The 114,129-nt window shown below is 43.8% G+C and overlaps 7 protein-coding genes, 2 long non-coding RNA genes and 1 pseudogene across 28 annotated transcripts in view; 4 read left to right on the forward strand and 6 right to left on the reverse strand.

Moving 5' to 3' along the window:
- The first annotated feature begins 1,537 nt into the window (after positions 1-1,537).
- On the forward strand, positions 1,538-3,079 carry LOC115542429 (uncharacterized). The gene is made up of 3 exons (XR_003976541.1): positions 1,538-1,788; positions 2,610-2,743; positions 2,970-3,079. It is a non-coding gene; the product is annotated as an uncharacterized LOC115542429 (long non-coding RNA).
- A 3,167-nt stretch (positions 3,080-6,246) lies between these two features.
- LOC115541745 (zinc finger protein 271-like) lies at positions 6,247-16,833 on the forward strand. The gene is made up of 4 exons (XM_030353592.1): positions 6,247-7,978; positions 10,136-10,238; positions 14,774-14,840; positions 15,334-16,833. Exons 1-4 carry the CDS (start codon positions 6,327-6,329, stop codon positions 16,752-16,754), a joined length of 3,243 nt encoding a protein of 1,080 aa, XP_030209452.1. The 5' UTR covers positions 6,247-6,326; the 3' UTR covers positions 16,755-16,833.
- Positions 16,834-24,268: 7,435 nt separating this feature from the next.
- Positions 24,269-25,950, reverse strand: LOC115542362 (E3 ubiquitin-protein ligase TRIM39-like; the record flags this gene model as incomplete). Its single annotated transcript, XM_030354614.1, has 2 exons — positions 24,269-24,877; positions 24,943-25,950. Coding segments are annotated over 2 exons (1,617 nt in total), but the record flags the coding sequence as incomplete, so codon positions are not given.
- A 13,855-nt stretch (positions 25,951-39,805) lies between these two features.
- On the reverse strand, positions 39,806-42,307 carry LOC115542296 (E3 ubiquitin-protein ligase TRIM39-like). The gene is made up of 2 exons (XM_030354542.1): positions 42,165-42,307; positions 39,806-42,056 (listed from the first exon to the last, which is right to left on the reverse strand). Exon 2 carries the CDS (start codon positions 42,052-42,054, stop codon positions 40,420-40,422), a length of 1,635 nt encoding a protein of 544 aa, XP_030210402.1. The 5' UTR covers positions 42,055-42,056; positions 42,165-42,307; the 3' UTR covers positions 39,806-40,419.
- Positions 42,308-52,836: 10,529 nt separating this feature from the next.
- LOC115542324 (E3 ubiquitin-protein ligase TRIM39-like) lies at positions 52,837-54,508 on the reverse strand. Its single transcript, XM_030354571.1, has one exon. It carries the CDS (start codon positions 54,506-54,508, stop codon positions 52,898-52,900), a length of 1,611 nt encoding a protein of 536 aa, XP_030210431.1. The 3' UTR covers positions 52,837-52,897.
- Positions 54,509-65,671: 11,163 nt separating this feature from the next.
- Positions 65,672-68,846, forward strand: LOC115542316 (E3 ubiquitin-protein ligase TRIM39). The gene is made up of 2 exons (XM_030354563.1): positions 65,672-66,104; positions 66,215-68,846. The coding sequence occupies exon 2, from the start codon at positions 66,217-66,219 to the stop codon at positions 67,837-67,839; it is 1,623 nt and encodes a 540-aa protein (XP_030210423.1). The 5' UTR covers positions 65,672-66,104; positions 66,215-66,216; the 3' UTR covers positions 67,840-68,846.
- Positions 68,847-70,212: 1,366 nt separating this feature from the next.
- LOC115542311 (E3 ubiquitin-protein ligase TRIM39-like) lies at positions 70,213-73,779 on the reverse strand (annotated as a pseudogene).
- Positions 73,780-81,835: 8,056 nt separating this feature from the next.
- Positions 81,836-84,221, forward strand: LOC115542417 (uncharacterized). Its single transcript, XR_003976529.1, has 3 exons — positions 81,836-82,193; positions 83,636-83,801; positions 83,940-84,221. It is a non-coding gene; the product is annotated as an uncharacterized LOC115542417 (long non-coding RNA).
- A 1,259-nt stretch (positions 84,222-85,480) lies between these two features.
- LOC115542282 (zinc finger protein 431-like) lies at positions 85,481-88,244 on the reverse strand. The gene has a single exon (XM_030354521.1). The coding sequence runs from the start codon at positions 88,156-88,158 to the stop codon at positions 86,326-86,328; it is 1,833 nt and encodes a 610-aa protein (XP_030210381.1). The 5' UTR covers positions 88,159-88,244; the 3' UTR covers positions 85,481-86,325.
- Positions 88,245-102,406: 14,162 nt separating this feature from the next.
- The window catches only part of lrrfip1b (leucine rich repeat (in FLII) interacting protein 1b), a 31,286-nt gene continuing 19,563 nt past the window's right edge, over positions 102,407-114,129 (reverse strand). For 17 of the 20 annotated variants that reach the window (XM_030354484.1, XM_030354483.1, XM_030354478.1 and 14 more), the window contains 8 exons: positions 113,905-113,940; positions 113,663-113,788; positions 112,960-113,130; positions 112,019-112,111; positions 111,544-111,636; positions 111,162-111,254; positions 110,749-110,863; positions 105,555-109,482 (listed from right to left, as the gene is read on the reverse strand). In XM_030354484.1, coding sequence (XP_030210344.1) covers positions 106,391-109,482; positions 110,749-110,863; positions 111,162-111,254; positions 111,544-111,636; positions 112,019-112,111; positions 112,960-113,130; positions 113,663-113,788; positions 113,905-113,940 — 3,819 coding nt within the window. In that variant the 3' untranslated portion in view covers positions 105,555-106,390. The other 3 variants (XM_030354487.1, XM_030354488.1, XM_030354476.1) reach the window with 3 other exon arrangements.

Consider the following 114,129-nt stretch of genomic DNA (forward strand, 5'->3'; position numbering starts at 1 on the left):
TTTACTTGTATTGCTTTTTTAATTGTCTCCTTTCCTCACCGTATTCCTCTCTTGTCAACACTTACATACAATATTCATCCCTGTTCCTTCACTTTGTTGATTTTCAAGTTGGAGACACGCACACACACATACATACATACATACATACATACATACATACATACATTCTTGTTGTCAGACCCATTGTTTAATAAAAAAATATTTTCATTTGTTATTCTTTAATATATGTGATACTTTGTGTTTGGCTTAGTCTTAAGTAGCATGGTTGTGTGGTCAGCTCCTGCCTCATCAGAAGAAGTTCCCTGGAAACTAAATGCTAAATTGACTGTTGCTACTCTGCTTTCTCAATCGCTCTCTGACCACGGGTACGTGAATCGGAATTACAAGCAAAATCAAGAAAATGTAATAGTCCAGTTGCGCTAAAATGAACATCTTGAATCGTCTTTGATTTCAGAACAGATGTAGTAAGGTTGAGCCACTAAAGTCAGTAGCCTAGTGCTACCCATGCTTACACTAACGTGAAGCTTTACCTGCTTAAAAACGTATCTAGCTTGCAGTTGTCACCCTACCACTCCAAATGTAAAACTGACGTTTACAAATACGCAACAATGGTCAGATAAGTACTTGTGTTTTTTAATTTATATTTACCGTTCAATATTGCAATCGCTGCTGGCAGTCCCATTGAAGAACACGGCAGTGCGGCCTGTTTTTGAACTATAGGCTTACATGAATCACGTGACCACCCTGCCGGTGAGATCAGAGTGTCGCAACCATAGATATATATAGAACACTAGATATGATAGAGATGTTCTATATATATCTATGATCGCAACTCATCTCTCTCATGGCTCTGGCACAAGCCCCCAGGAACATTGCATACTTCCGCAATCCACCAGTGCTCAGCGGCCAAGCCTGGTATTGCAGCTGTTTACGTGGGCTGTGGACGGGTCCCTCAAATCATGGGACCCAGAAGTAGATATCTCCGTTCACTCCAATACAAGTGGGGAACAGGAATGTGTCTCCGCAAAAAATGTCTGGATATCAATCAAAGGCTCGTAATTACCTTCATGCCATGTCCTAAAAAGATTTAAGTTTTTTATTTTCAAAAAGCCACCTCAAGCGTTTTATTAGCCGGTATCTCGCTGGGGAAGAGGGGTGTGCAGCTGAAAGGAGTCGTAGTGAAACAAATGGCATCCGAGAGGGCCATTTGTCCGATTTTTGGACTGGTTCATCTGCTGCTCAATAACTCTCACGGTCCTCTGCTTGCGATCATTGTGATTCATCATGTATTGATCCATTTATTCAAAAGATCCAAAGACAAAGAACAGGTGCATTACGGTATCATTTTATATTGTTGTTAGACCGGAGTGGGGGAGTGGGCACGCATGCGTTCTATATTTCTGCATCCGGTACGTCACGGACTAGGCCACGTGTCTTGGCCCCATAACGGAAGCAAATCGCTCCTGTATGTTACCCTGCGCCACTGAGCAGTTTGTATAGGAATGAATGGGCGGCCAGTCCGTGGTCCATCCTTTATTATGTCCATGCTCTGGGAGCATCTTTAGACGGATGAGGAAGCCGGAGCCAATACGTCATAGGCCACGCCTACTGGATACAAACGCAGCGCGGGAGTCAGATGAGGTCAGGAACATATGGGCGTCCGCCAAACATTTCACTGACGACTGCTTCCTCAACTTGGGCCAATACAGAGCTGGACTTGCTCAACGTCTGAAAACCAAGTCTGGATCAGTACCAACTCTCCTCGGCTCAGCTACAACACTCGAAAAAGTAAGTTAACTAACGCCATATCATTGTGTTGCTTTACTGTATATGTTTACCTTGTTAGCATTATAATGCTGCTTTAGCATTAGCGCTACAGCTAACAGCCAAGTAACTGTCGCTAATGTTAAGGTAGATAGCATCAGTTATGTGTGTAAATAAATACCATGGACCTATTATAGAGAAAGGACAGTGGACTAATACATTGCCGCCCATTCATTCCTATAAATACACACACTGTAAGTCGAGTGTGCATCTCCGCAAGCATGGGGCATCACACGAGAATGGGCACAATTCAACAAAGGGGCTACAGGCACTTATCTCTACTGCTTGGATACCAAGGGAATGCAATGTTTAACAATGTCTGCTCATACTACAACAAACGAATTCAACTGTATTTTACCGGCCACTGGACCGCAGTAGTTCTAACGTTTTACTGATGAGGAGATTGACCTGTTAAACTAATCCTAAATACATATGGTGCGTTCCATGTAACCCGTGTTTTCGCCCCCTTCTACCCTCTTGTACTCCCAGATATAACTGGTTATTAACGGGCAAAAGTGTACCTGAAACGCACTATTATTCTGATTCAAATCAAAGGGTTATTAGCCGATTTCGGCAGAGCTTGATGTCATGGTATTGGGTTGTTGAGATGAACTATAAAATATGTAAACAAATCAAGGATGTAATATAATTTCATAGAACTCATTTTAAGTATTAGGCTAATGTAATTCACTAAACATGCTTCTCGTATCTTCTTACAACTTGCACCTGGAATACATACAAGGTAAAAAATTTAGTACTGATTTTTCTTTGTTCTCTCTACGCAGGCCAGCTCATCAAGTGCTTACATTCAGCAGCTTCTCTCAAGGGATGTTGCCTGCCAGACAGAAAACCTGGAAACGCATATTTGTAGGCACAAAGCTGTCCTTAAAGTCTATGCAGCCCCATTTTAAAAGTGAAGGTGTGTACATTACTCATTGAGTATTTTTTTTCTTTGATTTGGTAGATTCTAGGCAGCATAAATTCTAGGCTGATGCTAGATTCTAACTGCGCTAAAAAGCCTGGTCCTCTTTGGAAAAGCATCATGACCTGCTAAAACACGAGTCAAACTTGGGAGTTGCATTTCAAAGATGGAATCAGTCAAGAACCCAGAAGGGTTTCAAGCCCGATAACTTCTCCCTCTGCAGAAGACTGCGATGCCTTTGGAGACTGTAGCACTCAGCGTGGCGCCACATCAGAGAGCCTGGGTGTTGTCGCCCCTGGCTCCTCCTCCCACATGTCCAGTCACAGCGAGGTACTGGTGGTTAGCAGAATAAAGAAATATTTTGGCATTTTTGCACTTGTAAATAGTTAATCGCTTTTTAGCCCACATTCAGATGTGAACTCATTCTTGCATGCAAGTGTCTTGAATCCAAAAAAAAAAATAGGCAGGCAAGACATTGAAATTGCAGGGCGTACCAAGCCGTGACCGAACCAGCTTGGCAGTGTGAAAACGCCTAATCCGTCAGTAGTGGGAATTAACAACTATTCTGTGAAAATGACAGAATATGTCTTGTGTGTGTTTCCTTCTTTATGTGGAAAGCAGCAGACCCCAGACACCATTTCAATCAAGGTTGAAGAGGATATTGGTGGAGGCTTGCCCGCTGGAGGTTAGTAATACACATTGCATCTATGCAAGAAAACAACCTTGATAAACTGAGAATGTACTTGATTCTACCTGCGCTAAAAAGCCTGGTCCTCTTTGGAAAAGCATCAGGACCAGAGCCCTGCTAAAACACGAGTCAAACTTGGGAGTTACATTTCAAAGATGGAATCAGGGTTTCAAGACAGATGCCACATGAGCTGGTTTATTATTCTCAAAGATCAATGAACTCAAAATGTATAAATGTTAGCTGATCAGCTTACAGGGAAGGACACGTTGTCACTTGCTATTGTGAAAATAGAATAATTGCACTTGTCTCTCATGTCATGTTGTGATCAGATCACTTTGCGCTGGTGTTCGTTGAGTGTCCTTAACCTGGCCAACCACTTGAGCTTTGAGTCTCGGGAGGAGGGTGCTGGAGGAGACGTCCCCCCCCAAAACTGTGAATCTTTGTCAGCAGCTCACATTTTAAACCCTCTGTGTCAATGTTGCATACATTTAAAAAGTTTCTTTCACGTGTAAAAATACACAATGCCTCCCTTTATGCAAATAATGTATCAAAACAATTACTTTTTTACCTTTTTTTTCTCCCTCTGCAGAAGACTGCGATGCCTTTAGAGACCGTAGCAATCAGCGCAACGCCACCTCAGAGATTCTGGGTGAGGACGCCCCTGGCTCCTCCCACATGCCCAGTCACAGCGAGGAGCTGAAGATTCGGAGGGTCTACGGTAAAGGGGAGGGCCCACTGGCGACGGACGGCCATGACACCCTCTTCACCCCGTCAGAAGCGGAGGCCCTGAACTCGCTGTCTGCGGACCACAGCGCGGCCAAGAGCCTGGAGCGCGGCGAGCAGCTGGTCTGCCGTGAGGAGCTGAGTGTCCAGGTTGGAAGTCGTCTTCTTATTCAGCATCCAAATGAGAGGCTTCCTCTGTTACAACTCTAAAACAAACCCATTGAAAGCTCACACCTCTATGATTTAATGAGTCGTACGTGTAGCCTGGCTATTTCCAGACTCGTTGGTCTGGGGAAGCTGCTGTCATTTTCTTCAGCACAAGAGGCTTGATCAACTTGTTCAACTGACTCTGTACGCAAATGGCTGCTCGCCGTCGCTTACCTGTCGTCATTGTGTTAATCCAGCCAATAGGGCGCCAAGGGGAGAGGCCAACTTGGTGATTGGCGCTGTCGCACCAAAATTGTACCGGGGGTGAAAATTGTACCACCTACGTAATTCGCGTTCGAAACATTACGTCATCGTTCGACACGATTGTCCGTTGCTTCGCGCTCATGTTGCCAAAGAAGAAATAACATAATACAGACAACTTTTTTTTACTTTATATTTGTATTGTATTGAATTTAGCTAGTAAACTGAGTGTTTTAAAGGCACCCAGTGCAACTTTATGTAAACATTCAATGAAAAATAAACATTCAATTTCTAGTCTTTTTTACACGTAGTAAGTTTGAATAACTCCATACCATTACATATCGACATTCAAGGAGCAAAGATGAGACGTCGTTGTGTGGTGAGAACTGATAGAAAATCGTAAACAACAACAATCGCCGGTGGGGAGAAGCCATTTTGCCATTGACTGGAAGCCTGCTTTATTTATTGTAGGTTACAAAAAATAAAGAAAATGGCGGCATTGTTGTTGTTATCGAATTTCTATCAGTTCTCACCACACAACGACGTCTCATCTTTGCTGCTTGAATGTCGGTATGTAATGGTATGGAGTTATTGAAACTTACTACGTGTAAAAAAGACTAGAAATTGAATGTTTATTTTTAAGCCTCGAAAGTTGTACTGGGTGCCTTTTAAAGTGTATCATAGTTTAGCTAGCTTGTGTTAATACACTCAGTTTACTAGCTAAATGCCATTAAACAATTAAATGCAATTATAAAGTTAGCAACGCTAATAAATGTCATTTGTAAAATAAGTGTTATCTGCTTAATGTTATTTCGTCTTGCGACGCTCAATGAATGAGCGCGAATGTTTGTGAATATTCATGAACCTTCCTACGTCATTGTTACAATACAATTTTGGTCTCAAAAAACAGTCTCAGCTTCTCCAAAAACGTATCGGAAGCAGAAAGATAAGAATTGCTCTTCTCCTGACCCTTATGAAGGGCGAATTCAAATCGCCGTCAGAACAGGTTGGGGGAACCCAGTCTATCGTAAGGGGGGATTAACAACTATTCTGTGCAAATGAAAGGAAATGAAAATGTGTTTCCTTCTTTATGTGGAAAGCCGGAGACCCCAGACACCACTTCAATCAAGGTTGAAGAGGATATTGGTGGAGGCATGCCCTCTGTAGGTTAGTAATACACATTGCATCCATGCAAGCCAACTGACCTACCAACAGAGAATGTACTTGATTCTAACTGCGCTGGTCCTCTTTTGAAAAGCATCATGACCGTCACCCTGCTAAAACACAAGGACTACTATACAGTTTATAGTAGAATGATTTACATCTTCTTCATGGCAGATGTCAGGAATGCTGAATCCGCTCTGATTCCCAGTATAACTACAGTATTGGTAAAGCAGGTGATCGGAAACCACAGATGACCTGGGTTGTGTCTTTAGGACCTCCCCACATCCTTAAAAGGCGGAGACGTAGCGGTGCCTTCTCAGCTGACGCCTTTGACCCTTGACCCCCCCCAAGGGGAACAAGGAAAATGCATAATAAACAAAAAGACGTTAGAAAGAAAGAATGTCAAAATATACTTCTTCCAATACACCAGTGTGTAAAAGTACATGATGTATCCCTTTGTGCAAATAATTAATTAATACCATTACTTTCTCTCTTTGTTTCCTCTCTGAAGAAGACGTAAATGACATCAGAGACTGCAGCACGCAGCGCGACGCCACCTCGGAGAGTCTGCGTGTGGACGCCCCTGGCTCCTCCCACATGGCCAGTCACAGAGGGGAGCTGCGCATCCTGAGCGTTTACGGAAAAGGGGAGGGCCCACTGGCGGTGGATGGTTGGTGGAAGGTTTCTCCCAACAATGCCAATATGATCGTACACATGAGGACCAGACCAGACGAGAAGCCGTACGGGTGTGACCAATGCACGAAGAGCTTCAGTCAGAAAGGCAACCTGAAGAGCCACATGATGACTCACTCCGGGGAGAAGCCCTACAGGTGTGACCAATGCGCAAAGCACTACAGTCATAGCTACACCCTCAAGATGCACATGAGGACCCACATCGGCGAGAAACCCCACAGGTGTGACCAATGCAGGAAGAGCTTCAGTCGGACAAGCAGCCTGAAGACCCACATGAGGACTCACTCCGGCGAGAAGTCCTACAGGTGTGACCAATGCCCGAAGTGCTTCAGTCTGAAAGACCACCTGAAGACCCACATGAGAACTCACTCCGGCGAGAAGCCCTACAGCTGTGACCAATGCACGAAGAGCTTCAGTCAAAGTCAACACCTGAGGAGCCACATGAGGACTCACACCGGAGAGAAGCCCTACCGGTGTGACCAATGCACGAAGCGCTTCAGTCATGGCTGCAACCTGAAGAACCACCTGAGGACTCACACCGGCGAGAAGCCCTACAAGTGTGACCAATGCACGAAGCGCTTCAGTCGGACAAGCAGCCTGAAGACCCACATGAGGACTCACACCGGGGAGAAGCCCTACAGCTGTGACCAATGCACAAAGAGCTTCAGTGAGCTAAACGTACTGAAGAACCACATGAGGACTCACACCGGGGAGAAGCCCTACAGGTGTGACCAATGCACGAAGCGCTTCGGCCATAGCTCGTCCCTGAAGATCCACATGAGGACTCACACCGACGAGAAGCCCTACGGGTGCCACCAATGCACGAAGCTCTTCAGTCAGAAAGGCAAGCTGAAGACCCACATGAGAACTCACTCCGGCGAGAAGCCCTACAGCTGTGACCAATGCACGAAGAGCTTCAGTCAAAGTCAACACCTGAGGAGCCACATGAGGACTCACACCGGAGAGAAGCCCTACCGGTGTGACCAATGCACGAAGCGCTTCAGTCATGGCTGCAACCTGAAGAACCACCTGAGGACTCACACCGGCGAGAAGCCCTACAAGTGTGACCAATGCACGAAGCGCTTCAGTCAAAGTGACTACCTGAAGAGCCACATGAAGACTCACACCGGCGAGAAGCCCTACAGCTGTGACCAATGCATGAAGCGCTTCATGCGGAAAGACGCTCTGAAGAACCACATTAGTACGCACTCCGGCGAGAAGCCCTACAGGTGTGACCAATGCACGAAGAGCTTCAGTCAGAGCAACGATCTGAAGCTCCACATGAGAACGCACTCCAGGGAGAAGCCCTACAGGTGTGACCAATGCACGAAGAGCTTCAGTCAAAGTGAACACCTGAGGATCCACATGAGGACTCACACAGGGGAGAAGCCCTACAGGTGTGACCTATGCACGAAGAGCTTCAGTCAGAGCAACAATCTGAAGATCCACATGAGAACGCATTCTGGGGAGAAGCCCTACAGGTGTGACCAATGCACGAAGCGCTTCAGTTCGAAAGGCATGCTGAAGATCCACATGAGGACTCACACCGGCGAGAAGTTTAATTAAACTACAAGGTGTGAAAGGTGTGGGAGGGGGGGCTCTACTTAAATTTAGTAAGAGTGTCTGCCTCTCTGACCCGAGAGAGCTGGTTCCACAGTAAAGGAGCCCAGTAACTGAAGGCTCTGCTTCCCAGTCTGTTTTTAGAGATACTGGGAGTCAGAGACCCTGCATTCTATGAGCCAATAAAAACAAGTCATAATAATGACTCATTATTGTGCATTTAAAAATGTATATTATTACATTGCAGCATTATTTGGGGATGACAATACAAGACTTCCATGAATGTGCATTTGAAGGAGTTTGTTTTGTATTCCAGCTGGCAAATTTCTATAGGCTACTATAGATCCATTTCAAAACACGTTCCAAGTAGGCTATAGGACAAAGCATAATACATCCTGGAATGAGTGAAGCTTCCCTGCTGACATGTTAAAATGACTGCCACAACTGCCAAGAGCAAAACCATTTGTACATAGTGTAGGCTACAGTAGCTTATTTTATTTTATTAAAGGATCCCCATTAGCTTATGCCATAGCAGTTTGCTAAACTTCCTGGGGTTATTTTCTAGTTCATATCTTGTATCACAATAGGCAATCGTGGTTGAAGAGGATCCACTTAAAAAGGTCCCTGGTTAGATGTCTAGATCTCAGTGATGCTTGAGTCAGTTCATGCCGGTACTCCTAGAGTGCAGCATAATTCTAATGGGACAGAGTCAGAAGATTCCGAGCAGTGGTCCCCCTTCACTCCTTGTTTGTCGTGTCGGCTGGTGATCAGATTTGTGGGATGGGTGACAGGCCTTCATTGTGCATATTGTATATAGTCCTCTGTAAACCTATTCAGTGTACATACTGTATTCAATGAAGTAGGTTACTGTACACTCTTTGTCACTGTAGAGTAGTCAATATGATTTGCCTGTACAGCACCTTAAAAAACTCACTGTAGCCTATATTCATAGGCACACCCAGCCTCGCTTTCAATATAACACACACTCGCATTCTGTAATCACTGTCAGTAAATAATAATATGAAAAGACCCAGAGGAACGCAACGCAAATTAAATGTTAATATGTATTGAGGCTTTAATAAAATCCCGGACGATTTTGAAATTTCACCCGGACGCATTTGATTCCTACCCTTCCACTGTTAATGAGCTGCGCAAGTTGTGTGAGCGTGTGCATGGGTTGAATTGCGTGCGTCTCACGGAGAGCCCTGCGCAATTTTCAGCTGTCAGAAATGTGTTGTAATCACTTGTATTCCTCATAGCTCTCAGGCTGTGAGGAAATCAGCAGCCCGCGATCGCAGCTCCTCTGATGTGAACGCGTACAGAGCTCAAAGTTCAGAGCCGGACAATGATGTCGTAGTAAAGCCCTCAGGTCTACTCTGCATGTATTAACTGTGGCTAAACATCAACTGCACTGAAGTCATAACTTCATAAGTTCTCATTTTCAAATGATTATGAATACTATTATTGTTATTTGAAGCCGTGTCAGTCTTGACTGTGGGTGGTGTGGTCCTCTGTGTCTGCTAGTGTCTATGATAGCCTACAGTAATATTTTTTGTCGACATATCAAACGGAAGAACTTCGTTTCGTTTCGCTCAGTAAGAACCAAAAAACGAATAAACTAACTGAAATTTTGATTTTCGTTTTTTGGACAAAACGAAAAAACGGCTTGTTTTCTTGTTTCTGCTTAGGTTAATTATTCCCAGAAAACAGTCATAAAACGTACCTTGCTCACAGTCGTTTGCAGTAAAGCACCACATCTCATAGGAGTTGTATAAATTGGCTGTTTACAAAGTAAATCTGCCTTCTTTCATTCTTTCAGCAGTGAATAAGCCAAGATGGCAATTTAACGTTGTATAGACTTTTCTATATACGTTTGCTGTTATCAGTGTTTTACAATGTTTCACGTGTGTTAGTTTGATATTAAAATCTTTATTGAACGTATCGAATTTCAGACTCAAACGACGTCTGCTGCAGCTTTGTTCTCGTCGTCAGAAGATGATCCACCAGTCATCACCAATGATGTCAACACCAGTCAAGCATCCTTCCTCTGGCCAAGCAGTTTGTAAGTATGTACAGCATATTGTCTCTAATTGAATTATAAAACTACTGTAATTGTTGAATTTAACATTGAAAATAAACCTCTTGTTTTACAGTCACCAGGCCTCGATACCAGTGCCAGTAGCCATGAAGTTGGTGAAACCGACGAAAGCTATCAGCCTGAGTCAACTCTCACCGGCGTCGTCAGAAGATGAAGGTGTAAAGGACTGCCGTGAAAAGATTATTGGCAATGAATTCAACCTCATGTCACTATTCAAATTCAAACATACTGGTGAGAATAGATGGCCCTTTTCTCTCGCATATTAACAGCCAAGTTAACGGCAATACACTATGGGGGAGGTGGACATGTCTGCAAGGCGCAACAATCTACACAACAAAGAATTCAGTCGATTGGCCTGGCCTTAGTATCAGACTTAATGGCTCCAGTAGGAATGCAAATGTAAACTATCTTTATGGGGTCATAACCTCCTCAGTCACCCTGCCACAACATGCTTTACCACCCAACACTCCCCTGTACCTAAACCACCAAAGGAGGCCGCCACAACTTTGTTCCAAAGCCGCTTCTGAGACCTCTTCCAATAGCACCCAACTCCATCCCTCTCTCCTCTGCTCTTCTGGGACACCTCCAGCAGTGCCTTTTTTACTGTATGTATGTATGTATGTAAGTATGTATGTAAGTATGTATGTATGTATGTATGTATGTATGTATGTATGTATGTATGTATGTATGTATGTATGTATGTATGTATAGATGTGTGTGTATATATGTAGGCCTATATATATATATATATTATAATTGAATTAGTTTTACCCTGTTTATTTTAATTTGTTGTCTACCCATGACACAATTCTTTCATTTGTGAATAAAAATTATAATGTAACTCCTGCTTTCTCTACATCAAAGTTCAACATTATAAATTAAGAAGGAGGTAATTGATATGCAGCTAACTTATAGTGCAATTTAGTCTTATAATACTTAATAAAATTGATGTATGACCGTTATTCGTTTTCATCTAAGGCAACAGTAGCTTAGTAGCTCCACTCGTGAAATGTTGGTCGTCCAATAATATTATTTCTCGAATATACACTTGGAGCAACACTACTACTACAGCAGCGTGAATTTGAACCATTTATTTCAAGAAATATAAACAAAAATATATGTAAACAATGAAACTTATAGTTCCTCCGGAGGGTCGTCAGCTTCTTGGTCCCCGCACTACTGGCCGTCTGGAGCTGGATATTTTAGTCGGATGGTCTGCACGACGCAAGTAGGTAGAACCATGTAGAACGACACGACAGCCTCGGCCCAATCTCTCGCCTTGCAGCACCCATTCCAGAAAGTCCCGGTAGGCTGTTAGGCCATATTGTCTAGACAAAACATTGAGCACACAGATAGCGAAATATGTTCTTTACCATTCAAAAATATGAGTTGGTTTCTAACGATACAAAGATTAATGAAAATGGGTGAAATTTAAACATGTTCAATTAAAAAAAGAAGGATAATAGAACGGGGAGAGGTTACCTCCCCTTTCTCTGCTCTGCCCGCCCAGAGAATTGGTCCCGACGGCCCATGAGAAAATGAGCTGCGACCGCGTGACCTCAGCACACACATAGTTCTTTTCTGGAGTAACATCATAGCTCGCAAGCATGGCAGTTGCTCAGTGTTGGGATGTACAAATGATCACAAAAGTCTATGTTTAGTTCCTTCATCCGAGCCTGTTTTCTCTGGAAACGCGCCAAACATTTCGCCGACTTCCTCAACTTGGTCCAATACAAAGCTGGACTTGCTGATTGTCTGCGAAAGGAGTCCGGATCAGTACCAACACTCCTCGGCTCAGCTACAAACCTCGGACAAGTAAGTCAACTACCGCTATAACATTGTGTTGCTTTACTGTATATGGTTACCTTGTTACCCTAGCATTAGCTATACAGCTGCCAGCCCAGTTACTTTCTCTAATGTAAAGGTAGATGGCATCAGGTATGTGTGTGAATACACACACTGTAATGCGAGTGTTGGACACTTCTTTGTTATTTGGATAAACGTTCTGACTGAGCGTGTACCTCTGCAAACCAGGGGGATCACACATGAATGGGCAAAGTTCAGCAAAGGGGGTACAGACACTGATCTCTGCTGCTTGGATACCAAGGGAATGTCCCGAATCTTTAACAATGTCTGCTCACCATACTACAAACGGATACAACTGTCTTTTTCCATCTACGTGACCGCAGTAGTTCTAGCGTTATCACAACCCTCTTAGTCTACCATAACCTTATTTTCACTTTGAGCACTCCCCTCCCTCTACCCCTCAAAGAGCTTCTAGCTCTTTTCAGGCTGCACTTGAAAATAAGAATTTTGTTTTTAATTTGTTCTCCTGGGTAAATAAAGGTTAATAATGACCTCCGTTACAGCTCGTAAATTACGGTCTACCATGTGTCCCCGGAACGCAGCATAATGTTATACATCGATCTGGTCTGAGTCCACAGGTAGTGAGTTGCGGGTTGGACTGCCATTCCAGGCTCCAATCATATTTTCCCCATCACACCTGATTCAAATCAATGGGTTATTAGCAGATTTCTGCAGAGCTTGATGTAATTCTATTGAGATGATGAGATTAACTTTTCAGATAAACGAAATATGCAAACAAATAAATTGTATAAATTCATTTTATCATTTCATAGATCTAATTTTAAGTATTAGGCTAATATAATTCACTAAACATGTTTAACTTATGTCTTCTTACAACTTGCACCTGGAATACATACAAAGTAATACATTGAGTACTAATTTGACCTTGTTGTCTCTTCACAGGCCAGCACATCAAGTATTTACATTCAGCTGCTTCTCTCAATGGATGTTGCCTGCCATACAGACTACCTGGAAACACATACCAGGATAGTCGCCACACGACTATCCTTAAAGACTTTGCTGCCCCATTTTACAAGCGACGGTATGTACTTTCCACTTTGAGTACATTTACTTGATGTAGTAGATTCTGCATAGATTCTAGGCTTTTGCAAGACTCTAACTGCGCTAACAAGCACTTTGGAAAAGCATCATGACCTGACCAGCGCCATGCTAAACTTGAGTCAAACTTGGGAGTTGTGTTTCAAAGATGGAATCAGTCAAGAGCCCAGAAGGTTTTCAGGACAGATGCCACATGAGCTGTTTATTATTCTCAAACATCAATGAATTCAAAATGTATAAATGTTAGCTGATCAGCTTACCGTTGTCGCTTGTTATTCTCAAAATAGAATAATTGCACTTGTCTCGCATGTCGTGTTGTGCTGCTCAGATCATTTTGCGCTGGTGTTCGTTCAGTGTCCACCAACTGGCCCCCGCTTGAGCTTTGAGTCTAGGGGGGAGGGTGCTGGAGGAGATCCCTCTCCAAAACTCAGAATCTTTGTCTGGAGTACACATTTTAAACCCTCTGTGTCTGCAAAGAATTTAGAGACCATAGCCCGCAGCGCAGCGGCACCTCAGAGAGTCTGGGTGTGGACGCCCCTGGCTCCTCCCACATGTCCAGTCACAACAGGGAGCTGCGGATCCTGAGCGTCTACGGAAAAGGGGAGGGCCCACTGGCGGTGGACGGCCATGACACCCTCTTCACCGCGTCCGAAGTGGAGGCCCTGAACTCGCTGTCTGCGGACAACAGCGTGGTCAAGAGCCTGGAGCGCGGCGCGCGGCTGGTCTGCCACGAGGAGCTGCGTGTGCAGGTTGGAAATCATCTTCTTATTCAGCATCCAAAAGAGAGGCTTCCTCTGTTACAACTCCAGCACACACCCTTAGAAAGCTCACACATCTATGATTTAATGAGTCGTATGTGTAGCCTGGCTATTTCCAGACTCGTTGGTCTAGGGAAGTTGCTGTCATTTTCTTCAGCACAAGAGGCTTGATCAACGGGCCTAGTTCAACTGACTCTGTACGCAAATGGCTGCTTGCCGTCGCTTCCCTGTCGTCATTGTGTTAAACCAGCCAATAGGATGCCAGGGGGAGAAGCCAACTTGGTGATTGGCGTTGTCGCACCAAAATTGTACCGGGGGTGAAAATTGTACCACCTACGTAATTTGGTTCGAAACATTAAGTCATCGTTTCGACACGATTGTCCGTTGCTTGGCAGGTTTAAAAAAACATTCGCGCTCATGTTGCCAAAGAAGAAAAAACATAATGCAGACAACACTTTTTTTTACTTTATATTTATTTTGTATTGAATATAGCTAGTAAACTGAGTGTTTTATAGTGTATCATAGTCTAGCTAGCTTGTGTTAATACACTCAGTTTAATAGCTAAATGCCATTAAACAATTAAATACAATGCAATTATAAAGTTGGCAACGCTATAAATGTCATTTGTAAAATAAGTGTTATCTGCTTAATGTGTTTTCGTCTTGCGACGCTCAATGAATGAGCGCGTATGTTTGTGAATATTCTTGAACCTTCCTACGTCATCGTTCGTCCGTTGCCAGGCAGGTTTGGAAATTTCGAACACAGATTACGTAGGCGGTACAAGTTTCGCCCCCGGTACAATTTTGGTCTCAAATAACAGTCTCAGCTTCTCCAAAAACGAATCGGAATCAGAAAGATAAGAATTGCTCTTCTCCAGACCCTTATGAAGGGCGAATTCAAATCGCCGTCAGAACAGGTTGGGGGAACCCAGTCTATCGTAATTGGGGATTAACAACTATTCTGTGCAAATGAAAGGAAATGAAAATGTGTTTCCTTCTTTATGTGGAAAGCCGGAGACCCTAGACACCTTTTCAATCAAGGTTGAAGAGGATATTGGTGGAGGCATGCCCGCTGTAGGTTAGTAATACACATTGCATCCATGCAAGCAAACTGACCTACCAACTGAGAATGTACTCGATTCTAACTGCGCTGGTCCTCTTTTGAAAAGCATCATGACCGGCACCCTGCTAAAACACAAGGACTACTATACAGTTTATAGTAGAATGATTTACATCTTCTTCATGGCAGATGTCAGGAATGCTGAATCCGCTCTGATTCCCAGTATAACTACAGTATTGGTAAAGCAGGTGATCGGAAACCACAGATGACCAGGGTTGTGTCTTTAGGACCTCCCAACATCCTTAAAAGGCGGAGACGTAGTGGTGCCTTCTCAGCTGATGCCTTTGACCCTTGACCCCAAGGGGAACAAGGAAAATGCATAATAAACAAAAAGACGTTAGAAAAAATATACTTCTTCCAATACACCAGTGTGTAAAAGTACATGCTGTATTCCTTATGTGCAAATAATTAATTAATACCATCACTTTCTCTCTTTGTTTCCTTTCTGAAGAAGACGTCAATGACATTAGAGACTGCAGCACGCAGCGCGGCGCCACCTCGGAGAGTCTGCATGTGGACACCCCTGGCTCCTCCCACATGTCAAGTCACAACGGGGAGCTGCGCATCCTGAGCGTTTACGGACAAGGGGAAGGCCCACTGGCGGTGGATGGTTGGTGGAAGGTTTCTCCCAACAATGCCAATATGATCGTACACATGAGGACCCGACCAGACGAGAAGCCGTACGGGTGTAACCAATGCACGAAGTGCTTCAGTCAGAAAGGCAACCTGAAAATCCACATGAGTACGCACTCCGGGGAGAAGCCCTACAGGTGTTACCAATGCGCAAAGCACTACAGTCATAGCTACACCCTCACGATGCACATGAGGACCCACACCGGCGAGAAACCCTACAGCTGTGACCATTGCAAAAAGCGCTTCGCTCGGCATAGAGACCTGAACGTCCACATGAGGACTCACTCCGGCGAGAAACCCTACAAGTGTGACCAATGCACGAAGCGCTTCAGTCAGACAAGCCACCTGAAGAGCCACATGATGACTCACTCCGGCGAGAAGCCCTACAAGTGTGACCAATGCACAAAGTGCTTCAGTCGGACAAGCCACCTGAAGATCCACATGAGGACTCACGACGGGGAGAAGCCCTACAAGTGTGACCAATGCACTAAGTGCTTCAGTCGGATAAGCAACCTGAAGATCCACATGAGGACTCACTCCGGGGAGAAGCCCTACAAGTGTGACCAATGCACGAAGTGCTTCAGTGAGAAAGGCACCCTGAATAAACACATGAGGAGTCACTCCGGGGAGAAGCCCTACAAGTGTGACCAATGCACAAAGTGCTTCAGTCGGAAAGGCCACCTGAAGATCCACATGATGACTCACTCCGGGGAGAAGCCCCACCAGTGTGACCAATGCACGAAGTGCTTCAGTGAGAAAGGCAAGCTGAATAAACACATGAGGAGTCACTCCGGGGAGAAGCCCTACAAGTGTGACCAATGCACAATGCGCTTCAGTCATCGCCGCACCCTGAAGTTCCACATGTCGACTCACACCGGCGAGAAGCCCTACAGGTGTGACCAATGCACGAAGTGCTTCAGTGAGAAAGGCACCCTGAATAAACACATGAGGAGTCACTCCGGGGAGAAGCCCTACAAGTGTGACCAATGCACGAAGCGCTTCAGTCAGTATTACATCCTGAAGAACCACATGAGGACTCACTCTGGGGAGAAGCCCTACGTGTGTGACCAATGCACAAAGTGCTTCAGTCAGAAAGGCCACCTGAAGAGCCACCTGAGAACTCACTCTGGGGAGAAGCCCTACGTGTGTCTGCAGTGCAACGCCAGCTACAGCGACCCAAGCAGTTTGCGTTTGCACATGCTCAAGCACACTTTGGCACGGGGTAAAGGGACGCTTTGATTGAGACCTCTGTCTGGTATTGGTTTAAATTACTGCTTTTAGTTTTTCTTTTCATCACGATTAAACACTTTCAACTTTTGATTTGCTTTCTGTTTTTATTAATTGATGTCTGTGTTGAATAACTTATTTCTAGGACACTTCTGACAGCAAAATACTTGATTTAATGTAGAGCTTGATCAGGGGAAGATACAGGCAGCAAAGTTACCAAGCATACAGTCAATGAGACGATGGGTGTACTTGATTCTTATAGGAAACGATCACATCGTGGGTAAATACAAAGGTCAGGGGGAGGGGCCTTCGTGGAGTTTAGGATTGGCCAGAGGAGAGACCAAGTTAAATTGCAATTCACAATATGGGTGAAGTGGACATGGCTGCAAGACAGTTAAAGGAATCTGCACAACAAAGAAGTCTGGATTGGCCTCGGTATCAAACTTGGTGCCCACAGTTGCAAATGCAAACTATCTTAACACCTTTCAATTAGAGGGGGCGGAAGGTATCTCTAGGTCCATGGAGAATGGATAGAAATTCATTGATATTGATTCATTATTCAAACAGGGTTCATATAATTTGTATATTAAAGTTATGCTTGACATTGCCACAACATTGTCATTACCGTTATCTTTGTTATTACAAAAAGCCTGCAAAGTTCACTTGTGAAGTAGACTGCGATTGAACCGCACATTATACATGATTGTGTTCATTCCACTGACCTTTTGACCTTTCCATTCCGTGTGCTTAATGCTAACTACCTTGGATGGATTGTCTCATAATAGGCGATAATGGTTGAAGATGATCCATTTTAAAAGGTCCCTGGTTAAATGTCTAGATCTCATTGATGCTCAGTTTAGGCCGGTCCTCCCTCTAGAAGGCAGCATTATTCTAACGGGACAAAGTCAGAAGATTCCTAGCATTGGTCCCCCTTCACTCCCTGTTTGCAGCGGCGGCTGGTGATCCAATTCGTAGGTGGGGTGCAGTAATGGACGGGGGTCCTCCCCAAGAAAATATAGAGTAGGTTTCTGGGATGCCAACGAGCTAAAGATGTATTCTGATTCATAGCCTACATCCTGACTTGCAGGGCCTGGACAAGCTTACACTGCTTTCACTTTCATTCCACTAGCCGTTGCTATTTGACTCATGGTTGTTACTCCGATATTGAGGCATATCATGATCAATGTCCTATAGTGTTTTACCCGAGTCTCAAGGTCTATTTCAAATGCACTTTGGGACCGTTGTATTATTTATTTTTTTAAATACTAGATACCGAATGACTTAATTCATATGTAATTTACTTGTTCCTTTTAAGTATAACATTGCATGAGGAATCCAATTCCTCAACTGAAATGGGTAGAAAGTGCTTTTACGACTCTCTGCTAACTGTCTATCACTTCTCTCAGCATGTGGTCATGTTGGGCAATGCACGAATGCTGCTGAGGGAGGTAGCCTATTAGATTCATTGGCTGAATTGTCCAATCAGCTCCAAATTACTACAATGAGTTGAAACACAAGACAGAGTGTAGTGTCAAGTGTTTCTTTAATACTCTTGGTAGGATAACAAACCTACGATGATTGATCGTTCCTTATGTCGTATGTTCATGTACAGGGGTTGGGTTTGTGTCGGGTGGGTCTCTTCTTTTTCTGTTTACTAATTATTTTGGTGTGTGTGTGTGTAGGCCTATATATATATATATATATATATATATATATATATATATATATATATTATAATTTAATTAGTTTTACCCTGTTTATTTAAATTTTGTCTACCCATGGCACAATTCTTTCATTTGTGAACAAAAATTATGATGTAACTCCTGATTTGTCTACATCAAAGTTCAACATTATAAACTAAGAAGGAGGTAACTGATATGCAGCTAAGTTATAGTGCAATTTAGACTTATAATACTTAATTAAATTGATGTATGACCGTTATTCGTTTTCATCTTAAGGCAACAGTAGCTTAGTAGCTCCACTCGTGAAATGTTGGTCGTCAAATAATATTATTTCTCGAATATACACTTGGAGCAACAATACCACTACAACAGCGTGAATTTGAACCATTTATTTCAAGAAATATAAGCAAATGTATGTAAACAATGAAACTTATAGTACCTCCTGAGGGTCGTCAGGTTCTTGGTGCCCGCACTACTGGCCGTCTGGAGCTGGATATTTTAGTCGGATGGTCTGCACGACGCAAGTAGGTAAAACGACACGACAGCCTCGGCCCAATCTCTCGCCTTGCAGCACCCATTCCAGAAAGTCCCGGTAGGCTGTTAGGCGATATTGTCTAGACAAAACATTGAGCACACAGATAGCGAAATATGTTCTTTAACATTCAAAAATATGAGTTGGTTTCTAACGATACAAAGATTAATGTGTTACGTATTTTAAGAATCTAAGCTACCCACACATAGACCCAATGAAGCAGGACCAAACATATAAGCCGTATATACCATACATAACATAGCCACAAGGGGAGCAAGACCTTACTGAAGGCTGCAATAAATACTTTAGCCACAGAAGGCAGCACCACAGACCAGGCGAGAAAGCCGAGGGTTACGTCACATCGGCTCCCCCCACTACTTCCGGACCGCGCTGTTCAGACCATAAAAGCCTACAGATCGAGCATTGTCCTCAGAATTCTCCCGGTAGCTATTGGACAGGGTTATAGGTCTATTGATCAGCTAGGAGAACGCTCGCACGTGCTAAGATACATCTTCAATCTCTCTTTGCTTCAGAGTATCAGTTTACCATACCGAAAATACTTTATCAGGGCTCCAGAGTGCGCCTAATTTGGGCGCACATGCGCCTAGAATTCGGGGTAGTGCGACCAAATATTTTATTTAGGCGCACCGGTGCGACTGAACATTTATCTGGTATAATTATTATTATTTATTTTTTTACAGAGCAGTCTATTCATAATATTGTAATAACCACGGAAGAGGCAGTGAATGAAGTATTGATTAGACAGCGATTTATTAGACACCTAATAAACCGTTGGAACACGCAAGCCCGGTAACAATAGCAACGCCGGTAAACAAACCCGCGAAGCCCAATCCAGGGGCCTGTACTACGAAGCTCGATTAGAGGGTTAGCGAGGTATGTTGAGCTGAAAGCCTGGGTTAGCTGTACCATGAAAGTCAATCTCTTTAAGCGTCGCTGTATGACCATGGTGACTTACGCTCGCAACCAAACCTGGTCGGGAGCAGCTTTTCAGCGAGTCTACCCGGAGATCGGCTACTTATATCGGCGTGCGCAGCTTCCTAGCCCCTCCTCCGATAATGGCGTCACCATTTGTGGGTGTTCCCATGGACCTCGGCGCACTTCTCGTACAGGCGTCTCTCCGGAGACAGAGGGTTTTTCGGGACAGAACCGATCCCTTGGCATTGTCTGACGATATTCTTCATGAGAGATACAGATTCGGCATTTATTTAAGGCATTTATTTAATGGTCAAGATATTATTAATCAATGGCGTAAATATCGACGGTGCAACCGGTGCAGCTGCCCGGGTTGCCCCCCCCCCCCCCCCCCCGTCAACAACTTAGCGCAAGGCAGGCACGGTCCACCCCCCCCCCCCCCCTCAACAACTCAAAACTTGGATGCACCATAAATACGTGCTGGTGCACCCAAATTAAACATTTAGGCGCACCAGTGCACCCAAGGAAAATGTTAGTCTGGAGCCCTGTTTATACAAATAAAGTCTCTTTAAAGCTATTCCTTTGGATTCGATCACTTTCCTTGAAGAACTACGTAATAATTGGTGACCCCGGCGTTCTTGGGAAGTTCCGGACCAAGACTAGCGACCGCGAGGTCGTCGGGAAGTAGTGCAAGCTACTTACAGGCCCCACAAGAAAGGTAAACAGAACCTGTTGTCAATGACTGAACTCTGTATAGTTAGAATAGTAACATTAGGTGAATAGCTTGTACTGCCTCCGTCAGGCTGCGGGGACGTGTGGTCTCGGTCTGGTTTGAAATTCATACAGCCGGTTAGATAAACGGCCTAGGATACGCTAACAGATTGAAATTAAATAACTAACTCACGAAGCAAAGGGCTAGGAGTGTATTTTATATGGGTTCGTAGATAGACAGTATCCGATCCCGTCTAGATCTAATGTTTGTACCGCGTGGGAGAAATAATACCTGTGGTTTTTGTGTTGTGTGAAGAATGTACGGATGTTAAGCCAGTACAAAAGATATTTTTTATAACCGACCAGAAACGTTTGAGCCATTACGGTGGGGTGAAAAAGGTCAAATATTAACGTTAATCTAGCTTACTTGCATAAAACCGGTGGCGTGGCTTTGTTTGCTGTGGAGTTTGAATGGGTTTGATTCCTCCAGGCCCGGTCCATTGAAAATCGAAACTGCAAGTTCGTATAGTATATAACGCAGCCGTAGAGGCAAACTTACGCAGTTTTAATTTAATCTGTTTTGAGTGCCTCGCTAACCCCCCGTGGGGACAAACTTGCAGGAATCTCATACTTCTTATAGAGATCCAATACAGTGCGTTTGGCCAGTGCTATCTGGGTCAAACCTAACTAGTTTGTTTCTACAAGCGTTATTGGATGTACCACGTGGTGTACGATTTAAAGGGACGGCGCGTCTTGGAAACGTGCGTTTCCTTTGTTCATACCTCCCAGTCTTTATAGTCCGAGCACTTTTTTGAAACAAACGCCATTGCTCGAGAGCAACAGGGGGCTCAACTAAAGTGTTACATCCTCTCTCCCTCTCTCTCTATATCCCCCTCTCTCTCTCCCTCCCCCTCTCCCTCCCTCCCCCTCTCCCTCCCTCCCCCTCTCCCTCTCCCTCTCCCTCTCTCCCTCTCCCTCTCTCTCTCTCCCTCTCTCTCTCCCTCCCCCTCTCTCTCTCTCTCTCTCTCCCTCCCCCTCTCCCTCTCTCTCTCTCTCTCTCACTCACTCACTCCCTCACTTTTGAACTCACTCACTCACTCTCTCTCTCTCTCCTGCAAGTCAGTAGGGTCTGAATGGTCAGTCTTTTGTTAAGACTGCATGACCTCTGACCTGGGCAATAGCAGATCTCTCTCGCTCTCTCTCCCCCTCTCCCTAGCTCCCGCTTCCTCTTCCTCTTCCTCACTCACTCACTCACTCACTCACTCACTCACTCACTCACTCACTCACTCACTCACTCACTCACTCACTCACTCACTCACTCACTCACTCACTCACTCACTCACTCACTCACTTTGATACTCACTCACTCACTCACTCACTTTGATACTCACTCACTCACTCACTTTGATACTCACTCACTCACTCACTCACTTTGATACTCACTCACTCACTCTCTCTCTCTTCTGCAAGTAGGTAGGGTCTGCAATGGTAAGTTTTTTTTTAAGACTGCATGATCTCTGACCTGGGACAAAAGCAGATCTCTCTCCCTCCCTCTCCCTCTCCCTCTCTCTATCTCTCTCTCTCTCTAGAGATATGTTCTCTCTATCTCTCTCCAAGCACACACTTATTGAAGGCAACAAGTGTCATTTTTGACCTGGGTGTTTTGATAAGGCAATGGTAGCCTGCACAAAGGGACCCCCGGTGTGCTCTGTCTGTCTGTCTGTCTGTCTGTCTGTCTGTCTGTCTGTCTGTCTGTCTGTCTGTCTGTCTGTCTGTAGAAATATGTTCTCTCTCCATAAATATATTCCCTTAAAGATCCATCTGTTTCAAATGATAACAATGTTTTGGCAGCTACTTATTCAGCCAATGGTGCAAGTATAATTGTCACATTTCACTAGTCAATAGCTGGAAGTATTAGATTGTATATTTCACTCCGATATTTGAGGTATTTAGTTTGATTTTGATTTAAATATCAATATCTAGTTCATAACTACAGTTTCCGCACGCTCATTAAGTGCCCTCATCCTCATCCTCTACGAATCAATAAATCCATAGCAATAAGTTGAAAACCATCGGTAAAGCAATAGTTTCTGACGCATAATATTTTGGCTATAATTCTGTAACTAATAGAATTCAACATCTATGGGAGAACAATATTTATGTATACATGTGATAAATCTGTAAATCCACTTTGTTTGTACAGACATATTACTTTTGGGCAACCAGGAAGGTTGTTCCACAGTTTCAATATGGAATATTGAAAAGTCATTAACGTTGTACAATCTTGAAACTCCCAATTCCTCGCTCTTTCTCTCTGTCTACCTGCCTGTCTAAAGGTAGGCCCTCCCTCACCCCTTAAATTCCTTCCCCATCCTTTAGTCCCTGTCTCCCACCCCCCCTCATAAAGACCCCCCCCCCCCCTTCCCCAGAGAATAGAATGAACCCCCACCCTTCCCACATCACCTCTCTCTATCTCTCTCTCTCTCTGTCGCTATTTTTAACAACGATAACTTCTATTTGTACTTCCCCTTATCATCCAAGGATCTCATAGGGCTATCTGTGTACATATAAATGTACACACAGCGCAGAAACAGAGTGTATTAAGAACACAAATTGCGGTTAAGTGGTAGCCTTATGCCATAAGGTACCACAGTTTTCAGCCGGACAGATAGAACTCTGAGAAGTTTCTGTAGTCAGCTGATACGCATGTAGTTTGCACCGCTGCCATATTTGTAGTTCTTGGTAGTGACTCCAACCCCCCCCTGTCCCCTCCCTTCGATCCCCCTTCGTAGATCTCCTCGTCTCTTCCTCCCGCCTAAACCCTCCTCGTAAATCCAAACCCAGCCTCTCCCACGACACATCTCTCTCTCTCTGTTGCTATTTTTAACAACGATAACTTCTATTTATAGTTCCCCTTATCACCCAAGGATCTCAGAGGGCTATCTGTGTACATATAAATGTACACACAGCGCAGAAACAGAGTGTATTGAGAACACAAATTGCGGTTAAGTGGTAGCCTTATGTTATAAGGTACCACAGTTTTCAGCCGGACAGATAGAACTCAAAGAAGTTTCTGTAGTCGGCTGATACGCATGTAGTTTGCACCGCAGCCATATTTGTAGTTCTTGGTAGTGCCCCCTACTCGTTAACACAAGATATTTCCCAATTACATCTCAACATCTCCAAATGTACCACAAGAATATAACTATTATAAGTCCCAACTAGACGACCACCAGCTTTCCAAGTAGCCGATCTACTGTTTTCCCCTCATCCAGCTCAAGAATCCCCTTGATTGTCTGCCCCACCAGACGAGACCAAATTTGCCTTGCAACAATAGGATCACACAGCCCTGCAACATAAAGAGGAACACACCTAGGCTGTACCTTCAAACGCTCTCTACCTAACATGGTAGAGATTCTAATTCAGAATGAATAAGCTTTACCTGCTTGCAGAACAAACCGCCATTCCAAGTCGTTCATCCCCTCTGCAATTCGACTACTGAATGCTCCGTAGTTGTGTATGTGTATTTGTTGTTTGTATGTTACTGTGTCTGTATGCAAGCTGCTCAAACAAATTGCCCCTAGTGGGATAAATAAAGTTGTATTGTATTGTATTGTATTGTATTAGTGGTTTTGGTTGTTTGATTATTTTATTATCAAACAAAATTCCTAGTCAGCTTGATTGACAGGTGATATGATCAGAGGGGTAGTGTTTATACCGCCTTCATGTAAACATGGAGACAGGATTGGATAGAGAGGCTCAGTAAAGGAGCTGCCGGTAGCAGAGTAGATATGAACCCTGGCTTCCACATCATAGAAGGAGACCAGACCCTCATCATAATCAACAAACACCCCCACCTTCTGGAGCTCAGCTCTCAGAGGGAGACGAACATTTGGGTTATCATTAAATACCAACTTATTCTTGTTGAATAAAATAGTCCAGTAACCTCTCTCAGGGGTTGATATGATGAGACCTTTTCTGTTGATGGACTCTCTGGCCACCCCTAAATGCCATGCAGTCTTGTCTTTAACCTGGACCTCAAAGTAAAATCCCCCTGAGGAGAAGCTCTGCCTCGTGAGAACAAATATTTTCACTGTAAATCTCTTAGGGTTGTCTGGGAGATCCTTCACTACACCTCCAACATGTACTTGTTTCCCATCTTCAGACAGGATGAGCTGGCGATGAGCTGTATCAGGATCCAGAGTCACATCTACTTCATACTGCTGGACCCTCTTCAGTTCAGCACCACGCAGCTTCCTCATCTCCATGTTCAGTGTCTCATCCAGCTGATGCAGGGATCTCCACACTTACACTTCTTTATGCCTGGTTTCAGGTCAGGCACCTTCTTCATCTCCATGTTAAGTGTCTCCTCCAGCTGATCCAGGCATCTCCTCAAGGTCCCTACGTATGACGGAGGACGAACCTCCACCGTCGTCCAGTCTCTGGTGGGTGGAGGATCCTTCAGGGATCTGAAGGCCTGGAGGAAGTTGAGATGGTCTTTAGTGTGTGAGAGCTGCTTCACCTCTAAGCTCCTATTGGTCAGATCTTCTATTTCCTGCTCCAGCTCTTTGATGAGGTCTTCAGCTTGTTTCTCTGTGGATTTTAGTTTCTCTTTAACCGTTTGGTTGAAATCATCCCGTAACTTTTCAATGCGGCGCATCAAAGCAGTGAGGACCTGCACACCATCGGCTATCTCTCTGTGTGCATCTTTCTTGCCCATTTCTACTGTGTCTTTGATCTCCTTAATCTTTATATTTCTCTCCTGGATCATCTGCTGAACATCAGACTCTATCTTCCCCAGCTGGGCCATCTTCACTTCATATTCCTCCTTTAGAGGTACAACAGGATGGGACCCGTGGTCTGTCTCTGTGCAGAACTGACACACAGACACCTGTTCACTCTGGCAGAAGAGCTCCAGAAGCCGGTCGTGTTTCTTACACATCCTGTCTTCCAGACGGTCCATAGGCTCGACCAGCTGATGTCTCTTCAGGACTGCGACTCTATGATGTGGCTCCAGGTGGTTTTGGCAGTAAGACATAAAACACGCGAGGCAGGATTTCACGGCCTTCAGCTGGGTCTCAGTACAGACGTCACAGGGAACTTCTCCTGGTTCAACACAAGGCTGCACTTTTATTCGAACAGACGTTTTAATCTGAGCAGCCATCTCTGATAAAAGGTTATTGACACGTAGATCAGGTCTTGCTTGGAAAAGCTCATTGCAAACAGGACATTTGTACTGGATTTGTTTATCCCAGAACATAATAATACAGTTTCTGCAGAAGTTGTGTCCACATGGTATGGTAACTGGGCTACTGAACTCATCCAGACAGATGGAACATGAAAAGTTCTCTTCAGACCAGGAAGGTTTAACAGAGGCCATTCCTAGAAACAGAAGACAATGTTTAAGTATAGCAATTCCATTATATTTCTAATTCCATATCGGAAATTTTCTCTGAAAGTTGTGCTGTTTTACTTACCTGGTTGTGGTTTCTGTCTGTCAGTCTATTGGTACCAAAATGAGTTTTATTTTCTCCTGAAAGAGAAAACTGTTTCCACGTCGGGTGACTTTGGTTTCTATGATCCTTAAGTTTTGTTTCCGAACAAGACGTCCTGTCCTCTCCTCCCCTAACACCTGACTCCACCCCTAACACCTGGCTCCGTCCCCATGGACACAGAGTGTACTGATGTATCAACGTTTGTGCACAATAATTTACTGTGCAGGCTTCTTCAAATGCATTGAAGTGTGTTCAAATATGCTACATTTTTTAAAGAAAAAACACAGACCAAGAGCCGGTGCAAAACCAGAGACATTGTGCTGATTTAATGGTGATTAGCTACTTTAACTTTGATTAATAGTTATACAAAAACGGTTGTCTTGATTTAGCTTTCCCAGAGGCTGAAATTTTTCTCCAGTGTTTATAAAAACAACCCTCTCCCTATATGCCCAGGTTATATGTGCAGACAAAGTATAGTTTGTGATTTAATATTGATTTAACACTAGTAGTTACATAAGGCTCACCTCCCAGACTTCAACCTCATAAAACAGCTGCATCGTGTGACTTAGGGTAGGGCAGACGAACCAGACCAACAAGTTCACTATTCAGAGACAACACAGTCAATGCCAGCGAAGAGACCGCAAAACAAACCTAAAATGTGCAGTGGCACTTAGCAATGTCACATCATCACTGTCCCTGGCGTCTCCCTTAGGGATAGGGTGAGAAGCTCAGCCATCCGTGAGGAACTCGGATTAGAGCCGCTGCTCCTTTACTTAGAAAGGAGTCAGCTGAGGTGGTTCGGGCATCTGGTAAGGATGCCCACTGGGCGCCTTCCTTGGGAGGTGTTTCAGGCACGTCCAGTGGGGAGGAGACCTCGGGGAAGACCCAGGACTAGGTGGAGAGATTATATCTCAACACTGGCCTGGGAACGCCTCGGGATCCCCCCGTCAGATCTGGTCAATGTGGCCCGGGAAAGGGAAGTCTTGGGACCCCTGCTTGAGCTGCTCCCCCCGCGACCCGACCCCGGATAAGCGGACGAAAATTAGATGATGAGATGAGGGGAGACATCATCACTGGTGGTGCATTATGGGTAGCTCTTACGTGACAGGGACAAACAGTGTGAAAATCTGAAATGATGTACAACTGGTATCGTAGTTTAGTTCTAGTTGTTATTTTGGGTTATCAAGGTGTGATTGAGCCAATTGATGTTACATTAATCCATTGCACTCTTACATCATTTCAGTCCATGGATTTCCTTCTATTCTTTCAAGCCAACTGGATGGGTACTGTCTGCTTTCCCTCCAGGCTCCGTAGCCAAGCAGGTGACCAATCAACGAACACTCACCTTATGGTGACGGCTCAGCTCAGCAGAACTAGACAATCAAAGACCTTACCTGTGTTGTCTGGACAGCCTGATGAAACTCATGACTACAATAACTGGAGCAACTCTGCAGCCATTAGTTTGGTTCAAAATTATGCAAAATGTTCCAGTGTCTAAAGAAACCCGTCTAAAACCCTTCCACCAACGACTTAATCAAGCAGAAACATTTTTATTCCTTTTCAAACCAATTAATGGGGAGAAAAAAGGAGATAATAAGAATGACATTTTGGACAGTAGGGTTACTACAGCGGTCAAGTTGTAAATGACAACCAAACACGCTGTTGGCGCTGGACCTAACCCTAACCCTAACCCACTAACATAATGCAAAACATGCATTCTTGATTGCACATCAGGTTTTCACCGTCTCTGGGGTGGAGTCAGAACTTTTGATTGACGTAACCTGATAACCCAGAGCAGCCAGTAACTATTAACGCGTGCAATAGCTTGTGTTTAATTGAGGGTGACGTGAGTGCATCTTTACATTTGTTTTTTAAATGTTATGCACTTAAAGGGATTCTTCACCTATTTGCATTAAAGGTCCAATGGCATGAAAATCTCACTTCATGTTGTTTTCTAACCTTAATATGAGTTCCCCTAGCCTGCCTATGGTCCCCAAATGGCTAAAACAAAGGTCGATCAACAAAGTCACAACTTTTCTCTGTTTTGGGACCTCAGTGGTGGAACGAGCTCCCTGTCGATGTCAGGATCGCAGAATCGCTCACCTGCTGTCCGCAAAAGACTAAAAACTCACCTGTTCAGAGTTTACCTCGACTCTGCATAACTACCCAGCCCCTTCCGGCCACCATTGTATGTTGTACGTCCTGGCACTTGATGTACTCACTTATTGTATGCACTTAATCTACATTGCACTTATTCATAGTACTGAATTGTGTAGCATTTGCAGTAGCTGCTATCATTGCTCTACACGGGGAATGTGTAAGCCAAGCTCAGGCGTGCTGATTTGGAATATGGCCCCATGTGTCATCATAAGGGGCCAAGCTACATCCCCTTTCTCTGCCTTGTCCGCCCAGAGAATTTGGCCCGGCAATGAGACACTGAGCTAAGACCGTGCGAGCGCCTCATGTGTGTGTGTGTGTGTGATTACACACACTGTAATGCAAGTGTTGTACACTTCTTTGTTATTTGGATAACCGTTCTGCTGTTGGTGTTATGGCACATAACACGTTGGTTCTCTGACGTCTCTGGTATTTACACAATGAGACTGTAGTGGGGGTTATCTCAGCCATGGTTGAGAAGGAATTGGGGGAAATTAACTCTGGCTTTGACTTCCTGGGGGGGGGGCCGTGGTGCCTCGGCAGCAGGCAGCGGGCAGCGGGGCTCCGGCGGGAGACAATCACAGGCAACAATCCCTTTGTCCTCCATGTCGCGGTTCAGTCTACTTCAGATTGATGTGGAAGTGGAAGAACCAGAGACGTCGACGAACCCGACGCAGTCGTTTGAGATGCATAATATCGTCTGGAGGCGGACACAGCTTTTGGCCATGATAATGTTTATTATATGATATAGATATCTATGCATAGTATATTATTTGGATATAGAGCTCCAGGACTCCCGCCGGAGCACCCGGAGTGTTCTAGAATATTTACAAAACAGGGCCAAAAGCTGTGTGCGCCTCGTCATTGCGATAGAGACAATGAGCTGCCTGCGACCGTGTGTGTGTGTGTGTGTGTGTGTGTGTGTGTGTGTGTGTGTGTGTGTGTGTGTGTGTGTGTGTGTGTGTGTGTGTGTGTGTGTGTGTGTGTGTGTGTGTGAATAAACACGCAAGTGTTGTACACTTCTTTGTTATTTGGATAAAAAGCTGGAAAAGATGGAAAAAAGCACAATATCCACTGTGGACGGTTTCAGTTGACTCCTCCGCTACTGAATAACATATCCAGCACCGGAGAAGTCTCGCTCGCACTCGAAAACCCGCAACCGGCCCGAAAAATACCTGGTCTAAGTGCACTAGCAGATAGCGCAGTTGGTGTTGCTATTTTGACGTACCATGGCATGTCGGAACTGCAACATAAGCTTACACACGAGTAGGCTATACACAGCACAAACATGCAAATGATTTGCCTAATTTAGATTTTAAGATGATGATGATGTTGTTTCTGGAAACATTTTTTTTCATGAATCAACACTGTAGTAGGCTATGCCATGCAGTAAAATAATAATAAGAACAATAATAAACTTGTGCAAAGTAAAACAAAATCTTGTTTTAGGGTAAATGATAGGCTAACGTTGGTTCAATTATTTGCGAAAGAACAACTGATACAGTGGTAATAAGTTGTACTTTTAAATCAATGCTTGACAGTCATCGTGTATAAGCCCATATGAGACTTCACTATTCAGAGACAACACAGTCAATGCCAGCGAAGAGACCGCAATACAATTAGAGTTAGCAATGTCACATCATCACTGGTGGTGCATTATGGGTAGCTTTTACGTGCCAGGGACAACGAATGTGAAAATCTGAAGTGATGGACAATTGGTATCATAGTTTAGTTGTTATTTTGGGTTATCAAGGTGTGATTGAGCCAAATGATGTTCCATTAATCCATTGCAGTCTTACATCATTTCAGTCCATGGATTTCCTTCTATTCTTTCAAGCCAACTGGATGGGTACTGTCTGCTTTCCCTCCAGGCTCCGTAGCCAAGCAGGTGACCCAGTACACTCACCTTATGGGGTCATTTCAGCTGAATCAAGCTACAGAGTTATTACTGAACTAGACAATTAAAGACCCTTCTACCTGTGTTGTCTGGACAGCCATATGGAATTCATAACAACAATAACTGGACCTGCTCTTTGTAACTCTTTCACTGCAGCCATTAATTTGGCTCACACAAAACGCACAAACACAAACAGGTATCACCATAACAACAACTCAGCATAAAGCTAAAGTCAGACAGTCTCTCTCTCTCTCTCTCTCTCTCTCTCTCTCTCTCTCTCTCTCTCTCTCTCTCCCTCTCTCTCCTCTCTCTCTCTCTCTCTCTCTCTCAAATATGAGTGAAACCTCATGTGTCATGCTTAACTGAAGAGTATATAGTGTCAAGGGGTGAGAGAGAGAGATAGACACACACACAAACACACACACACACAAACACACACACACACACGGACGGACGGACGGACGGACGGACGGACGGACGGACGGACGGACGGACGGACGGACGGACGGACGGACGGACGGACGGACGGACGGACGGACGGACGGACGGACGGACGGACGAATGCACCGGCAGGGGGTGCATTACTACACTGAAACTACACTGGGACCATCCAAGCAAACTCTTACTTTCTGGATTCTTGAAAGTAGACAAGAGGGCATCCTGGGTATCTTACATTATGTCAAATTAAATTACTTAGTTCAACTGAATTCCCCCCAAATTATTGCATTAACATGCCGCTAGTGTCCTTCAATGTATTTAAAGGGTCTGCTTGGATGGTACAGGTGTAGTTTCAAAAAGGCACCCCCTGCCTGCGACATCCATTGGTTACTGCTGCAATCATGTCCCGCCCACGGCTGCTCTGCCTCATACGGATACAAATCACTTTTGCTACACATGTACCACCTAGACGTTTTGCAAAAAAACCCACAGCTCAGACTTGCAGGAGCAGATTCGAGCAGATGTTGATGTGATGATGTGCTTTTCTTGCACAGCAATCTAAAGAACCATGCCAAACACCAGATAGTGTAAATCACCGGCGTTACATCGAATGTGTCTAATTTTCCTTCGGCTGCAGGCCGGTCATCAGTATCAATTAATAGCGGGTCTGGTCGGGTGCAGAATGTAATTTAAGGACACGGCCGGGTGCGGGTTTGCATAATAAGACCTGTGTATTGATTCTCGGCCATTGTGGAGAAGGAATTGGGGGGAGAAATTTTGGCTTTGACTCTGTGAAGTCCAGATTGAACCGCAACTTCAGATTGATTTGGAAGGACTAGAGACGTCGGAGAACCTGATGCAGTACTTTATTCTTAATATCATCCAGAGGCGCACACAGCTTTAGGCCGTGATACTATATACATATTCAATTTTATCATCCAGATGTAGAGCTCCAGGTCTCCCGCCGGAGCTCCCGGAGTATTCTAGAATATCTTATAGAACACGGCCAAAGCTGCTTGCACCGGATGATATAATGAATAAACGACTGCGTCTCTGGTACTACATCATTGCTTCTTTTGCGCTCGTTTGATCTACCGGTCACACCGGTCACAAGGTAACGTCAAAATCCATCCGATAGCGCAAATTCACACCGGTGAACTCTCTATACCATTTATCCATGCACCCCTAAGTCCCACCCACTGGCACTGATCTTTCTGTCTGTCTGTCTGTAATAGGTCTTTATCGTCAGTGGTCGTCCCACCCCCTTGGCGAGGAACTCGTGCTTGTAGGTTTTTAGAGCTTGCTGCTTTAATATCGTAGTTTTGCGTCATTTAAGCTGAAATATATGACTCGGTTTCTTAAGATACAAAGCTTAATGCAAATAGTTGTGTCCCTTTAAAGTTCCAATGGTCGACCAGCGTCACCAAACTTTAAAATAACATGACACATAAGATTTCCAGAACAAGACTCGTAGTGGGGGTTATCTCAGCCATTGTTGAGACGGAATTGGGGGAATGGAACTTTGGCTTTGACTCCCTGAAGTACATGAACCATAACATGGAGGAGAAAGGGATTGTTGCCCGCGATTGTCTCCCGCCTGAGCCCCGCTGCCCACTGCCGAGGCACCACCACCACGAGGCACCATCTATCTCTATCCATAGAATGTCTCCCGCCGGAGCCCACTCGTAGTGGCTGTAATTCTGCACCAAGGCTGAATTTCTTGAACATCTTCAAGTACTGTATTAGGGGCCCACTAACACCTATATAAAAGCATCCATGAAGTAGCATGCCATGGTCCTTTAATCATGCGCTGAAATGACACTCACAATATTAAATAAACAGTCTAATTAGATGTACTGCAACATATGGTTTAAAATATAATTTGTAAATAGGTTATAGGCTACAGTTTGTGTTAGGAATCAGTCAACGGAGTGAATGTCCAACATGTGAAGGACTAGTGGTCCCCCTGAAGGTAGAAGTAGACATTACACATCAGCCCAGTGATAACAATATCAAATATTGCTGGTCTAAAATATGTTAAAATAGAAACAACTGAAGTAATACATTTTAGAACTGTTTTGGATATATTTATTAAATGATGATGGGGACTAAATCCGCCATTTCAAGAAGTAGAATCGTTTCCAGTGTCAGTGGCGGACTCAGACTGTTTGAAGGGCAGGGCCGAAAAATAAAAAGGGCACATTCTGGACAACATGGGGCCCCACCAGCGGACACAGTGGCTTTTCTAACTTGATGGTGTTTTGTTCCCCCAACGGAGCCTTAAAGGCAGCGCTGCCTGGAAGGTCCTATCCCCTAACCTTAGCAAGCGCTGCCTTGAAGGTCCCATTCGGGGCACTTGCAGGGTTTTTTCTAAACAAGGGAACAGGGGCGCTGCGCCCCGATACTCCCGGCGTGCGCCATCCTACCGAAATGCCGACTGAACCTGTCAGACTTGGATCTGTACTTACGTGCTGCTGTACAACATACACCATTTCTCAAAACGATCTTTTCTCCGCGAAAATATCCCAACACCGCCACCTGACAATGTGTCTGATCCTCAAATAACTTATAATTACTCCAAAAATATTCCGATCCGAATTGGAGTTTCCCAGACCGAGTCGACATGCTAACGTTAAAGTTATTAGCAGCTAGCTAGCTAGCTACTATGTATTTGAATGGGTTTTTGGTCTAGGCGCTAAGATGCTAAGCAAGTATACAAGACCATTCCAGTTCTCTCTGCACAAAGCGGTTTCAATGAACGACAGAAATAAACAAATGCTGAGTGTTGATCAAGAGTTTTGCGAGAACAGTCGAACAGTCGAACAGGGTTCCCTGTTACCAGGGAACCCGTAGCAGGGAACTAAATGGCAGCTGCATGGCCGAATTAGCCCAATAAAAGTGTAATAATAATAATAATAATACATTTAATTTAGAGGCGCCTTTCAAGACACCCAAGGTCACCTTACAGAGCATATAGTCATCATACATTTTTTAAAAAGCAAGACATTCTGGAAAAAATAAATAAATAAATAAATAAATAAACATAAGCAATAAGAAATAAATTTAAAAAAAACAATCAAAACAGTGATCAGTTAGATGTTGTGTGCGAGTTTGAACAAGTGAGTTTTGAGTTGTGACTTGAAGGTTGAAATGGTGTCTGACTGTTTTATGTGTGGGGGGAGGGAGTTCCAGAGCCTGGGTGCTGAACAGCTGAATGACCGGGCACCCATTGAAGTGAGTCGTGATGTGGGGATACATAGTAGTCCAGCAGAGGTTGAGCGGAGGGAGCGGGAGGGAGTGTATTCTTGGAGGAGGTCGCAGAGATAACTGGGGGCTAGGTTGTGGAGAGCTTTGTAGGTGAGGAGTAGGGTTTTGTATTGGATGCGGTAGTGTACTGGGAGCCAGTGAAGTTGAATGAGGACAGGGGTGATGTGGTCAGATGATTTGGTGCGGGTGATGATCCGGGCGGCTGAGTTCTGAATGATCTGCAGTCTGTTGATAAGTTTGGTGGGGAGTCCGGTGAGGAGGGCGTTGCAGTAGTCTATGCGTGATGTGACAAATGAGTGAACTAGGATTTCAGCGCTGGATTGGGTCAGTGATGGGCGGAGCCTGGCGATGTTGCGGAGGTGGAAGAATGCAGTCCGGGTGATGTTGTGAATATGGGGTGCGAATGAGAGGGTGTTGTCCAGGATGACGCCGAGGCTCTTGACTTTGGAGGAGAAGGGTACTGGGAATCCATCGATAATTATGAGTGGAGCTGGGGTGTGTTGTGATTTAGTGAGGGTGGATTTGGATCCGATGAGCAGGGCCTCGGTCTTGTTTCCATTGAGTTTCAGGAAGTTCCTAAAAAAAAGTGTAGTAACCCAGAGAACCAGCTACAACATAGTTTTCATCCAAACGAGCCGTCTTTAGCGAACGGTGAATTGCATTGGCTTCTACGAGCAGTCGGCTTTCAGACGCGAGCTTAGGGACCGTCTGCAAAGTGCAAAACTGAATTGCATTGGCTTCTACGAGCAGTCGGCTTTCAGCCGCGAGCTTAGGGACCGTCTGCAAAGTGCAAAACTGAAAACGACAACAATAGTAACATTTCTATAGCGTCGCCATTATTGACTCTAGAGCCCCAAAACTTGTTCCATAGAGGCATGGCACAGGAGGTCTACCATGACTAACGCTACCCTGAACCACCTCCTCAGGATCAGTATTGAGGGGCCTGCAATTGATCAATTTGATTTTGACAAGGCAGTGAGCCATTTGGGCAGTCTCAGGAACAGACGGCTGCTGTTGTGATTTGTCCTACTTAATAAAAGTTTAGCCAATATTTTTGAAATTTGTCGTGTTTATTTACAGGGTAAAGTTGTACAAGTCTACCAAAAGTTTATAGTATTTTAGTTTTTCAGGATGACCACAAGAGCTAGAATTTCTCTCTAAGATAGCCTCAGAATGTACCATTTAATCATTATTTTTTCTAAGGCTTCGCGCCGTGGAAGGGGGAGACCCCCCTTCCACACCATCCCCCGCCTCGGTCGCGGTGCTCCCTCGGCTTTGCGCAGGAGTCTGCTCCCTGCTACTTTTTTTTCCAGAAAAACCCCTGACTTGTTACATCTCCATGTAGCACTTAACAGAATAGTTGGGCTCATAATTTAAACGGGGGATCTGAGGGTCCTCCCGCAGAATTTTTTTTGCTTCAAAGACACTGTTTCCCCTTATTCTAGCGACTTTATAAACACCAAAATGAGTTGTTCACATCATTGTGCACTTTCACATTTTAGCCAAAGAAAGGAGGATGCCTTATTGCTTTCATCTTTACTAACATTTAAGTAAAAATTAGACTGGAGACAATTCAATGTGGCGCTACCATACAGTCTTTGACCGCTGACAGCCAGCTACGGAAACATTGAAGGAAGTTTTCTTTCATGTTGAGGTGATAGCTGACCATTATCGTCTCTCTTGCATGAAATGACCTACACTTGAATGATCTTGAACGCTCAAAAAATGTATATACATTTTAAACGGATTATGCAAACTGAAAATATTAGGTTTTTCTAACTTGGCATCTAATTGCGCTTTTCCACTATGGGTACTGACATACTCTTAATCCGCTTTTTGCTTCTTTATCCAGTGGAGATTTAAGTACCACTCGATGTAGCTGTTTGTCATGGCGACGCCACATGAAAGCAACGCCTCGCATTCCCCGTTCATCAGCTACCAAAGAGAGGAATGTCTGCACCTCAATAGCTAACCACAACATGTTTTTTTCGGTTTGCCATATTCTTGCCCCAGAGGGCAGATCATCATCATCAGGGGCAACCTAGGGCACTCATTAATTTTTGTTCACGTGTAAAGGGCAGCTAATAAGGCACTTTCTCCCATTTTCACCACCATAGAGGGCACTTTAGCACACTTTTTCAACCATGGGGGCACCAGACGGGCAGAAGGGCACCAGATGGGCAGAAGAGCACTAGAAGGGTACTATAAGGACCAGACGAGCAGAAGGGCACTATCAGGGCACTATCAGGGCACTAGAAGGGCACTGGAAGGGCACTGGAAGGGCACTAGAAGGACCAGACGGGCAGAAGGGCACTATCAGGGTACTAGAAGGGCACTAGAAGGGCACTAGAAGGGCACTAGAAGGACCAGACGGGCAGAAGGGGACTATCAGGGCACTAGAAGGACCAGACGGGCAGCAGGGGACTATCAGGGCACTAGAAGGGCACCAGACGGGCAGAAGGGCACTATCAGGGTACTAAAGGGGGCACTAAAAGGGCACCAGACGGGCAGAAGGGGACTATAAGGGCACTCATTAAGGCACGTCATTGAATTTTCTTGTTCTAGAGGGCACATCATCATAATTTATTGTATGAAGCAGCACCCTAGAGGGCACCTAATCATGTTTTGCACGTGAAAAGGGCAACCAATAAGGCATTTCGTCTCATTTTCGACACTCTTGAAGGGCACTTTAGCGCGCTTTTTCAACCATTGAGCCACGAGGGGGGGCGGTCGCCCCTGCCCCCCCCCCCTGAGTCCGCCACTGCCCAGTGTAATGAACGTGAGGAATACAGCTTATTTGTTCAACTACACTATTTAATATTAATACAGGGAGCAAGGATTAGGAGACACAAAGAACGTCCCGCCCCTCTGTGGTGATACCTGCTCCCGCCACTGGGTGTCACTCATAACACTGATTATGGGACTGCTGCTGGTATGTGCCAGGGCACAGGTCGTAGACTATGGCAGCGAAAAATCTAACGGGTATTTCCAAACATGCAATGTGTATGCAAGACAATAATTAACACAACCCTGGATGAGTTAGCAAAGAGAGCAGAGAAAGGAGAGACGATGTGGAAGAGAGGAAGGAGAGAGGAGAAACTAAGATGAGAGGATGGAGAGGAGAGATGACAAGACAAAGTCACGGTACTCACAAATATGGGGGGAATCTTTACATGTAGTCACTAGGAGCTTTGTGTAAGGTGGAACACATGTTGGGTTGTTGTATGGTGGACATTAAAAGTCATTTACTCATCAGATCATTTCAATTTTTATTAACATCAGAAAAGTATTTTTAGATTTGATTATGTTGTCATTCATGATTCCGAAGTATGAACTACTAGTAATGTTAGATGATGATATACCCTTAATCCTCAAAAAATTCTTTACATAACTGTGCCCATTAATAATTGTATAGCAGTAAATCTTTAAAAAACTGGAGAAAACAGAAAATGAAGGCTATAATGTTATCTAATTGACAATGGGTTATAATTTGAATAATCAGGGTTCACTTCCTACTCAATTTCTCCTTGTTAAATGACAGCAGTACAAAATTAATGCAGATCTCTCAGATCTCACATAGTAGAGATTCTAATTCAGGAAACACCATTAGTTGTTTTGGTTGTTTGATTATTTTATTATCAAACAAAAGTCCTAGTCTGTTAGATTGACAGGTCAGATGATCAGGGGGGCAGAGTTGTTACCATTATAATCCTAAAGACCTGGGCAGGAGATTGGATACAGACAGTCAGTAAAGGTGCAGCCAGTAACAGAGTAGATATGAATCCTTGCTTCCACATCATAGAAGGAGACCAGACCCTCATCATAATCAACAAACACCCCCACCTTCTGGAGCTCAGCTCTCAGAGGGTGACAGACATTAGGGTCATCCTGGAATATAAACCCATCCTCAGTCTTGCAGAAGAGCTCCAGAAGTCGGTCGTGTTTCTTACACAAAAAAATTCTTCTTCAAAAATCTATAATCTGGGAAAACAATGCATAGTAAGAAAATGCATGTTTTATTGTATAAAATAGACACACAGAAATAATTTCGATTACAGTGTTTTAAAAACATAAAGAAGGATAATTGTCTCACTGACAATAGTCCTATAGTCCTGTAGTGCTATTGACTAGTAGCCTATGACTGATCAGACGTCGATCCCCGTACAACGTCAATGTCTTGTCACCTTAAAATACATATCTGTGTTAATACAGCGGACAATAGTCCTGTAGTGCTATTGACTAGTATGACTGATCTGACTTTGCTGCCGCACACACGTTTCGAGGCGATATAATAGCCTGCTTTAACAGGCTGTGCGCGCTCCCGCGGCTGAAATCACTTTCTGGCAGCTGATCACTTTTCGGCACAACACCTGGTTTCCGGGGCTTCCCCGAATACTTTTTATCCAACCCCGAGCTGCTCATTGGCGCTACGCTGCTATAGGAACTCTCCCCGATTTGCACGCGCACAGAGCACACACGTGCAGCAGAGCTGAGAGCAGCAGACAGCGAAACAGTCTGGATGACCCCCTGGGTTTGGTGTGTGTTTGTGTGTGTGTGTGTGTGTGTGTGTGTGTGTGTGTGTGTGTGTGTGTGTGTGTGTGTGTGTGTGTGTGTGTGTGTGTGTGTGTGTGTGTGTGTGTGTGTGTGTGTGCTATTGCTGCTAGATATACAAAGGACAACTTGTCATTTTTGTGCTCTATTTGTTCATACTGTTATTAAAACTGATAAACCTATTCAGCATTCCATGATTGTTGATAATCGTTATACTCTTGTAGACCCCTGCGTTGGTGAGTGTGGTGCGACACCCCATAAGCGCCACACACGTACACGTACTGGTGGGACGGGTTTGTACGAGGCTTGGAGGGAATCATCATAGTACCCACTACAATAAAATAGACTACACCACTGGGCGCACACACACACACACACACACACACACACACACACACACACACACACACACACACACACACACACACACACACACACACACGATTCCATTGAGCCATTAATTACTCAATGCACAACAGGTGTGCAGCCTCACAAAGCCCCAGGGCCTCAACGAATAGTCAAATCTCCTAACCTTTATGCCTCCTTTCATTAACCTTTGTGGAAAACGTCATCGGGTCAAGGAGAGATGAAAAGGTGCTTCCTTTCGAACATAGGAAAAGACAGCACTGTTTAAAATGAATTCGACCGCTAGCGTCTCTAGCGTGGAACTACAGTTTTCCGAAGTTGGGACTACAACAAACGCTCTGTTGTAGGGTAGTGTTATGCAAGCCGACAGCTCCCTCTGGTGGGCTCGTGGGTGTATGGACTCGGGTAGTCAACACGAGTCAGTTATGTGCCAGCACGTTAATACATGTTACTAGGAGACACAGCCCGACTCCGTGTATTATTCTATGCACCTTCACTTGCAACACACTCTTTCGATCCATGCGTTCTTGTCGTATTGATTTCAATCAGGTTGTCGCCAACAGTGAGAATCACTTAGGTCAGACTTGGCCAACGGGAATATTTTAGGCCACTTGAATCCCAATTCACATGTGAAAAAAAAGTTATGTTGGTGTGGAAATGAACTGCCCCCAGTAGTCTTTCTTAAATGTGAAGTCTGCATTTTCATTTCTTACTGAGAATGTACCTATTCTACTGAATACATATTGTACTGAGAATGTACCTATTTTACTGAATACATATTGCACTGAGAATGTACCTATTCAACAGAAGATGTCCCCGTTCTAAATTTTTATTAAAATCTCAAAAGTTGATGATTGAAAATAACAAAGGAATGTAACTATTTGGTTAAAAAAAACCTATTGATGTTATAAAAATGTTCACATCATCTACCTAGACATTTTTTTTCTCATTAAAAATATAAAAAGCATTCTGATAGAAAAACATGGAACATTATTGTCACGACTTGACTCAGGGACAAGGACTCAGGACGGCAGTATGTTTAAACCAAAAACGCTTTACTAGAAAAAGGTAACAAAAAACGCTCTCATGGAGGATACAAAACTATAACCAAAAGGTGCTCGCTTAGGAGTATACAAAACACAGTTAAATACAGTAGTATCTACAAGTGTCAAAAACTAACAAATCCTGAGGCTTGACAATACGCTGGGGACGCAAGACGAACTGACATTAGACAATGGAAAACAAGGGCTATTTATACATGAGGGAGGGGAACACAGGTGAGACGAATCAGAGACCGGGGAGGCAATCACAGTTGAGAAAGTCAAGTGCCTGAAACGAGAGGGAAAAGGGAACTACAAAATAAAACAGAAAGTGAACGACAATACATGAGTGATATTAACTTGGCTCAACAGAATTAACAAACTTTGCGTGACATGACACATATAGTGTAGTCTTATGATATAATGGGTTATATATTTGTTATAGTAGGCTACACAGTGTTAGTGGCTTAATGTATTGATCCTTGTTAAAACGGTGAAAAGTATGATATGAATACAGTTCTCTCAGATCTCACATAGTAGAGAATCTAATTCAAGAAACAACCTTGGCTGTTTTGGAATTTTGATTATTTTATTCTCAAACAAAGGTCCTAGTCTGTTTGATTGACAGGTGAAATGATCAGGGGGGCAGAGTTGTTACCGTTATAATCCTTAAGACCTGGGCAGAGGATTGGATACAGAGGGTCAGTAAAGGTGCAGCCAGTAACAGAGTAGATATGAACCCTGGCTTCCACATCATAGAAGGAGACCAGACCCTCATCATAATCAACAAACACCCCCACCTTCTGGAGCTTAGCTCTCAGAGGGAGACGGACAACAGGGTCATCCTGGAATATAAACCCATCCTTATATGAGTGAAGAGTCCATAAAGCATTCTCAGGGGTCAATATTTTCTGACCTTTTCTGTTGATGGACTCTCTGGCCACTCCTAACCACCATGAAGTCTTGTCTTTAACCTGGACCTCAAAGTAAAATCTCCCTGAGGAAAAGCTCTGCCTTGTGAGAACATACATATACTTTGTAAATCTCTTAGGGTTGTCTGGGAGTAGGCCTTTCTTCCCTACACCTCCATCATGTACTTGTTTCCCATCCTCAGACAGGATGAGATTGGGATGAGCTGTATCAGGATCCAGAGTCACATCTACTTCATACTGCTGGACCCTCTTCAGTTCAGCATCATCACGCAGCTTCTTCATCTCCATGTTCAGTGTCTCCTCCAGCTGATCCACAGATCTCCTCAAGGTCCCTACGTATGACGGAGGACGGACCTCCACCGTCGTCCAGTCCCTGATGTGTGGAGGATTCTTCAGGGATCTGAAGGCCTGGAGGAAGTGGAGGTGGTCTTTAGTGTGTGAGAGTGGCTTCACCTCTAAGCTTCTATTGGTCAGATCTTCTATTTCCTGCTCCAGCTCTTTGATGAGGTCTTCAGCTTGTTTCTCTTTGGATTTCAGTTTTTCTTTAACCGTTTGGTTGAAATCATCCTGCCACTTTTCAATGCAGCGCATCAGAGCAGTGATGATCTGCAAACCATCTGCAATGTCTCTGTTTGCATCTTTCTTGCTCAATTCTACTGTGTCTTTGATCTCCGTTATCTTTTGTTGTCTCTTCTGGATCATCTGCGGAACTTCAGCCTCTATCTTCCCCAGCTGGGCCATCTTCACTTCATATTCTTCCTTTAGAGGTACAACAGGGTGGAACTTGTGGTCTGTCTCTGTGCAGAACTGACACACACACACCTGTTCAGTCTTGCAGAAGAGCTCCAGAAGTCGGTCGTGTTTCTTACACATCCTGTCTTCCAGACGGTCCATTGGCTCGACCAGCCGATGTTTCTTCAGGCCTGCGACTCTCTGATGTTGCTCCAGGTGGGTTTGGCAATAAGAGATAAGACACACTAGGCAGGACTTCAGCGCCTTCAGCTGGGTCCCGGTACAGACGTCACAGGGAACTTCTGCTTGTTCAACACAAGGCTGCTCTTTTACTTTTACATTAGTTCTAAACTGAGCGGCCAACTCTGATAAGAGGGTATTGACCCGTGGATCAGGTCTTGCGTCGAAAAGCTCATTGCAAACAGGACATTTGAACTGGACTTGTTCATCCCAGAACTTTGTTAGACAGGTTCTGCAGAAGTTGTGTCCACATGGTGTGGTGACTGGACTGCTGAACACCTCCAGACAGATGGGACATGAAAAGTTCTCTCCAGACCAGGAAGCGATAGCAGAGGCCATTCCTAAACAAAGACGACAAGGTTTATGTATTGAACAATCCCATTATTTTTGTTATTCCATAACGGCAAAAGCGGTTTTAACTTGTTTCATAGTTGTGCTGCTTTACTCACCTTGTTGTTGTTTCTGTCTGTCAGACTATTTAATGCGTGTTATTATTCTCCTGAAAGAGAGAACTGCTTCCACGTCGGGGTGCTTTAGGTTTCGTTTCCTCAACATGACGTCCTCTCCCCTCCTGGCTCCCCTCCTGGCTCCCCCCCACGGTACGTGAGTGCACTGCATTCATTCTCCGCGTCAGCCTCTTCAAATGCGTTGATGTGTGTTGTCTTCTTTCTGGAGTTAAAAGAGAGCCTGTGCCGAACGACAGACATTGTGGTGATTTAGTGGTTATTTGCAAGTAAAACTGTAACTGGGATAATCTGTGTAGAGCTATTCGGGTTTCCGGGGCTTCCCCCAATACTTTTTCTCCAACCCCGATCCGATTTTCGACAGAAACAGACAGAGAGCAAAGAGCTGTTTATAGGCCTATGTCACGGAACAATTGAAGACCGGAAGAAGCTCGCGGAGTAGGGTAACTGCTCTTCCGCTTAGCTTAGCTAAGCTGTTTACCATGGCGGAGGCAGATCAATACCTTTGGACCAAGTCTCTCCAACCTACCTAAATTGTCCTACGACGACGTCCTAAGGATAGTAAATCAGCACTTACGTGTCGAAACATCTAAACTACGCAAAGGATATAAGTTATTCTGGGAGAAGTACATTTTTAATTACATAGGTAAGTGTTTCAAATCTGTTGACACTGTGTAGCTTGACTGTGACAGATAGCACTAAGTGTAATACATGTCAGTTAAAACGTATCCTTTTTAATTAATCGCAAAATATTTTTTTACACTGGTAGGAATACATATTTAGTTTGAGTGTCTCTGAAACTTTGCCTGACGAACCCCAAGAGGTTTGGTATAGGTAGGTAGCCACTGCCTACCGTACATGTAAGTGTCGATAGTATGTCAGATTAGCTCCAGGCTACTGTCAGAACATAGTGGCTGGGTGGCTGTCATAAACTACCAATGCCCATACATTTTGCTGTATGGTGTGTTAATCTTTCCCTCTTACTGCAGTGTCAGATTTAGTTAATTTGGAAGTAGCAGTTCGGGCGAACTGCTACTGTTCCCAGAAGAAAAACGCTTTTCATAGTCTTTTGTGAATCAATGGGACTGTTACTTAGGCCTACCTTTCTGACCACTTTAATTAGATTTACATTTTGTGATTCAAACAACAGGCCCACCTCGTAATATGTAGCATAATGGATAGCCTAGAGCATGGTTTCAGACCTTCACAGATTCAGTTGCATGTTCAGTCTGTGTGTTTTTTATTATTATGGTTTCTTGTTGCTGTTCCAAAATGCTCTCTCTTTCTCCAGATCTGCTGTTGCAGATGATAATGTTTTGTTTCATGTCTGCTGTTGCAGATTGTCATGTTTTGTTTTATATCTGCTCTTCCAGACACATGACAACCACTTCACAGGGGAGAAAAGCGTGCCAACACCTCTGTCGTGCACCAGTGTTCTGCAGACGTGGACCAAGGACACAGGTTTATGTGTATACCTCAGGCCTAGCCAAACATCCTGTATAGTCTACTCAATAATAGTATTCGAAGTTCTTGTATATAGACAGACGCGACTAACACTGACTTAAGTGTTGCTACACTGACATTATGATTTATGTGCTGACATATTTTTTCTTTTTGCTCCAGGGGATTCGCTCCAGGGGATTCGCCCGGAACCCATTGACCAACTTGTGGTCAGGAAACCCAAGGTTTGGGTTAGGTGTTTTATTTGAGCACATACATGGACACATACCTCCTGAATGCCAAGTAAATATGGCCGAGGGATACACACACCCCATTCCATTTATTTATTTCTGTTAAATGTATATATGTAAATATTTTAATCAAAGAATTGGAAACGAACATTCCTGAACATTTGTTTTAAGGTAACACACTCTGAGCACCTTTAAAACAAGCCTGAAGACTTTTATGTTTGCATTAGCTTTCTGCTACATCTTAAATACATTGCACTTTCTAAAAAGCTTTTTTAACTTTGCCTTTATTTTCTATTTTAATACTAAATGCCTTTAACTTTCTATTTTACTCATTTCTCTGCATATGTTTTCTTTTACTTATCTATTTTATTGTATGACAATGTTTATATGTGAAGCACTTTGAGTCTTCCCTTGTGTATGAAAAGTGCTAAATAAAGTTGCCTTGCCTAACACACAGAACATTGCATTTCTTTCTGTTAAATGTAAATATGTATATATGTAAATTTAAAAAAAAGAACTGGAAACAAACATTGAATAAACATTTGAAAAGGACGGACGGACACAAACACACACACCATTTTAATTTCTTTCTGCTAAATGTAAACAAAGAACATTAATAAACGTTTGAAAATAGTCATGTGACGTCATGTGTGTTTTAATGTGTAACACTGGGACATCACCCTTAACATCTAAAGGACCTTGATAGTTAGACATCAAGCAAGAATTTACCCACAGCTGATTGACAGAGCCTGAAAGAGTCAGAGGAATGGTTGTGTCCCAGATATGATATTCTTTGACCCTTCTGATGGCCCTCTCCAAGATTCTAAGTTAGGCGATACTCACTGGTTAACCTGGCGCCTCTTTTAAATGGCGGCATTATGAGGGTGGCCCCAACTTCAGAAAGCATCTTGTCGATAACAAAGCCTTTGTCAGCCATGCATGCATCTCCTGGCTGAAGTAGACTAAGGATTCCTGACTGCTGTGTGATTTCTCTATCTGATATGGAACCAGTGTACAGCTTAGAAATTAGCTTAGAAATTAAGGTGATAACTCCACATGAAGCAATGCCAATCAGACCTTTGAAGGTGTTGGTATTCTTGTAGTGGGAGAATGTTTCAGACTGGAGGGTGAGTGATGAGGGTGCCTCACACCTGATTTCTGTGCCGTCTAGAATCACTCGCACGTTAGGACAGTACTGGGCAAAAAAATATCTCAACCAAGATTTATTTTGTCCTTCGGGAAAGCGTGGAAGCTGAGGTATGGCTGTATACGTCCTGATGTAGAGCAACACGGTACAACAAGAACAACTGCGAAAGGGAGCTGCCATTGTTGTTGCTGCTGGACGCGACCGGAAGTTGGATTACCCTACTACGCGTTCCGGAAGCAGGAAGTGTGACATAGGCAATTCTCCCCGACGTGCACGCGCACATTACACACACGAGCAGCAAAGCTGAGAGCACTAGACAGTCTGGTCAGTGGGGGATTTCCTTTTGCTTTTGGAAAGTTTGCCCCGTTTGAAGTACTAGTGCACCCCCTGTTGGTTAAAGTTTTTCTTACACGCACACGCGCACACACACACACACACACACACACACACACACACACACACACACACACACACACACACACACACACACACACACACACACACACACACACACACTCCTACACACACACACACACACACACACGGCATTCGTTTTGACACGTATTCATTCAACATTCCTTGTTGTTCAACATGTTTTTGCCACAACTTAATAAAACCTGGACCTTCAAAAAGAAAGGTCCAGGATAAGATGAGCCAATAGAATCACCGTATACAGAGGAACGAGGACCACCGTTCAGCGCCTTGTTCCCCGTGATAGGGACAAAACATACAGGAACAAAACTAAAACATGAACTAAATAAAGAAACTGTTCGGTTCCACCTTCAGGGAGCTAGCTTTGGTTAAACAAGACACATTATCTCCCCCTCATCTCTCTATAACTGTTAGACACAGACACACACACACACACACACACACACACACACACACACACACACACACACACACACACACACACACACACACACACACACACATATATACACACACACACACACACACACACACACACACACACACACACACACATACTAACACACAGGGCACACAGACTAAAAAAGGGACACGTATGCACACTTTGGGTGTGTGTGTGTGTGTGTGTGTGTGTGTGTGTGGGTGTGTGTGTGTGTGTCTGCGTACCCGCGCGTGCACCTGTGTGTGTTTGTGTTGGTGTGTGTGTGTGTGTTGGTGTGTGTGTGTGTGTGTGTGTGTGTGTGTGTGTGTGTGTGTGTGTGTGTGTGTGTGTGTGTGTGTGTGTGTAAAGGTGAAGAGGGGGGAGGACAGGTGAGGTCGGGGGTCGAGGAGGAGAAGAGAGGAGGAGGTGGAGGAGGAGGAGGAAGAGGGGAAGGAGGTAGAAGAGGGGGAGGAGAGGGAGGGGGAAAATGTAGAGGAGGTGAGAGGAGGAGGGGGAAGAGGAGGAGGTGGAGGAGGTATGTAGGGGAGGAGGAGGAGAGGAAGGGTGTGAGTGGAGGCATCGAGGGACGGGAGGGGTAGGAAGAGGAAGGGGAGGAAAAAGGGTGGAGTTGGAGGCAGAAGGAGGGGTGAAGGAGAAATAAAGGATGGGGAGGGAGGAGGTGGTGAGGGAGGGAGGAAGAGGGAAAGAGAGGAGAAACTAAGATGAGAGGAGGGAGAGGAGGAGAGATGACCAGACAAAGTCACGGTACTCACACACATGGGGGGAATCGTGACATGTAGGCACTGTGACCTTTGTGTTAGTGTGGAACACATGTCGGGTTGTTGTATGGTGGACATTAAAAGTAATTGCCTCATCAGCTGTTTTCCATTTTTTTTAAATGAAAAAGTAATTTTACATTTCATTGTGTTTTCATTCATGATTCTGAAGTATAAACTACTAGTAATGTTTAGATGATTATGATATACACATACACATATACACCTCAAAACATGTTAGACGCAGCTGCAACCATTAACAATTTTATAGCAGTATAATGTTAGGTATATAATGTGGGTTACAATGGGTAATCATTTATAATAGTCAGGCTTCACTACTGAATTTCTCCTTGTTAAATGACAGCAGTACAACATTAATGGAGTTCTCTCAGATCTCACATAGTAGAGATTCTAATTCATGATGCAACATTAGTTGTTTTGATTGTTTGATTATTTTATTATCAAACAAAGGTCCTAGTCTATTTGATTGACAGGTGAGATGATCAGGGGGGCAGAGTTTCCACTTTCATATTTGTGGGGACCCGGGCTGAGGAATGGATAGAGAGGCTCATTAAGGTGCAGGCAGCCAGTAGCAGAGTAGATATGAACCCTGGCTTCCACATCATAGAAGGAGACCAGGGCCTCGTTTCCCGATGACGATGGATCTTCGCTCGTACGATCATTCTCACGATGGATCTTCCGAAACATGAGCGCACATTCGCTCCACTCACGACGTTCTTGTACCTGTCCACTGACACGGTGCTGAAACGGGCTAGGACGGAAATATGGGCTATTATGACACGGCTCTTCTCAATGCCGTGGAATGCTCCGTTCACTTGCATGGGCCCTTCACAACCACGCCAGCGTCTTCGGTTCCTAAGCGACCTCAACGTCTTTGGCTAACTATTTCACTGCTGATCAACACTACGAATGGTAACAAATAAATTGTAAAAAGACACCTTGTGAAGTTATTTTTTCGTTTGGCAAGTAGCCGCTCATTATCGAAAATAAGCCCCTTCAGGTCGAAGCACCTCCGTTTCACGTCAGTGTCCGGTTTGCCCTGTCTGGGCTTATTTTCCGTCAATATTTTGTATTTGTAATTACAATATTATGCTGCTGAGACCCCCACAGATATTTGAGTTTGTTTGTTTTCATGGAAGCCAGACCTCTCTCTATGGGAGCTCAGCTCCCACTGGCTCCCAACTTACTCGAACCCTGGCTATAGGTCTTTTTCCACTGCCTTTTTACACTTCGGTCGCAGCTTGGCACGCCCGGCGTAAAACTGTGTAAAACCGAGGGGGTCAAATCCCCCGTTCGTCACGGCGCGGGGTTTCTTGGTTCACTGGGAAAGGCGGTCTAGAGGAGTCTAGAACTCTTTAGAATAATTTGTATTATCGCATACTCCCGAATGTTTTAATTTTTTATGAAGACACCCGCATGCAATAAAGAGTTCACGTCTGAGTGTAGACTACAAACGCAAATAACTATGGTCAGGGATGTTCGTTACTGTCTAGACAGGGTACAATAAATAGTGAACTTCCTCACAGCCTCACCGAAGCGCCTACAGTGCTTAATGCAAACAATCGCAACAATAAACGCCTGCAGAAATTCTCCGACACCCGCTGGTCTCAGCATGATTTATGTCTAGTAGCCTACGTCTTCTGTCATTGATCAATATGAGGACATTTTAACCATGATGGTTGAATTCAGAGGGAGACAGTAAGTGCAGCTCGAAAACCACCTCTCACACGAGAGCAATTTAATCATTTGATTATATTATATCAACACCAGTGAGACGGCTCTCCTCGCAGTGACTGAGTCCCTCCGTGCTGCCAGAGCCTCGCCCCTCTCAACGGTTCTCATTCTCCTCGACCTGTCCACAGCATTTGACACAATGAACCACCAGATCCTCCTTGCCACTCTTGCCGAACTTGGCATTGCTGAATCTGCTCTTTCCTGGTTCACATCCTACCTGATGAACCGCACCTATCATGTTACATGGAATGGCTCCTTGTCCAAACCTTGCACGCTTGAAACTGGTGTCCCTCAAGGCTCTGTACTGGGGCCTCTTCTGTTCTCCCTCTATACCAGATCTCTGGGCTTGGTAATTGCATCACACGGCTTTTCCTATCACTGCTATGCTGACGACACTCAGCTATTTCTCTCTTTCCCCTAATCTGATAAAGCCCTGATTGCAACACGCATATCGGAATGTCTGGCGGACGTCAGCACCTGGACAACTGCCCATCACCTGAGGCTTAACCTCAACAAAACCGAGCTCCTCCTAATCCCAGTGAAAGATTGCCCACACATGTGGGCAATCTTTCCCTGGGATAACCTCAACAAAACCAAGCTCCTCCTAATCCCAGGGAAAGATTGCCCACACATGTGGGCAATCTTTCCCCCGGTGACTTACTGGTCACCACACGGTGACTTACTGGTCACCGTTGAGAACATCATTGTATCTCCCTCTCCCACTGTCAGAAACCTCCGTGTGGTATTGGACAATCAGTTATGCTGCACCGCAAACATCACTGCGGTGGCCCGATCCTGCAGATTTGCACTTTACAACATCTGCAGAATCCGGCCCTTTCTCACAAGGGAAGCAGCTCAGCTTCTAGTCCAATCACTGGTCCTCTCCCGCCTTGACTACTGCAACTCACTCCTGGCTGGACTTCCTGCTTCTGTGATTAAACCTTTGCAGCGTATCCAGAATGCGGCAGCGCGCCTCGTGTTCAACCTACCGAAGTTCTCCCATGTGACCCCCCTCTTCCGGGACCTCCACTGGCTCCCTGTAGTAGCTTGCATCAAATTTTAGACAATGGTACTGGCACACAAGGCAGTCGGTGGAACTGCCCCTGCCTACCTCCAAGCATTGCTAAAGCCACACACCCCAGCTCGATCCCTCCACTCAGCTACCTCAGCTGGACGTCTGGTACCACCATCGCTAAGAGCTAGCAAAGGCCGTTCAGCAAAGTCACAACTTTTCTCGGTTTTGGGACCTCAGTGGTGGAACGAGCTCCCTGCCGCTCTCAGGACCGCAGAGTCGCTCACTATCTTCCGAAAAAGACTCAAGGCTCACCTGTTCAGAGTCCACCTCGACACTGCATAGCCACCCTCCCCCTTCTGGCCACCATTGTACACTGTATTGTATTGGTGTACTGGTTTCCATCCTGGCTCCATAGCCAAGCAGGTGACCAATCACTGAACACTCACCTTATGATGCATTCTGGCTGACGTCTGACAGTAGTTTTCCATTGAGGGGCGGTGCTTGACTGCAGGTCAGGTTTTCGCCGTCTCTGAGGTGGAGCCAGAACTTTTGATTGCCGTAATCTGATAACCAAGAACTGTCAGTTCAGGTTAAGGCGTGCAGTGGCATGTGTTTAATAGAGGGTCATTTGAGTGCATATTTACCTATGTTTTTATAATGTTATTCACTAAATTTAGATTTTGCCCTGGATGAATCCACATCACTACTATGTGACCCACTGCATCACCTTTCATCAAACAAACAACAAAAACAAGAGAGCACTTTTTGGGTACGATGGCTGTATGATGTCATCATATAATGTATTTTATTTTACTCTTATACACACAAACATAGGACACACACACACACACACACACACACACCACACCAACAAGTGGGCATGAAACCAACTCTCTCTCTCTCTCTCTCTCTCTCTCTCTCTCTCTCTCTCTCTCTCTCTCTCTCTCTCTCTCTCTCTCTCTCTCTCTCTCTCTCTCTCTCTCTCTTTTTATAAATGGTTCATGAACAGTTTTAATAAACGGTGACTCAACGATTCCAGGAATCCTTGGGGTGATTTGAATCTCTAGTCCCTGGTGGCCCGACCGGTAGAGCATGGCAGTTGCTGCCGCGCCCTCAGAGAACCACAGAACGGCCCGTAGTTCAGGGAAGGAACTGAATTCATAAATTAATTCAGGGCTTTTATTCGATAATTCAAGAAGACATATGTTCTACACCATTTATAGATCGGTTTCCATTATTTCTATTCGCTGACTCCCTCTCTAGGTGAAACACCTGCTGGTTCGGGCAGCACCTCTGATTGGCTGATAGGGCGACCCGGTCCCCTGCTGATTAGGCTCTGATGCGACACACCTGTCCTCCTCTTATTGAAGCTGAACTGAAGGGGCGTTCACAGGGGAGCCGGCAGCCCTGCAGCCCCACAATGAACCAGGACTGTTGAGGGGCGCAGGGGACCCCATTGGTTGGTTTGTTTAGACTCCTCGTCCAAAGGATCCCCAATGTCCTCCCTGAGCAGCCCAGACCTGGGCCTTCATCTCACTGGACGCTCTGGATACAAACACCTACTACTGGTCATATTTCGAGTTATAAACATTATCTTCTATAATTGTAGGTGAGAGATGGTTTAGGAACCAGACAGAATAGCCTTACACAACGATTCTAGTTTTTTTTTTCTTTCTTCTTTTTTTTTTGCGCAAAAATCTTTCTACAATTCTATAATTTATTTTTCTTGTCTCGTCTCATTCGGTAAAGGTAGGCTTGTTCAAAGCTTGTGACGTCATCTCTCAGCCGGAGTTCAGTACCTTGTAGAGCGACAGTGGAAGACGTCTTCCAGTCTGTCTGCTGCGGCTATCCTTACAAGCCACCAAGCCAACACCATATACATGTTGCACTAATTTAACACCTTCATGTTATTCATCTACCTGCCTACCTGCCTGGAAACTTTCACTTATGTCAATTTTTTGTTTTTTCTTGGCTCGTGCTTTTCTTGAAGCTCCAACGGTCGACAAGCGTCACCACACTTTAAAATAACATAACACTTAAAGAGAAGACAAGAAGAAAAGAGAAAAACAAATAAACTATGATATTTTCAGATTAGATGTATAGACAGACGGAGAGACAGACAGACAGGCAGGTAGGCAGAAAGAAGGGGAGAGCCTGAAACAGAGAAGGGGAGAGCCCAGAACAGGGATCCTCCATCACCTGAGGCTGATATATTTCACCACAGTCTTAATAAAAGCAACCCTCTCTCTAGGTGCTATTATGGTTTGTGATTTGATATTGAGTCACTGTAGTTATATGAGGCTTATCTCCAAGACTTAATGTGTTTGAGTACAAGTCTGCAGACGACTCTTACGAGAACTGCTGATCAAAATAAAACAAGATACAAGATATCGATAGAGAGATTATCTATATATACTGTATATAGATATAAATAAATCGAAAGAGACCACGCTCTGATAAAGTCGACCAATGACAATCCAGGTCTTCAAGCCACGTTACATCTCAATGTCCAGACTCCCCATGTCGCAGTGAGAGTTAAACCAAAAAAAAACACCCCCTCATCCAACAACATGGCAGCAGTTATAACCTAGTGTCTGCGAACACACACACACACACACACACACACACACACACACACACACACACACACACACTCTCTTCACTCCCTCCGTTCTCGTGGACGCCTTATTTTTTGGATCGTTTGGACGCTCTTCACTTCCTCCCTCGTGATGCCCTATCGTTTGGACGCTCTCCGACGCTCCGTGGTCGCGATGGACATTGTGTTTAGGGAAGAGGGGGAAAATGGTGTAACTTTGTAAATAATAACAAACCTTGATGCTGAAGTTGTAGATAAATATTCGAAACTCATCCATGACTCTCTGTCTGCCTTTGCTGCCATTTTAACACCTAACATATTCCACTAAATACATATTGTACAGATACTTTATATATTCTATATACTGTACTGAGAATGTAGCTACATTCTTAGTAGGACAGGAATATATATTGTACTGAGAATGTAGCTATTCTACTGAATACATACCTAAAGAATGCATAGTTTACTGAGAATGTAACTTTTTCACAGAAAATGTCCCCATTCCACTTTTGTACATTTTTATTAAAATCGGAAAAGTGTGACTACGAAAATTAACTTCTTGAATTGTTTCCTTAAAAAGAAATAGATTATTTGATCAAAATTAACATTTCACTTAAAAAAAAATTCTTGACTGCAATCTTTAACCATTTTACATCAATAAACGTCATAATCATCCAGGAGAAAACAGACATTGAACCACAGTAAGTTATTTAATGATGAGTTACAGTAACTTTGTTTTATGTTAGTCTCTTAATAGAATTCTCCTTGTCAAATGAACAGTACATTATAATAGAAATACATTTTTCTAAGATAGTAGAGATTCTTATTTAGGAAACCACATTATTTGTTTTGGTTGCTTGATCATTTTATCATGAAACAAAGGTCCTAGTCTATTATATTGACAGGTGAGATGATCAGGGGGGCAGGGTTGTCACACGGACAGAGGAATGGATAGAGAGGCTCGCTGAAGGTGTAGCCAGTAGCAGAGTAGATATGAACCCTGGCTTCTACATCGTAGAAGGAGACCACACCCTCATCATAATCAACAAACACCCCCACCTTCTGGAGCTCAGCTCTCAGAGGGAGACAGACATCAGGGTCGTCATTGAATACCAACCCATCATTGTCGTAGTAAAGTGTCCATAAACCCGTCTCAGGGGTCTCTATGATCTGATCTTTTCTGTCGATGGACTCTCTGGCAACTCCGAAAGACCATTTAGTCTTGTCTTTAACCTGGACCTCAAAGTAAAATCTCCCTGAGGAGAAGCTCTGCCTCGTGAGAACACATACACACTGTGTAAATCTCTTCGGGTTGTCTGGGAGTTCCTTCTCTTCATCTTCATCATGTACTTGTTTCCCATCCTCAGAGAGGGTGAGACAGGGATGAGCTGTATCAGGATCCAGAGTCACATCTACTTCATACTGCTGGACTCTCTTCAGTTCAGCATCCTCACACAGCTTCTCCATCTCCATGTTCAGTGTCTCCTCCAGCTGATCCAGGGATCTCCTCAAGGTCCCTACGTATGACGGAGGACGGATCTCCACCGTCATCCAGTCCCTGGTGTGTGGAGGATCCTTCAGGGATTTGAAGGCTTTGAGGAAGTGAAGGTGGTCTTTAGTGTGTGAGAGCTGCTTCACCTCTGAGCTTCTATTGGTCAGGTCTTCTATTTCCTTCTCCAGCTCTTTGATGAAGTCTTCAGCTTGTTTCTCTGTGGATTTCAGTCTCTCTTTAACCATCCGGTTGAGATCATCCTGGCACTTTTCAATGCAGCGCTTCAGTGCAGTGAGGACCTGCACACCATCGGCTATCGCACTGTCTGCGTCTTCTTTGCTGCGTTTAGCTGTGTCTTTAATCTCCTTAATCTTTTGTTTTCTCTCCTGGATCATCTGATGAACTTCAGCCTCCATCTTCCCCAGCTGGGCCTTTTTCACTACATATTCTTCTTTTAGTGGTACAACAGGATGGAACCTGTGGGTGGTCGCTGTGCAGAACTGACACACACACACCTGTTCAATCATGCAAAAGAGCTCCAGTAGTTGATTGTGTTTCTTACACATTCTATCTTCCAGAAGGTCCATAGGCTCGACCAACTGATGTTTCTTCAGGCCTGCGACTCTCTGATGTGGTTCCAGGTGGGTTTGGCAGTAAGAGATAAGACACACTAGGCAGGACTTCACGGCTTTCAGCTGGGTCCCAGTACAGACGTCACATGGAACTTCTCCTGGTTTAACAAAAGGCTGCTCTTTTACTCGTACGGATGTTCGAAACTGAGCGGCCAGCTCTGATAAGAGGGTATTGATCCATAAATCAGGTCTTGTGTTGAAAAGCATGTTGCAAAGAGGACATATGTACTTGATTTGTTCATTCCAGAACTCTGTAATACAGGTTCTGCAGAAGTTGTGTCCACATGGTGTGGTGACTGGACTGCTGAATGAATCCAGACAGATGGGACATGAAAAGTTCTCTTCAGACCAGGAAGGGTTAGCAGAGGCCATTCCTAGACACAGACTACAATGGTTTTGTATTTAGCAAGTGCATTAGTTTTTAATTCCATAACAGAAAGAAAGGTTTTAACTTTTCTCAAAGTTGTGCTGCTTTACTCACCTTGTTGTTATTTCCGTCTGTCAGATTATTTGTTGCAAAATGCGTTCTTTTTTTCCTCCTGAAAGAGAGAACTGCTTTCACATCGGATGGATTTGGTTTATGGGAATGGTATGTTTTTTTCCTGATAAAGACATCCTCTGCTCTCCTCCCATAACACCTGGCTCCTCCCCTAACACCTGGCTCCTCCCCTAACACCTGGCTCCGCCCCCACGGTCAAGAACCATTCACCCACGACTTAATCAAGCAGAATCATTTTTATTTATTTATTTATTTGTTAACCTTTATTTAACCGGGCAAGAATTGCTTGAGATCAAATGACCTCTTATTCGAGCAAGGCCTTTTGTTTCTTTCTAAACACAATAACCCTGCAGTGAAAAAATTAGAGAATAAGAATCACATTTTAGACAATAGGGTTACAGTCATAAAATAACTTTCAGTAAAGTTTTGAAGGGAAACCCAGCATGCTGTATGAGCTGGTCCCAACCCACTGTAAGAATGTAAAAAATGCATTCTGGCTGACGTCTGGGAGACGGTAGTTTTCCATCGATGGGCAGGGCTTGATTGCAGATCCGGTTTTCACCGACTATGGGGTCAGCCAGAACATTTGCTTGAGGTAACCTGATAACCCAGAACTGTCGGTAAATGTTAACAAGTACAGTAGCATGTGTTTAATAGAGGGCCATTTGAGGGCATATTTACATGCGTTTTTAGATTTGTCATCAGTGTTTCTAATAACGCCGTTTAAAAGAATGGCGTTAGGTAACGCCGTATTATTTTCTCAGTAACGGTGTAATCAAACTTATTACTGTTTCCCTCGTTACAACGCCGTTACCGTTACTGTATGTTAAATGCGATGCGTTACTATGAATTGATTGAATTGAACTGCGTAATCCGAACGCACCCCTGGCTCCACACACAAACTGCTCGGGAGGAGACCGGATGGGTTAACAACGAGATAAGCGATTATGATTGGCTAAGGCAGAGTCATGTTTCATGGTAGCCAATCGGATCCAGGGCCCTATTTTAACGGTCTGAAACGCAAGTGGGAAGCGCAAAGCGCAAGTAGCTTTGTGGGCGGTTCTACGGCGCTATCGCTATTTTACAGGCGGATAAATGACACTTGCGTCGCGGCGCAAGTGTCAAAAGGGTTGGTCTGAAGCAGCCTAGTTACCCGTAGGTGTGGTTTGGGCGTAACGTCAAACAAACCAATGAGAGTGCCAGCTCCCATCCCCTTTAAGAGCCATGAGCGCATTTGAATCGGACGAGTTGATATTTTGACAGCGCGTCTGCAGTCTCCGATGAGACAGATGCACATGAATTTCAAACTGCAAATGGCTCAGTTTATTGCCAAATAATATGGCCTAATTCACACATGGAATAAGGGGTTTTCTTCCACAACTTCAGAAATACTGAGTCCTCAAATAAATTTCGGCAAAGAAAACGTATAGGCCTATGATATAACATGATATGCGGCAACTCTAGTTCTATTTAATGATATACGGCGTACGCAATACATTATAAACATTGTTTCTTATCAGTATTGTATGCTATCCTAATATGCATGTGTCCCCGCGGTAATAGACATTGCCATTGATTGTATTATGCGTTACGTGTTTAGTTTGCGTGTGTTTAAACAGAGCACACACGCGCGCCCGCATTCATTCATTCTTTTTAACACTCACTCACGGTAAAACAATGTTTTTCACGATCAAATACTCATCAATCCTAAAAGTTATGGGCATGTAGGCCTACACTGTAATGGCTAAAACTTGTCAATTGTTTTACCACTTCTTGTGAGTTCCGGTGTTTGCTTTGTTGAACGCGTGAAAATAGAGTCCATGAGACGTGGCTATAATGAACTTGACTTTGTTTATTTCTAACATCAGATGTAAATTAAAGCATTGAAGTTTTGTCTTTGTTTCTTTGTTTGTTGGTTCAGCTCAGTTGCGTTTCCTCGCCACGGTCCCGTCAGGTTCATGACAGGTTCACATCCAGTAGGCACGTTCTGCTCACGGTCAATAATGGTATTCGCAGGCCGGAACTCTCCACTCTCCTTGGCCTGGCACACCTTTATGCTATAGACAATTAGTGCCTTACCTATAGGGGGCACACACTCAGAAACTAATTACAATTTCCAAATTTGGGACAATTCAATACAAATAAGTTCACTAATAATAATTTTGTCACACAAACTAAAATATCAAACTGAATACTCAAAAAAGGTCTCAAATGGCTCCTACACACCGGCCCCTAATAGTGTGCATGGGCAACTATTACAACACTCAAATCATAAAGGAGTCTAAATTCATTGTAGTTTACTGTTACCATTAATTCAAATCATCATGAGTAGGTACTACTTATCTCTGGCCGATGACTTTGTGGTCATCTTGTCTGCTCCTTCCAGAAGCAGACAGAGCTTGGTTACTGGCCTCTCAACACGCCAGTCTTTGTAATAATTTTCACTGTCCTCACCAAACCTCTGGAATCTGGTTTGACTTCTATTATTCTTCCAAGGTTCCAAGACCAACGAGGGGCTGAACTGTCCACTACCATCACAATGTCATCTACTTGGAATCCTTTCCTGACTGTAGTCCATTTTTGTCTTTCCTGTAACAGCGGTAGGTATTCTTTGGTCCATCTCTTCCAAAAGATGTCGGCAAGAAACTGAACTTGTTTCCAGCGCCATCTGATGTATGTGTCTGACTTCTGAAATAGTCCAGGGGGAAAAGCAGGATGGGCTCTTTCTGTAGGGAGTTTGTCCCTGTCCAAATCAAGTTCTTTCATTTCAGTCGCTCGGTCTTCTTTGGGGATATGAGACAGTACAGTGCGACTGTTACTCACCCATTTGGTTAGATGGAATCCTCCCTTGTGGCAAACACAGGTAAGGTCTCTCACCAGGTCGACGGCTTCATTTTCTGTTTCAAGAGACTTGCCGTCTTCTCTTTCAAGTTCAGCTTGTGTCACCACTTCAGCATGTCCATTGCTGATCACATCCTCCATAAACTCTGTGTACTCATTTTTGAATGTTTCATTTCTTTTTAACTTCCTTTTCAGGCCTATTAGGCGCTGCTCTGCAATTTTGATCAATCTTTTATCCTCTATTGACATTTCTTTGTCATCTAATTTCTCATTGAAGTCATGATTGTACTGTTGTACAATCAAATCTTCCAGCTTTGCAACTGATGTTCTGTTGACAGTAACTTTCTGATGCCCACTGCTGTCTGTCACGACACTCATCTAGAGGACCATTAACAACCCATCCCAATAGGGTCTTCACAGCATATGGCCCATTTTCACGACTATTTATTATTTCCCATGGTTCAATTGCTTTGGGAGCATTGTTGCCAATCAACAGCTCCACTTCAGCCTTGATTTTCGGGATCTGGATCTCACTCAAGTAAGGCCACCTAGCTAGCTCTTCTGTCTTTAGAATGCTGTCGGTGTCTACAGGCATACTCTTTTGTGTGTACACCTCAGGGAGTGCAATAAAATTGTTTTCGTTCAATGCACTAACCTCTATTCCATTTGCCATGTAGGTAATCACAGATTGTTCTTGGTTCATTGTCCTTAAGAGGATGTTGGTCCTTTTTCCTCTGATGTTCAGCTTGTTCAGGAGATTTTCTGTGCAAAAAGTAGCAGAGCTGCCAGGATCTAGAAAGGCATAGGTGTTAATAATCGTACTACCTCTTGTGCTTTTTACTTGAACAGGTACAATGGACAAAGTGCAATTCTGTACATTACCGGCCCCAGTATGTTCATCAGTTTTGACAGACACCTGCAGGCTCTTCAGTGTGGTCTCTTTGATATGCAAGGCACTTGGATGCTGCTTGTTGCAGATGGTGCACTGGAGACGTTTCCCACAGTCCTTGCTGATGTGTTCAGCCTTTGCCAGACATCCAAAGCAGACTCCATTCTGCATTACAAATTCAATTTTCTCTTCATGTGGTCTTGAATCAAACTGAACACGTCATGAGCTCATGCTTACCATTGCAGAAGAGACATGCTTTATCTGGCACCATGTTTTGGTTTGCTCTTGGTTGGTCTCGTGTCATGGTTTCCTCTGACGTCCGCTGAATCGGCTTCACGTCAACTTGTGTAGCAAAACTACCTTTAGGATGTGGCTTCACTGGGGGTCTGGATATGATCCTGCTGGAGCTAGGCTCCTGAATGTCACCAAAAACTGGATCTGAGACAATGGAAGCTTGTTTTTCAATGAAGGATACCAGGTCAGCCATTCTCACTCTGATATCGCGTTGTTGTATTTCGCAGCTGGTCATGCACTGGTCTAGCAGTACTGAAAGACGGTGAAAGAGATGGCATTCTAGGTATTCTAGGTGTTCTAGCTGTTGTGGTCAAAACAGGGAATTGCACATGAACCCCATCTTTAGGCCTTGTATCTCTTACAGTCTGTTCAGCAATTGGCTCAGAAATCTTTTCAATATTCTCCTCATAATACGAATTCATTGCATTCAATTCTGTATGGTTAAATGCATTGAATGTTGTATCAACAGCTTGTGCTTCAGCATTTCTGAGATAGTTAATTTTGGCTGTAGTTGCAGACAATTCAGCTTGTAAGTCATGAGCCTCCATTCTCTTTCTGCTGAGCTCCTTTCTCTTTCTCAGTTCATCTTCCTCCTTTCTCAGTTCATCTTGCTCATCCTCTAACGCATGCTTTTTCTGTAAAGCTGCAGCCTTAACGAGTAGTGCTTCTCTGTCTGCCTCTGCACAGATGCGCACAGCTGTCGTGGATGAAACAGAGCTAGTGCTTCTCAAGGAAAGCCTATCTTCCTCAGTAGGCCCGACACTGATATCAGGATTATTTTCCAATCCAGTATAGGAAACGGTAACTTCATGCAAACGATTTTCAATTGAATCTATCCACCTCGTGACGTTGGCTAAAAAGGTGGTTATCGGCTCAAGCCTCGGTGCATACCAGGACTTAGTATCCTCATTTCGATCTTCCTCTTCTAACATTTCTTGGTATGAATCATCAAGAGATTTGTATTCCTCTAACATGTTATTAAACATAACCATATTACTTTTCACTTCATTAAAACTTGTTTCGTCATTCATCAAAGTATTTACAATGTTCATTCGTCTCGTCAAATGACACAATTTGCCCGACCTCGATGAGCGCAATCTGGCTGCTTCATTGAGGTTTTCTTCAGGTAGGCCCAAACTGGCCTCCTTCACGGGATCTGTCATCTTATATCAATACAATTTTCATTCGTTCTCACAAAAACTGTTCTTCAACTTCATCAAACCCAGAATTTCAACAAAAAGCCTTTCTATCGTGCTCTGTATGCGTAAATTGCGTTTGTCCATGCACGATATGGCACAAAAAAGGTTTCAAAAGTATAGTCCATCCATAGTACATTGCATTCAAATGGGAAGCGAACATACCTCCGATCAAGTTAATTGATTGGTTTGTTTGTTGCGCATGGTGCGCTGCTGCTTCTCAGTGAAAGGTTCGTAGTAATCCAAGGGTTGGCTTGTTCCAAGGGTAATGCAATTATATCCAGTAATGATCCATCAAAAGGTCCAAAGTTGCGTCATTATTGACTATTGTAATGGCTAAAACTTGTCAATTGTTTTACCACTTCTTGTGAGTTCCGGTGTTTGCTTTGTTGAACGCGTGAAAATAGAGTCCATGAGACGTGGCTATAATGAACTTGACTTTGTTTATTTCTAACATCAGATGTAAATTAAAGCATTGAAGTTTTGTCTTTGTTTCTTTGTTTGTTGGTTCAGCTCAGTTGCGTTTCCTCGCCACGGTCCCGTCAGGTTCATGACAGGTTCACATCCAGTAGGCACGTTCTGCTCACGGTCAATAATGGTATTCGCAGGCCGGAACTCTCCACTCTCCTTGGCCTGGCACACCTTTATGCTATAGACAATTAGTGCCTTACCTATAGGGGGCACACACTCAGAAACAAATTACAATTTCCTAATTTGGGACAATTCAATACAAATAAGTTCACTAATAATAATTTTGTCACACAAACTAAAATATCAAACTGAATACTCAAAAAAGGTCTCAAATGGCTCCTACATACACGATGTCTCTGTCAAGAAAATATGTGTTTGCTGTACGGTGTTTGCAGATGCATTGATTTAAAAGTACAACTTATTACCGCTGCATCAGCTGTTCTTTACCAAATAATTTACCACGAATGTGCGGCTAGGTAGATGGGAGAAGCAAAGTGTATGCACGAGGTGCACAAGCAATCCGTATGCATCGCATGTGCATGTATGCATGCGCCCTTAAAATAGCATCTGAACAACGCGCCACTGACTTTAAACCAGGTATTTCCTGGTCAGTAGCGCAATGGTATTCAGAAACGGCAAAATACTGTTTGCGCCAGAATACGCCTCCTCCTTCCGCCGAACCGCCCCTTGGGGCGCATGATCAATCCCTAATTTACCGGCGAGTGGCGGTGGTGGGAAAAGAACGCTCTGCGCCAGTTGTAAACTAGCAACGACACATGCGCCAGTGACTAAGTCACTTGCGCCGGATGCAAGATAGGGCCCCCAGTGTTTTTACACACAAGCCTGGACACACCAAACTGATTCGATTAAGTAGCAGAAAAGGCGAGTCTGAAAAGTTGGCAATTTCAGTAGTATTCGGCAGATGTTCCAAAGCCTTTGCAGCCAAGCAAATAAAAATTCAGTTGGAAGTATATCAGGGCCTTGAATGGGCAGTTCAATCATTTAAAAAATCCAAATCCAAAATCCAAATTCTTTGACATATAGCAACTTTTTTTTTTTACAGTAACGCAAATAGTTACTTTCACTGGTAACTAGTTACTTTTATTATAGAGTAATTCAGTTACTAACTCAGTTACTTTTTGAAACAAGTAGTGAGTAACTATAACTGATTACTTTTTTAAAGTAACGTTCCCAAATCTGGTCATCATATAAGGTTCTTTATTTCCCTGTTATACACACAACAACACAGGACACACACACACTCACACACAAACAGGTGTCACCATCCCAACAACTCAGCATGAAACAAAAGTCAGTCAGTCAGACAGGTCAGGTCAGGTCAGGTCAGGTCAGGTCAGGTTCTCTCTCTCTCTCTCTCTCTCTCTCTCTCTCTCTCTCTCTCTCTCTCTCTCTCTCTCTCTCTGTTTACCAGTTAAAAAATCATTGACATGACCTTTAAGGCTAAAAGCTAGGCTAGTATTTAAGCCCTCTAAACCCTAAGCCCAGAGGACAAGGAAACACCCCCTAAAAGCACAGAGGGAAGGAACCCTGGACTGAACGATAATAAAAGACCTTAGTGAAAGTTATAACACTTTAGACAACACAACATTTATCACAAATGAGAGTTAGATTTGTTTTAATAAACGGTGACTCAACGATTACAGGAATCCTTTGGTGATTTGACTCTCTAGTCCCTGGTGGCTCGACCGGTAGAGCTTGGCAGTTGGTGCCGCGCCCTCAGAGAACCACAGAATGGCCCGTAGTTCAGGAAGGAAATTAATTCATAAATTAATTCATGACTTTTAATCGATACTTCAAGCAGACATCTTTTCTACACCATTTATAGATCGGTTTGCATTATTTCTATTCGCTGACTCCCTCTCTAGGTGAAACACCTGCTGGTTCAGGCATCACCTCTGATTTGCTGATTAGGCGCTGATGCGACACACCTGTCCTGGGCTTATTGAAGCTGAACTGAAGGGGCGTTCACAGGGGAGCCGGCAGCCCTGCAGCCCCACAATGAACCAGGACTGTTGAGGGGCTCAGGGGACCCCGTTGGTTGGTTTGTTTAGACTCCTCGTCCAAAGGATTACCAATGTCCTCCCTGAGCAGCCCAGACCTGGGCCTTCATCTCACTGGACACTCTGGATACAAACGCCATGATAATGGTCATATTGTGAGTTATAATTTGGCTAACATGATCTTCTATAATTGTAGGTGAGAGGTGGTTTAGGAACCTGACAGAATTGCCACATACAACGAGTCTTGTTATTAAAACGATTGAGGTTTTGTATGGCACAAAAAAGCTGTCAACAATTCTAAGCTTTCTCTTACTTATCTCATCACATTTTGGACAGGTAGTACTACCTGCAAAGTGTTTCACATTTGTACTTCTATTTAAGTGGAGTATGTCCATCGGGGGCCAAAGTTCAGCACTATTCAAATTTCAGGGCGGTAGGACCTTCCTATCTCAAAAACTGTTTTTCTTGTTGTTCTCGGGGCCCCGGGCAATGTGTGTAAACATTTTAGCATCCCTAGCTATCTCGAAAAGGCCGGAAAAGGGGCGTGACCTCCAACAGTACAATAAATGTACATAAGACAGAGGTTCGTTTCTAGTCCCCATTTTTGGTGGGATGGAGGTGTACATTTGTGGCTTAAGGTGTGTAGACACAGCTGGCCGGTGGCCACGTTTTTGAAGTCTGGGGTCAAAAGGTCAAAAGGAGCCGGCACCACGCCGCTTATGAGATAACAAAAAGTTAATGTGTATTTCTCTCATAACTTTTTGTCATTATTAAAGAGAGGCCGGATCCTCAGATATGCATGTTGGATGGCTAGGGTGTAGGTCTGGGAAGAACTTCAGGCCAAAATCTTGCAAGCGAGCCGCTGGGTGAGGTGCAACGAGATGGAGCACTTGCTGAGTTATTTCCTGTAGGGCTGGAGCCCCAGGTTGATGCGTACGCGTCCTTTGAGACCCCCTTTGATACACTCGCTCGCCCCTTTGATACACTAGCTCGCTGTGGGCGTGCATGAACCATGAACCAACGGGTCGGCGCCTAGCTGTAAACAGTGCCGCGCCTATGAATGTGACGTATTAATCACGCGACACAACAAATCGATGACCAAATTCGTTGCCAACGCTTTTAGTAATCGATTTTAATCGATTTTATTATTTTAGGGTTGCAGCCCTAAATGAATGCAACGTTTATATGGCTTGGTGGCTGGTGTGTCGAGGATAGCCGCAGACAACAGAGTGAGAGACGTCTTCCGCTGTCGCTCTCGAAGGTGCAGGACTTTGGCTGAGTGATGACGTCACACGCTTTAGAGCCATTGGCCGCGTGGTTTTGGGAATCACCCCCGGTGTACATACTCTTTATTAGGGATGCACGATATATCGGCAGTGATATCGTTATCGGCCGATGTTAGTCATTTTTTAACATATCGGCATCGGCCCGATAAGTAAAACTGGTCCGATATTAACAGCCGATATTTATTTCCGTCTAGTTGCCGTTGTGTGTGTTTTTTGCCCATGTGCAGCTTGTTTGGTCATGTGACATTGTCAGTGACGCAGCCAGAGACGCACGAAGAGGCAGTACAGGAGTGTTTGTCACCTTAACTGAAAAGAATCAATGTCGGCGGTTTGGATGTTTTTTACGGTCTCAAATGAAGGTACTCGAATTGCAATATGCAGTACTTGCAAAGCCGAATCAATGCGCGGAGGATGCCGTGTCAAATCATTATATACATTATCGTAGCGAAATACAGTTTCGGTTGTGTTTTATTTGGTGTTCCATTATCCCATTGAAACGGAAACCGGAACCGGAACCGGATATGTTTATATTTGGTTGTAGTCTTTTCGCTCGGTTCTCCAGATCAACAATAGGGCTAGAACCGAGTGAAAAGACTACAACCAACCTCTCTTGATATATTTGATTTAGCCTATTTCACAGATTTGAGTTGAAATTGACTTAAACTTGAAACACTTTTTGGAATTTATTAGAATTAATTTATTTGTCTGGTTACCATGAATATTGGCAAATTTGATTTAAGTTATAAAACCTTGTCAAGATATTTTGATTTGTGATCGTTATTGTGATTTATGATCCAAACTTTTTCATAGATGCAAGTTGTAAAAGTAGCCTAAAACTAACACTGTTAGTAACTTGTGTTTGTTATGGATGCCCTGTAACTTGTTGAAGAAACAATGTATTTCGAAGTTTTGGTAAATAAAGAAAGGAATAACTTTTTCATATTCAGTGTTTACATGTTCTTCAGTATACAAAATAATCATAGAAACTTGTTTTTATACCAATATCGATATCGGTAAATATCGGTTATCGGCCGTAACAGCAATTTTAATATCGGATATCGGTATCGGTCAAAATTTTCATGATGAGATGAGATAGAAAAAGAAAGCATAGAATTGTCTAAAGATTTTTTAATGTTGGCGAACTGACCGACGCAAACTGAATCAAGGAAAATAATCATGAAATCCATCACTACTGCACACCTGTTAAACATTGAATAATCAGTGTGTACAGGTTAAACCAGCCATTTAAAGAACCGTTTATACACAAGTATTAATGCAGGGCCATGGCCAGTGGCAAACAGTGGGAAGAAAGTCAGCAGCGCTGCTAATGTAACTCTTAGCAAACACAACGTGTTCTCTTAGCAAGCACCAGATTCCAAACGAGACCCCTGACGTGAACAACAAATATTTATTGCAGTATTTTCATTGACGCAAATAAACTCTTCATATACTTTTACTGACTATTGCAGTAGTCTTCATTCCTTTCCGCATCACGTCTGTCTGCGTTCTAACGTCATCTATTGCCCTCCTCCTGAGTCAAGCAAAAGTTTTGGTTTTGAGAGCGAGGAGAGTTGATCATGGACCTATAAAGAAAGGAGTGGATCGGGTGGCGTGTGGTGGCCGTTCGGCCATCTTTGTAGTCCCCACACTGACTACAGGAACACACTTCTTAAGATGTGTTATTACATGTCCTTAAGGGTTTGGTCTCTCACAATTTCCAAATTGTAATAGATATTATCTATATAGTTTAGATATTGTAGTCTGCCCCCAGCATAATAAATATTGTAGAATAAGCCAAGTCTAGATCGTCTCAACCTGTTCAATATTTGTTTCTCAACCCCCGTCAACTACTTCCTCAAAACGCACGCACGCATGCACACACACACACACACGCACACACACACAAATCCATATATGCACACACACACACACACACACACACACACACACACACACACACACACACACACACACACACACACACACACACACACACACACCAAACCCAAGGGGTTTCCATCGAGACTGTTTCGCTGTCTGCTGCTCTCAGCTCTGCTGCTCGTGTGTGCTCTGTGCGCGTGCACATCGGGGAGAGTTTCTACAGTAGCGTAGCACCAATGAGCAGCTCTTTGCTCTCTGTCTTTTTCTGTCGAAAATCGGATCGGGGTTCGATCAACGCCAGTTAATCACGGTTATAGTCGCAAATCCCCACTAAATCCCCACAATGTCTCTCGTTTTGCACCGGCTCTCTTTTAACTCCAGAAAGAAGAGAAAACACATCAACGCATTTGAAGAGGCTGACACGGTGAACGAATGTAGTGCACTCAAGTAAAGTTGGGGCGGAGCCAGAAGGGGAAATTACATCATGTTGAGGAAACGAAACCTAAAGCGCCACAACGTGAAAGCAGTTCTCTATTTCAGGAGTATAATAACACACATTAAATAGTCAGACAGACAGAAACAACAACAAGGTGAGTAAAGCAGCCCAACTATGAAATAAGTAAAAAAAACACTTTCGCCGTTATGGAATAACAAAAACAATGGGATTGTTCAATACATAAACCTTGTCGTCATTGTTTAGGAATGGCCTCTGCTATCACTTCCTGGTCTGGAGAGAACTTTTCATGTCCCATCTGTCTGGATGTGTTCAGCAGTCCAGTTTCAACTCCATGTGGACACAACTACTGCAGAACCTGTATTACTAAGTTCTGGGATGGACAAACCAAGTACAAATGTCCTGTTTGCAACAAGCTTTTCTACAGAAGACCTGATCTACAGGTCAATACCCTCTTAAAAGGGATGGCTGATCAGTTTAGAACGTCCAAACGGGTAAAAGAGCAGCTTTATGTTAAACCAGGAGAAGTTCCCTGTGACTTCTGTATTGGGACCCAGCTGAAGGCTGTGAAGTCCTGCCTAGAGTGTTTCATGTCTTTCTGCCAAACCCACCTGGAGCCACATCAGAGAGTCGCAGTCCTGAAGAAACATCGGCTGGTCGAGCCTATGGACCGTCTGGAAGACAGGATTTGTAAGAAACATGATAGACTTCTGGAAATCTTCTGCCAGAATTACCAGGTGTGTGTGTGTCAGTTCTGCACAGAGGGTGACCACAGGTCCCATCCTGTTGTACCTCTAAAGGAGGAATATGAAGTGAAGGCGGCCCAGCTGGGGAAGATAGAGGCTGAAGTTCTGCTGATGATCCAGGAGAGACAAAAAATTATTCAGGAGATTAAAGACACAGTTAAACGCAGCAAAGCAGATGCAGACAGAGAGATTGCCGATAGTGTGCAGGTCCTCACAGGTCTGATGCGCTGCCTTGAAAAGTGCCAGGATGATCTCAACCAAATGGTTAAAGAGAGACTGAAATCCACAGAAAAAAAAGCAGAAGAATTCATCAAAGAGCTGGAGCAGGAAATAGAAGATTTGACCAATAGAAGCTCAGAGGTGAAGCTGCTCTCCGGCAATAAAGACCACCTCTACTTCCTCCAGACCTTCAGATCCCTGAAGAAACATGCGCCCACCAGGGACTGGACGACGGTGGAGGTCCGTCCTCCGTCATACGTAGGGACCTTGAGGAGATCCTTGGATCAGCTGGAGGAGACACTGAACATGGAGATGAAGAAGCTGGGTGATGCTGAACTGAAGAAGGTCCAGCAGTATGAAGTAGAAGTGACTCTGGATCCTGATACAGACCATCCCAGTCTCATCCTGTCTGAGGATGGGAAACAAGTACATCACGGAGGTGTATGGAAGGAACTCCCAGACAATCCTAAGAGATTTACAAAGAAGTTTTATGTTCTCACGAGGCAGAGCTTCACCTCTGGGAGATATTACTTTGAGGTCCAGGTTAGAGACAAGACTATATGGCGTTTAGGCGTTGCCAGAGAGTCCATCGACAGAAAAGGTCAGATCAGAGTGACCCCTGCGACGGGTTACTGGATTATTACTTTCAACGACGATGTGTTGGGCTTTAATGAGGTCCCTGTTGTCCGTCTCCCTCTGAGAGGTAAGCTCCAGAAGGTGGGGGTGTTTGTTGATTATGATGAGGGTCTGGTCTCCTTCTATGATGTAGATGCCAGGGTTCATATCTACTCTGCTACTCGCTGCACCTTTACTGAGCCTCTCTATCCAATCCTCAATCCATGTACACGATGTGATGGTAGAAACTCTGCCCCCCTGATCATCTCACCTGTCAATCAAACAGACTAGGACCTTTGTTTGATAATAAATTAATCTATACCTCAATAATCAATAACTAATGTTGTTACCTGAATTAGAATATGTACCATTTGAGATCTTAGAGAACTGTATTTATATCATAATGTACGCTGTCATTCGACAAGGATAATTTTATTAAGAGACTTACACAAAGCAAGCATTATAAACTCATAAATTATTAAATAACTGTGGTTCAATATCTGTTTTCTCCTGGATGTTTTTGATATGTTTAGTGATGCAAAATTGTTAAACGTTGCAGTCAAGTAAAATGTTGAAAGTGTGAAATGTTCATTTTGATCAAATAATCGATTTATTTTAAACAAAACAATTTAAGAAGTTAATTTTAGTAGTTAAGCGAATAATGTATGACATGACAACACAATCAAATGTTTGTACACTTCAGATAAAAATGTCAGAAAAGTACAATGGGGACTTTTTCTGTGAAATGGGTACATTCTCAGTACACTATGCATTAATTAATTAAGTATGTATTCAGTAGAATAGCTACACTCTCAGTGCAATATGTAGAACATGTATGGGCTCTCTACAATATGTATTCAGTGGAATAGGTATATGTTCTGTACAATATGCTGATGGCTAGTTCAAGCAGTCTCACCTGGCCCCTTAGACTGATTTTACTCGGGCTTGGTGAGGCTGGACGCCTGTTTTGCATTGAGTAATCAATGGCTTTGCGCGCGTGTGTGTGTGTGTGTGTGTGTGTGTGTGTGTGTGTGTGTGTGTGTGTGTGTGTGTGTGTGTGTGTGTGTGTGTGTGTGTGTGTGTGTGTTTGTGACCCACTTTAAACACTGTACACTAGTACGGTAGTTCTTCAAACGATGCATTCATTACCTCGACTGGTTTATTTCACTCTATATAGCATTGAATTGAAGATGTTTTTATTTTGAACAAGTAAAGAAAAAGCAAAAAAAAAAGCAATAATAAACAATAAAAGGATGAAACAAGTGCACAGTTACAATAAAGTAATATTTACACACAAATCTTTTGAATTGTAAAAAATTATCTACATATATACTGTATATGACTTCAAGCTTGATGATAACAGCCTTCTAAACCTCCTGGGAGGTAGAGTAGGTCTCTACTGATCCATCGCTATAGGGCTGATAACGTAAACTAACTACGGCTCTGCCGTCTGCCTTCTCTGAACCTTCTACTACTTCAGACATCGTCACTTGTTAAATTTTCAACATTAACCTTGTTCAAACCATTTAACAAATCAACACACTTGTATCTTCAATAATCTGAAAACCGAATTTCGATCACCTTTATACCTTTTTCAGAATTAAAATTTAAGTTCCATATCGCATGTCGGCTTCGTTTTCAGTTGGGTCCCATTGTTTTACGCTGAGGTTAGAGCGCGGAGGACGGGCAGGCAGTGTTGCCGGGTTGGGCGGTTTACCATCTGTGGCATTTTAGCAAGCACACTCTCGCAGTTTGTGAGGACGAAACGCATTCTAGTTATCTTATGGAATTCATTGTCGTTAAATGACTGCATTACAACATTAATCAATCAATATACTTTATTGTCATTGCACATGTTGCAGAGCAACGAAAAATACCAGTTACATTCCGTCCAAGAAACATAAAAGACAGTTTGGGGAGACGGGACGGAGAGACTGTCAGGCGCTCGTTAGATAAGAAACATGCGGCCTGCGTTAGATAGGAAAATTAAAAAAGCTAAACAAGAGGGTGACGAGGGAAAAAAAAGTCAATACCCCAAACTATGCTCCTCTAAGGGGGGCACAGTGTAGGGATTAGCAAAAAACACCTCAACACATAAGCAACATATCAAAAACATCACAAACACATGTGGGAGGGGGGAAGGATATCGGGGAGGGGAGGTGTCACAGCTCAGACCCCGGGAGGAGGACGCAGCCAACGGGCGCATCGCATCACTCACGGCATACTGTACTGTAACGAGGGACGGAGAGGGGGAGGGAGTCCAGTAGGCGGTGAGTCCAGGGGGTGTGTGTGTTAACTGTCTTGTGTGTGTGTGTGTGTGAGCCCAAGGACTCCATCTCCACCCAGACTCAACAGTGTCTCTCCCGTCTGATGCTGGTGACGAGGACACGGCCGTCGCTGTGGAGACGACCACGAAGAGTTCCGAACCAGAGACAAAGTTCACGGGAGGTGGAGGATGGGGGGAGGGGTGGCAGGGCATCTGTCTGCATAACAACCAGGGGAGTGGAGAGATATCAGCCTTCCAAGGCCGAAGTGGCGGAGCCGAATAAAGATAACGATTGCTTTGGGTCAGGCCGACTCTGCAATTAATGCAATTAATGCAGTTCTCTCAGATCTCACACGGTAGAAATTCTAATTCAGGAAACAACCTTAGTTGTTTTGGTTGTTTGATTATTTTATTATCAAACAAAGGTCCTAGTCTGTTTGATTGACAGGTGAGATGATCAGGGGGGCAGAGTTGTTACTTTCATAATCATGGCGGCCTGGGCAGAGGATTGGATAGAGAGGCTCAGTAAAGGTGCAGCCAGTAGCAGAGTAGAGATGATCCCTGGCTTCCACATCATAGAAGGAGACCAGACCCTCATCATAATCAACAAACACCCCCACCTTCTGGAGCTCAGCTCTCAGAGGGAGACGGACAACAGGGTTATCAATGAATATCAACCCATCCTTGTAGTAGAAAAGAGTCCAGGAACCTTTCTCAGGGGTCACTATGATCTCTACTTTTCTGTTGATGGACTCTCTGGCCACTCCTTAATACCATTGAGTCTTGTCTTTAACCTGGACCTCAAAGTAAAATCTCCCTGAGGAGAAGCTCTGCCTCGTAAGCACATGTATCTTCTTTGTAAATCTCTTAGGGTTGTCTGGGAGTTTCTTCCTTACACCTCCATTATGTACTTGTTTCCCATCCTCAGACAAGATGAGATGGCGATCAGCTGTATTAGGATCCAGAGTCAAATCTACTTCATACTGCTGGACCCTCTTCAGTTCAGCATCACACAGCATCTCCATCTCCATGTTCAGTGTCTCCTCCAGCTGATCCAGGGATCTCCTCAAGGTCCCTACGTATGACGGAGGACGGACCTCCACCGTCGTCCAGTCCCAGGTGGGTGGAGGATTTTTCAGGGATCTGAAGGTCTGGAGGAAGTGGAGGTGGTCTTTAGTGTGCGAGAGCTGCTTCACCTCTGAGCTTCTATTGGTCAAATCTTCTATTTCCTGCTCCAGCTTTTTGATGAGGTCTTCAGCTTGTTTCGTTGTGGATTTCAGTCTCTCATTAACCATTTGGTTAAGGTCCTCCTGGCACTTTTCAATGGAGCGCATCAGAGCGGTGAGGACCTGCACACCATCGGCAATCTCTCTGTCTGCATTGGCTTGGTTGCGTTTAGCTGTGTCTTTAATCTCCTGAATATTTCTTTGTCTCTCCTGGATCATCTGCTGAACTTCAGCCTCCATCTTTCCCAGCTGGGCCATCTTCACTTCATATTCCTCCTTTAAAGGTACAACAGGATGGGACCAGTGGTCTTTCTCTGTGCAGAACTGACACACACACACCTGTTCAGTCTGGCAGAAGAGCTCCAGAAGTCGGTCGTGTTTCTTACACATCCTGTCTTCCAGACGGTCCATAGGCTCGACCAGCCAATGTTTCTTCAGGACTGCAACTCTCTGATGTGGCTCCAAGTGGGTTTGACTGAAAGACATGAAACACTCTAGGCAGGACTTCAAAGCCTTCAGCTGGGTCCCAGTACAGACGTCACAGGGAACTTCTGCTGGTCCAACACAAGGCTGCTCTTTTACTCGTACAGAAGTTCCAAACCGATCAACCATCTCTGATAAGAGGATATTGACCCGTAAATCAGGTCCTGTGTTGAAAAGGTCATTGCAAACAGGACATTTGTGCTGGACTTGTTCATCCCAAAACGTAGTAATACAGGTTCTGCAGAAGTTGTGTCCACATGGCGTGGTAACTGGACTGCTGAACACATCCAGACAGATGGAACATGAAAAGTTCTCCTCAGACCAGGAAGTGTTTGCAGAGGCCATTCCTAGACGCAGACGACAAGCTTTATGTATTGAGCAATACCATTACTTTTGTTATTCCATAACTGTAAACAGGATTTAACTTCTCTCAAAGTTGTGCTTTTTTACTCACCTTTTTGTGGTTTCTGTTTCTTAGACATTTTTTTCCAAAATGATTCCCTTATTATTACCTTAAGTTGTATTTCCTTAACAAGATGTCCTCTCCTCTCCTTCCCTAACACCTGGCTCCTCCCCTGGCAGCTGGCACCGCCCCCACGGACACAGTTCAATAACGGTTCAAGTTCCACACTCTGGCTTTGGGGGCATTCATGCGCTGTAATTCAAATGCGTTGATGTGTTTTTAAAAAAGAATTGAAAATAGAATGTGTGACAAAACACAGACCAATGGCCGGTGCACAACCAGACACTTTGTGGTGTTTTAATGGTGATTTGCCACTTAAACTGGGATTAAGAGATATTAAAAAACAGTTTACTTGACTTGTCCTGATGCTGGTAATTTTCTCCACAGTCAAGAAAAATAAATAAAAATAAAAGCAACACTATCCCTGTGGGTCCAGGTTATATGTGCTATTATGGTTTGTGTTTTAATATTGAGTTAACGCTGGTAGTTATATAAGGCTTATCTCCCAGACTTCAACCTCATGAAACAGCTGCATCACGTGGCTCAGGGTAGGGCAGACGAACCAGACCAACAAATTCACTATTCAGAGACGCACAACTGGTATCTGTAATTCAGTTCTAGTTGTTATCAAGGTGTGCATTGAGCCTCAGAAAATGAGAAAATAGTGGGTGGAGGAGTCTGTGTCCCTCCTGGCTAGGGGGCTACGGATTTCGGAATTTGAGGAAGTACAAACTTTTGGGGGCGGGTCTTTCAGACAGTACCTCTACAATGCTGATGCCTTAATGAAGCTGTTAAGGTCCTTGTTATCTGGCTATCCGGGCAACATTTCTGCCTGATGGGAAATTGAGACCCACTCATCAGGAGACTTCCGTTCTGGGGGGTAGTTAAGAACGTAATACTAAAGCACACACACACACAATAGAGATGGGGATTCGAGTCTGAGACTCGGACTCGAGTCGCACTAAAGTCGCACAAACGGCGACTTCAGGCTTGACTTGTGACTCCACCCAAAAGACTTCAGGCTTGACTCGGACTCGAGCTTCGAGACTCGTCAAGTCATGCAATTATAGCTTTAAATCTAAGTTCATTCGTGTATTTGTATTAGGGATGGGCAACGATCGCCGAATAGTTGAATAGTCTGAGTCACGTAGAATATCGAATAATGTATGTGACTATCGTTATTTATTACACGGCTCTTCTCAATGCTGCGGAATGCTCCGTTCACTTGCATGGGCCTTCAAAACTTCCAGCAGTGAATTTTTTTTGGAAGCATATTGCTAAGAATACAATGACCGCTGTTAAGGAAAGTGGATTTTTTTGCCGTCAGTCGTATTACTCCGCAAGTAGTCCGGTAACTTATCAACCCCAGCATCCTTGGTTGCTAAGCAACGTCAACGTCTTTGGCTGACTATTTCTCTGCTGATCAACACTACGAATGCTGGTAAAAATTAAATTGTAAAAAGACACAGAGTGTGAAGTTACTTTTCTTGTTTTGGCAAGTAGCCGTATAATAAGCAGAATAATGCATAGAACGTCTGCGATCATTATTGTAAATAAGCCTTATTCTCTCGATAATGTCCGGTGTTGTATACATTATCCCTTACCAGACCAGATGGCCAGAGACTTGAGACTTGACTTGGACTTGTGGCAAAAGACTTGAGAATTGACTTGAACTTGCCCCTCAAAGACTTGAGACTTGACTTGGAATGGAGCTCAAAGACTTGAGAGTCGTCGTCCAACGAATGTCTTGTGAACATCTCTGATGCACACACACACACACACACACACACACACACACACACACACACACACACACACACACACACACACACACACACACACCTTGTGTTTGATACATTTCACAACTTGAATACTCAATCTGAGCCTCCAGAAACAAATACACTATGATATATCTGCAGAATAGATGTGTACTAGCCAGACAGACAGAGAGTTAGGTAGGTAGAAAGAGGGGGAGAGCCCTAAGCCCTCTATAGGACAAGGAAACCCTCCACTAAAAAGCCAGCGGGAAGGAACCCAGAGACAGAGCCCAGAAGAGGGATTCTCCAACACTTGAGGCGAGTTTCTTTCACCAGTCTTTATAAAACCGACCCTCTCTCTTTGTGTCCAGGTTATATGTGATTTTATGGTTCATGATTTGATATTGAGGCAACAATGGACGTTTTATGAGGCTTATCTCCTAGACTTAAACCTCATAAATGTATAAATGTGTGTGATTACGAGTCCGCAGATGACACACACACACACACACACACACACACACACACACACACACACACACACACACACACACACACACACACACACACACACACACACACACACACACAAACCCCCCCCCCCCACACACACACACACACACACACACACACACACACACACACACACACACACACACACACACACACACACACACACACACACACACACACACACACACACACACACACACACACTCCTTCACTCAGGTCCAGCAGGTTTGTTTTTTGGGTTGTTCCTCCTCTGTTCTTTCTTAGCTCGTGTTTTTCTTAAAGCAACGGTCGACCAGCGACACCAACCTTTAAGAAACAGAGAACAACAGAACAGAGAACCAGAAGACAGAAAGCTTCTCCTCCTCCCTCCCCTCTCGGTGCGGTGGTGGGACCAACTATAGCGCCACGTGGAGCCGTGTGGTTTGCTTCGGCAGTGCCGGGGAACCCTGAGGTGAGAGACAGAGAGACGGTCATATCTGACCCATGAGCACCACACGCCAACCCCCCTTTACCGTAGAGTCTACACAACCGCAGATATCCACCGCCTTCTACCGGTGAACGACCACGTGACTGCACGTATCTAAAAGGCACCTATGGAAGCATATATGACGCAAAATTCAAGTGACAATGCAATTTGCAATTCAATAAGTTATTGCATTATGCAATTGACAATTCATTATGCATTTAATGTGTTATTCAAAGTGTATTTTAGTATGCAAAGTAACAATGAAATCCTCAATTCAATTTGAAAAAGTAATAACTATAAAAATATAATTATAATAATAATAATGATAAAATATAGCTGCATGCGGCAATGTGGGTGTCAAGCATAATGGGACTCGATAAGCTAATTCTGCCTGGCGGACGTAATCGGCCGGGTGGCTAAATGGCGACCGTCTCGGTAATCGGTAATAACGACAGATGGTGGAATGACCTAGAGCGATATGCGAGTATGCGTCAATGTAAAAAAAATGGAATGTGTCCCCACCTAGTGTTAAGGGCACATTATTGTCTGGCTAATAAATCACACAAATGCATAGGGGTATTCGGAACAATATCCCTAACAGAGACACAATGTCAACAAGCATCCGTTCTGGAGGTGGTTCATGAAGCATCTAATCCAGTGGGAATTGCAGTTTATTTTGTAAGTGGGCGAATGGCAAATATAGTCATTGTTGCATTATACATTATGCACTGCTTGTCGCCACACGAATGCACTGACTACCCGTTGATGAGCGCTGTTCAACGCAACTAACATTGATATGACGGAAGTGGTGTTCTGATTGTATGCTGTATGACAGATTGACATGATGATTTAATATGATTGATAAGTTATCAGCTTTATATAACACAGTATATGATGACCATGATAAAATGCATATGATTAGATATAATTTACTGACAATGAAAGCTTTTGGCAAATGGTTAATATGACAACGAAAATACATTGAAGTTGCTGGAATAGAGGACTGGACATAGGCGTTGATTACGCCGGGGACGCTGGGGACGCGTCCCCACCAGATTTCGTCAAGATTCATTTTGTACCCACCACAATTATTATGGATTATTCTACTTCATTTAAGAATGCTCGATTCTGATTGGCTGGGAGGGGTGCATTAATCCGGCATATTGCCCGCTGACTTGTCGGTTCTACTTGCTGCTGACTGAGCACAGTAGATCAATACGCCGCTTGTATCGTTTTGTATCACATACATTTCAAACATGAGGTCCGTTGTAAAAATAAACCAAGGAGTGCATGACCATGATAAAATGCATATGATTAGATATCATTTACTGACAATGAAAGCTTTTGGCAAATGGTTATTATGACAACGAAAATACATTGAAGTTGCTGGAATAGAGGACTGGACATAGGCGTTGATTACGCCGGGGACGCGTAATCAACGCAGGTTACCGCCCTCGACTTCGTCTCGGCCGGTAAGCCGTCCACGAGCCGGGCATATCAAACTATTTATTGCCCGGCCTCTCTGTGAATATTCCATACTTATTACACTGGTCTTCTCAATGCAATGGAATGCTCAGTTTACTTGTATGGGCTCTTCACAACTTCCGGCGGTGTATTATATTTGATTATTCTAATTCATTTAAGAATGCTCGATTCTGATTGGCTGGGAGGGGTGCATTAATCCGGCATATTGCCCGCTGATTTGTCGGTTCTACTTGCTGCTGACTGAGCACAGAAGATCAATACGCCTCTTGTATCGTTTTCTATCACATACATTTCAAACATGAGGTCCGTTGTAAAAATAAACCAAGGAGTGCATGTTTGATCGATCGTCATTAAAGCTGACTTGATACGAATGTAACAACTACGTTGTTTAAACTAGTGATCAGTTGCAACCTTGTGTGGTTGCTATAGAAACGCGTTACCTACAGTTGAGCTAACGTTATTCACCGTAGTTCTAAAGGGAACTACTTTTCGAGGGAGATGAACTTAAACAGAGCATACATTTAATAAGCATGCAATACGAATAAGAAAAAAGGCTAATTATTAAAGTATTTGAATTGTCTTATTATGTTGGCCGTCATACTCCATCAAATATTCATACTCATACTTTGCACACTTTACCACAGCATTGGCCTACTGAATGGCACAGATATATTTTTAAGCATTGGACTGAATGCCGCGTAAATATAATATATGTTTTGCACGTTTGCAACGTTTGCAAAGTTCAGGGAAAGTATATGCCTCTACTGGTGTTGCTTAGACCAATATCCTTTTGAGGCAGTGTTGTGTCTGAATATTAGTGTTAAGGGCCAATAAGGCCTACTATCATACATTAGTCACCATGTCTGTGAAAAAATGTGTATGCAGTTACATATTAATATATCCCCCCCCCCCCCCCCCCCCCCGACAAAATCTCACTCTGAACTCAGTTCAAAAATGGAGAGCCCTGCATTGCGCATCTGTTGACCTTTATCCATTTACAGTAAACAGATAATTTTTTCTTGCTGGAAGATATTTTATATTGTTTTCATATTATTATTTACTGACAGTGATTACAGAATGCGAGTGTGTGTTATATTGAAAGCGAGGCTGGGTGTGCCTATGAATATAGGCTACAGTGAGTTTTTTAAGGTGCTGTACAAGCAAATCATATTGACTACTATGCACAGTGACAAAGAGTGTACAGTAACCTACTTCATTCAATATTGAATAGGCTACTGTAGCCTACACTATGTACAGATGGTTTTGCTCTTTGCTCATGGCAGTTGTGGCAGTCATTTTAACATGTCAGCAGGCAAGCTTCACTCATTCAAGGATGTATAATGCTTTGTCCTGCCTACTTGGAACGTGTTTTGAAATTGATCTATAGTAGCCTATAGAAATTTGCCAGCTGGAATACAAAGCAAACTCCTTCAAATGCACATTCATGGAAGTCTTGTATTGTCATCCCCAAATAATGCTGCAATGTAATAATATACATCTTTAAATGCACAATAATGAATCATTACCTTTATTATGACTTATCCAAGATTTTTATTGGCTCCCAGAATGCAGGTCTGTTAGTGACTCCCATTATCTCTAAAAACAGACTGGGAAGTCGAGCCTTCAGTTACTGGGCTCCTTTACTGTGGAACCAGCTCTCCCCATGGGTCAGAGAGGCAGACCCCCCCCCCCCCCCCCTCACCTTTCGCACCTTGTAGTTTGGCCTTGGCGTCTCGCAGTCTCTCTGTGTTTCCACATATTCTCCACAGCTCCATCCCCAGTCTGAACCAACTGCAATTTTTCCCCTTGGTTTTCCTGGGAGTTTTTACTCAGTCGATGTGAGGGTTTAAGGGAAGAGGATGTTGTTATGATGCTCATGCTATGTAAAGCCCTTTGAGACAAACTGTTTGTAAAAACGGGCTATAAAAATAAAATTGCCTTGCCTTGCCTAACCCGCTTGGACTGTAATTCCTATTCATGCTACTAGTTTGATCATTGACTGACTACATGAATAGAGATTCTTATAGAGGTCTTATAGTCAAACGGTATAGGGTATATCACATTTTTTATGTGTTTAGGCCAGTTATGAGATCTAGTTAACATCATTAAAAGTCATTTCCAAACACATTAAAGAAAAGAAAAAAACAAAAGCAAAGAGATTTGGCAGCAGTAGCACACTTTTACTTAAACAGAGTGGGATAGGAATCAGGTTAACAAAACATAACATCTAAGCTGTCTAACACATTACCAACGCAACATTGAAACATCATAAAACATCACAAAAAAAACAGCTGCAATACAAAGAGTTTGCTTTGTATTCCAGCTGGCCTGTTATGAGCAAATTTCTATACGCTACTATAGATCCATTCCAAAACATGTTCCAAGTAGGCAGGACAACGCATAATGCATCCTGGAATGAGTGAAGCTTGCCTGCTGACACGTTAAAATGACTGTCACAACTGCCATGAGCAAAACCATTTGTACATAGTGTAGGCTACAGTAGCCTATTCGATATTGAATGAAGTAGGTTACTTTACACTCCCTGTCACTGTACAGAGTAGCAGGGACGTGCACAGGAATTTTGAGGGGCAGTTGCTCTGACCTGAAAAAAGGGCAACCCCCCCCCCCCCCCATGCAGCTCTTTAACCCTGTACTTTCTAGCATGGTCCTCTCATATATGGTGATCAGCACTTAGGCCTACCTGCCCTATGTGCCTCCTCCTGGTCCACATTTTCAGAGTATCTGGAGGCTTGTGGCTGCTCCTCATCTTAAATGTAATGTAATTATGAAAAATTGCCATTAGTAGGCTAAAATATGAGTCTGATTAATTTATCAATTAGTCTACACGGTATAATTTTTTATCACTATGCAAAGTCTCTGTCCCACCTGCTGTATGGCTTTTTCGTAGCCCACCCTGTAGTGATGTGCTCCTCTTTGCTGCCTCCTTTAGTTGTCTCTCTCTCTCTCCTGAATCCTCCTCTTTTCACTGGGCATTTCGGCTTCACTTAACAATAACAAACAATACCCAAAAAAGTGATAAGATTTAGGCATGAACCATTTTGAATGAAAGAATTCATGTGATGCATTACTTCCATCATTTATTCTTCTTGTTAAAACGAAATGTTAGAAACTAACTATCAGCAGACATGTAGCTTAGTTTGCCTATCAAAAAAAAATGTGTAGACTATAGTGATAACGGGCTGCTTGTCTGCAAGCTAGCTAGCTGTCTGATTATTTAGGCTAAACGTTACGTGGCAAACTGAGCCTGGATTTATGAAGATTGTAATTAATTTCATAAAACGTGATGACGATTGTTTGTTTGTTATACATCTCAAATTCACCTTTTCCGACAACATCAAGGCAGTCGTCTCAAAGGTGCCGGTGTTCCGGTCGCGTGCAGCGCTGCAGCTACGTAAAGCGTCACACGCCGCGCGGCAACTCGCCGCCTCCATTCATTTCAATGAGGGAAGGGCGGCAGAGGGGAGGCGGCAAAAGCGGCTGTTGCCGCGCGGCAGAGTTTGCCCTCCCCCTACTGACTTTCACTCTAATGTCTAAGTGCCCGAACGGAATTGAATGAGGCTACGCATACTTTATGAAATGTTTCGAGTGGCGATTTTTTTTATCTAGGCCCACATGAAATTCTGCATCCATTAAATGATTAAAAAAAATATATATATTTTTTTTTCCTCGGAAGGGCAACGTGAGTCGAGGAGGGCATATGGGCAGTTGCCCAAGCAACCTGAGCAACCCCCCTGTGCACGTCCCTGCAGAGTAGACAATATGATTTGCTTGTACAGCACCTTAAAAAACTCACTGTAGCCTATATTCATAGGCACACTCAGCCTCGCTTTCAATATAACACGCACTCGCATTCTGTAAACACCATCAGTAAATAATATGAAAACAATATAAAATATCTTTCAACAAGAAAAAATAATTTGTTTACTTTAAATGGATAAAGGTCAACAAATGCGCAATTTTCAGCTGTCAGAAATGTGTTGTGATCACTTGTATTCCTCATAGCTCTCAGGCTGTGAGGAATTCAGCAGCCAGCGATTTCAGGTCTGCTCTGCATGTATTAACTGTGGCTAAACATCAACTGCACTGAAGTCATCATAACTTCATAAGTTCTCATTTTCAAATGATTATGAAAACTATTATTGTTATTTGAAGCCGTGTCAGTCTTGACTGTGGGTGGTGTGGTCCTCTGTGTCTGCTAGTGTCTATAATACAGTAATATTTTTGTCGACATTATCAAACGGAAGAACTTTTATTATGAAGAGCACAGGGCAACGAAGCACGCTAGCCAACAAGAGGACCCGCCCACCGGCGGAAACCAGATATTGAGTGGTAAACTCGTTTTGGTAAGAAGAACCCAAAAAACGAATAAACAAACTGAAATTTTGATTTGTTTTTTTGGACAAAACGAAAAAACAAAAAAAACGGCTGGTTTTTGGTTTCTGCTTGCGTCAATTATTCCCAGAAAACAGAGTAATAAAACGTACCTTGCTCTGATTGGTTGTTCAGACGAGCCCACTGAATCACCGAAAAACAAGGAAATAGCATAGGCTAGAAATGAATTCCTATTAAGTAGTTATAGTGCAGTTAGCAGAATACACGCATGATGACTATTTTGTGCAGACCACGATAATGACGTTGTAGCCTGCACGTTCAAGAGAGAAAGAAAGCAAACAATAAAAATACGTAAAATTTAAAAGAAAATAAATGTTATGAACTACACAAGTGTTGACTGATTTGTGCCAAGGTGTTTACCTAAAATGTGTTTTCAAAGTGATCCCTAAATGCCGGCCAAATTCATTGTCATGGTGATCGCCATCATCATCATCATCGTCTGGCTGTGGAATGTTCCTCCGCTTGCAGAGGTTGTGTAGAATGGCACATACATTAATGACTGTGCTTGCCCTCTCTCTCTGGGGTGAGGCGTATTTCGCCGTGGAGGACATGAACCGACGTTTCATCTGCCCAATTCCTCTCTCCACAACATTTCATGTATTTTTGTGTGCTCTAGCATATATGGAAGAAATCAGTAAACAATAATAAATATGGATTCAACAAATAAAAGGCGTCAAAGAGCCAATACGATGTGTTTTACACGTAGGACGAAGCGTAATATGCGTAATCACTTACATGTTATACTTTAACTGTGCTCCCGGTTGTGGATTGAGGTAGGGTGTCTAGAGCCACGTCTTGCATGGATAGTCACTGTCTCCCAGCAAGTGACACCCAACTGGTAGATCTCAAAAAGCTGCCTCAGAACGCTCTCCATTAAAATGCGCGAATCAAGGGTAGCTGAAGATCCAGGCCACTTTGCAGCAACATCCAATAGGCTATGTTAAAATTTGCATCAAAAACAACCTGCGTGTTGATGGAATGCACTTTCTTCCTATTGACGAACACGTCCTCGTCTTTTGATGGCGCAATTATTTTTATGTGCGTCCCGTCAATAGCACCGACCACACCGGGCATACCTGCAATTGCCATGAAGTTGGCATTGATCCTGTTTAATTGTTGAATTTCCAAAGGAAAGTTTATGGCACGGCTGACTGATGGTTGCGATATTTTTAAATCGTCGGCATTGCAAAGTTGCATTGCACCTGTTGCTAAATAACGTAGTAGGCTATGGCTAAACATTTTATTTCGGGACTAATCGGATGTTAGTCTGGGACGTTATTGCATTGCGATCAACTCCACAACAAGTTTAATACCCTAAAATTTGAGAGGGGTCTGGCTGCAGACATCCACCCACACGCTCCAAACATCCACCCACAGGCACTTCCGCTGCAGACAGAAACATCCACCCACACGCCGGAAATTGCGTGCTGGTGGATGTCTGGAGCGCGATTTGCACATTATTCAACAGCGCCCCCTCGGGTCACACTTTTCGGTGGGTCGCAGAATTCGGTGTAACAACGGGACTCACTGCTCGAAGATGTGACGTTCGGCTCAGCTGCACTTGGAGGTTATGGTAGGTGACTATTCAAAACACAGCGATACAATTATAAATGCACGAGACTTGCATTTCTTTTCCGATCTATTAGTTTCATTAAGTTTAGATTTTTTCATCAAACAAATAACAGAACGTTACACCAATATGAAGCATTTGTTGTTTTAATCCACACTGACGGTGGCAAACGCTAGCTAGGTGTCATTTTTGTAAAATAGGCAAATGTTTTTTGCAAACGTTGTGTAGCCTATAGTCGGTCTTATTAAACGATTTTAGAGATTTGTCGATGTGTTGGGAGCATAAACGATTTTAAGATTTGGACTTTTGACAGTCATCTGTAGTCCAAAACTACGACGGAGTAGGCCTATTAGGGCCCCACGAAGAAAAAAAAATATTTTGCCGTGACGAGATTAAAATCGACGCGTCGACATTAAACTCGAAAGGTCCAGAATAAAGTTGAATTTTCATGCCGACTTTAATCTCTTTAGCAGCGGATGACACGAAGTAGTCATCCGCTGTAGTAGTGCGGCATTGCCATCAGTGGTTGCATTGAAGGTTTTAGTCGCTATATTGTTTGGATGGAGGCCTACACCACAAACAATGACCCCAGGGTTATTCCCGACTACTTCGTGTCATCCGCTGAACGCTTGGGAGGATGCCCGGAGCGTCTGCGTGCTGACAGAGGAACGGAAAATGGACGCGTCGAGATTAAAGTCGATATGATGTTTCAACTTGATTCTCGACGTTTTGAGTTTAATGTCGACATGTGGACATTAAAGTCGACGTGTCGATTTTAATCTCGTCACGGCAAAAATATTTTTTTTCTTCACGTGTGGCCCTAATACTCCGTCTTAACAGAGTTAAGTTGTAATAAAATAATTACCACGAATTGAATTGACGCAGCTCGTTTCGCTTTAACTAGAGTTGCACCTATCAGCTGTTCATCTCCGCAGCGGTGGCTGAGAAGTGTGATATCATTCTATAGACAAAATCGATCGTTACATATTCGATCTGCCTGTTTAGTTCATACAATCTGTTTATAACTAAGAGATCATAGCACTTAGTTCAGTTAAAAGGGGTAAAAGAGATCAAAAATGTAATAAAACGGATAAAAGTTAATGAATTACTGTTATGTAATAGCCTACTATCCTGTCTCAGATTCTAAATGTTCAATGTCCCCCAGTCAATAGGGTGCTGGGGCTCAGACAGTTCATAAAACATATAATGAGAGAGAGAAACAGATGTAAAGTTCAGTATGAGGTAGAAATATATCTCATCATTAATTATATGCCAATAATAGTTAAAGTTGATGCTCTGATGGGACTAATTTGTCTAGACTACAACCACTACTGAATTACCGCCCTTTAAATAGTTTGCTGTGCTGTGAGAATTTATCGTCTTTGATCTTAATTGTTTCTACAATTAAAACATAAATTGTAACATTTTTTTTCTGTCTTTTGTAGATGCATCACTCGATTTTTACGGATGATTCAAAGCCAGAAGTCAAACGCTGCACAACTTGCTGCACACTTTTCCACTGCCCCCTATGCCCAACTTTCAAACCAACCATCAACACGAAGCTTCAGTGCCACCTGGAATCCCACATAAAACATTCCATTACATTTAAAGGTGATATATGTATGTGTGTAGAAAGAATATAAGAATATATGTGTATATGTCTGTAGACAATATTTATGAATGTGTGTCTGCTTACTTTTATAAGTCACTGACTCATTTTCCTCTATCTTTTGCCTGAATTGATCTTAGACAAAAAGATATGCAGGTGCAACCTCAGCTGCAGGGATGGGGGACATTATCATTGCCCCCTTTGTGGCAAAACGATCATCAGGAAGTCGGTTATGGATCTACACCTGAAGTCCTGCACAAACACGCAAGACAGTCCCTCCACCTCCGCTGCCGTCCATACATCCAATCAAAACCCCATCACAGTCAAGACAGCCACCACCTCTCCAGCTCCGACTGCTCCTTCTCCCCAAGCTTCAACTGTTGTGTCTTCCTCTGCCGTCTCTGCTGCCCAGAGTAAAAGTACAACTGGTTTGAAAAAAGGAAAATGCCCGCACTGTAAATTAACTTTCTATAAGAAAAACATAGAAACACACACACACACACGTGTGTGTGTGTGTGTGTGTGTGTGTGTGTGTGTGTGTGTGTGTGTGTGTGTGTGTGTGTGTGTGTGTGTGTGTGTGTTGAGGTTCTGAGTTCAGTTATCTGTTGAGTGTTATAACGTTTACAATGTATTGATTTTTTGTATGACTTTACTTATTCACTTTGGTTACACACAGAGCTAAGTTAAAACACAGACTTGAGTTTGTCGGATTTAAATATGGGCAAATAAGGTGGTCCAGCAGCACAAGGTAAGACATTATAGACAATTAGAGCCAGATATTAAATGAATGATGGTTCAGAGTAAGAATTTAGGAATGCAAAAGTGCTAATAACATGATAAATTATGTTGGAATGCAGTCGAACCTTATGATAATAAGACAACAGAATGTAACATAGCTAGACCTAATACAAATATGTCAGAAAAGGTGAAGCTAAAGGGGAATTGTTCTAACTATTCCTGTCCACTCATACATAGTATTTAAAATAATTATTAGCCTCAATCTCTGATGCCCTTCAGCTTTACAATACGAGTATCAGTTTGTGTCCGATCAAATATTAAATTGAGATGATTGCAGTATAACACAGGGAATCTGAATAAGATGTGTGTATTTACAGAAAGAGAAGAGCCATAAGCTCCAGCTTAAAGTAAACAGCGAGTGTCAGGTCTTCTGTCCAAAACCGGAAGCGTTTATCCGATTTTATAACTTAATTTATTTCGTTCATTTATGTAAACACATTACTTAACGCCCTTTCATTTATGTAAACACATCGTAACGCCCGATTTTTATTTTATTTTCCGATTTTTATTTTTTATTATCCGATTTCCGGCGTGTGGGTGGATGTTTCTGTCTGCAGCGGAAGTGCCTGTGGGTGGATGTCCGGAGCGTGTGGGTGGATGTCTGCAGCTAGACTCTCTTGTAAAATTTCGTCTCGCAGGCATTTACGATTCTTTGTGAATAGGTCTTACTGAGTTAGGAGTCCTCTTGAGGACTTTTAAGCTCTCCTAGACTTAGGTGCTACTTTTAGGCCCAAAATACTTTGTGAATTGCTCTTAGTGAAAAAAGTTAGGAGTCCTAAATTTAAGAGTGACACACCCATTATTTTTAGGAGTTACTCCTAAATTCGCCAGTCAGGACCTACTTTTAGCCCTAAAATCCTTTGTGAATACGGCCCCAGATCACCAGCCGCCACGGCAAACAAGGAGTGAAGGGTGACCAATGCTAGGAATCTTCCGACTCTGTCCCATTAGAATAATGCTGCACTCTAGGAGGACCTGCATGAACTGACTCAAGCATCACTGAGATCTAGACATTTAACCAGGGACCTTTTTAAGTGGATCCTCTTCAACCACGATTGCCTATTGTGGTACAAGATATGAATTAGAAAATAATGGCAGTAGAAAGACAGCAATTAGAAAGTCAAAACAAGAGGTAGTTGGCATTAAGGACATGACAAAAGGTTAGTGAAATGAACACAATCATGTATAATGTGGGGTTTAATTGCAGTCTATTTCACAGGTGAACTTTGCAGGCTTTCTCTAATAACCAAGGTAGAGGTAATGACATAGTTGTGGAAATATCAAAACGTAACTTCAATATACAATTGTATACAAATGACATGAACCCTGTTTATATAATTAATCAATTTAAAGTAATTTATATACATTCTCCTTGGACCTAGAGATACCTCCCGTCCCCTCGAATTAAAAGGCATTAAGATAGTTTGCATTTGCAACTTACTGAACAAATGCTTGGTCAATTTGCTGCCTGTTTCTTCCCATGATTAAGCTCTAAAAATAAATCAAATGTTTTGCAGTCAGAAGTGTCCGAGAACTAAGTCATTCTTCATCACAGACATAATTTCTCAAAAATAAAAACATGGCGAATCAAAGTTGGAAAGCGTTTAATCATGATGAAAAAAAAAAGCACCTGGATACAGGCGTCAAATAATCCCTTTGAAGTGGTAGTTTGGAATTTTGGACAAAGGGCCTGATTCCCATAATGTTAGAAATAAAACTAACCTTGCGTTAGAAATTAAACTTCTCGCCGGTGTGAGTCTTCATGTGGAAGTTCAGGGTGTCATGCCGAGCGAAGCGCTTTGTGCATTGGTCGCAACTGTAGGGCTTCTCGCCGGTGTGAGTCCTAATGTGGATCTTCAGCATGCCTTTCGAACTGAAGCGCTTCGTGCATTGGTCACACCCGTAGGGCTTCTCGTCGGTGTGAGTCCTCATGTGGACGTTCAGGGACGAGCTCTGGCTGAAGCGCTTCGTGCATTGGTCACACCTGTAGGGCTTCTCGCCGGTGTGAGTCCTAATGTGGATCTTCAGCATGCCTTTCGAACTGAAGCGCTTCGTGCATTGGTCACACCTGTAGGGCTTCTCGCCGGTGTGAGTCCTAATGTGGATCTTCAGAATGCCTTTCGAACTGAAGCGCTTCGTGCATTGGTCACACCCGTAGGGCTTCTCGCCGGTGTGACTCCTCATGTGGGTCTTCAGGTTTCCACTTTCACTGAAGCGCTTCGTGCATTGGTCACATCCGTAGGGCTTCTCACCGGTGTGAGTCCTCATGTGGCTCTTCAGTTCGTTACTTTGACTGAAGCTCTTCGTGCATTGGTCACAGCTGTAGGGCTTCTCCCCGGAGTGAGTCATTTTATGGATCCTCAGGGAATCTTTCCATCTGTAGCGCTTGATGCATTGGTCGCACCCGTAGGGCTTCTCGTCGGTGTGAGTCCTCATGTGGCTCTTCAGTACGTTTAGCTCACTGAAGCTCTTAGTGCATTGGTCACAGCTGTAGGGTTTCTCCCCAGTGTGAGTCTTCATGTGGCTCTTCAGTACTTTTTGCAGACTGAAGCTCTTCGTGCATTGGTCACAGCTGTAGGGCTTCTCCCCGGAATGAGTCATTTTATGGATCCTCAGGGAATCTTTCCATCTGTAGCGCTTGATGCATTGGTCGCACCCGTAGGGCTTCTCGTCGGTGTGAGTCCTCATGTGGCTCTTCAGTACGTTTAGATCACTGAAGCTCTTAGTGCATTGGTCACAGCTGTAGGGCTTCTCCCCGGAGTGCGTTCTCATGTGGATCTTCAGGGACGAGCTATGGCTGAAGCGCTTCGTGCATTGGTCACAGCTGTAGGGCTTCTCCCCGGAGTGAGTCATTTTATGGATCCTCAGGGAATCTTTCCATCTGTAGCGCTTGATGCATTGGTCGCACCCGTAGGGCTTCTCGTCGGTATGAGTCCTCATGTGGTTCTTCAGTACGTTTAGCTGACTGAAGCTCTTCGTGCATTGGTCACAGCTGTAGGGCTTCTCACCGGTGTGGGTCCTCATGTGGTTCTTCAGTTCGTGTTGCTGACTAAAGCTCTTTGTGCATTGGTCACAGCTGTAGGGCTTCTCCCCGGAGTGAGTCATTTTATGGATCCTCAGGGAATCTTTCCATCTGTAGCGCTTGATGCATTGGTCGCACCCGTAGGGCTTCTCGTCGGTGTGAGTCCTCATGTGGCTCTTCAGTACGTTTAGCTCACTGAAGCTCTTCGTGCATTGGTCACAGCTGTTGGGTTTCTCCCCGGTTTGAGTCCTCATGTGGCTCTTCAGCTTTTCTTTCTGACTGAAGCTCTTCGTGCATTGTTCACAGCTGTAGGGCTTCTCCCGAGAGCAAGTCCTCATGTGGATCTTCAGGAAGTCTTCCCGTATGTAGCGCTTCTTGCATTGGCCGCACCCGTACGGCTTCTTGTTTGGTCGGGTCCTCATGTGTACCATCATCTTGGCATTGTTGGGAGAAACCATCCACAAACCATCCACCGCCAGTGGGCCCTCCCCTTTTCCGTAGACGCTCAGGATCCGCAGCTCCCCGTTGTGACTGGCCATGTGGGCGGAGCCAGGGGCGTCCACACGCAGACTCTCTGAGGTGTCGCCGCGCTGCGTGCTGCAGTCTCTGAATTCATTGCCGTCGTCTTCAGAGAGGAAAACAAAGACAGAAAGTAATGGTATTAATTAATTATTTGCACAAAGGGACACAGCATGTACTTGCACACACTGATGCATTAGAAGAAGTATATTTTGACACTTTCTTTCTAACGTCTTTTTGTTTATTATGCATTTCCCTTGTTCCCCTTGGGGGGGTAAAGGGTCAAAGGCTTCAGCTGAATAGGCACCGCTACGTCTCCACCTTTTAAGGAGGTGGGGAGGTCATCAAGACACAACCCAGGTCATCTGTGGTTTCCGATCACCTGCTTTACCAATACTGTAGTTATACTGGGAATCAGAGCGGATTCAGCATTCCTGACATCTGCCATGAAGAAGATGTAAATCATTCTACTATAAACTGTATAGTAGTCCTTGTGTTTTTGCAGGGTGCCGGTCATGATGCTTTTCAAAAGAGGACCAGAACAGTTAGAATGGAGTACATTCTCAGTTGGTAGGTCAGTTTGCTTGCATGGATGCAATGTGTATTACTAACCTACAGCGGGCATGCCTCCACCAATATCGTCTTCAACCTTGATTGAAATGGTGTCTGGGGTCTCCTGCTTTCCACATAAAGAAGGAAACACATTTTCATTTCCTTTCATTTGCTCAGAATAGTTGTTAATCCCCATTTACGATAGACTGGGTTCCCCCAACTTGTTCTGACGGCGATTTGAATTCGCCCTGTAGAAGGGTCTGGAGAAGAGCAATTCATATCTTTCTGCTTCCGATACGTTTTTGGAGAAGCTGTCACACCCAAATTGTACTGGGGGCGAAACTTGTACCGCCTACGTAATCTGCGTTCGAAATTTCCAAACCTGCCGGGCAACTGACGATCGCGTCGAACGTTGCCTGGCAACGGACGATCGCGTCTAACGATGACGTAGGAAGGTTCATGAATATTCAAACATTTGCGCTCATTCATTGAGCGTCACAAGACGAAATAACATCAAGCAGATAACACTTATTTTACAAATGACATTTATTAGCGTTGCTAACTTTATATTTGCATTGGACGTAATTGTTAAATGGCATTTAGCTAGTAAACTGAGTGTATTAACACAAGCTAGCTAGACTATGATACAATTTAAAACGCTCAATTTACTAGCTATATTCAATACATTACAAATATAAAGTAAAAAAAAGTGTTGTCTGTATTATTTACTCTATTATTTACTGTTATTTCTTCTTTGGCAACATCAGCGAACGTTTTTTGAAACCTGCCTAGCAACGGACAATCGTGTCGAACGATGACGTAATGTTTCGAACGCGAATTACGTAGGTGGTACAATTTTGGTGCAACAGCGCCAATCACAAAGTTGGCTTCTCCCCCTGGCACCCTATTGGCTAGTTAAACACAATGACGAAAGGGAAGCGACGGCAAGCAGACATTTGCGTACAGAGTCAGTTGAACAAGTTGATCAAGCCTCTTGTGCTGAAGACAATGACAGCAGCTTCCCCAGACCAACGAGTCTGGCAATAGCCAGGCTACACTTACGACTCATTAAATCCTAAAGGAGTGTGCTTTCTATGGATTTGTGCTGGAGTTGTAGCAGAGGACGCCTCTCATTTGGATGCTGAATAAGAAGATGATTTCCAACCTGCACACTCAGCTCCTCGTGGCAGACCAGCCGCTCGCCGCGCTCCAGGCTCTTGGCCGCGCTGTGGTCCGCAGACAGCGAGTTCAGGGCCTCCACTTCTGACGCGGTGAAGAGGGTGTCATGGCCGTCCACCGCCAGTGGGCCCTCCCCTTTACCGTAGACGCTCAGGATCCGCAGCTCCCCGTTGTGACTGGACATGTGGGAGGAGCCAGGGCCGTCCACACCCAGACTCTCTGAGGTGGCGCCGCGCTGCGTGCTACGGTCTCCAAAGGCATCACAGTCTTCTGCAGAGGGAGGAAAAAAAGACCAAGTAATCGTATTGATACACTGTTTGCATAAAAGGAGGAAGTGTGTATTTGTACACATGAAATAAACTTTTTAAATGCATGTTTATTAGGGCTGTAACGATATGCATATCGAAACCGGAATCATGACACTCAAAACCACAAACCCGTCTCGCGGTGTGAGAAGGCACGATACGCCCTTTCTAACTCTCCGGTCAAATTGTCAGATGGAAATTTGCTAATAATCTGTCTAAGTAATAGTCTGCTGACACCGCCCCCTCTTATCAATGCCGTAAGTCTGCGACGAGAAACCCTCTCTGTGATGACAGCTCTCCGTGGCGACGGAGGATTGCATTTCTCCACAGCCTGCGAAGTCCTCCTATACGATATGAACGACATTTATCCAGAGTGGGACAAATGCGAAAAAATAGCCCGTGTGATCCTGTCTCTATTGTTTTGTGTGCTTTGAACGGCAGTTGTCTGCTTATAGGTCGGAATGAAGCGGCCACCGATTATTGACAGGATGGGTACTTTATTCTACCGGACTCGTTTGTTTCTTCACTAGACACACACACTACCGTTCGCTCTCCTCACTCGTCCACTCACTCGCTGACGTCACTCACTCACACACATACATACGCTACTCGTAACAGTGCCTCGTTATCGCGAATCAGACGTTCATGTTTTTTCCCCATCTATTTGAAAGTTAGGCTATTAAACATGTTGCATTCTATACGGCCTGATTATGTCATTATTTAAGCTACATAGCCTAATAAGAATCCATAATAGGATATTTGACTAAACCACAAAACTAGTTGAGGGTTTTTGCCTACCTGCAAGCATCCTCCAACAGCAATCTTTGGTTATTTATTTATTAATGTAGCGATGCATTAATAGTATTCTTTCTGTTCAAATCTGATCAGTGTTCCAAAATATTTTTTATTAAATGTTACATTAAGTTTATTGTTATACAAGTGTTGTTTAAGATTTAAAAAAAATCGAGGGATGTATCGAACAGTGGGTCAAAAATCTTGATACAAAGCGAATCGTGAGTTGGTTTATTGTTACAGCCCTAATGTTTATGTAACATTGAGACCGAGGGTTTAAAATGTGTACTGCAGACAAAGATTCAGAGTTTTGGAGAGAGATGTCTCCTCCAGCACCATCCCCCCTATACTCAAAGCTCAAGCGGGGGCCAGGTGGAGGACACTGAACGAAAATCCAGCGCAAAATGATCTGAGCACAACATGACATGAGAGACAAGTCATGCGAGTACGGATAGTGTACTACGTTTAAGGGAACTCATTGAAGTATGGATATTGGAGCACAGCACAAATGACAACGTGTCCTACCCTGTAGGCTGATCAGCTAACATTCATAAATTGTGAATTCATTGATCTTTGAGAATAATAAACCAGCTCATGTGATATCGGTCTTGAAACCCTTCTGGGCTCTTGACTGATTCCATCTTTGAAATACAACTCCCAAGTTTGACTCGTGTTTAACAGGGCGCTGGTCATGATGCTTTTCCAAAGAGGACCAGGCTTTTCAGCGCAGTTAGAATCGAGTACATTCTCAGTTTATCCAGGTTGTTTGCTTGCATGGATGCAATGTGTGTTACTTACCTACAGCGGGCATTCCTCCACCTATATCCTCTTCAACCTTGATTGAAATGGTGTCTGGGGTCTGCTGCTTTCCACAGAGAAGGAAACACACAAGACAATATTTCATTTGCACAGAATAGTTTTTAATCCCCACTTATGACTCATTAAATCATAAAGGAGTGTGCTTTCTAAGGGTGTGTGCTGGAGTTGTAACAGAGGACGCCTCTCATTTGGATGCTGAATAAGAAGATGATTTCCAACCTGCACACTCAGCTCCTCGTGGCAGACCAGCCGCTCGCCGCGCTCCAGGCTCTTGGCCGCGCTGTGGTCCGCAGACAGCGAGTTCAGGGCCTCCACTTCTGACGCGGTGAAGAGGGTGTCATGGCCGTCCACCACCAGTGGGCCCTCCCCTTTACCGTAGACGCTCAGGATCATCAGCTCCCCGCTGTGACTGGACATGTGGGAGGAGCCAGGGCTGCCCACACCCAGAATCTCCGAGGTGGCGCTGCGCTGCGTGCTACGGTCTCTAAAGGCTTCGCAGACACAGAGGGTTTAAAATGTGTAATGCAGACAAAGATTCAGAGTTTTGGAGAGGGATGTCTCCTCCAGCACCCTCCCCTCAAGACTCAAAGCTCAAGCGGAGGCCAGGTGGAGGACACTGAACGTACACCAGCGCAAAATGATCCGAGCACAACATGAGAGACAAGCCAATCATTCTATTTTGACAATAACAAGCGACAACGGTAAGCTGATCAGCTAACAATTATACATTGTGAATTCATTGATGTTTGAGAATAATAAACAGCTCATGTGGCATCTGTCCTGAAACCCTTCTGGGCTCTTGACTGATTCCATCTTTGAAATGCAACTCCTAAGTTTGACTCGTGTTTAACAGGGCGCTGGTCATGATGCTTTTCCAAAGAGCTTTTTAGCGCAGTTAGAGTCTAGCATCAGCCTAGAATCTATGCTGCCTAGAATCTACTACATCAAGTAAATGTACTCAGGGTGGAAAGTACATACCATCACTTGTAAAGTGGGACCGCAGAGTCTTTAAGGATAGCCGTTTGGCTACAGTATGTGTTTCCAGGTGGTCTGTATGGCAGGCAACATCCCTTGAGAGAAGCTGCTGAATGTAAACACTTGATGAGCTGGCCTGTGTAGAGACAACAAGGTAAAATTAGTACTCAATTTACTTTGTATGCATTCCAGGTGCAAGTTGTAAGAAGACATAAGATAAGCATGTTTAGTGAATTATATTAGCCTAATACTTAAAATTAGATCTATGAAATGATCAAATGAATTTATATAATTTATTTGTTTGCATATTTCGTTTATCTGAAAAGTTCATCGCATCATCTCAATAGAATTACATCAAGCTCTGCAGAAATCTGCTAATAACCCATTGATTTGAATCAGGTGTGATGGGGAAAATATGAGTGGGCCCTGGAATGGCAGTCCAACCCGCAACTCACTACCTGTGAACTCGTACCAGATCGATGTATAACGTTATGCTGCATCCGGGGACACATTTCAGACCGTAAGTTGCGAGCTGTAACGGTGGTCATTATTATTATCAACCTTTATTTACCCAGGCAAGCAAATTAAAAACCAAATTCTTATTTTCAAGTGCAGCCTGAAAAGAGCTAATTCGCTCTTTAAGGGGTAGAGGGAGGGGAGTGCTCAAAGTGAAAACGAGGTGATGGTAGAGGGTTGTGAAAACGCTACAACTACTGCGGTCACGTAGCTGGAAAAAGACAGTTGTATTCATTTATAGTAGGGTGAGCAGACATTCTTAAAGATTCGGGACATTCCCTTGGTATCTAAGCAGCAGAGATCAGTGCCTGTACCCCCTTTGCTGAACTTTGCCCATTCTCGTGTGATCCCCCTGGTTTGCAGAGGTGCCCATTCAGACAGAACGGTTATCCAAATAACAGAAGTGTACAACACTCGCATTACAGTGCGTGTATTCACACACATACCTGATGCCATCTACCTTTACATTAGAGACAGTAACTGGGCTGGTAGCTGTAGAGCTAATGCTAGGGTAACAAGGTAACCATATACAGCAAAGCAACACAATAATATAGAGGTAGTTGACTTACTTGTCCGAGGTTTGTAGCTGAGCCGAGGAGAGTTGGTACAGATCCGGACTCCATTTCCAAACGTTCAGCAAGTCGAGCTTTGTATTGGACCAAGTTGAGGAAGTCGGTGAAATGTTTGGCGCGTTTCCAGAGAAAATAGGCTCGGATGAAGGAACTAAACATACATTTTTGTGATCATTTGTACATCCCAACACTGAGCAACTGCCATGCTTGCAAGCTATGATGTCTCTCCAGGAAAGAACTGTGTGTAATGTGTATGCTGAGCCCACGCGGTCGTAGCTCCTTTTCTCATGGGCGGTCGGGACAAATTCTCTGGGCGGGCAAAGCAGAGAAAGGGGAGGTAACCTTTCTTCTTCTTTTTCTTGGGGTTTTACGGCGGTTGGCATCCACAACTTGGTTCATTATATATTTTCCAAAGTAAACTCCTGCATACCCAATTCTCTCAATTGATTTTTCATACTTTCCCTCTCCATCCCATAACCACTACAGTTCATTAAAACATGTTCCACTGTCTCCTCTACCTGGCACCCCTCACATAATCCAGTGTGGTGTTTACCTATCAAATTCATTGTTTTATTTAGTGCACTGTGCCCCAACCTTAAGAGGTAACCTTTCCCCGTTCTATTATCCTTTTATTGAACATGTTTGAATGGTAATGTCACTTTTCATTAATCTTTGTATCGTTAGAAACCAACTCATATTTTTGAACGGTAAAGAACATTTTTCGCTATCTGTGTGCTCATTGTTTTGTCTAGACCATATCGCCTAACAGCCTACCGGGACTTTCTGGAATGGGTGCTGCAAGGCGAGAGATTGGGCCGAGGCTGTCGTGTCGTTTTACCTACTTGCGTCGTGCAGACCATCCGACTAAAATATCCAGCTCCGGACGGCCAGTAGTGCGGGCACAAAGAAGCTGACGACGCTCCGGAGGAACTATAAGTTTCATTGTTTACATATATCTTTGTTTATATTTCTTGTAATAAATGGTTTAAATTCACGTTGTTGTAGTAGGTAGTAGTGTTGCTCCAAGTGTATATTCGAGAAATAATAATATTGGACGACCAACATTTCACAAGCGGAGCTACTAAGCTACTGTTTCCTTAGATGAAAACAATAGGCCCTGTCAGAATAACGGTCATACATCATTTTTATTAATTATTATAAGTCTAAATTGCACTATGAGTTAGCTGCCTATCAGTTACCTCCTTCTAAGTCTCTAATGTTGAACTTTGGTGTCGACAAAGCAGGAGATAGGATACATTGTATTTTTTATTCACAAATGAAAGAATTGTGTAATGGGTAGGAAATACATTTGTGAATCCTTCTCTGTGCATTCATTATTAATGAAACTGTTCTGACCCCATAAAGCTAGTTCACATTTGCATTCCTACTGGAGCCATTGAGTCTGATACTAAGGCCAGGCCAATCGACTACTTTGTTGTGTAGATTGTTGTTCCTTGCAGACATGTCCACCTCCCCCATAGTGTATTACCGTTAACTTGGCTGTTAATATGCGAGAGAAAAGGGCCATCTATTCTCACAAGTATGTTTGAATTTGAATAGTGACATGAGGCTGAATTAATTGCCAATAATCTTTTCACGGCAGTCCTTTACACATTCATCTTGTGATGACGACGCCGATGTGGGCGTGAGGGTTGACTCAGGCTGATAGCTTTCGTCGGTTTCACCAACTTCAAGGCTACTGGCACTGGTATTGAGGCCTGGTGACTGTAAAACAAGAGGTTTATTTTCAATGTTAAATTCAACAGATTACAGTAGTTTTACAATTTAATTAGAGACAATATGCTGTACAAACTTACAAACTGTGCTTGGCCAGAGGGAGGATGCTTGACTGGTGTTGACATCATTGGTGCTGACTGGTGGATCATCTTCTGACGACGAGAACAAAGCTGCAGCAGACGTCGTTTGAGTCTGAAATGCGATAGGTTCAATAAAGATTTTAATATCAAACTAACACACGTGAAACATTGTAAAACACTGATAACAGCAAACGTATATAGAACGCAGAGTCTATAGGACGTTAAATTGCCAACTTGGCTTATTCACTGCTGAAAGAACGAAAGGCAGCAGCTTTACTTTGTAAACTGCCAACTTATATACAACTCGTATGAGATGTGGTGCTTTACTGCAAACGACTGTATCAGTGTGTTTTATCTACTGTTTATACACATTTTATGTGTTTAGGCCATTTATAAGATCTCGTTAACATCACTAAAGGTAATTTCCAAATGCATTAAAGAAAAGACAAAAGCAAAGAGACTTTGCAGCAGTAGCACACTTTTATTTGAACAGAGTGGGAGACGGGGCCGTATTCACAAAGCATTTTATCTTACCGCTAGGAGTGCTCCTAACTCGCGCCAAACCATTTTACGTAGGAGTTTTTTCTTAAAAGTTATTCACAAAGCCGCTGAGACCTAGGCTACTCTTACTAAGGATAAATCACAAAGAGTGACCTAAGAGTGACGCGCCGTTGCTATGGATTACGTCAATTCTCGTGCACGAGTTTAGAAGCGGTCAGTTCGGTGATTGGAGCAAGGTACGTTTTATTACTCTGTTTTCTGGGAATAATTGACGCAAGCAGAAACCAGAAAACAAGCCGTTTTTTCGTTTTTTCGTTTTGACAAGAAAACGAAAATCAAGATTTCAGTTTGTTGATTCGTTTCTACGTTTTGTCAAAAAAACGAAAATCAATATTTCAGTTCGTTTATTCGTTTTTTGGTTCTTACTGAGCGAAACGAGTTTACCACTCAATATCTGGGGCCGTATTCACAAAGGATCTTATGGCTAAAAGTAGGTCCTAACTGGCGAATTTAGGAGTAACTCCTAAAAATAATGAGCGTGTCACTCTTAAATTTAGGGCTCCTAACTTTTTTCACTAAGAGCAATTCACAAAGTATTTTAGGACTAAAAGTAGCACCTTAGGCCCCGTCCACACGAAGCCGAAACGGGCGAAACCGTTACGGTTTCGATCTATCCGGTTTCGAAGTATCTCCGTAAAGACGAAGCCAAGCGAAACCGGATAGATCTGTAGAAACGCTGTAGTAAACATTCCAGGCCCATAAGGGGCGCTGCTTCTGGTACACAAATCCAGAAGAAGAAGAGGCGAGCATGCGCATAAAGGCTGCCCCCCGAACCACTAACAACACAAACAAACAGCTCTTCTACGATGGCGAACTAGATTCTCAATAAATAATGGCTTAGCAACCCAACAAGGGACATGATAGGCTGCAGAACGATTACAAGCTTGTAGTCCGCCATCATCTTTTTTGTTGTGATTTCTGAGACTCCGCGGGCTTAAGAGCCATTGGCTAGGAGGTCGAGGGGTGGGGCGATGACGTCATGGTTTGCGGTTTCAGTCGGTTTCAGGCGTCCACACGAAACCAAAACGAAACCGGATAGATTTGAAACCACCCCCGAGGGTGGTTTCAGAAGTTTGCGGTTTCGGTCAGAGGATTCGCCGGCTTCGTGTGGACGGAAGGCCGAACCGTACAAGACCTTTGCGGTTTCGCCATGAAATCGGCTTCGTGTGGACGGGGCCTAAGTCTAGGAGAGCTTAAAAGTCCTCAAGAGGACTCCTAACTCAGTAAGACCTATTCACAAAGAATCTTAAAATGCCTGCGAGACGAAATGTTAGGGTATTCAACTTATTGTGGAGTTAATGCGCGATGCAATAACATCCCCGACTAACAGGAATAATCCGATTAGTCCCGAAATAAAATGTTATAAAAATTATAAATTATAAAAAAATATATATAACTTATAAAAAATAAAAATAATTGCGCCATCAAAAGACGAGGACGTGTTCGTCAATAGTGGGAAAGAAAGTGCATTCCATCAACACGCAGGTTGTTTTTGATGCAAATTTTAACATAGCCTACTGGATGTTGTTGCAAAGTGGCCTGGATCTTCAGCTACCCATGATTCGCGCATTTTAATGGTGAGCGGTCTGAGGCAGCTTTTTGAGATGTACCAGTTGGGTGTCACTTGTTGGGTGACAGTGACTATCCATGCAAGACGTGGCTCTAGACACCCTACCTTAATCCACAACCGGGAGCACAGTTAAAGTGTAACATGTAAGTGATTACGCAGATTACGCTTAGTCCTATGCGTAAAACACTATTGGCTCTTTGCGAGCACACAAACATACACGAAATGTTGTGGAGAGAGGAATTGGGCATATGAAACGTCGGTTTCATGTCCTCCACGGCGAAATACGCCTCACCCCAGAGAGGGCAAGCACAGTAATCACTGTATGTGCCATTCTACACAACCTTTGCAAGCGGAGGAACATTCCACAGCCAGACGATGATGATGATGATGATGATGATGATGATGATGATGATGATGATGATGATAATGATGATGATGGCGATCAACATTACAAGGAATTTGGCCGCGTGGAACCGAGTGGACAGGCATTTAGGGATCACTTTGAAAACACATTTTAGGTAAACACCTTGGCACAAATCAGTCAACACTTGGGTAGTTCGTAACATTTATTTTCTTTTAGATTTTACGTATTTTTATTGTTTGCTTTCTCTCTCTCTTGAACGTGCAGGCTACAACGTCATTATCGTGGTCTTCACAAAATTGTCATCATGCGTGTATTCTGCTAACTGCACTATAACTACTTAAAGGTTGGATAGGTGATTTGCTTTTTTGGCCATTATTGCAAAATTACTTGAAATCCTTATCATAACCCGCTTACAGCCACTGAGTTAGAAGTACTGACATGAAAATTAAACAAGTCAATCATCTGTGGAACGGGCAGGGCTCGAAAAACTCCAGCCAATCATTTCCATTGCCACCGAGTTGCATTGGACAGTAAGTACGTCAATCAAACGGTCGTACTGCACTCCCCCTCCCCCGCGCCCCGCGCGCGACCCCTTCGTGCAGTACTCGTGACCCAGAGCTCGTGACCCAGAGCAAGCTCCTGTTTGTTGTTATCCTGCGGTAGCTACTGGAACTAGTTAATCCACATTTGGACCTAGCAGTAGAAGACAATTTCCATGGCAGACAAGACGCCACCATCCCCACCACCACCACCACCACCACCACCAGGAAAGAGAAGGAAAACTCTTTTCAGAGAGTAATTGATAATAAAAACGCTGAAAGAGAAAAACTGAAATCAAGAATAATCCTAGGCGCTGCTTTCGAACGTTGGCGGCAACTGAAGGACGAGAAGGGTCTAAAAACCGATGCTTGTGTGGCGGTTGACCTAGTTTCAAAGTTTATACCGTTTATACTCGGTAATACCGGTGTGGAGACGAGTGTATTACTCGGTGTGAAAATGTCCACACCGCGGCAACCCTAGTGAAAACCAGGACTTCCAATACAATTATATGAAACAAACATACATTTTCTAAAAATAGTAATGATTTATGTGACCGTTTAATGTTTATAACATCTGGTCCAACCATAGCAGCGAGAACGTATTCTCAGCAGGGGGTGCTGGGAAAAAAAAAAACTCAACCTGCACTAGACTCGCAACTCGTTACATTGATAAAAAAAGATGTATAGCAGCGCAGCTCAATTACACCAGTGCATGCGCGCACAGTTGAAAATCGATCGTTCACATCCAGCTGCTCACAGAACAAGTTTAGCGCACCACCGCTACCCTCACACTTTTTCATATAACCTTTTTTCAGCACTAGGTCATATGAGCATTAAATAAATGCTGCGTCTCAAAATGCCTTGGACAGCAGCGAGGATGACTCGCTTTGCCAAGGGCCGAAACAGTTTGGAGCGACCACAGCCAGAGCGAACACAGCGGGGCAGAGGAGTGTCAGGAATAGTCTTGTGTACACATCAGTACGGCCTATTTGCACTACTGTTTAGTGGCAATGCAGTGTTTTATTCGATGCCTTTTTATTTTCGTATATTATTTCAATGAATACAATTTATTTATTCATAAAAAACGGATCTGGTCTTCAAATCTTTTTTCCAAATATAGGTCGCCTTACAATGGGGTTTGTGTTTATATTCGGACCAATACGGTACAGCGGGCGCTCACATGACGTTAAGCATTTCCTGGTGCATAATGTGACGCTTCAGAACCTAAAATCCCGTTTCTCCCCGTTGACACGACAACACATAACCGGCGTTTTCAACACATAACCAGAAATCTCCACTTTGGCCGGAGTTTTTAGAAATGATCGTTTTCTGTGATAAGACAGGGCCTCGGACAGGGGGTGTTGCAGCACCCCCAGCACTCCTACTTCCCGTGGTACTGGGTGCAACTTACAGCTGAATGTAGTGCCATGTTGTTAAACGAAAACCTACGCTAGCCTGGCTCGCTCTCGCGCATCTCTGTTCGCGCTCGTGCATGATTGCGCGTCCAGGTACTTGGAATGGGTGGAGTCAGAGTCAGCGTTGAAGGAGAGGGGGTAGGACCATTTGAGTTGTGTATTTTCAAAATCTGCTGGCGTTTCGCAAATCACCTACCCAACCTTTAATTCATTTCTAGCCTAGGCTATTTCCTTGTTTTTCGGTGATTCAGTGGGCTCGTCTGAACAACCAATCACCGAACTGACCGCTTCTAAACTCGTGCACGAGAATTGACGTAATCCATAGCAACGGCGCGTCACTCTTAGTTCACTCTTTGTGATTTATCCTTAGTAAGAGTAGGTCTCAGCGGCTTTGTGAATAACTTTTAAGAAAAAACTCCTACGTAAAATGTTTTAGCGCGAGTTAGGAGCACTCCTAGCGGTAAGATAAAATGCTTTGTGAATATACGGCCCCTGGTTTCCGCCGGTGGGCGGGTCCTCTTATTGGCTAGCGTGCTTCATTGACCTGTGCTCTTCATAATAAAAGTTTTTCCGTTTGATAATGTCGACAAAAATATTACTTTATTATAGACACTAGCAGACACAGAGGACCACACCACCCACAGTCAAGACTGACATGGCTTCAAATAACAATAATAGTGTTCATAATAATTTGACAATGAGAACTTATGAAGTTATGATGACTTCAGTGCAGTTGATGTTTATCCACAGTTAATACATGCAGAATAGACCTGAGGGCTTTACTACGACATCATTGTCCGGCTCTGAATATGCCCTCTGTAGGCCTACGCATTCACATCAAAGGAGCTGCGATCGCGGGCTGCTGATTGCCTCACAGCCTGAGAGCTATGAGGAATACAAGTGATTACAACACATTTCTGACAGCTGCACATTGCGCAGGGCTCTCCGTGAGACGCACGCAATTCAACCCATGCACACGCTCAGACGCCACACAACTTGCGCCGCTATTTGACAGTGGAAGGGTAGGAATCAAATGCGTCCGGGTGAAATTTCCAAATCGTCCGGGATTTTAATAAAGCCTCAATACATGTTCACATTTAATTTGCGTTGCGTTCCTCTGGGTCTGTCACAAACTAGTTGCATTGGTGGAAGTGAGTAGGGGGAGTGGTTAAGTAAAGCCTTCAGATTGGACGGTTTGACTTTATAGTTACCGTCATGTTTTGTATTATATTTTTTTTACCATTATTGTTTTATAGGGACAAACATTAACACATTTCTCCTGCAGGGGATTGATAAAGTTCTATCTATGTAACAGAAGGGAACACTTACTCATAAGTAGAATAAACGGAATAATCACCTCAAGGCAGGGCAATAAACAGTTTGATATGCCCGGCCTCTCGGTGATTATTCCTTACTAATTCACCGTTGTTAGGTATAATTGACTGCTGTCAAGGAAAACAAAGGACTTTTTGCCTCTAATGACGTCTTTGGCATCACTCCTCAAGTAGTCCGGTAACTTTTCAACAAATAAATTGAAAACAATGTAAGCGCCGCCACTACGACAATTAGACGTCAATGTCGGAGTGGCGTTAAGTCTGAATGGAAGGCGGTCCCCCTTTAAAATGCTACCTTTTCACTGCAGTATTTACTTGCTGTTGTAGTGTCAATATGGTCCGATTTTAAACAAGATTGAAGATTCTAGGGAACAAAGTTACATACAGTGTTAATAAGAGTTTAATAATGTAAATTGTAATGTAAAAAAAATATGGACTTAATCAGGCGGGCCACAGTTGTGCAACCAGACACGCTTGGAAACAGTACAAAGAAACAGAAGAATGCATTACCTACAATAAATAGTATTCAAATTGTGAATTTTGAATACTGCAATTTGACCCCTATCCATCTTTAGAATGGGCCTATATCTCTTACCTAATCATCTAACATAGTAATTCACTTGTGTGTTGTGAACATATACACACATTCCAAATAGGTATAACAATATATTAGCACATAACTAGCTTAATTAAAAGCTAAATGACAATAAGGAGTCACCTGAACAGGGACTTCAACCTCGGACCCCCAGATTACCAGTGTAATGGCAGAAGGTTGGTTACTACGGGCTGCTATGTGAGCTACCACCCAGAACATCGGTTAACAATGGCTGCTACAGTGTGAGCTACCACCCAGAACATCAGTTACTAATGGCAAGGCTGCTACAATGTGAGCTACCACCAAGAACATCAGTTACTAATGGCTGCTACCGTGTGAGCTACCAGGCAGAACATCAGTGGATTTGTATGATAGTAGTTTATTTGAAGTGCTCAGCACAGGGAACCCTGCAATCTTCTGGGGATTCCAAAGTACAGGCTAGCTTGTGACAGGTTACAATAGCGTCAATATGGAAGTAAAATGTAGGAGTTTTCTGTGTTCATACAAGCAAAGATACTTCGGTAAATAGTTCAGTCATTCATTGGGCAAAGCATTTCAAAATGAAAGGTTGCCACGGAGAACCTATTTTGCCATTTATTAGCTGGTGATAATTCATCCCAAGAACCATGTGGACTGTTTCTACTGTAAAGAAGCCTCACGTCGCTGTTGTTATATTATGTCATCTAAGCAGTTATGTTTACAAATCGTGTCAACCTTTCTAACTATATTTAACCATTCACACATTTTTCCAGAATAAAAAATCTGCGTTCGGCCTACCTCGATCGAGTGAGTCTGAGCTGAGCTGTTTAAGTTCCCTTAAAGGAGTAAATCCTTGTTGTCACAATAAATAAATCCTTCCCCCCACCCCCAACATTGAGATCTACAAACAATAAAAAGCAAGATATAAAACGAAACACCAGTCTGCGGAACCAAATATATATATAAAGAAATTACATGAAAACCAAGGCAAGACCATGCCAAATCCAGCAGAATCCAGGAAATCTCTTCTCCTTCTAGCTTGTAGGAAGATATGGTGATCCCTAGTGTCCAAGAAGAGGTAGTGCCACTCATAACAAAGACCTTAGAAATGACACTGCTACCCTCTATTTAATCCCAGAGATACGCGTTCACATCCAGATGATATAAAACATGCACAAAAAATACAAATAATGTCCTGTGTTTTTCCTACTCTTTTTTCCGGTATTTTCGGAGAACTAAGTGTAGTGCATTGGATGCACGTATTCAGGTTAGATAATTCCAAGTCAGAAATAATGAGATTTGAAACAAAAGATGAACAAAATGTTGCTTGAGTCTTGGGGGGAGGGAGGCGTGGTCTGAAGGGGTTGTGAAGCTACATCACATTGACACCCATGAGGGTACACAGTATATATATTACACACAGTTGTGTAAGATACATGTATATGTATTGCAACGACAAATGTTCCCCTAGGTCTTTTTTGTTGCCGATGTTTGTATCCAGGATCACCATTGCCGGGGTGGGGAGGTCGGTTGCCAACAGGGCAAAGAGTTCCACCAATCACAGGGAATAGATTTCACATTCAACGTAGCGTTGGCGAGGTTGGGTATCCACAACTCAACCGGGACTATCAAATTCGGCTTTTACCCCAACCTGCAGTTCCTTGGGAAAGCTTTGTGCTGGTTTCCCAAACCAAACAGGCCAGGTTTACCCTCTGTGTGTGGTGCACTGTGTATCAGTCCACCATTCTGTCTGGAAACGTCCAGCGACCTTGATTGTCTTGTCTGTAGGTCAACGAGTGACGGGCCGTGGATACGCCTGGCAGGCGAGGCCGTGGTGATTGGAGACTCCAAACTCGTCCGTATTGCACTTTGCCTTCGACGGGTCGCAGAGAGCTCCCCCCACAGGGGGGGTCAGGAAGAGAGAGAGAGAGAGAGGTTGAGCGAGAGAGAGAAAGGTAGGTAGAGAGAGAGAAGAGAGAGAGAGAGAGAAAGGTAGAGAGAGAGAGAAAGGTAGAGAGAGAGAGGTTGAGCGAGAGAGAGAAAGAGAGAGAGAGAGAGAGAGAGAGAGAGAGAGAGAGAGAGAGAGAGAGAGAGAGAGAGAGAGAGAGAGAGAGAGAGAGAGAGAGAGAGAAAGGTAGGTAGAGAGAGAGAGGGAGAGAGAGAGAGTCAGTGCTGGGCGAGCATTGCGTTGCGGTTAGCCTTTATCTTCTCCAGGCGCTTGGAGAGGTGGCTGTTGCTCACCTCCACCTCCTCCACACGGTCCAGGGCTGCCCTCAGCTGAGAGGGAGACAGAAAGACAGACAGACAGACAGACAGACAGACAGACAGACAGACAGACAGACACAGACAGACAGATGGAGAGACGGAGAGACACAGAGAGGTAAGTAGGGCAATATGTATCTTTATTCTTCTAAACCACACACCAAAAAAGACAACAATTGTGAAATGTACTACAGATACCTAGGGGAGTGTATGGCCGATAGGTAGAGAGACAGAAGATAGTAAACCTGGTATAGAGAGAGAGCGAGAGGACATCTTACTTCTCGCTGTAGTTTGCGTTTCTCCACCTTAAGTTCGTCCTCCACCTTTTCGGCACTTTCCGACGCCGTCTTGTAGCGCGACACCTGGCCCTCCAACCGTATGATCTGCAGGGAAAGTTCAAAGGTTAACAGAAGCGTATTGTCTTTATTTTCTGGAGTTTTGTGCATTTCATGATTAATGCTTTGCAAAGTGAACTTTATTTCAACCTGTTAAATACTTGGAGAAACTACCAATGCTGTGTTGTGTGTGGACCCTAGGAAGACTAGTGGACTAGAACTCATGCGGTTCATTTATGTACAAATGACAAATGATACAAATGAGTAAGATGTAGGACAAGGTGTTTCGTACGTTCTGCTCCTGAGCGGTCACTTCCTGTTCTGATTTCACCAGTTTGAATTTGAGATCGCTGATTTGTCGGTTGGCGTCCCCTGTGTCAAAGAGCAAAGAGCACACGTCAACGCCGACCAGGTCCAGCACAAAACATTTGGCTATGGATAGCAACATAGAAAAGAGAATAGGGTTGAATGAATGATTCAACAGTCAATTCAAGGCCCTAATCAGATTCTGTGCAAAACAGAATCTCTATTACTAAATTATTAGATTACTAAATTATAACAAGATTATTAGAAAACTTTGCTTTGTTAAGTTTCGGGGCAACGGGGGCTCACTCTGCAGGTCCAGGATGTGGGGGTCTAGGCCGTTCTCGAGGAGGTCATCATCGCCTTCGGCAACCGGAATCTCTGATCCGTTTTTCTGCCTCTGGTCCAACTGAGACTTCAGACGCCTGACCTGTTAGACAGACGGACACACACACACACACACACACTTATACTCAATTACCATTTCATATTTACACCCTAACAACACAGACAGACAAACACTTATGTAGAACTGCAAGCATTACCGTAGAACATAGATCATTTTAACACTCACCTGATCTTGTAGACTCTCCCGTTCGTCAACAAGCTTCTTCAGTCGCAGCTCTGAAGGCATAATGATAAGAAGACATCAGGTGTGTGATTCAACAATTTACATGTAGATGCATTACAGTACATTATGAAACGCACCATGCAAATTTAGAAAATCCTGCAATTGGTATTAAAGATCACAATATAAATTGATAGAATCAATTAATTAAAAGGTACCAGAAATCATCAAACACATTCATAAGTGTTTATTATGAGCCATGCATGAGTGTAACGCCATGAATCATGAGATTGATTTGTTCTGATTGTGATTAGAATGAGAGACCGGTTGACCTTACCACGTTCATATGATGTGAGAGAGCTGGACCACTTGTTTTTACAATAAACTTTGTTCAATGTTATAATCAAAGTACAATTTGGGTGACCAATCCTTCAGCTAGGTTCAGACAGCTGCTGTCTTAATTTACGTCCCTCATTAATCCTTCTCTAAGTGGTCATAATTTCATTTGTGTTCATTGCATTTAATAACATTAATTAATATCAAATGAAGAAATATCCACATTAAACAGCAAACTAGGAACTTGAAGAATTTGTTGCACAAATGCACACAGACATTCACATTTGTTCTTATTTTTTTATTTATTGAAAATCAAAATAAACACATGATACAAACAAAACAAACATATTATGATAGTCTCACTGATACAACACTTAGACATCAAACTAATGATTGATGAAAGGTTTTTAAAATTAAATTAGCACAACACACACACACACACACTGTGCATTATTTATTGTTCAAACCTCCTTTGAAATCCATACAATTAATTAAACAATAAATTAATAAAGTTGTATCGTATCGTATATTGTATCGATGACACATATTGACCGATGTGTACGTCTAGGATATGCTGCAGCCCTTTTGGTTTCTTCTCTCGTTATAAGGAAGGCCCTTCCTTCCTTGCTGTTGTTTAACACACACTGGCACCAGAGAGGTTTCTCCTTCTTGAACAAAGACCTCTACTATCGGCTGTAATATGGTTAGCTCCAGCTGTGCTGTCGATCTGTGTTTTGCTGTCGCCTCTGTTCCAGCTAGCAAGTTAGCTTCCACACAACTGTCCAGTAATCCAATGGAATCTTCTTTGCAATGCCAGTTACTTAGCCTTGATGGGTGTGCGGTTATCCCAGCTGCCTTTTGACACTCTTTCAAGTGTTTCTCACAAAGGGGACGGTTTATCATGGCCAATTCCGGAATGACCATTTCCTGAATTTCCGGAATGACCATTTCCTGAAATTCATAGACGAGCATTTCTATACCACTCTTTGCCCTTTGTGGCCTTTGTCCAACATGTTTGGACGTTATCAGTCGGAATCTGTGCCGTTTGGGTTTGGTTTCCTGACCTTCGGACCAAACGTCGGTCTTTGATGAAGAGTCTGTGGGGACCATCTCGTCACAATCGGTCGCTGTCTTTAACTCCCCCTGGGGTTTCTGATTCCCGGGGTCTTCCGCTCCTAAAAGCTCTAGCTCTACTCTGGGTCCGCCCCTCAAGGGGGTTCTTTCAACTTCTTGGTTGCCATTTCTCATAACCCTCGAACTCTTCTGCCGGACTCCACCGATGACTCCAAATAAGTTACGGGTGTATTTCGTTGTGGATCTCATCTCCACTGTGGCAACATGGGACAATAATTCACTGTTGTGCAAAACGGGGACCGGAGGTTCTTGGTACTCTGTGGAGTTAATCCTCTTCACACGAGTAGCGCTATGTTCCATGGTGTCGGTGATTGGAGATCCCTGCTGAAACGGACAGGAAGGGGCTCCCCTCATATAAGGTAAGTCCTTTAATACAAGTGCATGTGTTGCCATTTGAAAGCCATCCAGGGTATGACTTGCATCACACAAGGGCCCCTTCAAGTCACCCAAAGGACCCTGACCGACGGTGGTCTCCTCTACATTCTCCGTGTGGTTCCCTTGTATGTCCTCTAAATTCTCCATGTTATTCCCCTGTATATCCTCTACATCCTCCATGTGGTTCTGCTGTATGTCCTTCACATTCTCTGCTTTGTTCTCCCGTATATCCTCCAAATTCTCTGTGTGGTTCTCCTGTATATCCTCTAGAGTCAATAGCCACTGCTGGAATAAGAGTGGTACCTGAGGGAGGATTTTGGAGATCTTTGCAGCCATGTGGCGATCATCCATGAACCCTTTCATCATGCCCTGAACAGCCTCCCCGAGAGCGGCAGCGTAACACATCTCTGTAGGAGAGGAGGACAAGACAATTGGCTTGGAAGAGCCTACCTCAACCCTGTTCCTTGGACATTGCGAACGTGCGTCAGCGCTTGCGCCCCGTGACAGCCACAGATCCTCTGTGGGAGCATCCCTGCTATTCCCTGAGTGCAAGTCTCCACTTCTAGGAAGTTCTTGGTCTTGTGGTCCGGATCCATGTATAAGGAACTCCACTTTACCCTCTTTGCTAGCATGCTCCTTCCGTTGTGATATACCTCCATCAGACCTCTTTTCGCCCTTGAATGTTTGTGGACTATTGTCTGCTTGGTACAACTTAGAAGCATCAGGCTGATACGGGAGATCGCATGGAGTGGTTAACTGTATCTCACTCAGCTTTGCCCGACGGCTTTCCCCTCCAAGCGTGGAACCGTCTACACCGGTTGGATCAGGATGTTCTACAAACACGGCATCATCAGTTACGGTGCTATTTGTGTGTGTTTGACTTCTTGATCCGGACCAAATCCCACCCATGTCCCAAAGACTCTCATTCTTCACAAGTGGGCACTCTTCCTCTAAGGTTATTTCAAGAGTTGATCCAAAATCGCAATGCCTTCCCCTCCTCTGGCCTGATTCTCCAAAGGGTTCCAGTCCAATGAGGAGAGGCGCTGTTCGTTCTATTTGAGTCTTTGGTTCCCCCGTGGTTTCCTGATCCAGGTCTGCTTCCTCCTCAGAAGAGCAGCACTCTCTGTTAGGTATGGGAGCGTTATAATCTTCAACCGTTGGTCCATTATTTTGTTCTTGATTTTCAACAGGGATACAAGTACAAAGAACGGCCTTTTCCCGATTGACAACCTTCTCCCCACCTTCCGTGTCTTGTGTGTATGTAAAACAATCGAAATCACTTGTTTTGTCATGCTGAATATTTCCAGCATTGTTTTCTACCTCATTTCTTGTTTCCTGTTTATCTTTGCGCACGCCGTTTACTTTTAAATGAAAACAGGGATGCAAAATGGCTTTATAAGTCAAGGGTACAGTTGTGACTGCAAGCCGATTCTTTTCATTCTCCCCACTTAGTAAATGTTGTTTGCCAGAAGACCCATTCAACGCCACTGCTTTGCTCTGGAGGAAGCCAGCCTCCGCAGACAGAGGAGAAACAAGCCCTGATTTATGGGCCTTCATTGGATGCTCGTAGTAATTCCCATCACATGACGGATCCATTTTGTTTGAGTTTGACGCTGCATGTAAATTGGTTCCTCCAAAACAGAATTCAGCTGCTTTGTTTCTAGAGAGCCTCTCGGGGCTAAGTGACTCCTTGTTTGCCCTCTCGACGAGATGATTCCAGGTAAACTTTGTATATTTGTCATTGTGAGGCTGCACATTTGAGTCTGTCCTGTTGCAAGTACTCAGTCCTTTGGCCCTGTCAGTTTGGATCGTGTACTCTTTACCTCCCTCAGTCAGATGGTAAGGGGCGGGTTCATTTCTGATTGGCTGCTTTGCTCTTCCCTCGGTTTTGATTGGATATCCACCGCGTCTGTCCGGTCCTACGGGGTACTTTTCCTTGCTCACTCTTCTGCTCGAATGGCTTTCCATCCCTATCTTTGATCTCGCGTCTATTCCGGTGTATTCCCCGACTAGGGAACAGGGAGTTGATGGGGAAGCGTCATGTACTTTAGGGGAGATATTATCGGTTAAGTTTTCCGTCACATGGTCACTACTGCCTGTTGGTGCTCGGCCCGAGTTGAAATCTGTCTGCTGCTCTTGTATGCTGCCTGCAAGATTGTTTTGAGAAGGAGAAAATTAGAGGAGCAAGCAGAGTTTCGTCAGTTCAGAGTCAGACCGGATCAGAGGACAAGCCTCATCCATTCTGATTGGTTGGAGAATAGATTAAGAAGGACAATTATGGGGTAATTGGAGAGAAGGACAAACAAAACCAGAGCGAAGGTGCTGAGAAAAAGACAGGTGTTGAAAGAGGATGAAGATTGAACACAAAAATTTATCAGAATTATTAATTGATCACGAAGGGATCTGAGGAGAAAATACAATTATAGTGTAGTACAACATAGTTCAGGTTCAAGTACATTATCAAGCACACTTCTCTAAAGACTGATGTTGCAAACCCACCCTTAAAGTTCCCATGGCATGAAAATGTCACTTTATGTGGTTGTCTATCATTAATATGAGTTGCCCTAGACTGCCGATGGTCTCCCAGTAGCTAGAAATGGCGTTAGATGTAAAAGGCAGAGCTACCCTGCTCTGCCTCTGTGTGTGTGTGTGTGTGAATACACACTCTGTAACGCAAGTGTTGTACACTTCTTTGTTATTTGGATAACCGTTCTGCTGTTGGTGTTATGGTTCATAACACGTCGGACTCTCGTCTCTGGTATTTCCACAACTGGACTCGTAGTTGGGGTTATCTCAGCCATGGTTGAGAAGGAATTGGGGGAAAAGGAACTTTGGCTTTGACTCCCTGAAGTACATGAACCGCGACATGGAGGAGAAAGGGATTGTTGCCCGCAATTGTTTCCCACCGGAGCCCCGCTCCAGTGGTGGTGCCACGAGGCACCACCACCGCGAGGCACCACCGCCGCGGGGCACCACCATTCATAGAATAAATCACGGGTTCAGGTCTCAGAATTAGAGATGCCAGAAATACCCACATAACATTATCTACAACTATTTGGGTAGTCGACTCAACAAATGGTAAGTAAACCTTATTTTACTTGCAACTATTTCATTTAAATTAAATAAAATTACGTGAATGAACCTGACTAAACGTAACTTCAATAAAACTCGTACTTGAAACTGAATTCACAACATGAGTCACGACAGATATTTTCACCAGCAATGGTTGTGAAGACAACAACTCCCATGATCCCACGCTCCTTCACAACGTCATCAAACTACGTTTTTTGTTATATTTTTCATACTATACCTTTAAGGTGACGTTGTTCAATGATTATTATAAAACCATACCTCCAGCTCAGAGGAGCAGAGGAGGCAGTACGTCAATTCATAAGTCAAGCGTTCCAACTCACCAAGCGTGCTCTCTCCACCCCCAGCAAGGATTTCCTGTGAGTCCGTGCCATCGGTCCCCATCTGGCCTGCATCACCATTGGTGGTAATCTCTGGTGACAGCTCTATTCCATGTTTCTATTGGGAAACCATAAAATAGCACATGTTGAACAAATATTTAATGTGTGAGTAGAAAGAAATCAAGTCTAAAATGTTTGACTAGTTGACCTACTTGTGGACTATATATAGATACTGGTATATATCTATATATATAAATAACCTTTTGTATGTATATACTGTACACATATATCATGTTTCTCACAGTTAATGACATCATTTTATCCCAGTGTTTCAATTAACTGTGTCAAATTTAGCTTTGACTTGAAGTCTGATGCTCTGTTCATTAATACATATAAACCTTCAAATCAACCGTTACCTTGAGCAAACCTCTATGTCGAACCACCTCCCCCCTAAGCTGGTCTCGCTCTCCCCGCACAGAGTCTGAAAACTCAACGTGCCTTTCGAGGGCCTGACGATTGGCCGAGAAGGAGGAAGTGGCCGTGAGGGGTTGGGGCCAGAGACGTGAGCGGTGGTTAGTCAAGAATAAAGAAATGCAAGAAAGAAAAAAAAGAGAAAAGCAAAGAGAAGTCAGAAGATTCAATAAGTACCTTGTCTAGGAAAGTTAGTGGCTTGATTTTTGTCAGAAAGCAATAGTGTAGAAAATAAAGTGTTTTTCTCAGTGGCGTGGTTAGCAATCATGCTAGCCAATGTCGGTCGGTTCAGCTAGTACAGTACTAGCCTTTACAGTGATGGCGTACCGCTATCTTTTTCTCCTTCCACTCCAAGGTTTCCTGGAGGTCAGTGATCTCTCTGGCACTGCCGTCTCTCGCGAGACGCAGCTGAGCCACCTCCTGACCACAGGAAGTGTCCCGCACGAAGTACGTTAGGAAGTAAGGGAAGCGACAGAGGACAGAAAAGGAGGAAAGGTAGGTAAGTATGTGAGTATATGAGAGATAGGGATAGCCTGGAGCAGAAACGTTTCATAGCAAGAGCAGGAATAAGTTGTTTAGTCTCACCCCAACCAGAGGTGCACGAAGACGCACAAATGTGTGTGTGCGTATGTGTGCATGCGTGCGTGCATGCGTGTCTTTCTGAGGGCGTATGTGTGTGTCTGCGTGTGTGTGTGTCTGTGTGCAAGTGTCTGCGTGCGTGCATGCGTGTCTGCGTGTGTGTGTGTGTGTGTGTGTGTGTGTGTGTGTGTGTGTGTGTGTGTGTGTGTCAGTGTGTGCTCACGTTTAGCAGTTCTTCGCTCTGTCTCAGGGTCTGCTCCACGTTCTTGAACTTGAACTGCAGGATGCCGTGGGCGTGTCTCTCCCTGTCCAACTCCTGGAAGAGAACCAGACGCCACATGACGTGTGCAGCACATCTTCCCCTGCCACACGCCACCTCAGTGGCCCTTACTGGGCTCCAGGACACAGGCTGTCGAAACCGGTTCATTGCAGCGCTGAAGCTTAGAGCAGGTATTCCATGCATCCATGTCAGGGAGGGTGTGTGGTGATGGCTGGTTTAACCTGTGGTGGACCACAAGGGTGCAGCACAGTGGTGCAGCCTCACCCAGCCCCAGAGTTCTATCAGTCTGACTCGGGGCCTCGTGAGGCTGCCTCAACCAGCCATCAGCGAAACACACTCCACAACGTGTGCATCCCTTTTATCGTACATAGCTTTATCATGTATAGACACAAAAAATATCGCACTGTTTGAAGGACAAATATGGATAAGTGTAACTAAATGTAGCTTGGTGGGTATAAAGGTGACATATTATCCCACCAGGTGTGAGTGTGATTAGCCGTTACACGCCGTTTTGAAAAATCGGCCTCTTGTGACATCACAAGTGGGCGTGTCCACCTAGATTGATGACGGATAGATGAGTTTGCTACAGTCCACTTGGTAGGCTGGCAGACTGATCTATCCAGCACACATCTAGGTGGACACGCCCACTTGGGATGTCAGAAGAGGCCGATTTTCCAATGGCTTCTAACGGCTAATCACACTCACACCTGGTGGTGTAATATATCACCTTTAAAGCATCATTTACCGCCGTTTCTTGCACACTCATGGTATGCCAGAGAGCAGAACACACTGCCTACGCAGGGTCAACCCAGGTGTCAGAAACGCGACGGGAGGCCCGTGACCTCCGCCCGTGACCTCCGCCCGCTGACCTCCGACCCGCTGACCTTGGTCTTGTCGCCGTGCTCGCGGTGCTTCTCCCACAGCCGCTCCTCCATGTCGGCCAGCTCCTCCTTCAGCGTGTCCACCTGGTACATGAGGTAGGACTTCTCGTTGTGTAGCTGGGCGTTGGACACCATGGCTCTGCGGTACTTCTCCTCCGACTCCGCCAGAGAGTCCTGGAGCCACAACCAACCGGGTCCAGACCCAGAGTGTTTAATGGGCGTGGAGATATAGAGGGGCCATCTTTTAATATAAATATATTATACAGGTAGACGATTGCCATCGTTATTATAGTTATATTATAGGGATACAGAGGGGTCATCTTTAATTTATATTTATGATACAGATATACATGGGCCCTCTTTTAATATATATATTATAGAGATATACAGATGGGGTCAAATATATATATACATATGATAGAGATGTACAGGGGTCATCTTTAACATATATATATATCATGCTGATAGACTCGGGCCATTATTAATATATATATATACAGTTTATACATAATATATATATATATTATATATATATATATCATAAAGATATCCATGGTCCATCATATATATATTACAGAGATATACAGGGGCCATCTTTATTGATATATATTATACAGATATACAAGGGCCATCTTTAAAATAGAAAAGAATATATATATAATATAGGTTCATATTAAATGAAAGCACACTGATTGCCTTTGAGTACCTTTATGTCCCTGATGGACGCCTCCGTCTCCACAGAGAATGACGTATCACAGCTGCCCCTGCGGGACGAAGGCCCGCCCAGCGAGGCCAGCGTGGCTGCTGATAGGGTGGAAGCTGTTCTGGAGCCCTGAGAGAAACACAGGCCCGGTCACAACCTTGTAATGGCAGGAGTGTGGATATGTCAATCTTCTCTCTCTTGATTAAGTCCAACATTTCTGTTGGTGTCTGTATGTAAATGCTTACTTTATCCAGAAAATCCCTCTCAGGTCTCTCTTCCACCTGCACATAGTAAAAAAACATGTATGAGTTGTTGATTAGGTACTGGTGTTGTTCAGGTCGCTCAGAACCTGAAACTCCTTTGAGGACTTTAGAGGATGGACCTAAGGACTGCAAAGCTGCAGCGACATGATTGGCCAACAGGGGGCATAAACGGCCTGTGTGATGTAGCAGCAAGCAAGACGAGAGCCT

Source organism: Gadus morhua, chromosome 4 (assembly GCF_902167405.1).
Source record: "Gadus morhua chromosome 4, gadMor3.0, whole genome shotgun sequence".
In the NCBI taxonomy this organism is placed as follows: Eukaryota; Metazoa; Chordata; class Actinopteri; order Gadiformes; family Gadidae; genus Gadus; species Gadus morhua.

What these genes read in the sequence shown, in the direction of transcription:
- LOC115542324 (XM_030354571.1), bottom strand. Translation starts at nt 54,508, where the DNA reads ATGGCCTCTGCTAACCCTTCCTGGTCTGAAGAGAACTTTTCATGTCCC.
- LOC115542316 (XM_030354563.1), top strand. Translation starts at nt 66,217, where the DNA reads ATGGCCTCTGCTATCACTTCCTGGTCTGGAGAGAACTTTTCATGTCCC.
- LOC115542296 (XM_030354542.1), bottom strand. Translation starts at nt 42,054, where the DNA reads ATGGCCTCTGCTATCGCTTCCTGGTCTGGAGAGAACTTTTCATGTCCC.
- LOC115542282 (XM_030354521.1), bottom strand. Translation starts at nt 88,158, where the DNA reads ATGGCCAGTCACAACGGGGAGCTGCGGATCCTGAGCGTCTACGGAAAA.
- LOC115541745 (XM_030353592.1), top strand. Translation starts at nt 6,327, where the DNA reads ATGGCCAGTCACAGAGGGGAGCTGCGCATCCTGAGCGTTTACGGAAAA. An exon ending in AGGACTCACACCGGCGAGAA is followed by an intron (nt 7,979 to 10,135) that starts GTTTAATTAAAC and finishes CTTGTTTTACAG; the next exon opens with TCACCAGGCCTCGATACCAG. An exon ending in TGGAGGCATGCCCGCTGTAG is followed by an intron (nt 14,841 to 15,333) that starts GTTAGTAATACA and finishes TCCTTTCTGAAG; the next exon opens with AAGACGTCAATGACATTAGA.